Source organism: Pseudophryne corroboree, chromosome 6, assembly GCF_028390025.1.
Source record: "Pseudophryne corroboree isolate aPseCor3 chromosome 6, aPseCor3.hap2, whole genome shotgun sequence".
NCBI lineage: Eukaryota > Metazoa > Chordata > Amphibia > Anura > Myobatrachidae > Pseudophryne > Pseudophryne corroboree.
Genome location: NC_086449.1, coordinates 124,942,870 through 125,087,048, shown reverse-complemented (window position 1 = coordinate 125,087,048; position 144,179 = coordinate 124,942,870). Strand labels below are relative to the sequence as shown.

The window sequence follows — 144,179 nt, the reverse complement described above, 5'->3', positions numbered from 1 at the left end:
ACTTCCTAGTGAAATGGTCATGATGGGGTACAGTGGCACCAAGCAAGAGAGGGATGCTGGTACAAATGACCCAGGACCGGCCTGTTGGAGGGGCCTGGTGCGGGCTTGGATCCGCTACCCCCCCCCCCCCCCCAGTATTCCTGTGCTGTGGCCGGTGGTGATCTCTTTGGGAAGATGGTGCCGCACATAGAAAGCAAAGACTCTCTAGTGGCCGACGTCATCTTCCCAAATATCACTGGGGAAATGGCGCTGCCCGGGGAGGAGGGACCGCTTCCTGTTCAAGTACGGTAGGAAGTGGGTGCCCTCCCCCGTGCCCCCTCTATGTTAAAATTGTGCCTCCATGGGGCTGCAAATATAAATATTTTAATAGTAATGTGCATCATCATAACTCCTTTATATGTCAACCCTCCTCCCCACCCCCCAGCATGGCTCTCTACGCCTCTGATTGGTATGTAGAATATGATTCTCTGAGAATCGAGGCATCCTGGCCGGCCTCGCCCTCACACCACAGCAACGGAGGTGGGTGATACCAAAATACCAGATTCTCCACAATGACTGGGAGCCAGATGCTGCACTGCAACATTGCTCGGAATGTACTATGCATCCCATCTAGGATGCGATGCATACCGCCACTTATCGGGTACATACCGGTTTTAATAATTCTCCTGATAAGAGCTGTCCTTTGCGATAGAAGGACTTCTGGGTTTTGGACCTGGACATCCTCCTGTGCATGCGCATAGTAACATAGACAATCTCTTCTATTAATAAGCTAATATACAGTATATTCAGTCTCTGAATTGCTAAAGGGTCACTGTTCCTTCCAAATCACAGGATCCTCGCTATTCCCCAGAACACATTTTATCACTACCCCCACAAGGAATATCCACTTCAAAGGGTTCTCACACTGGTACTTTGATACATACACAATAGGAATGGATTCTAAAGGCCCATACACACTTGACAACGTTGCTCTAAGAGTTTCTGCTCCCGGGCAGGGCGGTCGGGGGCCGCCCTTATACACTGAGCAATATGACAGCTCATATTGCTCAGTGACGTCACGCAGCTGCTGGCCGTCCATGCAGCTCCTGGATGACAGTCCAGATCGAGCTTGCATGCACTGCCGACAGCGACGACCATTGCCGACCTGCGAGGCCGCGCATCGTTCATTGATGACAGTTGTAAATGCTGATTTACATACAGGACTAAAAGCAACACTCTAAAAAGATATTTCATACACTTTAAATGGAGCCACTGCGGCCGCTAAACTTAATCCTCAACCTACGTACTTATTACACCATTAGCGTACAGAGCCCCGTACCGTGTACGTACTTTGCGTATGAACGCCGCGCTGGCTGTACAAAGTACACTCAGTGCGTACACACCTAAAGATACACCGTGAACCCTTAACAGCTATACATGTGATAGTAATGCACTTATAACCTTAGCAGGGAAAGCAAAACGCAACACCAGTTTGTATTGAAAAATGCCGGGTTCCGACACCACAACATATTATTACTGAAAGGGGGTTACAATAACAAAGCAATACAATACAATAGAAAAATGGCTACAGTCAATGGTACATACGTGTTTGGTTTTCGCCGCACTTCCCAGTCTGGTCCTCAGTCATCTGGGTAGATGACCTTTTGAGTCTGTGTGACCAGGCCTGCAGCTGGCTCCTTTTATACAATCTTCCAAAACTTAACACAATGGATACTGTAATCTCTTTGTCCATTGGACACAGGGATGGTCATTTACAGTACAGGAGAGGTCATAGGTTGGTTTGAATAGGTGGGCGATGTCTGTTCCAGATGCACTTGTGGGTGGTCTCCTCTGGGTTCCCGCTGCATACCAAATGTACAGTAAATACAGTTTATATCTATATTCTGCTCCTGCACATAACTATTCGCAGGAACGTGCGATCTGCTGCAAACCAACACCGGAATATTACCCTTAAAATACCCTACAGCTGGATACCAAACACCACCTTATAACCTTGTTCTGTCCCCTCCTGTCCTGTAAAGGTGAATCCCTTTGTTCTGATACCATTTAAACTGTTGAAACTTGCTGGTGTGGTGCAGGGAGGCTATGTGTACATTGTGCACTATTTGGATTAAATATGTAATGTGTTTTCTCTAACGTCCTAAGTGGATGCTGGGGACTCCGTGTCACGATCCGGGTATCTGGACGCCATTTCTTACCCATCAGATGCCTCCTAAGGCTGGCTCAGCGCTCCAGGACCGGATCCCATCTGTTATCCTAATGTTCACATTCCTGCATCCTCTCCTGTCTCTCTGAGACGCTGTCACAGTAACGCCTTATTACATCTGGCATGGCGTCTCCCGCGGCCTCCGCCGCCGTTCCTGAGCTTCTGCATGCAGAGTGTCAGAGTGGCGATTACGTCAGCCGCGGCCTCCGCTGTGTCCGCGTGGTTGGATGTGCACTTGTCAGCCTGGCGTCTCCTGTCTCCAGTGGCCGGCGCCGCCATTACTGTTTTCATTACCACATGGATTACAAACCAAACTTCCCTCCAAGTGTCTGCATGGGCGCAGCCATCTTGGATTCTGTCAGCTGATCATTTCCTCCAATCTGTTGTCAGTATTGTTAATCTGCATAATTGCCTAGCCAATCCCTTCCTTGCTGCAGGTATAAATACACTGTGCCTGAGCAAGGAAGGCGTCAGTGCTTTGGTTGTCAAACCTAGTTCCTGTTTGTCTCTCTCCTGTGATTGTCTTCCAGGTTCCAGCTCCTGTCTCAAGACTTCCACCATAGAGACCCGCACCAGCATTCCACCTGCGGTGTAGCCTGACTCTCCAATCCATTGTGGATTCATCTGTTTCCAGCTACAACATTACCTGCTTCCAGCTCAGCTTCCAGCAGAGTACAGCTTCCCTTAAAGGGCCGGTGTCCTTTCTACACTTTACCACTCTCCACCGGTATTATTATTTCTCCGCTCTCAAGTTCTACATTTCAGTTCATATTTCATCGCTCCCAAGTTTATTTATTATTTAACTGGTTCCAGCCAGTATCCACTCCGTGCTAACAACAGTCTGGTTCCAGCCAGTATCCACAGCAGCTGTTTTACCTTCAGCAACCCAGCTTTTCCTGGAACACCAGCTGGCACAATCCTGGGTTATCTCCATTGCTACAGTCGGGCCTGGTAAGGACTTTCCATCTAGAAGATCATAAGAACTATCTCACACTACCAGTGCCCTGTGGCTCCTGCCATCCTGTAGTACCCAGGAACTGTATTTATTATTTGCTGACTTTTACGTTTTCTTTTACTGCTGCTGTGTTGCGGAGTTGTCATAATAAACATCATTGACTTTTATCCAAGTTGTCGTGGTCACGCCTTCGGGCAGTTATTATTCATGTTACTTACATGTCCAGGGGTCTGATACAACCTCCCAGGTTCCGGTACATCTCAGCCCCTACAACTGAGGCTGCCTCCCGTCAGCTCAGGCCCTCAGTTGTGACAGTAAGCACTGACCTAATGAATCCAGCCGGAGACCAGGATCAAGCGGCCAGGCCGATGCAAGAACTGGCAGCCCGACTAGAACATCAGGAGGCTGCACAGGGCCACATCATCCGCTGTCTCCAGGATCTCTCTACTCGGCTGGATGGGATTCAGACAACTCTCCGTGGATCAGGCGCATCTGGTGCGTCAACCACAGTGACTCCAGCTATAACCCCACCCACCTTACCCATTTCTGCTCCACGTCTTCATCTTCCAACGCCAGCAAAATTTGACGGATCTCCAAGATTCTGCAGGGGATTTCTCAACCAGTGTGAGATTCAGTTTGAGCTACAACCTGGCAATTTTCCCAGTGACCGTACAAAAATTGCCTACATCATCTCTCTTCTCAGTGGCTCCGCCCTTGACTGGGCATCACCGTTATGGGAGAGGTCCGACACCCTGCTATCTTCTTACACTGCATTCGTGTCAACATTCAGGCGCATCTTCGACGAGCCAGGCCGGGTAACCTCAGCTTCATCCGAGATTCTCCGTTTACGCCAGGGGTCACGTACTGTAGGACAATATCTGATACAGTTCCAGATCCTGGCATCCGAACTGGCATGGAACGACGAGGCCCTGTATGCTGCATTCTGGCATGGCTTATCTGAGCTTATTAAAGATGAGTTAGCTACCAGAGACTTACCTTCTAAGTTAGATGAGCTAATCTCACTCTGCACGAAAGTTGATTTACGTTTCAGAGAGAGAGCAACTGAGTGTGGAAGATCATCTGCTCCAAAATCTTCTGCTCCTCCTCCTCGTCAACTGTCACCATCTAAAGATGAGCCCATGCAAATTGGCCGTTCCCGTTTAACTCCTGCTGAGCGCCGAAGACGTCTCTCTGAGTCTCTTTGTCTTTACTGTGCAGCTCCGTCTCACACCATCAATGCCTGTCCCGAACGTCCGGGAAAACTCCAAACCCTAGCTCGCCCAGGAGAGGGCCGGCTAGGAGTAATGATCTCCTCTCCATCTCCTCATGATTGTAATCTCCCAGTCTCGCTTCAAGTTGCTCAACGTTATCGGAACGTCATTGCTCTCCTTGATTCCGGAGCAGCTGGGAACTTTATTACTGAAGCCTATGTTAAACGGTGGTCCCTACCCACCGAGAGACTTCCTTCCTCCTTTTCCTTAACTGCCGTGGATGGCAGTAAAATTTTTGATACTGTTATTGCTCTAAGGACTCTACCAGTTCGTCTGAGAGTGGGAGTTCTTCATTCCGAACTTATTTCACTTTTAGTGATTCCAAGAGCCACACATCCTGTGGTCCTGGGCCTTCCATGGCTCCGTCTTCACAATCCTACAATTGATTGGACGACTACGCAAATCCTGGCATGGGGTTCCTCCTGTGCAGAGACATGTTTGTTTAAAGTATTGCCTGTCTGTTCTTCCTCCCCCAGGTCGTCTGATGTTCCACCTCCTCCATATCAAGATTTCACGGATGTGTTCAGTAAAGCTTCTGCTGATATCCTTCCTCCTCATAGAGAATGGGACTGCCCGATTGATCTCGTTCCAGGGAAGGTTCCACCTCGAGGCCGAACTTATCCGTTGTCTCTGCCTGAGACGCATTCTATGGAGGAATACATTAAAGAGAACCTAGCAAAGGGGTTCATTCGACCTTCTTCTTCCCCAGCCGGCGCAGGCTTCTTTTTTGCAAAAAAGAAAGATGGTGGTCTGCGGCCGTGCATCGACTACAGAGGTTTGAACGACATTACCATCAAGAACCGTTATCCTTTACCCCTGATTACTGAGCTCTTTGACAGAGTTAGCGGAGCTACCATCTTTACAAAGCTGGACTTGCGAGGTGCATACAATCTCATCCGGATCCGTGAGGGTGACGAGTGGAAGACCGCCTTTAACACCCGTGACGGACATTATGAGTACCTCGTCATGCCCTTCGGATTGAGCAATGCTCCAGCTGTCTTCCAGCATTTTGTCAATGAGATTTTCAGAGACATTCTATACTGTCATGTCGTGGTCTATCTAGACGATATCCTCATTTTTGCCAACGATTTAGAGGAACATCGTTTTTGGGTTAAAGAGGTTCTGTCCCGTCTCCGTGTCAATCATCTCTATTGCAAATTAGAAAAATGCGTCTTTGAAGTCAAGTCCATTCCGTTTCTAGGGTACATTGTGTCCGGTTCCGGACTAGAGATGGATCCTGAGAAACTACAAGCAATTCAGAATTGGCCGGTACCCTTAACCCTCAAAGGGGTCCAGAGGTTCTTAGGGTTCGCCAATTATTACCGAAAGTTTATACGAGACTTTTCCACCATTGTGGCGCCTATTACTGCTTTCACCAAGAAGGGTGCTAACCCGTCCAAGTGGTCTGAAGAAGCCATGCAAGCTTTTCATCTTTTAAAACAGAGGTTCATCTCTGCGCCTGTCCTGAAACAGCCTGACATCGACTCTCCTTTCATCCTAGAGGTGGATGCCTCCTCCGTTGGAGTAGGAGCGGTGTTATCTCAGAGGGCTAAAGATGGCCATTTACATCCTTGCAGTTTCTTCTCCCGGAAGTTCTCCCCAGCTGAGCGCAACTATGCCATTGGCGACCAGGAGTTGCTAGCCATCAAGCTCGCTCTAGAAGAGTGGAGGTATCTGTTGGAGGGAGCTTCTCATTTAATCACCATACTTACAGACCACAAGAACCTTTTATACCTGAAGGGCGCACAATGTCTCAACCCTCGTCAGGCCAGATGGGCACTTTTCTTTTCCAGGTTCGACTTTAAACTCCAGTTCTGTCCGGGCTCTCAGAATCGCAAGGCCGATGCCCTTTCCCGCTCATGGGAGCAAGAAAATGAGTCAGAGTCTTCAGACAAGCATCCTATTATAAATCCGTTGGCATTCTCCACGGTAGGGATGGACTCTACGCCCCCATCAGGGAAAAGTTTTGTGAAGCCGATGCTAAGGAAGAAGCTCATGCATTGGGCCCATGCTTCCCGTTTTGCCGGACATACAGGTATCCAAAAAACCCTGGAGTTTATCTCTAGGTCCTATTGGTGGCCAACTCTGAAAAAGGACGTCTTGGAGTTTATTGCATCTTGCCCAAAGTGTGCCCAACATAAAGTATCCCGCCAGTCGCCTGCGGGGCAACTGGTTCCACTATCCGTTCCCCGTCGACCATGGACCCACTTGTCGATGGATTTCATTACAGACTTACCCATGTGCAACAAGTTCAATACCATCTGGGTGGTAGTTGACCGGTTCACCAAGATGGCACACTTCATTCCTCTCACCAGTCTTCCGTCAGCTTCCAAGTTGGCTCAAGTATTCATACAAGAGATCTTCCGACTCCACGGTCTTCCTGAAGAAATTATCTCAGATCGAGGAGTTCAATTCACAGCCAAATTCTGGCGAAGTTTATGTCAAGTCCTCCAAGTCAAGCTAAAGTTTTCCACGGCTTACCATCCTCAGACCAATGGTCAAACCGAGAGGGTGAATCAGGACTTGGAGGCCTTCCTCCGCATCTATGTGTCCTCCTCTCAAGATGACTGGGTTCAATTACTTCCCTGGGCCGAGTTCTGTCATAACAACCAGTATCATTCTTCATCTGCTTCAACACCATTCTTCACTAACTTTGGATTCCACCCTAAAGTCCCTGAGTTCCAACCGCTTCCAGCAACTTCTGTTCCCGCAGTGGATATCACCTTGCATAAGTTTGCCAATATCTGGAAGAGCGTACGATCAGCTCTGCTCAAGGCATCGTTCAGGTACAAGAAGTTTGCGGATAAGAAGCGTCGAGCAGTTCCTGCTCTCAAGGTGGGTGATCGGGTATGGTTATCCACGAAGAATTTGAGGTTAAGAGTTCCCAGTATGAAGTTTGCACCTCGCTATATCGGTCCTTTCAAGATTGAACAAGTCATCAATCCTGTTGCTTACAGACTCCAATTGCCTCCCTTCTTAAAAATACCCAGGACATTCCATGTTTCCCTGTTGAAACCGCTGATCTTGAATCGGTTTCATTCCTCACTTCCTCCAACTCCGAAAGTCCAAACTCAACGAGGCGTTGAGTATGAAGTGGCCAAGATCCTGGACTCACGTCACCGTTACGGTCAACTACAATATCTTATTGACTGGAAGGGTTATGGTCCTGAGGAACGTTCATGGACCAATGCTTCTGATGTCCATGCTCCTGCCTTGGTCCGGAGATTCCATTCCAAGTTTCCTCAAAAGCCAAAGAAGTGTCCTGGGGCCACTCCTAAAGGAGGGGGTGCTGTCACGATCCGGGTATCTGGACGCCATTTCTTACCCATCAGATGCCTCCTAAGGCTGGCTCAGCGCTCCAGGACCGGATCCCATCTGTTATCCTAATGTTCACATTCCTGCATCCTCTCCTGTCTCTCTGAGACGCTGTCACAGTAACGCCTTATTACATCTGGCATGGCGTCTCCCGCGGCCTCCGCCGCCGTTCCTGAGCTTCTGCATGCAGAGTGTCAGAGTGGCGATTACGTCAGCCGCGGCCTCCGCTGTGTCCGCGTGGTTGGATGTGCACTTGTCAGCCTGGCGTCTCCTGTCTCCAGTGGCCGGCGCCGCCATTACTGTTTTCATTACCACATGGATTACAAACCAAACTTCCCTCCAAGTGTCTGCATGGGCGCAGCCATCTTGGATTCTGTCAGCTGATCATTTCCTCCAATCTGTTGTCAGTATTGTTAATCTGCATAATTGCCTAGCCAATCCCTTCCTTGCTGCAGGTATAAATACACTGTGCCTGAGCAAGGAAGGCGTCAGTGCTTTGGTTGTCAAACCTAGTTCCTGTTTGTCTCTCTCCTGTGATTGTCTTCCAGGTTCCAGCTCCTGTCTCAAGACTTCCACCATAGAGACCCGCACCAGCATTCCACCTGCGGTGTAGCCTGACTCTCCAATCCATTGTGGATTCATCTGTTTCCAGCTACAACATTACCTGCTTCCAGCTCAGCTTCCAGCAGAGTACAGCTTCCCTTAAAGGGCCGGTGTCCTTTCTACACTTTACCACTCTCCACCGGTATTATTATTTCTCCGCTCTCAAGTTCTACATTTCAGTTCATATTTCATCGCTCCCAAGTTTATTTATTATTTAACTGGTTCCAGCCAGTATCCACTCCGTGCTAACAACAGTCTGGTTCCAGCCAGTATCCACAGCAGCTGTTTTACCTTCAGCAACCCAGCTTTTCCTGGAACACCAGCTGGCACAATCCTGGGTTATCTCCATTGCTACAGTCGGGCCTGGTAAGGACTTTCCATCTAGAAGATCATAAGAACTATCTCACACTACCAGTGCCCTGTGGCTCCTGCCATCCTGTAGTACCCAGGAACTGTATTTATTATTTGCTGACTTTTACGTTTTCTTTTACTGCTGCTGTGTTGCGGAGTTGTCATAATAAACATCATTGACTTTTATCCAAGTTGTCGTGGTCACGCCTTCGGGCAGTTATTATTCATGTTACTTACATGTCCAGGGGTCTGATACAACCTCCCAGGTTCCGGTACATCTCAGCCCCTACAACTGAGGCTGCCTCCCGTCAGCTCAGGCCCTCAGTTGTGACACTCCGTCAGGACCATGGGGAATAGCGGCTCCGCAGGAGACAGGGCACAAAAATAAAGCTTTAGGATTAGGTGGTGTGTACTGGCTCCTCCCCCTATGACCCTCCTCCAAGCCTCAGTTAGGTTTTTGTGCCCGTCCGAGCAGGGTGCAATCTAGGTGGCTCTCCTAAAGAGCTGCTTAGAAAAAGTTTTTTAGGTTTTTTATTTTCAGTGAGTCCTGCTGGCAACAGGCTCACTGCATCGAGGGACTTAGGGGAGAGAATTTCAACTCACCTGCGTGCAGGATGGATTGGATTCTTAGGCTACTGGACACCATTAGCTCCAGAGGGAGTCGGAACACAGGTCTCACCCTGGGGTTCGTCCCGGAGCCGCGCCGCCGACCCCCCTTACAGATGCTGAAGATTGAAGGTCCGGAAACAGGCGGCAGAAGGCTCTTCAGTCTTCATGAAGGTAGCGCACAGCACTGCAGCTGTGCGCCATTGTTGTCACACACTTCACACCAAGCGGTCACGGAGGGTGCAGGGTGCTGCTGGGGGCGCCCTGGGCAGCAATATTTTAATACCTTATGGCAAAAGAATACATCACATATAGCCATTGAGGCTATATGTATGTATTTAACCCATGCCAGTTATCTAAAACTACGGGAGGAAAGCCCGCCGAAATAGGGGGCGGGGCTTATTCTCCTCAGCACACAGCGCCATTTTCCTGCTCAGCTCCGCTGTGAGGAAGGCTCCCAGGACTCTCCCCTGCACTGCACTACATAAACAGGGTAAAACAGAGAGGGGGGGCATTTTTTGGCGATATATTGGATATATTTAAGCTGCTATAAGGAACAACACTTATATAAGGTTGTTCCCATATATATTATAGCGCTTGGGTGTGTGCTGGCAAACTCTCCCTCTGTCTCCCCAAAGGGCTAGTGGGGTCCTGTCTTCTATCAGAGCATTCCCTGTGTGTCTGCTGTGTGTCGGTACGTGTGTGTCGACATGTATGAGGACGATGTTGGTGTGGAGGCAGAGCAATTGCCGATAATGGTGATGTCACCCCCCAGGGAGTCGACACCGGAATGGATGGCTTTGTTTATGGAATTACGTGATAATGTCAGCACATTACAAAAATCAGTTGACGACATGAGACGGCCGGCAAACCAGTTAGTACCTGCCCAGGCGTCTCAGACACCGTCAGGGGCTGTAAAGCGCCCTTTACCTCAGTCGGTCGACACAGACCCAGACACAGACACTGAATCTAGTGTCGACGGTGATGAAACAAATGTATTTTCAAGTAGGGCCACACGTTATATGATCACGGCAATGAAGGAGGCTTTGCATATCTCTGATACTGCAAGTACCACAAAAAGGGGTATTATGTGGGGAGTGAAAAAACTACCTGTAGTTTTTCCTGAATCAGAGGAATTAAATGATGTATGTGATGAAGCGTGGGTTAACCCAGATAGAAAAATGCTAATTTCAAAAAAGTTATTAGCATTATACCCTTTCCCGCCAGAGGTTAGGGCGCGCTGGGAAACACCCCCTAGGGTGGATAAGGCGCTCACACGCTTATCAAAACAAGTGGCGTTACCGTCTCCTGATACGGCCGCCCTCAGGGATCCAGCGGATAGGAGACTGGAAACTACCCTAAAAAGTATATACACACATACTGGTGTTATACTGCGACCAGCCATCGCCTCAGCCTGGATGTGCAGTGCTGGGGTCGTCTGGTTGGATTCCCTGACTGAAAATATTGATACCCTGGATAGGGACAGTATTTTATTGACTATAGAGCAATAAAAGGATGCTTTCCTTTATATGCGAGATGCGCAGAGAGATATTTGCACTCTGGCATCGAGAGTAAATGCGATGTCCATATCTGCCAGAAGGAGTTTATGGACGCGACAGTGGTCAGGTGATGCGGATTCCAAACGACATATGGAAGTATTGCCGTATAAAGGGGAGGAATTATTTGGCGTCGGTCTATCGGATCTGGTGGCCACGGCAACTGCCGGAAAATCCACTTTTTTACCTCAGACCCCCTCCCAACAGAAAAAGACACCGTCTTTTCAGCCGCAGTCCTTTCGATCCTATAAGAACAAGCGGACAAAAGGACAGTCATATCTGCCTCGGGGCAGAGGAAGGGGTAAGAGAGGGCAGCAAGCAGCCCCTGCCCAGGAACAGAAGCCCTCCCAGGGTTCTGCAAAGCCCTCAGCATGACGCTGGGGCCTTACAAGCGGACTCAGGAGCGGTGGGGGGTCGACTCAAGAATTTCAGCGCACAGTGGGCTTGCTCACAGGTGGACCCCTGGATTCTGCAGGTAGTATCTCAGGGTTACAGGTTGGAATTCGAGAAGTCTCCCCCTCGCCGGTTCCTAAAGTCTGCTTTGCCAACGTCTCCCTCAGACAGGGCGACGGTATTGGAAGCCATTCACAAGCTGTTTTCTCAGCAGGTGATAGTCAAGGTACCCCTCCTACAACAGGGAAAGGGGTATTACTCCACGCTATTTGTGGTACCGAAGCCGGACGGCTCGGTAAGACCTATTCTAAATCTGAAATCTTTGAACCTGTACATACAAAAATTCAAGTTCAAGATGGAGTCACTCAGAGCAGTGATAGCGAATCTGGAAGAAGGGGACTTTATGGTGTCCCTGGACATAAAGGATGCTTACCTGCATGTCCCAATTTGCCCTTCACATCAAGGGTACCTCAGGTTCGTGGTGCAAAACTGTCATTATCAGTTTCAGACGCTGCCGTTTGGATTGTCCACGGCACCTCGGGTCTTTACCAAGGTAATGGCCGAAATGATGATTCTTCTGCGAAGAAGAGGCGTATTAATTATCCCTTACTTGGACGATCTCCTGATAAGGGCAAGGTCCAGAGAACAGCTGGAGGACGGAGTAGCACTAACCCAACTAGTGCTGCAACAACACGGGTGGATTCTGAATTTTCCAAAATCTCAGTTGACCCCGACGACACGTCTGCTGTTCCTGGGAATGATTCTGGACACGGTTCAGAAAAAGGTGTTTCTTCCGGAGGAGAAAGCCAGGGAGTTATCCGAACTTGTCAGGAACCTCCTAAAACCAGGGACAGTGTCTGTGCATCAATGCACAAGAGTCCTGGGAAAGATGGTTGCTTCTTACGAAGCGATTCCATTCGGCAGATTCCACGCACGAACTTTTCAGTGGGATCTGCTGGACAAATGGTCCGGATCGCATCTGCAGATGCATCAGCGGATAACCTTATCGCCACGGACAAGGGTGTCTCTTCTGTGGTGGTTGCAGAGTGCTCATCTGTTAGAGGGCCGCAGATTCGGCATACAGGACTGGGTCCTGGTGACCACGGATGCCAGTCTGAGAGGCTGGGGAGCGGTCACACAGGGAAGAAACTTCCAGGGAGTATGGTCAAGCCTGGAGATGTCTCTTCACATAAATATACTGGAGCTAAGAGCGATTTACAATGCTCTAAGTCTGGCAAAACCCCTGCTTCAGGGTCAGCCGGTGTTGATCCAGTCGGACAACATCACGGCAGTCGCCCACGTAAACAGACAGGGCGGCACAAGAAGCAGGACAGCAATGGCAGAAGCTGCAAGGATTCTTCGCTGGGCGGAAGATCATGTGATAGCACTGTCAGCAGTATTCATTCCGGGAGTGGACAACTGGGAAGCAGACTTCCTCAGCAGACACGATCTACACCCGGGAGAGTGGGGACTTCATCCAGAAGTCTTCCACATGATTGTGAACCGTTGGGAAAAACCAATGGTGGATATGATGGCGTCCCGCCTCAACAAAAAACTGGACAGGTATTGCGCCAGGTCAAGAGACCCTCAGGCAATAGCTGTGGACGCTCTGGTAACACCGTGGGTGTTCCAGTCAGTGTATGTGTTCCCTCCTCTGCCTCTCATACCAAAAGTACTGAGAATTATACGGCAAAAGGGAGTAAGAACGATACTAGTGGCTCCGGATTGGCCAAGAAGAACTTGGTACCCGGAACTTCAAGAGATGCTCACGGAGGATCCGTGGCCTCTACCTCTAAGACGGGACCTGCTTCAGCAGGGACCGTGTCTATTCCAAGACTTACCGCGGCTGCGTTTGACGGCATGGCGGTTGAACGCCGAATTCTAAGGGAAAAAGGCATTCCGGAAGAGGTCATTCCTACACTGGTAAAAGCCAGGAAGGAGGTGACTGCACAACATTATCACCGCATTTGGAGAAAATATGTTGCGTGGTGTGAGGCCAGGAAGGCCCCCACGGAGGAATTTCAACTGGGTCGATTCCTACATTTCCTGCAAACAGGATTGTCTATGGGCCTCAAATTGGGGTCCATTAAGGTTCAAATTTCGGCCCTGTCGATTTTCTTCCAGAAAGAATTGGCTTCAGTTCCTGAAGTCCAGACTTTTGTAAAAGGAGTACTACATATACAGCCCCCGGTTGTGCCCCCAGTGGCACCGTGGGATCTTAATGTAGTCTTGGATTTTCTCAAATCCCATTGGTTTGAGCCGCTCAAATCGGTGGAGTTGAAGTATCTTACATGGAAAGTAACCATGCTAATGGCCCTGGCTTCAGCCAGGAGAGTATCAGACTTGGCGGCTTTATCATATAAGAGCCCATATCTGATTTTCCATACGGACAGGGCAGAACTGCGGACGCGTCCTCATTTTCTGCCTAAGGTGGTGTCAGCGTTTCACCTGAACCAGCCTATTGTGGTGCCTGCGGCTACTAACGATTTGGAGGATTCCAAGTTGTTGGACGTGGTCCGGGCATTGAAAATATATATTTCAAGAACGGCGGGAGTCAGAAAGTCTGACTCACTGTTTATATTGTATGCACCCAACAAGATGGGTGCTCCTGCTTCTAAGCAGACGATTGCTCGTTGGATTTGTAGCACAATTCAACTTGCACATTCTGTGGCAGGCTTGCCACAACCTAAATCTGTCAAGGCCCATTCCACAAGGAAAGTGGGCTCATCCTGGGCGGCTGCCCGGGGGGTCTCGGCATTACAACTCTGCCGAGCTGCTACTTGGTCAGGGGCAAACACGTTTGCAAAATTCTACAAATTTGATACCCTGGCTGAGGAGGACCTGGAGTTCTCTCATTCGGTGCTGCAGAGTCATCCGCACTCTCCCGCCCGTTTGGGAGCTTTGGTATAATCCCCATGGTCCTGACGGAGTCCCCAGCATCCACTTAGGACGTTAGAGAAAATAAGAATTTACTTACCGATAATTCTATTTCTCGTAGTCCGTAGTGGATGCTGGGCGCCCATCCCAAGTGCGGATTGTCTGCAATACTTGTACATAGTTATTGTTACAAACAAATTCGGGTTGTTATTGTTGTGAGCCGTCTGTTCAGAGGCTCCTACGTTTGTCATACTGTTAACTGGGTTCAGATCACAAGTTGTACGGTGTGATTGGTGTGGCTGGTATGAGTCTTACCCGGGATTCAATATCCTTCCTTATTGTGTACGCTCGTCCGGGCACAGTATCCTAACTGAGGCTTGGAGGAGGGTCATAGGGGGAGGAGCCAGTACACACCACCTAATCCTAAAGCTTTATTTTTGTGCCCTGTCTCCTGCGGAGCCGCTATTCCCCATGGTCCTGACGGAGTCCCCAGCATCCACTACGGACTACGAGAAATAGAATTATCGGTAAGTAAATTCTTATTTTTGATGGCTTTTCCATGCGTTCACAAACTCTACCGTAAATACACATACCACGCACTAATGCACAGGACCGCGGGAGCGATTACACGCAAATTGCGAATATGCGCACACACGGCAGAACAAGTACACGCACGGAGGCCATCTGTGTGTAGTTTGTACGTGATGTGTGTACTGCAATATTTTTTTACTTTGACGCAGTTAGTAGCTGATTGGCTGGTACTTTATCTCCGTCCACTTTATCTCCATCCAATGCTTAGTAAATAGACCCCTTAGTCAATTATTCCATAACAAAGCAGGCTTGTAGAAAGGTGTAAAGGCCCATACACACTTGCCGATAAAATGAGCGACTCCGCTCAGGAAGGGGGAAAATGAGCGACTCCGCTCATTTTATCGGCAAGTGTGTATGGGCCTTTACACCTTTCTACAAGCCTGCTTTGTTATGGAATAATTGACTAAGGGGTCTATTTACTAAGCATTGGATGGAGATAAAGTGGACTTAGATAAAGTACCAGCCAATCAGCTCCTAACTGTCATTTTTCAAACGCAGCCTGAGACATTGCAGTTAGGAGCTGATTGGCTGGTATTTATCACTGTCCACTTCATCTCCATCCAAGGCTTAGTAAATAGACCCCTAAATCAGCAACAGAAAAGTTAGTTTATTTATTATAAAGTAAATGCCTTGGATAAAAGAAAGGCAATTGGATATAGCAATAACCAGGATAATTTAGACTATGTTCATGAACCCATTGTAATTTCTGGATCACACACAGAATTTGAAAAATGAAAAAGAAAAATAAACTGCTTTCCCATCAAATGCAATTTATAGCTATAGTACTCTGTCATTGTATATGTAAATGCATATGTACACCTCCAGCTTTATTCTCTCACTCTGCCCACCAGGTGCTGCAGTTCCTATTACACCCCCACAGGCCTCTATTATTTAATTCTGTGGGATTTTCTGCGTTTTGGACGCGTTTCTGTCCTTAGTACATCTTGCCCATTATCTTGCAGGGCACATCTCCTGTCACTGAGGAGGAGCCAGCAGTGCATGCAGTGTCTCTGGGGGCAGCCCAGTATCTCCGGGACTGCTGGTCACGCCCCCCGGAGTGATATAAACAAGAAATTCTGTTAGGCCACACCTCTTTCTGTGTGGCCACTTCCCCTTTCGGGCACACGCAGGGGGTCTAATTGGCCTGCCAGGTGTATAAATACCTTCTTTTCATGATTTTCTTTATAAAACAGTTTTCTTCATGTCTTTGAATTTAGTTCTTTTTATTTTTATAATCTTCTGAATAAACAATTGTAAGACTACAAATAGAATATGTGATTTCCTACAACAAGAAGAACACAAATTGCTCCTGTGGGGTTTCCCTCATGTGTCTGCATGGAAATATAGGTGTTTGCTCGCCTGCCATCTATAAATTTTCCCACCAGACCCAGAGTTCCTGAACCTATTTTTCCAGAAAAATAGTACTGCATAAAGTTATTAGTCCGGGAAATGGTAGACCACAGGAAAAAAGAAAGCAAGGGCCCTCATTCCGAGTTGTTCGCTCGCAAGTGAATTTTAGCAGATTTGCTGATGCTAAGCCGCCGCCTACTGGGAGTGAATCTTAGCATCTTAAAATTGCGAACGATGTATTCGCAATATTGCGATTACACACCTCGTAGCAGTTTCTGAGTAGCTCCAGACTTACTCGGCATCTGCGATCAGTTCAGTGCTTGTCGTTCCTGGTTTGACGTCACAAACACTCCCAGCGTTCGCCCAGACACTCCCCCGTTTCTCCAGCCACTCCTGCATTTTTTCCGGAAACGGTAGCGTTTTTTCCCACACGCCCATAAAACGGCCTGTTTCCACCCAGTAACACCCATTTCCTGTCAATCACATTACGATCGCCAGACCGATGAAAAAGCCGTGAGTAAAATTCCTAACTGCATAGCAAATTTACTTGGCGCAGTCGCAGTGCGGACATTGCGCATGCGCATTAAGCGGAAAATCGCTGCGATGCGAAGATTTTTACCGAGCGAACAACTCGGAATGAGGGCCAATGTTCCCATTTATTTCTTTATTTTCGTCTACATGTGGTAGCGCAAGTCAGGATTTCAGTTCCAGTATGGATGCGAAACGGGATAGGTCACCTCACACATGTGGAGATAGACAACTTATCAATTTAAACAATAGACCCCAAGATGTACGTCCCTCTATTAGTATTATGTGTTAAACTGGGCATTCACTATACAATTACCTGTCAGATAATTCTGTGGTTGGAATTAAAACCTGGTAATGGATTAGAGCAACTGACAATCGGCCATTTGCTACCAAATACTGGAAATTGGACAAAACAAATTGATTAAATCATGGACAAGTTTTGGCCATTTTCCAGTGTTTGGGAGCAAATGGTCGATTGTCCGTTGCTCTCATCCATTACCAGGTTTTCAATCCAACCACAGATTATCTGCCAGATAATTGTATAGTGTATGCCCAGCTTTAGACTTCTCCCACAGAACGCTTTACATCACCCACACTGTCCCAGGATGATTCCCAGTCTCTGTGCTCCCTGACAACACAGGGATACAGAGTTGTAAACAGGATCATAGACATAATTATGTGGGCCCCATAGCAATATTTTAAAAGGGGCCCCCACCCTGATACTTCTAGCCAGATACATCTCTCCACAGCAGTTGTTTTGTGACCCATTTTAGTGCCGTAGTTCACAATATGCTACATTATACTGCTGCCAGTACACATTATGTCACACAGTGCCCAAATTCACATTATGCCATACAGTGCTCCTAGAACATATTATGCCATACTGAAGGACCCTTAGCTCATATTATACCACACTAATGCTCCCAGTTCATATTATGCCAAATTGTACTGCCCCAGTTCATATTATGCCACACTCTAGTGCCCCCAAGTTCATATAATGCCACATTGTATTGCCCCAAATTCATATTATGACACATTGTAGTGCCCCCAGTTCATATTACGCCACACTCTAGTGCCCCCCAGTTCATATAATGCCACATTGTATTGCCCCAAGTTCATATTATGCCATATTGTATTGCCCCAGTTCATATTATGCCACACTCTAGTGCTCCCAGTTCATATAATGCCACATTGTATTGCCCCAAGTTCATATTATGACACATTGTAGTGCCCCCAGTTCATATAATGCCACATTGTATTGCCACAAGTTCATATTATGCCACATTGTAGTGTTCACTGTTCATATTATATAACATTGCAATGCCCAGTTCAGATTATGCCACATTATTATAGTGCCCCCTTACCATTATAATATCCACTGCACACACCACTCACTGAAAATGGGATGTCACCTTATTCAAGACAGGCAACGGTCCAGACTCAACTGCATAGCAGGAGCTCCAGAACACTAAAAAAAAAGTTTATTGTACTTCAAGTGCAACTAATTTATGATCGTACTCAATTGTAACTTATATGCGATTGTAAAACACTAAAGTTAGCATTTTGTCATTTTACATTTTTCTGAATAGAAATTCTTCATAAACCAATTGAGGGGGCTATTCAGAGTTGTTAGCAAACAAAAAAAGTTAGCAATTGGGCAAAACCATGTTGCACTGCGGGTGGGGCAGATGGAACATGTGCAGAGAGATTTAGATTTGGGTGGGGTGTGTTCAAACTGAAATCTAAATTGCAGTGTCAAAATAAAGCAGCCAGTATTTACCCTGCACAGAAACAAACAAACCCAAATCTAAATCTCTCTGCACATGTTACATCTGGGTGGTCTTCAGGTTGCCGACTGTCGGGATCCCGGCGCACAGTATACCAGCGCCGGAATCCCGACAGCCGGCATACCGACAAGATTTTCTCCCTCGTGGGGGTCCACGACCCCCCTGGAGGGAGAATAAATAGTGTGGCGCGCGTAGCGCACCACCGTGCTTGCAGCGCAGCGAGCCCGCAAGGGGCTCATTTGTGCTTGCTGCGCTATCAGTATGCCGGCGGTCGGGCACCCGGCGCCGGTATGCTGGTCGTCGGGAGCCCGGCCGCCGGCATACCATACTACACCCGTTACATCTGCCCCACCCGCAGTACAACATGGTTTTGCCCAATTGTTTACTTTTTTGGTTTGCCAACAACTCTGAGTAACCCTATTGAGTCTTTAGCTGGAAAGCAATTGTGACAGTTCACTGTGCTGGACCACATTCCTGACCTACTTGTTGAAATGAAGAACCTGAAGCTAGAGAAGCTAGAGAATGGACCTCAGCAATACAGTAAAGTGTTTAGACAACCCACCACATCTGTTCACCTCATAGTGGGGTTTTACACACTGGTCACATCTGCACCCCATTCAAGCGCCAGTCACTGCCCCCTAGTCGCAGGTCGGGGCATACACATGAAAATAGACACATATTGCGATAATTCACACATGTGCATTAAAAAAATGTGTATTCACGTCTCACTCTGAATAAGACCCATTGTGTGTAACCATAAAACATCACAATAAAATAACCAATAGAGCTGCCTGTTTTATATCTTCCTCTATAGCATCATGTACATTTGGTTAGCTATAGTTATGTTTTGCGTAGACTAAGACAGTGTATACATCTTCTTTATGCACTTTCTATGAACTGCTCGCTCTCCTGGCTCCCTCTGGAGCTGCCGTGGATGCTCGTAGTGTAAAGTTGACTTGGCTCACACCTAAACAATCTGTAACTGTTCATTACTTGTCTCTTTCTGTAATTATTGTCAAGGGCTCAGTTAGCTACCACTGAGAGCAGTAACTGACTGTATCATTGAAAATTAATTGAATAATGCAGCATTCTAAATGAAACATCTGCCTAGAAACACATTGAAGAATATATTATCTGTGTAGACCATCTTCTGGCATCCCTCCCAGATGCAAGTGGTCCAGGTCCAGGAGATATCCCAGAGTGCAGACTGCCGGGGGGTGGACGAATCTTGGCTCATTCCCAAGGGTCCAGAAATAGACAACAGAGATAAGTAGCTCTGGCTCCAAGTATCTGAGCCACTGCCAGGACATCACCCAGCGAAAACACATGGCCTACATTGAGACAGTCAGCCCTTCTTCAATCTGCCTCTTCTGCTGTATGATATAGAATACTGTGAGCTGTGCACATAGATGTATGTGCTGTTCTATCTGCGTTCCTTACACAGTTTCTCCAATGATATTTTTTCGCTGTTTCTCATATTTCCTCTCATTATTACTCCGATCTTTTCCTTATCTTGCTCCGCTGCTGGGATGCACAATAACACAATATTTACAATTATAGTTCTAGGTTAAAGCAACTTAACACATGAATCTTTCACGGTGAGGGCAAGATTCTGAGTCAGACACAAAGTGGCTGAGATTGCATGACGTGAGATTCCTGAGTGCTAATGTGGCTGCAAGTGGGAAGCCGCTCTGCCTACGTTTTTCAGTCCACAGTTATCAATTGGTATCACCACTTGCAGAAATGTCAGCGCCGTTCGTACCAGCATGGAGCAACAATTGAATTGCTCTGTCGGGTGCCATCTACTGGCTGACGGCATGAATAACAATTCAATCCCCCCCCCCCTCCCACTGAGTTCATGAAAAGAGATGTGTCCAAGTTGGATTCAGCCCCTGTACGTGCAACACTCTTCTTCAGATTACACCCCAGCCTACCTCCATAACCCAGCAGATGCCACCAGAAGTGAGAAAGGTAGCTGGAGTGAGAGAAGATTCTGGTTACTGTGTGTGTGTAGAGGTGGAATACAATGTGGGGAACTTGGGTTTGCAAAAAGTCACTGTGCATGTTGGGATTGGAGACAGAAAGATTACAATGGGAAATCTTGTTATAATGGGCAACTGTACTGCATGATCTTAATCATTCAGATTTTCTTCTGAAGAATTTTCTGTTGATTCAAGTAAGCGCAAGGTCCCATTGTATTAAGCATTGTTTATTAGTCCTGCCTATTGTCCATAGTTAATTGAAGATACAGTACATTGTCCTTACATCTGTATGTTAAGATCTCTGTGAGAGCTCCCATACTAGGAAGAGTGGCCAACACGTACTGTAGTATAACAATGCAGTGGGCACTTTATCAGGTAACGTAACAACCAGCTGCTCCGCATTTCCCTTAGATGCTGGCCCCCAGCGCTGCAGCATGTCCCATAGGTAAATTATAAATGAGCCGGCGGAGGATTGTTATCCTAAGTGGCTGATTCCATCTGATCCCAGAGGTGCTGATTTCATGCTGCAGCATGGAATTTTATCATGCTGAAAAGACCATAGACAGATGGTACTAGGCACACGTCTGCCACACTCCTGATCACCAGTGATATTCACATGGCTTGAGGTGTTGAGTGTTTGTATAGTTGTCAAGTTGTGATACATAAGTGACATTGCCATGCAGGTCCTGCCCATACTGCGTTATAAAGTGTGCACACATACTACTGTAGAAGCACTGACAGCAAGCGACCTGCTTTATACAGCACTGTATGACCATGTGATACTGGCTGTGATGGAACATTCAGTCGCATGGGAATTGGAGACACCAAATAAACTGACAACTCTTAAAAATATTTTTTACTGACTGTTAAACATAAAATGCAAAAGGCCCCAATTTTTCCCCAGGACACATTATATACGTAATTCTAAAAAGTAAAACAAAAAGCATAAGACTCTGAACAGCAGTGATGAATATAACAGTGATGAATATAACAGTTGCAGACCACAACCCATTAGTGTGGTAAGAGCTGTACGTAAGCAGAAGCGACAGAGAGATAATCTTTTACTGATCTATATTTCTCTCAGTGTTATGTGTTACTCATACTTGCCGACTTTTTGGCTGCTCTCTCCGGGAGAGAGCAGCAGGTCGGCTCAGCAGGGGGGCGGGCTGCGACGTGCCGTGCAGTGGGGGGCGAGCCAGAGGCAGAACGGGGGCATGGCGGAGCCAAAACGGAAGCGTGGCTGCGGGATCGAGTCAGGTAAGCCACGCCCCCCGCTGTGTAATGCCGCTATTACCGGCATTATACAGCAGGGGACGCGGCTATCATGACGCGATTTAACAAGAATCGCGTCATCGCCTGCCTGGACCGCCCACTTTACACGCTAAGTAGGAAACCGGGCAGGGGGGGCCCCCTGAAATCGGGACACTTGCCTGCTCTTCCGAGGGGCCAGGAGGGTCACCCGATTTTCGGGAGTCTCCCGGCCATTCCGGGAGAGTAGGCAAGTATGGTGTTACTATGCCTTGGAGATAGACAAAGTTATGGAGTGATAAAGTACCAGCCAACCAGCTCCTACAGTAACTGCCATGTTACAAGCTGTGTTTGAAAAATACAAGGAGCTGATTGGTTGGTAATTTATCTCTCTCAAATTTAGCATTATCCAAGGCATAGTACATATCCCCAAAAGTGCTCTATCAGTACACGTAATATAGACAGTTGCAGATGTGTCCATTCTTAATGTTGCTTCAGTCATGCCACATAGCCCCTTTCTGCGCAACAGTTCTTCGCTCAAAATGTGTTCATCTTCTTTGCATAATTAAAGCACATGGAAATGTGATACCTTGTAACCGCGGCTCTAGGACCCTGCGGACAACGTGCTGTGCAAAAAACAAAAGAGGCAGGAGAATCCAGCTGCATCCTTTGGTTGCAAGTCCCTCCTAGCAGATCCGCAGGCTTTGCAGTGTGTTGGGGGTGGAGCTACAGAGAGCCCAAGCCAAGGGTCTATTAATGAAGCAGTGAAAAGTGTGCAGAAGTGAGCTAGTGGAGAAGTTGCTCATGGCAACCAATCAGCATTGAAGTAACATTTATAATTTGCATACTATACAATTGTACGGAGCAGCTGATTGGTTGCCATGGGCAACTTCTCCACATGCTCACTTATCCACTCTTTTCACTGCTTCATGAATAGACTCCCCAAGAAAGGGCTGGAGAGGCAGGCACGCTGCTGCTGAGAGGCCATGTGTAGTGGGTCAGGTGCTGCTCTGAGGGAGAGACCGGGCAACCCTTGAGGGCAGGGAAGCTGCTGGTGCAGGGAGAGCATCCCATCGCCGCTGCAGAGAACTGAAGAGTGCACTACAGAGAGCTGTGAGTATGCAGAGATAGAGATGCGAAGGAGAGACTGCAGAAAGGCAGGTGCTGACAGCAAGAGCTGGCACCCGAGGAGCGGAGTCATACTTAATGGCAGAGTAATGTTGAACAGGTCTGTGTATCTAACCCTTGTGTGTATCCAGCCTATACTGCCACTTTACACCAGGATACAGCAAAGACACAGCTTAACCCCTTATTTAACACCACTGCACCATCTGTATCCAAATGCCTGTGTAATATAGTGCAGAGGCACTTATCCAGCCCTCAGGGAATGCAGCTAAATTGTCCCCAGAGATCACTGTGCTTTCATGTTGTAAAACAAGTACAGACCCTTACATTGCATCAAAGTGTATTAAAAGTGCACCATAGGCTGTTGCAGGCTGGATGCATAGGTGTGCGCAGGGGGGGTGCCTGGTGCGCACAGGCACCCCCTAATGTCCGGCACCCCCCTCACACACGCCTGTAGCTGAGTCATTGCCGAGCTTGCAGTTCTATTCCTGACTCTGTACACCCGCACTCTACGCCCACCAACATAGACCGCCCACCAGCCAGCACAGACCGTCTGCTCTCTACGGCCATCCGCCAGCTCGCTACGCCCGCCCACCCCCGCTCTCTATGCCTGCCAACCCCTGCTCTCTGCACCCGCGCCCACCCTCCATCCACCGCTTCCCTCTCTACACCTGCCCGCTACACCCGGTCAGCAGGCTTGGCGATAGGGGAAGAGACACGCCACTGCAGGGGCAGCAAAGGGTGCATTTGTCAGCTGCACCCGCTACTGGAACCCACATGTGAACAGGACTGCAGGGAAGGAGGGGGTGAAGGAGAGAGAAAGGACGTCAGTAGTTGTCTATGCATGGAGTGGCAGGCGGCGAGGAGCGCTCAGCTGCGAGTGCACCCACAACAAGTAATGTATAATGTATATTATATAATGTGCTTTGAGGGGCACTATGTGTCACATAATGTGTGTGTGGGGGCACTGTGTGGCAAATGTGTTTAGGGGGCACTGTATTATATAATGTGTTTGGGGGGTACTATGGGGTCTATTCAGGCCGGGGCGCAGCCGCACATTCACACGTGGGGTAATGTGAAATTTGCCTCATACTGTGTGGCATAATGTCAATTTTATCTCATACTGCATAATGTCAATTTTTGCTCATACCATGTGGCGTAATGTAAATTTTATCTCATACTGCGTAATGTAAATTTTGGCTCATACTGTGTGGCGTAATGTGAATTTCATATCATACTGTGTGGCATAATGTGAATTTCGGCTCATACTGTGTGGCATAATGTGAATTTCAGCTCATACTCTGGCGTAATGTGAATTTTGGCTCATACTGTGTGGCATAATGTATATTTCGTCTTATTCTGTGTGGCTTAACGTGAATTTTGGCTAATACCGTGTGGCGTAATGTGAATTTCGGCTAATACCGCGTGGCATAATGTGAATTTCGTCTCAACCGTGTGGCGTAATGTGAATTTTGCACCAAGGCCCACCACACTCTAGTTCCACCACTAGGTCAGAGATAGGTTGGGGAAGTGTAAGTAGTGATAGGATGCAGCGGCAGCTAGGACTCAGGGTTATGCCGTAGCGGAAAGTCAGTACTGGCTACTGGTCGCACCATTATGTTTCATTTTATTTCTCTGGGGTGTATTATTTCTACTTGTATTATTAGGAACTAGGGATAAATTAGACTACACCATGTGATTTTAATGATAGAATGTAAAATAGTGGTTGACAACTTGACATGTCCCTGGGCGGTGCTAGACACGCCCAAAAGGCGGTGCGAGACACGCCCAAATGGAGGTGCTAGACACGCCCCTCCAGCAGTGCACCCCCTAACAAAATTAGCTGCGCACGCCTATGGCTGGATGTGTGAACAAATGGACAGTATAGTTGTACATTATTTTTCAAAAGGCTGTATTAAGATTTGTGTCAGCAGCACTGACACACTAGAGAGTTGCACTATCCCTGAAACGGTATTCCAGTTTATTACTATACCACAGTTATGGGACTGCCCATTTCATCTACATATAGAGACACTCAGTCCATACTGAGCCACTTTCATTCTCAATTACCACCTGTCCCGTATTTTATGTGCACCGACACAAGAGTTGGCCATTGAAGATTCACAGATTAACCCATTCATTGCCAGGACTCATTGTACCAGGATAGATATCCGTATGGAACTTACTGCACTCCTAAAGCTATTGAGTCATTTGTTTGCCTTAAATTATCTCATTTATAGTGAATGTAATTTAGACTGTTTTATGATCGTACTTGAACTGCTGCATTAATAGGTCTTTTATGTGGTTACACATATTCTCGTGTTCTTTATATTACAGCCATAGTGTGTTTAGCTGTAGGGCCTTTCAGTCATATTACAATTATTAGACGTGAAGAGTGTCAAAATGATTTACTACATAGCATACAGTATCAAGAGGCAGATGCATTAACCTGGAGAAGGCATAAGGAAGTGATAAACCAGTGATATGTGCATGGTAATAAACGGACCAGCCAATCAGCTCCAATATGTAAATTAACAGTTAGGAGCTGATTGGCTGGTGCATTTATCACCTTGCACATATCACTGGTTTATCACTTCCTTATGCCTTCTCCAGGTTAATACATCTGCCCCCAAGATTGTTAATTCCACTATTGAAACTGCACAGTTTCATTAAAGGTCCAGTAGTGTTGCCCATAGCAACAGCCAAGATTCAGAGTATTATAATAATTATTAGCCACACTGGTTTGCGCCTTTCAAAAATGACTTTGTATTGCACCTGTTATTGACCCCTGTACTTTTAATCAGTTGGCAGTGACAGAGTGTTGCAGATTACTATACTTCCTGGTGTCCACCTTGTATTGGGAATTTTGGGGTTCTCTGTTTCCCTGCTGTGCCAGGAAGAACACAAAGAAGAAGCTTCTGAGACCAGGTATGATCCCCACTACACACAACAGAAGGAACAAAACTACATTGCTAGCAGACACGGATCAATTTGGTGTATGACATGGATTTACACATTGGGGAGGTTTGCAGGGGAAATAAGAGTTTACTATTCTATAAACACTGTCATGAATGTAGAAGATGCAGTGCACTATCCTCATTCATTCCTAAATAAGTCAGGATTACCTGCACATCTTATAACCTTGAAAGCTGCTGTGCCAATAATACTGATGAGAAGCTTGAGGGCCTAATTTAGCATGGCACACTGTTGCGGCAGCGTTCGCGTGCTGATGCCCTGTAAAGTGTGCGCATGCGCAAAAACCACACTGCGCATGCGTACACTGCGAGATGAAATGCCATCTCACATCTGTGTACACCTCTGCCTGACTGACAGGCAGAGGCGTTCGCGGGGAGAGAGGGTGGTGTCAGGGCTGCGTTTAAGGGGCATCATGGCAGCATGGGGGGGGGGGGTGGGGGGGGCGGTCCGGACCATTTGCAGGGCGGGCCGTGGTGGCTGTGTGACGTCCCACGCAGCTGCTGGGACCTAAAATATGGCGTGCAGCCGCCTACCTTCGCAGCTACGATGCATAGACAGAGGGCTACCCTAAACATGTGCAAGCATCGCCGCCGTGTGATGCTTTCGAATTGGAACGGGAGGGGGCCCGGATCCGGTATGCAGGACGGACTTGCCCTGTGCTGGGCGTCTTAAAGTAGGGGTGGACGTGATAACTGTATGCTTTTTGCATGGTCAGCTTTATGTAGCCTCTTCTCAAGTCATGTGATATTCATTCTGTGACCAACAGTGGAGCTGTACATGGATCTCTTTTATTTTTTTACGCCCACAAAAGTGCGACTGCTTGGTTGTTCTGCTTATGACTAGTAGAAGCAAGATAACATTTAATGTTGAATTAAAATAGCTTTGAAATAGATGACTCAAGAAGCACAGCACACTAATTCTGGATTCAGTGATTGTTTTCTCATGTCAAGCATATAATCAGGGTTCCTCCGCACACTGCGAAGCTCGGTACTCGTGCTTTTATCCATCAAGAGATCTATGTGTCTGTGCATTAACTCAAATCCCCTCCCCACCTCGCTCCCTCCCCGCCTTCCCTTGGCAACATCTAACCACTTTTCTAGACCAGTAATAAAATGAATGAGACATTTGGGGTCAATACATTTTAATTCGTTAAATGAAGAAAAATGCAGAATTGCAGACGGAGTATAAAGATATTTATATACAGGGAACGAGAGCTGCAGAGCTTCCCGCTGCTAACTCATCTCCTGTCAGGTTCCCGATAGATGCTGTTTGCACGGTTATTTTGCAGGTAACTCTTATATTTCATTCATTTTTCTATTTGTGGGTGTTTATTCTTGGTCAGCTCATGTCAACATGTTTGCAACATTTTTCAACAGACAGAAAATCGTCTCAGTAACTTTCATTACATCACAACGGAACTCTGCAGAGCATCTTTCCTGAAGTCTCTCCCGCTGTATTCCTGCAGATCATCTCGCTGTTTTCTGTAGATTATGGCTCTCTCACTCACATAACATTTCTTTCAGTCTCACTCCTATTCTTATTAATCCTATTTATACATATATTTACCTCACAGACTTGTGTTCTACCTACCACTGTCATATATTTATCTAGAAGCAGTTGTAATGCTGCAGATGTCGGCAGGTGACTGTACAAAGTATGTTATTAGTCCTGCGCACCTCATCTCTTTCTGTTTGTCGCAAGATCACTGGCTCACACCCCATTGTGAAGGGTTCTCTTGGGTTATATACAAGTTTTAAGTTCATTCATCATCAGGGAAGGCAGAATTTTCCCGTCTTCCCCGTCTGTCAGGCCACTGTCAATAAAGGACAGTGAAAAACAGGACGATGATGGTGTACAAACCACTGGCTTGGTGTCGAGTTATCCCGGAGTGGTCCTTATATATCGCTAAGTCTGGTATATGGTCTGCATTGAGCTGTGCCTGTGGAGAGAAGAAAGGGATGGTGTAAATACAGAATGCAGGGCAGAGTGACAGGCCCATAAGAGGGGCAGTGATGGTTTATGTCAAAGTCAAAAATATTACATAAAGAGAACATACAAACTACACACATTTAAGTCGCTATACTTGCAAATACGCGAAGCGAGCACAGCAAAATATGGTAACACACGCATTTACACGGACATGCCACAGAGATGGATTCGACACTTATTTCATGCAGTACATAATTATAATAATATCAAGCGCCAGACATCATGATGATTTAAAATTACCTAATGAATTAATGTCATGAATGTGTATTATTTGAACGGAACCAGATACACCTGTCATGTTTACTATTAAAACAAGCAGATTGGTGTGTAGATTAATTTGATACTTGTTATTAAGTTGTAGGACATTGCAGCGGATAATTATGATTGAATGTATAAAAGCTAAAATCACTTTGTTAGAACAATGAATTATACAGTGGACAGGGAACTCAGGCCAGCCCTTTGGCAGTCTTCGAGGCTGAACCTGATCAGCATATAAATAGAGAATAGTGACTCAATCATGAATGAGAGAGAGACCCCTCCCCCAGAAACAAGTTAACACATTTTGCTGGTCACACAGGGAGGTAGTTCCTGTTTTTTGGTCTCAGAGTTAGTTGCTTTTTGGTCTCAGAGGAAGATGGAGTCCCAGCATTACTTTACAGAGAGAGAGAGAGTGATATGGAAAGACGAATCTATATAACTTAAGGATAATGGTATTGTATGGCTGGCATGTAACTGTATGTAACTTTATGTATTAACTGCTTACTGTATGAGTTGTAACTATAGGTATACTGTACTTTGTAATATATATTGAATCCATATCCTTTTAATAACAAATATATACATCAATGAGCTTTGGAACTCAGATAATGTGTGGGTGTATTGTTTTCTCTTATGGGAAGCAGTGTTTTGCGATGTACAGCGCACTTTTATCGTATATGGTAATAAGATGCGACTTGGCGTCAGCAATATATATCAGAGCGGGCATTTTAAATATTTGTGAGAAATCAATTTGGCATTCTTATTTATTAGGAGGAATGTCAGCAAAGATTAATAAACTTTAGTACATACTGCAGGCTATATGATATAAGAACTTATCATGATTAGTAGACCTCCTGGTACAGACAGACGCAAGACTTGTAAGTGTAAAGACAAGCTCACCGCCATCACGAAGCATTTTGCAAACTGTGGTTCACAAGAACAAGCTATTGTCTGATGAACAAGTATCATCGATTACTCTATGAATCATCCAGCACAGAGTATTCAGTTATTGAATAGGGCCCACAGTAGGTAAATATCAAATGTACAATACACACTAAGGATTTAGTACTCCGAACAATAACACAGAGAACAGAACACACAGGACAGAGGATGAGGGTATAGAATGGAGAATACAGGTCACAGAACACATAGGACACAGGGTGAGGGTATAGAATGGAGAATACAGGTCACAGAACACATAGGACACAGGATGAGGGTATAGAATGAAGAACACAGCACAGAACACATACTGTATTATTTCTTTAATTGACAGAAATGCTCAAAACATGACCTGTTGGGGAAACTTAAGGAATGAGGTTGAGAAGCACTGATCCACACAATGCAGTAGTTACAATAATTGTCTCTAAAAGTTGGACACAGTTGACCTCATTTATGATGCTAGCGTTGATTTAGTGTATCTGGATGGTCAGGTGGGCGAACTTCAAGGTGCATGCCTATTATTTTGGGAGATGTCTCCACATATAAAATCATCTTTATTGAATGGGCGGGAATAATCGGCATAGGTGCACTTTGCAGGAGTGTAAATGTAAAGTTACAGTCATGCATCTTACCAAATTAGTACCTGTCCCATGGATGTAGCTATAGTGGGTGCTGTTACTATGAGGCCCAGAGGCTGAAGAGACCTGCACCCCCTGCTCCAAGATCATATAGTTATCTACCAAGTTTATGGAATTGACCGCTAAGCAATTGGGTTTAGCTTGTTGCCCAGCCTGAAAAAGGCGGACTAGTCGGCACTCATAGGTGGGGGTCACTGTCTCTCTCTTTCAGTAAAGCTCCACACTGATATGAACCGTCTCTAAGCTCCTGTTTCACCCTTACAATCAGAGCCGGCCATAGGCATAGGGAAACTAGGCAATTGCCTAGGGCATTTGATATGCTTAGGGGCATCAGCAGCTTCTGCTGATTAAAATGATATGCGGCATGCCTATATTCTGTGTGTAGCATTTTATATGCAGATACAGCCACAGTCTCACACAGTATATAGGCATGCTGCATATCATTTTAATCAGCAGAAGCTGCTTGTGCATCCTAGCCATATAGCAAAGCAAATAAGATGCATTTTTATTAATAAAAGGTGCCTGACGTTAGCATTGAGGCAAGATTTATGAGGACACATCTGTATCCAAGCAGAGGCAGAGGTCACAGTGTTAGTGGCAGTGTGAGTGCTGTGTGCATGTGAGTGGGTTGGTTGTGCAGTAGTGTTCGGAATATGTGTAAGGAGCATTATGTGTGTCATGTAAAAATGCATTAATAATGTGCAACATATGTGTAAGGGGCACTATGTGTGTCATTATGTGTATCAGGCCATTAATAATGTGTGGCATATGTGTAACAGGGTACTATTGTATGTGTGTCATTATGTGTATAGGGGCACTAATAATGGGCAGCAAATGTGTAGGGGTCACTATGTGTGTCATTATGTGTATAAGGGCATTAATAATGTGCGGCATGTGTGTAAGGGACATTATGTGTAAAAGGGCATTAATAAAGGTTGTCATAATGTGTAAGGCGCATTATGTTTATAAGGACATTAATGATGTGTCTCATACTGTGTGGGGTATTCAATTATCCGCAAATTCGCGGCAATTTTTCGCTCAAAATTTTTTCGCGGCAATCGGGCGAAAATTGCCGCGAAAACGCTCCGTTTTTCGACCTATTCTATTCCAAACGGGTTTCACGTGAAAATTCTTGCAGTGAAAAGTGCAGGTGAAAATGGGGAAATCAGCCTGTACCCCAAAAAATGCTAAACTAACATAGGAAAACATAAGAGAAGTGTGTTAGAGATCACATTAGAGAGTTTTTGGGGACTTAAATTGTGTGAAATGGCTGTTATATGCATTTTTTTTTAAAATGCAAAAAAATTATAGAAAGCAAGTTTTTTTTAGTAAAATAAATGCTCTCATTAAATTTGGGGTACATGAAAATGGGTATAAGTATATATTTGGGTCATTTTAGGGTACTTTAAAAAGAAGTGGAAACAGACCGATTACTCCCATCTGCAAGCCTAAAAAACACCTGTCCCACTCATAAAGCACCCCAATATACCTGTCCCATACCTTGAACCCCAATTTCCATCACTTTGTACTTTTTCACCCCAAAAATGACATGTCATTATTGACCAATTAAAAATAATTAAAAACCTCAATGTGCCTAATTAGTCATTAAGGGGGGTGTCCCAGGAGTTCTGTACCATATCCAAACATTTTTACCTTAAATTAGTGACTTTTCCCAACTTTTCACCTGCTTCAGAGTAGGTGAAGTGAATTAGTGAAAAAATTATCACCGATAAATTTTCCAGGAAAATTGAATAGGCTGTAATTGCGTTTCACGGGAAAAGTCATTTTTTTCGCGCGAAAACCGGACTTTTCACGCGAAAAGTCCGTTATCACTGCTAATTGAATATACCCCTGTATGTGTAAGGGGCATTACTGTGTGGAATTATGTGTATAAATGCATTACTAATATGTGGCATTATGTGTATAAGGTGCTTTACTATGTGGCGTTGCATATAGAAAGGGCACTACTGTGTCGTCTAATGTGAATACAGAGCAATAGGGTGTGGTGTAATGTGAATAAGGAGCAATTCAGTGTGATGTAATGTGAATAAGGAGCTCTACTGTGAGGAGTAATGTTTATAAGGTACAGTGATACTACTGTGGGATGTAATGTGAATTATGGACACTATTGCATGATCAAATGTGAATAAAGTTGCAGTACTGTGTGGCATAATTTGAATTGGGGTTACTATTGTGTGGCCATGCCCCTTGCCAGCAAAAACACACCCCTTTTTGGGTTGTGTGCCAAATGTGCGAATTGTTCCTATTTAAAATATAGGGGGTACAAACACCAAAATGAGGACTGTTATGGGTGAGGGGTGATGGTGCTGGGAAAGAGGTGCAAGGTCAGAGGCGGAATCCGCGGTGGTGCTAGGGGGCACCAGCCAAAATCTTGCCTAGGGCATCATATTGGTTAGGGCCGGCTCTGCTTACAATCACAGCTGTGCTTATCAGTGAGCCTGGCACTAGTGGATAATAATAATTATAATAATAATAATAATAATAATAATAATGTTCTTTATATAGCACTGTACTCTTAGTAGGACTCAAAGTGCTTTACATATGCTTTTACAGCACAAAATACAACACAAGCTTAACAGTGGATATTAGCATTATGTTTGAGTAAATAGGTATGACTTGAGTCTATATGTGAAGGATTCTAGAGTGGAGGCTTCTGGAGCTGTGCTGGGAAGAGAGTTCCATAGAGTTGGAGCGACAAAGCTGAAAGCTCAACCACCAGATGAATTCTGGGAGATTCTAGGTATTGCTAATAGTCCTTCATCAACAGATCACACTAATCGAGTGGGACAGTAAGGAATCAGAAGCTGCTTCAAGTACCTTGGGCCCTGGTCATGTAGGGCTTTGAAAGTGAGTAAGCCAATCTTGAAATGAAACACCATCTTACAGGCAACCACTGGAGGGAGTAGAGAATGGGTGTTATGTGGCTGGAACAGGGTTGGTTGGTTGGTTGGTTGGTTAAGAGTCTGGCAGCTGCATTTTGTACCAGGCTGTAAGCAGTGCAATTCTTTTGCTGGGAGACCAACGTAGGGGGCATTGCAGTAGTTTAATTGAGATGACACAAATGCATGTGTGACTTTTGGCAGATCTTCAGAGGGAATTAAGTGCTTGATTCTGGCTATGTTACTCAGATGAAAGAATGAGGATTTGATAATTTTAGAGTTCAGAACCTCCAAGCGTAAGTCCTGTTGGTTTGTTGGTTGGCTATTCTGCAGTCTTGTACTGTGAATTATCATAAGAACTTTTGTTTTATCAGGGTTCAGTTACAGCCAAATGGCACTCATGCACTCCAGGAGCTCAGCTAGACAGCTATTAAGGGTTGGCATTGGGCTTTCAGTACTCGGAGCAAAGGACAGGTACAGTTGTGCACCATCTGCATAGCAGTGGTAGACCAGGACATGACGTCTGATTATTTCACCTAGTGGTAGCATGTATACTGCAAAATGCATGGGAGATAGTATCGAACCATGTGGGACACCACATGGCAGTGGCACTTGTGATGAATATTTTCCAGAAGAAACTCTCTGCCGGTGAGTAATATTTGACCCAGCTAAGGACTGTGCCATCCAGTCCACAGAAATTCTTCAGGAGCTCAATTAGAATCCCATGGTCCACAGTGTCAAATGCTGCAGAGAGATCCAGAAGGATTAAGATTGAACAGTCACCAGGGCTGTTTCGGTGCTATGCCTTCTCCTGAATCCTAACTGGAGTGGATCATAAATATCATGGGTTGTCTGGCGGGTTTCCAGTTGATTTACCACCATTTTCTCAATAACCTTTACTAAAAAAAGGAAGGTTTGATAATGGTCTGTAGTAGGTCATGCAGTCGAGGTCTAAATTATTGTAGGTTTTTTAAGAAGTGGTCTGACAATTGCTTCCTTTAGCGGTTCCGGAAAAATGCCTGTCTGTAAAGAGCATTGAACTATTTTTGCAAATACAGGTCCCAAATACTGTATGTCCATATACTCTATTAGGAGCTTGGTTGAGGCAGGGTCCAGATCACAGGCTGTGGGACGCAACATTCGGGTAATTTCAGCCATGTCTTTTACATCCATTTGGTCATGTTGTTCCATGAAGACAGGTGGCTTACATTGGAAAGCTTGGTAGATTGGTATTCCTTTCACAGCACTGTTGGTTTCCAGCCTAGATGGCGTATACTTTATCTGCACAAAAGTTTTTAAACACATTGCATATGGCCTGGGAGAGGGCTTTGCCAGGCTGCAGGCATGCTGGCTTATAAAGCATCACCATTGTATGGAAAAGCTGAGCCGGCCTATTGTTTGCTGCCATGATCTCATTTCAAAGGAACTCTTTTTTCTTGTGGGTGATTGTTGATTGATATTTTCCAATAACTTTGGTTAGTTTTAACTTATCCTCTACCAAGTTCATCTTCCTCCATCATCTTTCAAGTCTATGACCCCTTTTCTTGCGTTCACTAACACTGTTATCAAACCAAGGGGCTTGACAGTGTGGTTTGCGACGTTGTATATGCACAGGGGCAATAATATCCATTGCAGCTTTCACATCCCTGTTATAGTAATGGATTAGGGAACAAGGATCTTCACAGGCCCCCATTACCGCAGTGGGGTCCAGGTTTGCTGCAGTGCCTGGGGAGTCATATTCCTCCTTGGAGGATGAGGATACCTGGTCAATTCCATGGGCAAAGTTCTATTTTTGCGAATTGAGTGGTGGTCTGAACATGTGACTGGGTTTATTTATAGGTCAGAGACATCTAATCCAATCTGAAAGACAAGATTACTTTTATGTGTAGCAGAGGAAATTACTTGTGTGAGTCCAAAAGCATTCATTGTGCACAGAAGGTCTTGGCCAAGGCGTGAGAGCTCATAATCATGTATCATCATACAACCCATTAAGAACCTAGCAATCTGGTGGACCATTATGCAATAGATAGCATCTATCCTTGAGTATCTATGCCTATTTCCCTATAGATTGTAAGCTTGCGAGCAGGGCCTTCCTACCTCTGTCTGTATGTTTTTACCCAGTTTTGTTCTATTACTGTTGTTCTAATTGTAAAGCGCAACGGAATATGCTGCGCTACATAAGAAACTGTTAATAAATAAATAAATAATAATCGACCCATGCATTGAAATACCCAAGGAACAGCCAGAACTAGTCCAGCAACAATACCTGGAAATTCTTGCAGAACTATCTATTCATCTCCAGGAGTGCGGTAAATGAGAAGTACGCTGTAACTTAATCCTGTCCAATTCCAGGCAGTGATGCACTCAAATGAGAAAGTAATTTCCATTGGGTGGAACTCAAGTTTAAGTGATTTTTTTTTAAAGCTGATGGCCACTCCACCTCCCCCGAGGTCCAATCTTGGGTTGTGAATGAATAATTTGTTGGAACTGCAGCTTCCAATATAGGTGCTGCATTTTTGTCTAGCCAAGTGTCTGTACTACAGGCAAGCTCTGAAGATTCAAGAAGGTCAGCAAATGTAACAGTCTTGTTTCTTATAGATCTGGCATTACAAAGGATGGACCTGATTGGGCATAACAGAGGCCCTGTTGTTGTTGTTTTTTTCTATGTTGAGTGTGTTGTCTCCGTGGATGTCAGTCCCAGAGCGAGAATTTACCGATCTGTTCTTCCAATGCCAAGGAACTTAAGAATGGAAGCCTGTGGTCGATTAATAGGGTATTAGTCTTCTCCTTGATTACAGCCTTTGTGAAGTGAGCTGAAAGGTGCCGATTGAACTCCAAGATTAGGACTAACCAAAAAAGGAACAGTGTGCTGGTAGGAGCTGGTTTGTCCCCACTATCTCCTCCCATATTTGAACTCACTGTAAAGAGCAAACTTCTCATCCCTGAAGGACCTGTAAACATGGGTCTTCCATGATTCAAAACGTACCAATAGGAATGGAGGAATTGAAGATTCGCCATTGGCAAATAAGGTATATAAGGGCAGATGTACTAAGCTTCGGAGAGTGAGAAAGTGTAGAGAAATAAAGTACCAGCTAATCAGCTCCTAATTGTCATGTTACAGACTGTTTGAAAAATGACAGTTATGAGCTGATTTGTTGGCCCATTGGGGCTAATTCAGACCTGTTTGCTCACTAGGGTTTTTTTGCAGTCCTGCGTTCGCATAGTCGCCGCCCATAGGGGAGTGTATTTTCGCTTTGCAAGTGTGCGATTGCATGTGTAGCAGAGCTGTACAAACAGATTTTGTGCAGTCTCTGAGTAGCCCAGGACTTACTCAGCCGCTGCGAACACTTCAGCCTGTCCGGGACCAGAATTGACGTCAGGAACCCTCCCTGAAAACGTTTGGTCATGTCTGCGTTTTTCTAAACACTTTCAGAAAACGGTCAGTTGACACCCACAAACGCCCTTTTCCTGTTAATCTCCTTGCGAACGCCCGTGCGAACGGATCCTTCGCACAAACCAATCGCTGAGCGGCGATCCGCTTTGTACCCATGCGACGCGCCTGCGCATTGCGGTGCATATGCATGCGCAGTTTTGACCTGATCACCCGCTGTAGGAAAACGCAGCCTAGCGATCAGGTCTGAATTAGGCCCATTATCTTTCACTATCCTCTTTTTATCTGATATCTATGTAGGATAAGGCTACCTATTGTGGTGACATCCCATTTTCAGTAAGGGGTGTATGTAGTAAATGTTAAAATGTACTGTAGGAACTGTAATGTGGTAAAATCTGAACTGGGGCACTGCAGTGTGGCATAATATGATCTGGGGCACTGTAATTTGGAATAATATGAACTGGAGGCACTGTAATGAGACAAAATATGAACTGGAGGCCACTGTGATGTGGCACAATATGAACTGGAGGCACTATTGTGTCATAATATGAGCCTGGGACACTGTAATGAGGCATAATATGATCTAGGTGCACTGCAATGTTGCACACTATGAAATAGAAGCACTACAGTGTTGCATAATATGGGCACTGTAATGTGTCATAATAAGAACTAGGGGCACTGTGTAATGTTGCACAATATGAACTGAATCCTTACAGTGTGACATAAGGAAAGATTTATCAAAGCTTGGAGAGAGATAAAGTACTGTACCAACCAATCAGCTCTTGTAAGTTTTCAAACACAGCTCTGCAAAATGATAGTTAAAAATCGATTGTTTAGTACTTTATCTCTCATCACTTTATCTGGCTACAAGCTTTGATAAATCTCCCCCTTAATATGAATTAGGGGCACTGCAATGTGGCATAATATGAACTTGTGGAACTACGGTGTGCCATAATACAGTATGTACTGAGGACACTGTGTGGCATATTGTGAACTGAGGGCACTACAGTATATTGCATAATGTGTCTGTAGTACTAGTGGCACATTCATATCCGGTCTTTAGGTCGACATGCATTAGGTCAACTTCTAAAAAATTTCCTGCTGCGATCAACTTGGAATTACCCCCATGGTTTTGCCCAACAGCTAACAAAATTCCTGCTGCGATCAACTTGGAATTACCCCCATTGACCACAGCGAGGCAGATACAGTACCAATAGTAGGGTCCGTCAATGGTCCTTATTGTCCAAATAAAATTTTGTGAATATACTGTCATTTGTATTACACCTCTGTGCAGCTATGATCTCCCGCCACCCAATAGCTGTAGTTGTTATATAGTACCTCAGAAACACAGATCCTAAACTGCGCAGAGCTGCTATTCTTCATGTCCTGCAAACAGAAACAGTACACATTAATTAGTGTTTTATCCAGAGAGGACAAATAACCCAACTCATTTCACATCTCAAAATCATTAGCATACCTCCCAACTTTTCTTTCTTGCAAGGAGGGACACACGCGCTCTTGGGAAATGGGTGTGGCCTAAGAAAGGGCGTGGCTTCGCGGAGGACCCGCGATCACGAGCCACGCCCCCGTTTTCGTCACTGAGGGGGCATGCCCAGCGCTCTGTGAGCCGCTGGCATGCCCCCTCTCCTCCTGTCTCCAGTGAATAGACGCTGTGCGCATGCTAAGCAGGGCAGTGAGTGCAGGAGACTCCCAACTCCCCCCCCCCACCCACCCACCGCGGGATAGTGCGGTCCGCGGGTAGGACAGCGGGACAGTCCCCCAAAAACGGGACTGTCCTGCGAAAATCGGGACATTGGGAGGTATGCATTGGCACAAACATGACCTAACAACTGCAAGATGCATGAACTAACATATGTTCCAGAATAGACACATAACATGTGTGAGCCAGGTAAATGTAAGTGGGTCTTACCTGGATCAGGTCACATATGGCTGGGTTGGTCTCATACAGGGTGTTGCTGTCACTCTGGTTGTCTGGAAGAAGGTGCCTCCTCTCAGATCGTGGAGTTGCAGTCGTGTGAGGAGGTCTGGGGACACTCTGCTTGTGAACCACATCTGTACCATTGCCGAAGGCATGAATAGCATTTTCTACAGGGTTAAGGAGAGTAGTATCAGCAGCTGTTCTTATACATGTGACTGAGGAGACTGGATCTAAACTCTGTGTTGTTAGGGCCTGTGCACTCTGACATTCTGTCATGAACCTGCATTGTCTTATTCCCTCCATACGGTGACCAAACCTGACTTTGGGGGTCATTCTGACCTGATCGCTCGCTGCAGTTCTTCACAGTGCAGCGATCAGGTCAGAACTGCGCATGATTGACAGGCAGAGGCGGTCGCTGGGCGGGAGGAGGCCTCATGGCGGCATTTGGCTGCCATTTTGTGGGCGTGGTCCGGCCAACGCAGGTGTGGCCAGACCGTGCGGAGGGGGGGGGGCGGGCCGCAGCGGCCTTGTGACGTCACACGCAGCCGCTGCGTGCTGGGCAGCGATGAATAGCTCCCAGCCAGCACACAAAAGCTGCGCTGGCCGGGAGCTACTCCTGAAGTACTAAAGCATCGCCACTGTGCGATGCTTTTGTACTTCAGCGACGGGGCAGGGACTGACATGCGGGGCGGGCTAGCCCTGTGCTGAGCGTCCCCTCGCATGTCTGTGTTCCTGATCGTAGCTGTACTAAATTTAGCACAGCTACGATCAAGTCGGAATGACCCCCCTTGTGCTGTAATTCATGCTATGATAAATTAATCAACAGTATTTCAAAGGGCTAGATGCATCATCGCTTGGAGAGTAATAATATGGAGAGTGATAAATGACCAGCCAACCAGCTCCTAACTGTCATTTTTCAAACAGGGCCTGTGACATGGCAGTTAGGAGCTGATTGGCTGGTACTTTTTCTCTCTCCATTTTATCACTCTCCGAGCTATGATGCATCTAGCGCACTGTCTATTCTATCTTTACCGTTTGAAAAGCATGTGTAAATGGATGCATTGCACGCTACTATATACCATCAGGCAGAGAATCTTTCTCTATCTTGGCCCTTAAGTCTGGGCACAGTACGTCAGTACCTGAGCTGGATGTGTGCACAGACGCCAATGGTCAGTTTTTGCATAGAGCGCATGTGCAGATGTGAAAAGGTGCATACACACAGTGAGATATTGGCTATCTTCAATTTTGGCTATGCGATATGGACTATGCGATATTGGCTATGTGCGATTTTGACTAAGGGGTCTATTTACTAAGCCCTGGATTGAGATAAAGCAAACGGAGATAAAGTACCAGCCAATCAGCTCCTAACTGTCATTTTTCAAACCCAGCTTGTGACATGGCAGTTAGACACTGATTGGGTGGTACTTTACTGTATCTCCGTCCACTTTATCTCCATCCAAAGCTAAGTAAATAGACCCCTAAGTGCCAATTTTGACTATACTTTAGTACTAGATAGTCAAAACTGACTTGCCTGCACAGTCTATCTAGCCTTGCGATACCGACCCCGCGGGACTGCGCATCGGGATAGCAAGTTGGCTAACACCTTGCGATTTACATTAACTTTCCTTGCGATTTTGACTATATAGTCAAAATAGCAAGGTAATATCGCACTGTCGGGGTTATTCAGAGTTGATCGTAGATGTGCCAAATTTAGCACATCTACGATCATTTACTCTGATATGCGGGGGACGCCCAGCACAGGGCTAGTCCACCCCGCATGTTAGGCCCTACACCCACCCCTTCCACCCCACACAGGTACAAAAGCATTGCACAGCAGCGATGCATTTGTACCTGGCAATTAGCTCCCTTCCTGCGCATTCCGGGTTACAGCTGCTGTGTGGGACGTCAGGCATCCACTGCGGCCCACCCAACAGTCCATCATACGGAGTATCTATAGCTGCCATTCAGGAATGCCCAATACATGCCAGAGCCAGTGCGGCTCAATATGTGCAGCGCCTCTGTATGAAGACGCTGCGTGACGCAGGCACCGTGCAAGGAGTTTGCGATTTAGTCATTTTCCATGAACATTGCCATTGTGTGCGACTCAGCTCCATGTGGCACGTATAGTACATCACTATCCAGGAATTCTAGTACTGAGGCACAGGGCCTAATACAGAGGTGGACACAGTGCTGATGTGGGACACAAGTGGACAATGTTTTAAGCATGCGCATATCTCACAACTGTCCCGATTTCGGCAGGACAGTCCCATTTTTCGGTCATTATTCTGCCGTCCCTCCCACGATGCGCGCAGATGTCCCTTTTCATAGGCACATAAAGTTGGGGAGAATGCATGCATCATGATTTTACGCCCGGGAGATGCAGAATGGCTTCGGGCGCAGAGTGGCAATGTTGGCGGGCATTCCTGGTAGGTAACAGAAGGATGGCTAGCCGCCCCCTGATCTTATATATCTCCTGCCCTAAGCATGCTCTGTACGCAGACACATTTTCTGTGTTGATTTATTTCCCTGTACCGTTGCCTTAAGTTTTATCAGACAACATCCATCTCCTTCCTTTCATTCCCATCTCCTGCACTCACGTAGGCAGCGGTTCTGGCTGAACCCTTTCAGGTATAGTTCACACTGAGATTCCTGGTCACCACTCCCGTTACAAGTGCACCAAGGTCCTATGGACAGTGAATGGGGTTCTGAGTCCAGGAAGTTCAGAGCCACGTCGTACCCTGTGGAAAGGAGAAGACTGTAGGTCATGGAATAAGGAAATAATAATATCTACTATACTATTAGAGCAACAGAGAGAAATAATGACTTACCAATCAGCCCTGCATATGCCCCCAGGCATGCCACATAGTTATCCCTCACACAGCCGCTGGCAGACTGACCGGAGCTCTGACAGTTGGTCGTAAAATCTGCTAACCTAGACCTAAAAACAGATAACAGATGAGTGCAGCACAGAACAGATAACAGATGAGTGCAGTACAGACCAGATAACAGATGAGTGCAGCACAGAGGAGATAACAGATGAGTGCAGCACAGAACAGATAACAGATGGGTGCAGCACAGTACAGATAACAGATGAGTGCAGCACAGAACAGATAACGGATGAGCGCAGCACAGAACAGATAACAGATGAGCGCAGCACAGAACAGATAACAGATGAGCGCAGCACAGAACAGATAACAGATGAGTGCAGCACAGAACAGATAACAGATGAGCGCAGCACAGACCAGATAACAGATGAGTGCAGCACAGACCAGATAACAGATGAGCGCAACACAGAACAGATAACAGATGAGTACAGAACAGATAACAGATGAGTGCAGCACAGAACAGATAACAGATGAGCGCAACACAGGAGAGATAACAGATGAGTGCAGCACAGAACAGATAATAGATGAGTGCAGCACAGGAGAGATAACAGATGAGTGCAGCACAGGAGAGATAACAGATGAGTGCAGCACAGGTGAGATAACAGATGAGCGGAGCACAGGTGAGATAACAGATGAGTGCAGCACAGAAGAGATCACAGATTCACAGATGAGTGCAGCACAGAAGAGATAACATATGAGTGCAGCACAGAAGAGATAGCAGATGAGCGCAGCACAGAAGAGATAACAGATGAGCGCAGCACAGAACAGATAACAGATGAGTGCTGTACAAGAGAGATAACAGATGAGCGCAGCACAGGAGAGATAACAGACGAGTGCAGCACAGACCAGATAACAGATGAGCGCAGTACAGAACAGATAACAGATGAGCGCAACACAGAACAGATAACAGATGAGTGCAGCACAGAAGAGATAACAGATGAGTGCAGCACAGAACAGATAACAGATGAGTGCAGCACAGAAGAGATAACAGATGAGCGCAGCACAGAAGAGATAACAGATGAGTGCTGTACAAGAGAGATAACAGATGAGCGCAGCACAGGAGAGATAACAGATGAGTGCAGCACAGAACAGATAACAGATGAGTGCAGCACAGACCAGATAACAGATGAGTGCAGTACAGAACAGATAACAGATGAGCGCAACACAGAACAGATAACAGATGAGTGCAGCACAGAACAGATAACAGATGAGTGCAGCACAGAAGAGATAACAGATGAGTGCAGCACAGAAGAGATAACAGATGAGTGCAGCACAGAACAGAAAACAGATGAGTGCAGCACAGAAGAGATAACAGATGAATGCAGCACAGAACAGATAACAGATGAGTGCAGCACAGAAGAGATAACAGATGAGTGCAGCACAGAACAGATAACAGATGAGTGCAGTACAGAACTGTACTTTCTCTTACGTCCTAGAGGATGCTGGGGTCCATATTAGTACTATGGGGGTATAGACGGGTCCACCAGGAGCCATTGGCACTTTAAGAGTTTGAGAGTGTGGGCTGGCTCCTCCCTCTATGCCCCTCCTACCTGACTCAGTTTAGAAAATGTGCCCGGAGGAGCCGGTCACAGCTAGCAGAGCTCTCCAGAGTTTCCTTAGTAAAGTTTAGTTTTAGAGTTTATTATTTTACAGGGAGGCTGCAGGCAACAGCCTCCCTGCAGCGAGGGACTGAGGGGGGGAGCAGTGTCCGCCCTGCGGGGTCTGAGCCACTGTCTCCGCTGACTGGACACTGAGCTCCAGAGGGGATAGATTGTTCCCTGCCGCAGGGGATCGCTCACCCCAGCAGCATGCCGCCACCCCCTTACAGAGCTGAAGATTGTGGCAAGTGAGTCACCGACCCCCCTAACAAACGGGGGGGCGGTGAGAAGATGGCGGCATCAGGGTAGGAGCGCAGTATTAACTGCGCTCCAGAGGCTCAGCGGTACATAGTGCGGCGCTGTGAGGGGCGCCCTGAGCCAGCGCCTACACCCTACACTGGTCACACAGCCTGTCGGGGTCCCCGGATCTTGGCCAGCATCAATCCTCAGGCCAGTATAATCCTGTGAAGAGCGGGAAGACAGCGCCATTTTGGGGGCGGAGCTTCTCCTCAGAGCGGACCCGGCAGCGTTCAGCACCATTTTCCTGCCTGCACAGCGCTGTCAGTGAAGAGCAAGTTCCTCCACAGCAAATCCAGCTATCTATCACGGTACCAGGGGGTTGAAGAAGGGGGGGGGCTGCAAAACGACTTTGTAACCTATTAAGGTGCACAGTCAGCGCTGATAAGGGTCTCCCTTTATAATAAAAGCGCTGTGTGTGGGTTGGCTCCAATCTCTGTGTCTCTCTTGCCATTCTTGGGGGTGAAACTCTGTCTGCCCTCCCCTGTGTGTGTGTGTGGAGTGTCTGTGGTCTCCATTAAGCAATGTCCAGGTACTCTGTGTCATATACTGCAGAGGATATGTCCTCTCAGGATGATCCCAATCTGCAACTCAGGCTTTACAGAACTCTATGGCAGTATGGCCCAGTTCTGGTACTTCAGGGCTCCCCGCTGTATATTCCCATAAACGTGCTCTTGCCCAGATCATGCAGGATGATACCGATACCGACTCTGATACTACAGACGGTGATGGGGATGTGTTGCGGGGGGCTGCATCACTTGCAAAAGGGGGTGCAGTTGATGATAGAGGCTATTAGGGATGTGTTGAATATTGATGATACAACACCCGAACAGGTTGAAGAGGCTTACTTCACTGAAAATAAAAAAGCCTTGCTAACCTTTCCTGTGTCAAAGGAATTAAAGTAGAGGATAGGAAAAAATGGGAAAACCCGCCTATTGTTGACGCGTCAGTATCCAGACTCTCAAAAAAGGTGGCTTTACCTGTTCCAGGATCTACCGCCTTGAAAGAGCCAGCTGATCGTAAAATTGATGATAATACGCTCAAATCCATGTACACAGCTTCTGGGGCAATACTAAGTCCCACTATTGCCAGTGCTTGGATTGCCAAAGCTATAGTAAAGTGGTCAGGCACGTTACTCGAGGATGTGGATACTATGGAAAAATGTGATGTTGAATTGTTGTTACGTAACATTCACGATTCGGCAGGATTTATGGTAGAATCCATGAAGGACCTGGGTTCCATGGCTGCGGGGATTTCCTCCATGTCAGTATCAGCTCGTCGAGGGCTATGGTTGCGCCAGTGGACTGACGACGCGGAATCCAGGAGAAGTGTGGAGACCCTACCCTACACAGGTCAGGCTCTCTTTGGGGAAGTGTTAGATGCGTGGATCTCCACGGCTACGGCTAGTAAGTCACCCTTCCGTCCCTCAGCTACACCTGCTCCGAAGAAACCCTTTTCTTCAGTTACATCACAGTCCTTTCAGTCTAACAAGCCCAGAAAGGCAAAAGCCGTCCAACACCTTCTTTCGGGGAGGTCGGCCCAAGTTCAAGAAACCTGCGGCTGCAGGTTCCCAGGAACAGAAACCTGCTTCAGGTACACCAAAGTCCACCGCATGACGGTGGACTGCACGCCCCGGAGTTGGGGCCGGTGGGAGCGAGACTCAGACATTTCAGTCATGTCTGGGTGTCCTCCGGCCAGGACCCCTTGGTGCAAGATATTGTGTCCCAGGGGTACAGGCTGGAATTTCAAAATCTCCCTCCTCACCGATTTTTCAGATCAGGCTTGCCAGCTCTGCTGGCAGACAGGACTGTCCTGCAAGAAGCAGTCCAGAAGTTGGTGGAGGGACAGGTCATTGTGCCAGTACCTCCTCATATGCAGAACAAAGGTTACTATTCGAACCTTTTAGTGGTACCGAAACCAGATGGTTCGGTCAGGCCCAGTCTGAACTTAAAATTACTAAAGCCCTTTCTGAGGGAGATCAAGTTCAAAGTGGAGTCCCTAAGGGCAGTGATATCAGGTCTGGAGGCGGGGGAATTCCTAGTATCCCTGGATATCAAGGATGCGTACCTCCACATTACGATTTGGCTGTCGCATCAAGCTTATCTGTGATTTGCACTGTTGGACTGTCACTTTCAGGTACAGGCCCTCCCATTCGGTCTCTCCACAGCACCGAGGGTGTTCACCAAGGTGATGGCGGAAATGATGATTCTCCTCCTCAGACAGTGGGTGAACATAATTCCGTATCTGGACGATCTGCTGATAAAAGCATCATCCAAGGAGAAGCTGTTACGGTCCATAGCACTCACGACTCAGCTTCTCAGAAAACATGGTTGGATCCTGAATATCCCAAAATCACATTTGGAACCAACCAGGAGGTTGTCCTTTCTGGGAGTGATCTTCGACACGGAAGTGCAAAGGGTGTTTCTTCCAGAGCAAAAAGCGTTGGTGATACAATCAATGGTCTGGGATGTCCTGAAGCCAGCCCGGGTGTCGGTTCATCAGTGCATTCGCCTTCTGGGGAAGATGGTGGCCTCTTACGAGGCTCTGCAGTATGGGAGGTTTCACATTTGGTCCTTCCAACTGGATCTCTTAGACAAGTGGTCGGGATCCCATCTAGACATGCACCAGAGAATTCGTCTGTCGCCAAAAGCCAGGATTTCACTCCTCTGGTGGCTGCAATTATCTCACCTTCTGGAGGGCCGCAGGTTCGGGATTGAAGACTGGATCCTTCTAACCACGGATGCAAGTCTCTGGGGCTGGGGCACAGTCACTCAAGGGGAAACCTTCCAAGGAAGGTGGTCAAGTCTGGAAGCCGGCCTGCTGATAAACATTCTATAACTAAGAGCTGTCTACAACTGTCTTTTGCAAGCAGCCCATCTTCCTAGAAATCGGGCCATTCAGGTGTAGTCGGACAATGTGACTACAGTGGCTTACATAAACCGACAGGGCAGAACAAAGAGCAGAGCTGCGATGGCAGAGGTAACAAGAGTCATCCTCTGGGCAGAAAATTACGCGTTGGCGCTGCCAGCAATCTTCATTCTGGGAGTAGACAACTGGGAAGCGGACTTCCTCAGCAGACACGATCTCATCCAGGAGAGTGGGGTCTCCATCCGGAGGTGTTCAAGGAAGTAACAGATCTTTGGGGCATACCCCGGATTGACATGATGGCCTCTCATCTCAACAAGAAGCTTCGGCGGTATTGTTCCAGGTCGAGGGACCCGCAAGCAGTGGCGGTGGACGCCCTGGTGACTCCGTGGGTGTTCCAGACGGTGTATGTGTTTCATCCACTTCCACTCATCCCAAGAGTTCTAAATCTCATAAGGAGAACAAAAGTTCAAGCGATCCTCATTGCTCCAGACTGGCCAAGAAGGGCTTGGTACGCGGATCTTCTGGATCTACTGCAAGAAGAGCCAAGGCCTCTTCCTCTTTGGGAGGATCTGCTGCAGCAGTGGCCGTTCGCCTATCAAGACTTACCGCGGCTACGTTTGATGGCATGGAAGTTGAACGCTTGATACTAGCTCGGAAGGGCATTCCGAACAAGGTTATTCCTACCCTGATACAGGGTAGGAAAGGAGTAACGTCTAGACATTACCATCGAATTTGGAAAAAATATGTATCTTGGTGTGAGTCCAAGTAATTTCCTGCAGTGGAGTTTCAACTGGGACGGTTTCTCCTCTTCTTACAAGCTGGTGTGGATATAGGCCTCAAGTTGGGATCTGTGAAGGTCCAGATTTCGGCCCTATCCGTTTTCTTCAAAAAACAATTGGCTGCCCTCCCTGAGGTTCAGACTTTTTTGAAGTGAGTTCTGCACATCCAACCTCCCTTTGTACCGGGTACGGCGCCTTGGGACCCTAACGTGGTGTTGCAGTTCCTCCAATCAGATTGGTTCGAGCCTCTACAGGAGGTTGAAGTCAAATTTCTTACGTGGAAAGCTGTCACTTTGTTGGTTTTAGCTTCTGCAAGACGTGTGTCGGAGTTGGGGGCTTTATCGTGTAAAAGCCCATACTTGATCATCCACGAAGATAGAGCTGAACCCGGACATGTCAGCAATTTCTTCCAAAGGTTGTGTCGGCATTTCATATCAACCAACCTATTGTGACTCCTCAATTTCATCAAAGTCCTTGGATGTTGTAAGGGCTCTGAAAATTTATGTGAAGAGGACTGCTCGTCACAGGAAATCGGACTCTCTGTTTGTCCTGTATGATCCCAAGAAATTTGGGTGTCCTGCTTCTAAGCAGACGATCTCTCGCTGGATCAGGGTCACTATCCAGCATGCGTATTCTACGGCAGGCTTGCCATGTCCTATGTCTGTCAAGGCCCACTCTACACGTAAGGTGGGGTCTTCCTGGGTGGCTGCCCGGGGTGTCTCGGCGTTGCAACTTTGCCGAGCTGCAACTTGGTCTGGGTCGAACACGTTTGCAAAGTTCTACAAGTTCGATACTTTGGCCTCTGATGATCTGAAGTTCAGTCAATCAGTTCTGCAGGAGCCTCCGCGCTCTCCCTCCCGTTCTGGGAGCTTTGGTACATCCCCATGGTACTAATATGGACCCCAGCATCCTCTAGGACGTAAGAGAAAATAGGATTTTGGTTACCTACCGGTAAATCCTTTTCTCGTAGTCCATAGAGGATGCTGGGCGCCTGCCTAGCGCTTCATTTTCCTGCAATTGTTATCTGGTTCAGTACAACTTTGTTTTAGTTAAGTACTGCATCGTTTAATTGGTAAGTAATGTTCTCAGCGGTTGCTGAGAGTTTCAAGCTAAGTTAGCTTAATGTGCCTTGTATGTGTGAGTTGGTATCAATCTCGCCACTATCTGTGTTAAATCCTTCTCTTGAAGATGTCCGTCTCATCGGGCACAGTTTCTAGACTGATTCTGGTAGGAGGGGCATAGAGGAAGGAGCCAGCCCACACTCTCAAACTCTTAAAGTGCCAATGTCTCCTGGTGGACCCGTCTATACCCCCATGGTACTAATATGGACCCCAGTATCCTCTACGGACTACGAGAAAAGGATTTACTGATAGGTAACCAAAATTCTATTTTTTCAAACACAGCCTGTAACATGGCAGTTAGGTGCTGATTGGCTGGTACTTTATCTCCGTCCACTTTATCTCTCTCCAAGGCTTAGTACACAGTGTGTAATATGGTATGCCGGCGGCCGGGCTCCCGGCGGACAGCATACTGGCGCCGGAATCACAACCGCTGGCATACCGACAGCTGGGCGATCGCAAATGAGCCCCTTGCGGGCTTGCTGTGCTCGCCGCACTACGCGCTCCACGCTATCTTTTCTCCCTCCAGGGGGGTCATAGAAAATCTCTCCCAATTGCTTTTTAAAGTAAAACAAGGGATGTTTGTATTTAATTTCAGTTGTATTTGAAAGTTGTATTTGTATCGTTTTTTATCATTTTTAATTATGCAGAAAAAATAAATACATTTGTATTTAAATGCATTTTATATTGCAAATACAACTTAAGAAGTAATGAATTACTGTCAAACGCTCTCATTACATTATATTATTGACAAACAGAGTAAGGGGACTTTACAATTTGCCACTAACACTGTCACATCTATATGCTACCTCTGCACTAATTATCAATCATCAATGCACCTGGGAACTCAGGGACCCACCGCCACCAGAGCCGCCATCAATATGACACGGTGGTACTGGCACTGATGACCCTAGCTGCTAGCTGCTGCTGATTCGTAGTGATGCAGTCTGTCACCAGCAGGGATTGACTGGGGAAGGAAACAGCCCTGGCATGTGCGTGCATGCCAGGGGCGCGTGCGCCGTGAACGGGGGCGCACGGGCACTAAAGACTCCCCCCTGACTCACGGCACGCCCCATTTCCATGGAGATGGGGGGAACGAGCAACACGCACACGGGGGCGTGCCACGAGTCAGGGGGGGGGCGTGGACTCGCAGCGCGCCTTCATTTCTATGGAGACGGAGGGGAGGTGGAGGAGCGGCCAGACCACAGAGCTGGAGGCTGCGCGCGGCCTTCCCAGGTCTCTGTGGGACCGGACCGGCCCACCAGCCAATTGGCCCTTCTGGCATTTGCCACTAGTGCCAGATGGACAGTCCGGCCCTGGTCTCCAGGATCATCTGTCATGAGCCCCAGGCCACCTTCTTTCAGCATAACCCACCACCACCACCACCATTGTGTGCTGTAGTTCTCTCTTCGTTCCTGGCCCACCCACTCCTCAACCTCTTCTATCCCCTCGCCTTCTACCCTTTTCTCATGTTATTTGAGAGAGGTGCAGAGGTAAATATATATTATAGTCTGATTTCTCCAAAGTAGATGTGTGTGGGGTGTGGGAGAAGACTACTGGATTTGTGGGAAGACAGAGGGAGACACCATGGAATAAGTCAAAGAGGAACTATGAAAAGTATAAGATGAAAGGTTTGGGGTAGATGCCTGGGGACGAAGCATATGCAACTGGGCCCACCACTCTCTAGTTCTGCTATAATGGGGCATAAGCATACACACGTTACCCCTGCTGTATGCCTTGCTACAAATGCTACCGTTTGTGTGCTGGAAACCTCTAAGAGAACAGAAATATCATTGTAATTGATGTATATGTGGCCCATGTGATCTCTCAGTTAATAAAACAAGAGTTACCTGCAGTATAAAGGTTAATTCTTTTATTTCACCTAGTGCGGACAGAGGCCTGTGTTTGTAGATACTGCAATTGCTATTACATGTTTAGTGTATGTACAGGGTGCAATGTTACCTGCACACATGGTCCTGCCTACAGGTGGCCCACAACTCCAGGCAGTTAGGAGCTTCGGGGCGACTGAAGGAGCAGCTGGGCACCGTAGTTTGCCGCCGGCGTTCAGCACATGGCTTGTCCGCGCAGGGGCAAAAGAGGAGCGGGTAGGTTAGAGTTGAAGGAATGCGCTCCATGAAGTTGCGGAGGCTCTTGTGGCACTTGCGACGGGCACATTGCTCAGCTGCTGATGGGTTGCAGACTGAGATGAAAGAGGAGCGTAATCTCTTGCATGTGTCATTCACATTGCAGAACTTGGCGGCGTTCAGGCAGGCATTCTGCTTATAGGTGGCTGCTTCTGTACCTGTGAGATAGAATATCGGGGGAAATTACCTACAGAAAACGTACACATTCACTTACAGTACAAGACAAAGACAATGGGGCCATAATTCATTAACCCATAAATCACTAAAGGGAAAATACTTGATTTTTCTATAAACATCTGGATATCGGGTGGTCTTCTGTATGCCGAAAGTCGGGATACCGGCGCACAATATACCGGCACCGGAATCCCGACACCCGGCATACCGACATATACTCTCCCTCGTGGGGGTCCACGACCCCCCTGGAGGGAGAATAAAATAATGTGGCGCGCGTAGCGCGCCACCGTGCCCGCAGCGTGGTGAGCGCAGCGAGCCCGCAGCGTGGTGAGCGCAGCGAGCCCGTAAGGGGCTCATTTGCGCTCGCAACACTGTCGGTATGCCGGCGGTCGGGCTCCCGGCGCCGGTATGCTGGTCGCCGGGAGCCCGGCCGCCGGCATACCGTACTACACCCCTGGATATCATAGGGGATATTCAGTCATTTTTCACAGAGGGTGTATGGAAGGTGAGAGAGGGGTCTACAGTGCAGGGCGAGTGGCATCTCATTGGACAGATCCAAGGGCCTAATTCAGACCTGATTGCTTCTGTGCGAAATCACACAGCGGCCAATTATCGAATGACTGCGCATGCATATGCTCTGCAGTGCGCACGTGCGAGCCCAAGTAGCGACAGAATGCTGCGAAAACTTCAATCTCTAGGTGTACGCAAGGTGACTGACAGGAAACAGACGTTTGTGGGTGGTAACTAGCCGTTCCCAAGCGTTTTCTGGGAGGGTGTGTGATGTCAGCTCCGGCCCCGATCAGCCTGTGTGTATCGCACCGTAGGAGTAGTCCTGGGCTGCGCACAGACTGGAAAAATCATTAGATGGTAAGTGAGTTGCAAACGGATTTGTAGCTGTCCGCTGTCTGGCAAAGGTTACGCATGTATTCGCACACTTGCGCGGGGCGGGTTTTACGCTCTATAGGCCGCGGCTATCTGATCGCAGACCTCTGCAAATTTGCAGAGGAGAGATCAGGTCTGAATTAGGCCCCAAGTTAGGTACCATGTACACTGCACGTCTCTATTCCCCAAACCTTTCAATGCTACTCACAGTCATCAGTCATCTTAGAATAATGCTGCATTCACCCATGATGAGGGGACTGTGGGCTCCCAGAGTAAAGTCACCACCCCACGTTGGCTAGGTGGGGAGGGGGCTCTAGGTGCCAGGTGAATTTTCCTGGGGGAGAGCGCTACTTTGTTTGCACAGAGTTATATAGATTCCTGCACCATTTATATGGTAATATGACCCAGAATTCTTTCATACTGCAAAGCCTGAGTGCCATACAGTGTTCTTTTTCTATAATAGCCGTGCTGTGGAGACCTAGTTTGAGACGGATAAAATAGGATTTTTTTTTTAGCATTAACCATTTATGATGGTCTACTTATTTTAGTCCTTTGTGTTTGTTTGCCTTTTATTTTTCCTCTGTGCCTCCAGTGCATTGTTTGTGTGAATGGTGTAAATGTGTGTCATTTTGTCCCTTTCACTTGTTTACTATTGTATTTGTACATTTCTACATAAATATGACCTACAGCCCCATGTGACTGCCTGCTTTGTGCGAGGCTGCTTATTGTCACTCACCGGAGTTTATTGACGCCACGCGGAAGATGTCAGATAAACGGGAGGTCACTGGTTCGTATGGGGAAGACTCATAAAATTCATCCCCTGGGAAGACAAAAATTCAAATAGTCTTTTGCATCACTCGTAAAATGTTCATAGACTGCAACCGTTTCCTTACTGGGATGTGCTGTACAGTATGTGACGCCTTCTGCTCACCATACAGCTTCCCTTATGGTACATTCACATCTGATTGTAGATGTGCTAAATTTAGTTTCTCTGACGTGGGGGGCACGCCCAGCACAGGGCTAGTCCGCCCCGAATGTCAGGCCCTGCCGCAACCCCCCTCCCCCCTTCCCCCACACATGGGTGCGACAGCATCGCACGGCGGCGATGCTTTTGCACCCACCGAGTAGCTCCCTGTCTGCACAGCCTAGCTGTGCTGGCAGGCGGCTATCTGCCGCGTCCAGGGTCGCAGCAGCTGCGTGTGATGTCACGCAGCTGCCGCGGCCTGCCCCAGCAATGGTCCGGACATGCCTGCGTTGTCCGGACCGCGCCCCACCAACGACGTTAGAACACCATTGGCACGCCCCCTCCTGCCCTGCGACCGCCTCTGCCTGTCAATCAGGCAGAGGCGATCGCAGCCCTGAGATGCTTTTGCATCTAACTGGGCTTCATGGAGTGCGTGAGCGCACTCCCCAAAGGACTTCAGACTACTGCCGCAATCCAGTCTGAATGACCCCGTGTATTCTAACGTGCAAATCATCCTTTACCTGTAGAACACGTTAGACTCCCACATAGGACTGAATAAGTAGACCGGCCGCCATCATCTGCCATCGGGGTTACTAATTTATCGTTGTACGTAATTACACTTATGTATTATAAAGAATCTAATTCAGTCAGCATTTTAATTGGATTTAATTAGCTACAGAGCACGTGCAATGAGATTTGAACAATGGGGGTAATTCCAAATTGATCGCAGCAGGAATTTAGTTAGCAATTGGGCAAAACCATGTGCACTGCAGGGGAGGCAGATTTAACATGTGCAGAGAGAGAGAGATTTGGGTGGGGTGTGTTCAATCTGCAATCTAATTTGCAGTGTAAAAATAACGCAGCCAGTATTTACCCTGCACAGAAATAAAATAACCCACCTAAATCTAACTCTTTCTGCACATGTTATATCTGCCACACCTGCAGTGCACATGGGGGGGTAATTCTTTTTGATAGCAATTGGACAAAACCATGTGCACTGCAGGGGAGGCAGATATAACATGTGCAGAGAGAGTTAGATTTGGGTGGGTTATTTTATTTCTGTGCAGGGTAAATACTGGTTGCTTTATTTTTACACTGCAAATTAGATTGCAGATTGAACACACCCCACCCAAATCTATCTCTCTCTGCACATGTCATATCTGCCCCTCCTGCAGTGCACATGGTTTTGCCCAATTGCTATCAAAAATCCTGCTGCGATCAACTTGGAATTACCCCCATGGTTTTGCCCAACTGCTAAAAAAATTTCCTGCTGCGATCAACTTGGAATTACCCCCATGGTTTTGCCCAACTGCTAACAAATTTGCTGCTGCGATCAACGTTGAATTAGGCCCTTTGTTCGTTACCCAACTGACCACTCCCTGTGCCTTTTTCCGTACTATGGCCGTCATCAGATATGAGGGAAGGGTCAGATCAAGTGTTTTGGTTAGTTTCTTAGAGAAATAGTGTCTCTTTGGACAGTAAGAGCATTGGCTTGTAGACCTGGTCATTGGGTTTGCCTATTGGTGGCAACTAGCTAATGACTCCACTGAAAGCTAAAACAAGTTCTGCCATAACATTGAGCTGTACTGAATTACATTTCCCATCATCCTCTGTAACGTGGCCTTGATGAAGATGAGGCTCCAGGTTTGTCAACAGCACATTAAGAATTAGTATTGCAAAAGAGGCTTCTGATTGATTAGTGTTAAGAGTGGTGATGGTCAAACTTGGTCGTCATGACCCCAAAAATGTTTCCAGGTCACCTCTAAATCTTTATAATGTGATAGATGGTCGTTAACCTGTGCACCTGCTAGGAGGTTATGAAAATGTGAACTGTTAGGGGTCCTGAGGACTGAGGTTGAGAAACACTGGTCTAGAGTAATGTCAATGCGTACTCACCATCTGTCAGGCCGGCGTGCATTCCCCAGTAGACCTGTAGGCACAGTAGCTCCTTCTTCATTCCTCTCCGACAGCGACACATGTAGAGGGGGCTCTCCTGGAGCACCTCCAGGGCAGTCTTGCACTCCGAACTGGACAGCAGAACATCGCGATCTCTCCCAGCTAGACATTGTCGGAGGGTACGGTATCTTGAGCTGCAGGACTGGTCAGCAATGCACTGCTCATTAGCTTGGATACAGTCTGTGTGTTGTGGCCAGGAGGCAGATGGAGACTCAGAGAGGCTGAGGCTGGTCTGAGCTGCACAGGAGATAGATTGGAGAGCATGTTGCATTATACATTGAGGGGGAGATTTGTTACATGTTCTAAAATGAAAAGTGGTGGCATTGGTGCCTCTAGCAACCAATGCGATTCCAGTTATCATTTCTATGTTGCATCACAGAAAATGATAGAGTCTGATTGGTTAATATGGGCTACAGCACCACTTTTCATTTTAAATGGGTAAATTACTGCAACAGTGTCAAGGGGAACAGGTACTATCTCTTGGGGAAGATGGCAATTTGCAGCAGCTAAGAGATAACGCACGTCACTTGTTTTGGTGCAACTGGCCTCAGCCAGTTTTATTGTGCAGAAAAATAGAAAAGAAATAGCAAAATAAATACCTTGCTGTCCGGTGTTAACTAAACACAGAATAATTTCTATAGTAACTCACAGGAAAACAACACCAGAAGTTTTTATCAGGCACAGCTCACAGGATTTCAATAGCAGGTATCTCACAGAGGGCGGGATGTACTAAAGGGAAAATGCGATAAAACCGTTTTATCGCATTTTCATATGTACTAACCCCCGTCCGCCGCATTTTCGCCCCTGAGAGTATCGCCATCTTTGGATGGCGATACCCTATAGAAGCCTATGGGCTTCTTATCGCCAGCCGCCACAACCCGCCGACCCCCCGCCACTGACACCGACCCCCTCCCCCCGACATACCTTCTTCAAGGAAGCCCTCCTCCCCCTAGCAACCCAGCCAGAGGTCCTTCCAGCTGCAGGGAGGAGGAGGAGGCGCCCGGGACAGCCAGCTGCCTGCTCCCTGGCAGGCGAGCAGGTGGAGACCCCAGGGAAGTGACGGAGACCCCCACACATCACCTCACAGGTATCGCGGGGGCCTCCCTCACCGCATGTTACTATTGTACTATATGTACTACTATGTTAGTAGTACATATGCGATCAACATCGCTGCGATAGGCGGCGATGTATGTTAATACATACCAACCAGAGACTCCATAGTCTCTCCTTTTCCCCTAGCAGTGTGGGAGAGTAACGATCAGGCTGACAGCCTTTCTTTAACACACTCATACAGCTAACAGCCCTAATTAGCCTTTTGTGAGTCTAATAGCCCAGAGGTTCCCAAACACGGTCCTCAAGGCACCCCAACGGTCCAGGTTTTAAATGTATCCATGCTTGGCCACAGGTGACTTAATTAGCACCTAAGTCAATTTGATTTAACCATCTGTGTTGAGCCATGGATATACCTAAATCCTGGACCATTAGGGTGCCTTGAGGACCGCGTTTGGGAACCTCTGTAATAGCCCAAAGACCGGGACTGGGCCTAAATGGATCTTCTCTTCTTCCATCCAACCCCAGGAACCCTTTCCGGATTTTAGTCACAGCCAAAAGCTCTCAGCAGAGCCAAAACAATATTCATGGGGTTTTAAAACACATAGGTAAGAAACAGGGGACAAATATACCCGCCTTCCCACTATTCCAGTGATCCTGTCACAATCACATTGAAAATTACACCCAGGGGAAATACGGCATGTCCTTGTTCATCACAGTTTCCATATTCAGATCATTTAAACCAGACGTATCACCATATCTTCAAAGTGGATCTATACACAGACATGCATTCACAATCACATAAACAAGATATTACTATTTACATAACGTCATGTACAGGATTCTGCACATTGGATGAGTTAGATGGAATATCCATGTAGAAAGCATGACCATCACTGTACGGCTGCCTCTGGCCTACGAGACAAGTTACTACCAAGCACACACACAACTCCCTATGTGCAGCAGACTGTCACCCAGATACCGGGTAACAGTTCTGTTCTCTTACCTTGCCAGCCAACTGGTTTGCCCAGAGGCTGCATTTTGTGTCAGCTTCATATCGTTAGCATTATTGTAATTACTTAGGCAAATACAGTAGTTGTTTACAAGCACAAACAGGCTTTACTAAACACACTCACTGACGAGGGGCAGATGTACTGAGCTGTGGAGAGAGAAACTGTGGAGAGAGATAAACTACTAACCAACTGTCAAAGTCAGAAAAATATCTCTATGCACACTACCATATTTGCACCTCACACAGGTCCGTGTTGCGCATGCGTACGCTCTCCCGTACGTGCGCATACTCACAGTCGCGGGCACCCGCAGGCGCATGGTATGCGTATTTACGGTAGAGTTTATGCGATCGTAGCGTGCGACTCAATCATTACATATTTTCACTAATAATGTATTTTGTAGATCATGGTCCCTTTGATAGATTCTGAAAGTTTGGTTAATATAGAATGTTTATGAACAGAGGAATCCCTCTTTGTTTGATACGAAGGGTCAGACAGGAGTAATACAGTGGTGTTTAGTATCCATCGGAAGAATATTTAATTAGAAATATTCCGGTGTTGGTTTGAAGCAGATCAATCGCTCGTGCGAATAGTTATGGACATAAGAAGTTTATGAACATTTACTTTATTTGCACTTTATTACCCATGCGGCGGGAAACCCAGTTTCCCTCCCACCTGAGCAGTTGGAAATAGTCACAGCCCACCTGTATGAATCAACCTATGACCTTTTGTTATAATGCGAAGCCGAATTCCTATGTCCAATGAACAATGAGATTGTAGGGACCATTGAATTGTATTGTGTGTGGGGCATAAATAGGCAGGCCGACCGTATCCAGTTCACTCTCTTCAACGGTTCTCATTGCTGATAATCGGGAGCTGGATATCGAGGCGCATGCGATCGTTTCCCTTTGTGCGTAAGTTTTCTCCGTAATCATATTGTCTTACTGTGAGCCATCTCTCTCTCTCTCTCTCTATCTCTCTCGTATTTTCCTTGAATTATATTGTATTGTATTTCCTGTGTAGTTTATCTGGTTAGTTGGTTTATGTTATATTGTAGTGTATCATTTGTACTGTGATTCCTTTTGCAAGTATAATAGTTATAATACATATAATAGGTTTCGGACCCTAAGCCCAGGTATCTGTGTATTCTTTATAGTGTTAAGTATTCTCTGAGCGTCGGTGACGCTCAAGCAGCTTTGTAGTTAATCAGGTTACACCAGGTTGCACTTACACTCTGTCTCTACACTAAGGTATACTGTGTATCTCACTGTTAAAGGTATAGATATAAAGGTTTAACGTTGTGAGCGTCTGCATCGCTGGTGATCTCCTCGTGGTCCCGAGCGTCCGCTACGCTATAGCGAATCATTACGTTAGTCGGCAGCCAATAGCGTGCCTGCCTGTGATCACTGGGCCGTAAGCGAACGTGACGCTTGAGCGTCTCGACTACGGCTGAGCGATCACTACGCAACTTGCGTACCCTTACGGTACTTCTTACGTAGATAGCGTACAGTGTTCTTAGACCTCTTAAAGTGATTTATATACGATAAATATTCAGCTTTATCAATTGGCGGCTCGCCCGTCCTTCACATATCTGCACTAGGTAGATCAGCAGACATTATCCCTCAGCAAAGGGCGGGAGGTTGTATCCCTCGTAGTGCTGACAGGATAAGCGTCTGCTTCGCTTAAGTAAAGAGTGCTGAAGGAATCCGGGAACCGGAGGTAAGAACAAAATGCTAGTGTCTTTTAAAACTGTTTATTTTTCTGTCTTGCGTACACACGCACGCACACATATATATATATATATCTGCATTTCTTTTTCTTTTTTCATTTTCGTATATCACTCTCCTGTCTGCCAGTTTTATAGTTGATAGAAGTGCTAAAAGAGATTTGCCGTTATTTCATAGTTTAAGAGTAAAGATAATATAGTTAAAAGATAGACAAACACACAGTTTTGCCTGGGAGATAAGGCGAAGTCAGTGTGTTGTGTGGTAGATGATCAAGGATCATCTACATTGATAAAAGTATAAATTTGTGTTACGGTGGATCTTTGCTTTGCGTATACGTGTCTCTAACAAAGACTTGCGTACGCAATCCAAAGGCCGACGCACGCAGCGTACGTTACGCAACGGAGCGTCCGGTTACGCCCACGTAGCTCAAGTCACGATAAGTTGATTTTTAACGCAAAGCGATAAATAACGCGAGGCGAGAAATAACGCAAGTCTATTTTTGGGTGTCCGAAATTTTAATTAACAGATCCTGCTCCTAATTGGTAACACACCTGATCTGAAGAAAAATTTCTGCATAGAAATAGAAACAAAAGTGTACATGTGATGAGTGAGTGTTTTTACAATTTTTAAAGGTTGACACACAAGAAAAGTCGAGTACTCGTGAGGTACATGCGTGTAAGTGACGTGCACGGTGGCTAGGGAGGCATCTCTGGTTAAATATACAATTTTGAGCATTAGAGTATAGCAGACCAGGAGGTCATACTGTAACAAGACCAGGAGGTCATACTGTAACAAGACCAGGAGGTCATACTGTAACAAGACCAGGAGGTCATAACAGACCAGGAGGTCCAGGTACAGCCGACAAGGAAGTCCGCTATACAGTTCACAGGCACAACACCGAAAAGGGTTGGTGCAACACCCATATAGGCCATATAAGCTCTGGCTGAAGGAATTCGCAGTCGTAAGTTTCGATTCCATTGGTCTTTCCGTACATAAGCTTAGTTGTTTGTGTACTGAACGACTGGACCGCACGTAAGTGTGTGCAGTAGTTAGTAATCTGACCTAATACCATTAGAGTAAAGGGGTCACAAACGCTATCTGTACACTCTAACGTGATTTGTGTAATTTTTTTTTTTTAAGGGAAGTTCGCTGCTCACTCAGGAACTATCCAGCAACCAATAGTTACTGGAAAGAGTAAGTGTTCTTCGGATAACCCTCGCAGGTTCCAGTAAATAGAGGTTCAGGTCGCAGGGGCCCTAGGTCGAGTACGCCAGCACCATATCGGTGTGATCAGGTAGTATTGGTCGGCGTGGGCGAGTGAGTGGGGTACTCGGTAAACCGCCACCGTCAGCCTATTGTTGGCATTTGGTTTTTCGTAAGGGTTGGCTAAATAAAGCAACACTTTCGAACTATGGGGGCCACTTGTTCAGGTAGGGGGCGATCAACCTCGGTTCGGGTTGATTCAGTGGTCCGACCAATTGGGTCGGCCAGGTATATAATGTGTGAGAAATATGGAAGTCACACAGAAACTTTATGTGATGAATGGGAGAGAATGACTGTACATGACTGGGAAAAATTCCCAAGAGTAGGGAGCTTCAGCTCAGAAGTGTTACAAAATTTAAGGAGGAGGATATGTCTCATAAAATCAACAAAGAGACGAATCCAGCATTATGATTATTTACAGTTGTGGCAACAGGAAGGTGAGATACAGAGAGGTTTGGCTCAGGCGGCGGGATCTGGCTCTAACAGAAAACTGATTGCCACGGCCCCGCCGCCACCATACATATCAGGAGAGAAGTTGATTGCGGAGAAAGACGCACTAAGGTGTAACACAAAATCACTTAGTAACTGTGTAAATGTTAATGATAATGTTAACCCATTAACCCATGCAAGTATTAACCCGTGCAAGTTGTACCCTGTTTTGAACTTTCCTCAGGAGTGTGATCAAGAGGACGAATCGGCAACGATTTCAGCGCTCTCTCTAGCAGCCACCATAGCAGAGACCAAAGTAGGCAGAGCTCCACCCACGAGATTAGTAAAGGCCCCTAGCGGAGGGATAGGTGAGGTCGTATCAACTGGTAAGTACGGCACCATGCATTATGCTGAGACTATTTCACCACAGCCTGTAGAATCTACACAGAATGAGGTTGTTAGAATTACACCTGTTAGAGTAATAGCAGTGCCAAATGGGAAAACAGACGCATCAGGAACCACTCCCATTAGGAACATTGCCATGTACACTCCATTTTCCCGAATGGAATTAAGGACCATAGTGTCTGAATTTCCTGACCCTAGAAAAGACTTAGTTGCCAGTCAAAAATACATCAGAGACTTAGGTAACACTGCAGAGCCCAACAATAAAGACTGGCAGATATTGCTGAGAGCATGTTTACCCTCAAATGTCGACGCAACTCAATTTTTAGCTGATTGCGGACTAGATCATGATGTACCTCTTACAGATGTGTACAACCAAGATAATGTGAAAAGAATAAACTTGCAGCTAAAAGAGTATTTCCCAGCAGTAGCTAAATGGAATAAGATATTCTCCATTAAACAGAAGGAGTCAGAGACAGCTGCAGAGTATTTTCACAGAGCATTATTAGAAATGGCAAAATACACAGGCATAGAGGACATTAAAACAGACACAAACCATCGGGAAGTAGCAGTATCGGTACTGATGGATGGTTTAAAAGAGTCATTGAAGACTAGGGTACAGACCACGCAACCATGTTGGCGAGGTCTGTCTGTGGCTACTTTGAGAGAGGCTGCTATTGATCACGATAGAAACATCACCAGACACAGGGAACAACAAGGTGATAAATTAATGTCAGTAAGTATACAGGCCCTGACCACAAGGCAGCCTTTGTTTGTATCACCAAATCCTGTGGGTAAGTCAAGTATGGTTACTTGTTATTCTTGTCACAAACAGGGACACATGGCACGAGATTGTAGAGTAAAGAATCCACGAAACTCATACCAAACCCCTAGACAACGACACGACACACGACATTGGGAGCAAGGTCCGCAGAAACGGAGTTATGAGCCACATACAGGGGAAACAAAAAGATATCCCCCAAACAGAGACTGGCATGCCTCTGGTAGTTCCCAACTATCTCCCTCACAAGTAGTTGCTGCCAGCGGGATTCAGGGAGGTCACCATACCCAATAGGGGTGTGGCCATACCTGTAATCTGCAGCCAGTAAAATTAATTGCCAACATTGGAAGTGAACCCGAGATCGCAATTAATGTAGCTGGTAAAACTTTAAACTTTCTTGTAGACACAGGGGCGGCCAAGTCAGTGATAAATTCGACAGTGGGCATGAGAACCACTGGTAGGACAATTCCAGCCATGGGAGTAACAGGAGTAGTCCAGCACTACCCTGTTAGCAAACCAGCCGAGATTACAATAGGGCCTTTGCATACCAAGCATTCCTTTTTGCTGGCTGCATCGGCACCAACTAATCTCCTGGGAAGAGACTTACTGTGTAAAATGGGGTGCGTCATTTATTGTACTCCTGAAGGTGTATTCTTGGACATACCTGAGAAACACGCTCAGGAAGTGCGAGACATGTTAAACTCCCCATCAAAATTAATGTCACATACCATTATGACAAATAGGAATCCATCCCAAATAGAAGAGATGACATCTCAGATACCAGAGTCACTTTGGACAAAAGACGGACAAGACACTGGATTAATGGCAAACGTAGCTCCAGTAGTTGTACAAGTAAAAGATGGTAGGATAGCTCCAAAAATCCCACAGTACCCTCTGAAGCCAGAGGTGGAGTTAGGAGTTTACCCAGTAATAGAGCGCTTGCTACAACAGGGCATTCTGGTAAGAACGTCCAGCACTGCCAATAGTCCCATCTTCCCTGTTAAAAAGAGTGGGGGGAGGGGTTACAGACTAGTGCAGGATCTAAGGGGGATTAACAAAATAGTTGAGAGTCAGTTCCCCGTAGTGCCAAATCCAGCTGTCATCCTAATGCAAATCCCTCCCACTGCCAAATTTTTCACTGTTATTGACCTCTGCTCCGCTTTCTTTTCGGTACCTCTGCACCCTGACAGCCAATATTTGTTTGCATTCACATACAGAGGAGTCCAATACACGTGGACTCGATTACCCCAAGGTTTCATAGATAGTCCAAGTATATTTTCTCAGGCTTTGCATGATTGTTTACAGTCTTTCCAACCAGACAGTGGATCAGTATTGATACAGTATGTGGACGATTTATTACTGTGTTCAGATTCACTGGAAGCATCTCTGAAGGATACGAAACAGCTCCTGTTTCATCTTTCAGACACCGGACACAAGGTGTCCAAAGACAAGTTACAATTATGCCAAACTAAGGTAAAATATTTGGGACACTGTCTAACACAAGGACTGAGACACCTGACCGCTGATAGAATCCAAGCAATTAGAGACATGACTCTGCCACAAACCCAGCAACAGATCAGAACGTTTTTAGGAATGTGTGGGTATTGCCGTAATTGGATCCCAGGGTTTTCCATTTTGGCGTTACCTTTGCAGGAAATGGTCTCCTCAAACAAACCTGATAGGATTTCGCATACAGACGAGTCCGAAACAGCATTTGAGAGACTCAAACAGTGCCTAACGCAGGCACCAGCACTCGGTATGCCAGACTATGGGAAACCCTTTGAACTATACGGAACAGAAAGTGCTGGTTGCGCGGCAGGTGTACTAACCCAAAAACACGGTGATGCCAGCAGGCCAGTTGCATACTACAGCGCTCAGCTAGACACGGTAGCGCGATCCCTCCCCACATGCTTGCGAAGCGTTGCTGCAATAGCATTGCTAGTGACAAAAAGCGAAGATGTCGTGCTAGGCCACAACCTCACAATCCATACGCCACATGCAGTATCAGCCTTATTGAATTCTGCCCAAACCAGACACGTCTCATCAGCGAGGTTTACAAGATGGGAATTGGCACTAATGGCCCCCGTAAACATCACCATAAGGAGATGCAGTGCATTAAATCCTGCAACGTATCTCCCAGGTGTGCCTGGTCAGGCACAAAGGGTGGAAGGTGAGAGTGATGGGGAAGGAGGATTTAACACAAAGGAAGATACACATGATTGTATGGAATATTTGACCCAAAATTTTACCGCAAGGCCTGACATCAGTGACAACCCACTGGAAGATGCAGAACTCACGTTCTACACGGACGGTAGTTGCCATAGACAGTCAGACTCAGGAGACTTGTGTACTGGATACGCAGTCGTAGATGACCAAGACACCATAGAAGCGGAACCGCTAGGCCCACCTCACTCAGCCCAGGTTGCTGAACTGGTCGCCCTAACCAGAGCATGTGAATTGGCTAAGGGTAAGTCAGCCAATATCTACACCGATTCTAGATACGCATTCGGAGTAGTCCATGATTTCGGAGCCCTATGGCGCCTCAGAAATTTCATGACGGCAGCTGGTACACCGGTAGCGCATGCAGCTCACATAAAAAGGCTTCTAACAGTGATACAAGAACCCGACAGAGTGGCTGTTATCAAATGTAAAGCACACACATATAGCCAAGACCCGGTATCACTTGGTAACAGCCGAGCAGACGAAGCTGCTAAGTTAGCAGCTGCTACCCCCATACAGACAAACACCACACAATTGATGGTATTTAATACCATTAACACACAGAAGTTGTGTGAAATGCAAAATTTGTGTTCCACACAGGAAAAGGCAGTCTGGAAGGCAAAGGGATGTGGCCAGGAGTCCTCAGGACTCTGGACGGATGGACATGGTAAACCAGTGGCCCCCAGAGCATATCTTCCATGTCTGGCTGAAGCAGCTCACGGGCTGACTCATCTAGGCAAGGAAGGGATGTGCAAATTGGTAAGAGCCTATTGGTGCGCCCCAGGATTCTCCTCTCATGCGAGTAAAAGAGCAATGTCATGCCTTACCTGTTTGAGAAAGAATATTGGAAAGGCAATACCTACAGAACCATCCCATATCCCTCCTGCCGGCGGCCCTTTCCAGGTAATACAAATTGACTTTATACAATTACCCCCTTGTCGGAATTTGAAATATGTACTTGTTTGTATAGATGTTTTCTCAAATTGGGTCGAAGCATTTCCTGCGGCTACAAATACCGCTATGTTTACTGCTAAGAAAATTGTGCAGGAATTTGTATGTAGATATGGTATCCCTAGAATAATCGAAAGTGATAGGGGTACCCATTTTACAGGTGATGTCTTTCAAGGAATGTGTAAGTTGATGGGAATTGATAGCAAGCTGCACACTCCGTACCGTCCACAGGCGAGTGCGAAGGTCGAAAGAGTGAACAGCACTATTAAAAATAAATTGAGTAAAGTGATGGCAGAGACAGGATTGACATGGCCAGAAGCTTTACCCATTGTATTGTACAGTATCAGAACCACTCCCAGGTCCCCTCTTAATCTGTCCCCTTTTGAAATCTTGTTTGGTCGACAACCGCATGTCATGATTAACCCTCAGGATGATTTGAAATGTAACAATGAAGTAACTGTAAAGTACTTGATTAACATGAGTAAACAGTTAAGGAATCAAAATGATAATCTGAAGTTGGTGATTCCTGATTTACCTGATAGTAATTGTCATGACATTGAACCTGGGGATTATGTAATGATACGGAATTTTCTACGCTCAGGTTGCCTTGTTGACAGATGGGAAGGACCATACCAGGTCTTATTGACTAGCACTACAGCATTGAAGGTTGCTGAGAGAGAGACTTGGGTCCATTCATCCCACTGCAAGAAGGTTGCTGATCCAGAGAAGTCCCGTGATAAGGAACAGACGGTAGAGGTTGTATCACTGGAGTGTCTGTTCCAGGAGGACTGAGGCGGCACCTGAGCCTTGAAGACCGAGAGCTGTTGTCGACTCCCCACTCCCTTTTATTGTTTTCCTCCACTTCCCATCCCCTCTCCCGCAAATTTCTTTTTCCTCCTTCTCATTCTTCTCCGTTTCCTTCTATAAGATGGACTTGCCCCAAGAGACTGTGATCCGGATTTTCCTGTTGACCATGATGTTGACCAGAGCAGTCTGTTCCGGCGAGAGTACCATGGAGGTCGATAGAGGTTCTGGAATGGGTTCTGATGATAAAGATGGAGGCGTAGTTTTCCAAGATCAACCTAACCAACAAGCAAAGGCGAGTATCAGAAAACGATCCGATAGCATTGACCATAGAAGAAATTGTGACGGATTGTTAGCTGAGGAAAACTGTATCTGTAGGCTCTGTAACAATGTCATCGAAGATGGGTGCATTAAGAAATGCCAATCCAGTTTTAATATCCATATGGACCGGCATCCATTGAGTGACTATCACTCCTTAGTGGGTAATGTGTTAAACAAAACAGATTGTTGGGTATGCTCTCAAGTACCTCAAGGTCATAGCAAATCAGGGCTAGTGCCATTTCCTTTAACGATAGGGGAGGTACTTGAGTTAAATGGTGGGAGACCGGTGGACAGGAGGTTTAATATCTCCAGCCCTCCTAGTTTGAAGCTCCACCAATACCATGTGGATAGGTCCCTATTATGTTTCAACATCTCCAACCCCAGAAAGCCGGGAAATTGGGAAGTGTCATGGAGTAACCACACCATGACCTTTTCGCATAGAGCAGATAGAATGCCTACAGATACAGAGCTTGTACGCCACATAGCCAGTAGAGGAAAATCTTTCCGGTATAGGTACACCTTAGGAAATAGGATTACGAGAGTTGGAGAAGTATCACCAGGATACTGTGCACATATCGTACAACCTGATACGTGTATTAAGCAGATGGAAGAATTAGGGTTAGGAGATTTCACCTGGAAGGTGTGTAATATGGTTATGTCCTTCTCCGTCCCATATGTTCTCCCCGATGATGCATATTTCATATGCGGGAGAAAGGCGTACAAGTGGCTTGCCCCAAACTCTGAAGGATTGTGTTATATTGGAAAAGTATTGCCTGAAGTGATGACTGTAACACATGATAAAATGAAAGACATACATCGTGGTGCCCAAGCTCCTTATACTCACACCCACTACGAGCACGTTGTTAAAAGGCACCTGATAGAGAAGACAGAGCATCCGGCCTCTGATCTGATAAGTGAATCCACCGGGATTCAATTCTTAATCGCGTTAGATTTCACCCGCACCGCTAGAGGAGTGCTAAATTATAAATACATATCAGCGCTCGCAAATTTGTTAGATAATATCACTGAAATGTATGATGACACGTTTAGATATACTGGAAGGGAACTTCAAGCTTATAAAACAGAACTGGTGCAGCATAGAATGGTTCTTAATTACCTCACAGCAGTGACAGGCGGATATTGTGTTACATTGGCAACACAGTACGGCGTGAAGTGTTGCACGTATATCACGAATAGCACCGAGGATCCGGTCGAGGTCATAGACCAAAAGATGGACGATATTCTCCAATTGAAGTGGGAATTTCGCCGAAAACACAATCTCACTCTTGCTGCTGTAGGTAATGAGCTGACTGGTTGGGTGTCATGGTTGAACCCGCGAAATTGGTTCTCCGGTTTGGGAGACTGGGCTCAAGGAGTCATAATGGATGTTGGGAAGTTTCTCCTATGTATCTTAGGTGTTATCATAACGATCGGTTTGATATTTAGATGCGGTCAGGCTTTAATGAGGTGCAATCGTCGTACTAAGGTAATGAGTTTGAGGAGTGAGGAAACTGTAATTAACCTGGATTTTATTTATGACCCAATGATAGAAACAATGATGTGATGAAAATGCGATTTCTACGGTCCGTTTCTTTCACCTGTTTTTCTGGTTTTTCTCCAAGATAAAAAGACCCACTTGGACGAGGAAGTTGACGAGACGCTATACAGACAACGGATAGACCAAAGAAGAAGTTTTGACCACTTGAGATATGGACATTTGATGAACTTTGCCATGGATCCCCAGTTTCCCTAGAATTCTTAAACTTACGCTAGCCCAACATTTTTTGTAAATCTAATGGCATTGACAAAGCTTTTTGCTCACACCTAATGGGCAACACAGCGCAAAGAAGACGACTTTCAACTGATACCGAACAAAACTTCAACCGACAGATGTACATTAACCTGACATAGAATACCACCGCATTTACCGTAATTATGTCTTTTCTTCATTTCTACAACCCTCAGGTAATGACACACATAGTATAGGGAATACAGGCACAGATATCAGCAATCACATATTCCCCCATTCATGTATCATCAACTAAAATGTGCTCCCCATTTTGTTCAAAATCCGAAAAGAGCTCGGTAAAGTTTGACAGCCCATCCACAGACCCGTACCACGGGATAAGAAGGAATTCAAATGTATACTTCGCAATACCTCGAAGCTTGATTTACAACACGTACGGCACGATGATACATGACCCCCCAAACATGGACTCATACACACATGCTTCTGCTATCTCACTAGGTCATACCCTCTTCCCACCTACTCCTCTCTCCTCCCTTACCCAACCATGGAAATGAATTAACCCCTGACATATATTTTTCTCCTTTTGAAATGTTTTAGAAGGTGGCAGTTATTATTGACTGCCAAAGGGTGGACTGTCAAAGTCAGAAAAATATCTCTATGCACACTACCATATTTGCACCTCACACAGGTCCGTGTTGCGCATGCGTACGCTCTCCCGTACGTGCGCATACTCACAGTCGCGGGCACCCGCAGGCGCATGGTATGCGTATTTACGGTAGAGTTTATGCGATCGTAGCGTGCGACTCAATCATTACATATTTTCACTAATAATGTATTTTGTAGATCATGGTCCCTTTGATAGATTCTGAAAGTTTGGTTAATATAGAATGTTTATGAACAGAGGAATCCCTCTTTGTTTGATACGAAGGGTCAGACAGGAGTAATACAGTGGTGTTTAGTATCCATCGGAAGAATATTTAATTAGAAATATTCCGGTGTTGGTTTGAAGCAGATCAATCGCTCGTGCGAATAGTTATGGACATAAGAAGTTTATGAACATTTACTTTATTTGCACTTTATTACCCATGCGGCGGGAAACCCAGTTTCCCTCCCACCTGAGCAGTTGGAAATAGTCACAGCCCACCTGTATGAATCAACCTATGACCTTTTGTTATAATGCGAAGCCGAATTCCTATGTCCAATGAACAATGAGATTGTAGGGACCATTGAATTGTATTGTGTGTGGGGCATAAATAGGCAGGCCGACCGTATCCAGTTCACTCTCTTCAACGGTTCTCATTGCTGATAATCGGGAGCTGGATATCGAGGCGCATGCGATCGTTTCCCTTTGTGCGTAAGTTTTCTCCGTAATCATATTGTCTTACTGTGAGCCATCTCTCTCTCTCTCTCTCTATCTCTCTCGTATTTTCCTTGAATTATATTGTATTGTATTTCCTGTGTAGTTTATCTGGTTAGTTGGTTTATGTTATATTGTAGTGTATCATTTGTACTGTGATTCCTTTTGCAAGTATAATAGTTATAATACATATAATAGGTTTCGGACCCTAAGCCCAGGTATCTGTGTATTCTTTATAGTGTTAAGTATTCTCTGAGCGTCGGTGACGCTCAAGCAGCTTTGTAGTTAATCAGGTTACACCAGGTTGCACTTACACTCTGTCTCTACACTAAGGTATACTGTGTATCTCACTGTTAAAGGTATAGATATAAAGGTTTAACGTTGTGAGCGTCTGCATCGCTGGTGATCTCCTCGTGGTCCCGAGCGTCCGCTACGCTATAGCGAATCATTACGTTAGTCGGCAGCCAATAGCGTGCCTGCCTGTGATCACTGGGCCGTAAGCGAACGTGACGCTTGAGCGTCTCGACTACGGCTGAGCGATCACTACGCAACTTGCGTACCCTTACGGTACTTCTTACGTAGATAGCGTACAGTGTTCTTAGACCTCTTAAAGTGATTTATATACGATAAATATTCAGCTTTATCACAACCAACCAACTCCTGTCATTTTTCAAACACAGCCTGTAATATGGCAGTTAGGAGCTGATAGGCTGGTACTTTATTTCTCTATACTTTATCACTCTCCTAGGCTTAGTACATCTCCCCCACAGAAATCACAGCTCTTCTATAAAACCACACACAGACCTGCTAAACAGCCCTACCCTAGAGAACTACAGTCACTGTAACTTCCCGGAATGATGATCGAGCCACACGTCCTGGTCATCTACCAGTGTGTTAGGGACCAAATGCAAAGTCTTCCTGCTGTTGACCTGTTCACAAAGTGAAAAAGCCAGTGACAGCTTAATGTCTAGTGATCCAGGGTGTTATACATGACCAATCCAACAGGAGCTGCAACCCCTAACCAATACTGTTCTGAGATGAAGACTTCTGTTGGAATGGTGATATCTTCTTTTATTGGTCTTCTTCCCACCGTTGAGATGTACAGTAGCAGTGAGTCAGGGGTATAGATAGTGACCCCTTATCAGATTGGTAGTAGGGGTAATCACCTGGCCTCCACCTATGGCTCATCCATCAGCAGGCAACCTGCAGTGCGTGACTCCAGGCTGTCTAGCTGGATATGCAGTCAGATTGTCAGCATTCCAGGGCCGTCTTTTTGTATGGGCTCCATGAGCACTTGCCCAATGGCCCCATGAGTATAAGGGCTCTAAGCTGATAGCTGAGGGTCCCCTTTTTTCAGGGGTACCAGATTTTGGAAAATGGAGCGTGTTAATTGTTCTTCCCAGCCAAATATCTCAGGTTCTGTCGGACTTAGAGTTTTGCTGATGGTATATTCCAAAAGCTGTGACTCTCCCCTTTTAGTGGACACTGGCAGCTTGTCTCTACTATGCTCAAAACCAGATATATCAGCCTTCAAGCAGCTGGTCCCTGCTCCGGCTACACAAACCTGGTATACAGTTTTAGATTTTCATTGGGGATTGCTATGGTTAATGAACTCTGATCCCCAAGTCCCCAGTACCTCCTGAGAGGTGGGACTCTTTAGTTGTTTATCCCATGGATAGCTAAGAAATCTGTCTCCAGGAACTGGAGATTTCTGCAGTCATGCAATCTTCCCTCCCAACGGGAAATGCTGAATATTAAGTCCACTCCACTATCCACCCCTCCCCTGTGTATTAAACACCCCCTACGACCCTCGAAGTCATGTACCGGGCCCCTTCATTCAGCCCAATGCCCCCTTCTACAGTTTAGTGTTCTCCCTCCTGCCAAATCTCCCACCATCTGTGCAGTAAAGGTCCAGGTCCTACATACTGAGCAAGAGATAGAACACCCCCTACCACCCGCGGAACATCTAAGCTGCCGCTGATAGCACCCCCCCACCCTTACTGCTGGAGGATAGGTAGGGGCCCCAGTGCATTGCTTTGCCCAGGGGCCTACACTGCTGTCAAGACGGCCCTGCAGCATTCACTATGTCTGCATTCATAGTGTTGAATGTTATGTTGGCAACATGGTTAAAATGTTGACATATGACATATTGAGATGGGGAAAATGTCAACAACAGCATTAGGAATAGGGTAAGCATTAGGGTTACTATTAGGGTTAAGGTTGCTGTTACTGTTAGAGTTAGGCTTTAGCTATTAAACTGCTTGTAAACATTGTCATCATTTCATCAGTGTCGACATTAATGAATGTTGAAATGGTGAATGTCGACAAAATATACTGAACCCGTCTAGCTGGTCTTGGTGCAGCAGAAGCACCCCCCTTGGTCATACTATGAAGTACAGGCACTTTAGTCTCTGATTACCCCAAACCATGTACCCTGAACTGTAACTCATAGCGGGCTTGGGTAAGTCCTGCCAGATCTTTTGTCTGCTGCTCAGGAGATGCTGCTCGATGGGATGTCCGGACATTATCCATCCGTTCTGAAATATGTCTGGGGAATCCAGTGGCAACTAAAGAACCTACTGCACTTGACAGCATTTGAGAAATGTGTAACTAAAACATTTAAACAACATTAACGAGCCTATTCTATTAGCTGCGCTAATTGTTGCACCGGACCGATTCAGTTATCATGGATTACCCTGTGCATGAATCCCGATGGTGGACTGAACCTCTCAGCTTCATGAGCCGCAAGGAAAAGTCAGAGAGAAAACAGCAAAATGGTTGGTTTACGCGTTGGGAAAACCCACTGGCTCCACAGTTTACACTGAATTAGTGGGTAAAAGGATGTTTACTGTAAATAAATAGCCTTTCCCTGCACCACAGGGATTTTAGCCGGCAGTTAGCCAAATATGCCCATAAACATTCTATAGGTACATAGGGTTAGGCCGGGCCGGCTACAGATTAGAAAGATGTGTACCTGGCCGATATGCTGACCAATATATCGTACACGCGGTACACACTAGAACAGTGTAACAACCACTGTTCCACTGTTCTGTCCTTCTCTACTTTGCTTGGGTCGTATGCAATATCTTCCAATTGGCCCTGCAGCACGGCCGACCAGAAGATATGGCATGCGGCCCGTGGGAACAGGCAATCGGGCAAGCACACTGCCTGATATGCATTATATATCATTCCGATTCATCCGGAAACAACATATCATGACAATATCGGCCAGGTGTGTACCCTCCCTTAGTTGTACTAAGCCTTGGAGAGAGATAAAGTGCAGAGGGACATTGGGGTCTATTCATAAAGAAAACAAAAAAATGAATTGTTACTTATCACTGTGATGCGATGTATAGCTGTTATCAGTAGCAATTCACATATACTCACCCTTCCGGCGATGCTCTGCGGTATCTGGGACTTCAGCAATGCTGTCTTCTCCAGCAGTGCTCCTCTGCGATGTCCAGGGGATCCCTCTGCACATGAGCCGCCTGTTGACCTCCCGCCATGACGCAGTGGATGCTGGGAGGTGGTGGGGGGGGGGGGGCATTGCCGGGTGCACCACATTTTAGGTTACACCATCCTGAGGACCTGGACTCCGTGGAGAAGCAGCAAGCATACATTAGTACTGACAAGAGGGATACTAAGTGGGCTTAACTGGTGGAGAATGTGGTCCTATCACAAGTTACAATCTCTTGACTGCGGCTGTGATTGGTATTATAGACACTTGGTTTTCGGCCACACTGTAAATGCAGTGGAGGTATAGCTGAAATTCCCTTGCTCTGACCAGGACGGTGAGCCCCATGAACGGACAACTTTTAATACTTTAGACCACAGGTTCTCAAACTCGGTCCTCAGGACCCCACACTGTTCATGTTTTGCAGGAAACCTGTAGATTTTTAAAATGTGACAGTTGGTGATACACAGTGCACCTGCTGGGTGACATGGAAAACATGAGATGTGTGGGGTCCTGAGGACCGAGTTTGAGAACCACTGCTTTAGACAACAGAGGGAGAGAAAAAAAGACTCTTTTGTGGGCGCACTCTTATAGTAAATTAACGTATGAGAAAATCAGAAAATTCTTCTAAAAATTAACTTTTATTAATATAATAACAGTAAAATGTTCAGTGGTCAAAGAGCATCATAGTAATAATCAAGCTAGAAAGCAGTAATTTAGCTGATATTAAATAGTATAGTGCAGTACTACAATATAATCAATAATAATTAAGTGCTGAAACTCGCATGATACGTATCGGCTGCCGGTGTCCAAAGTCTTGAAGAGTGTATTAGCCCACCCAATAAACGTATCAGATAAGGCATATAGACGTATAGATGCACTAGCTTAGTACTAGTGTGATTAGGGTGCCTGGTGGTGTAATATACCCGGCTGTCATAAGGGAGGAAAAAATGTATGAAATGAGATGGCAGAGTGATTCTGCTGTCAGTGTTAGACTCTGAGCGTGATAGGTCAATCTCTTCTCTACTAAACTGAGTATTCCTCAAGGGTCGCCCACTTGAGTACTGGCCCAGCCCTACACTGATTAGCTTCCAAGATCGGACGGTTTTGGGCGTTACCAGTGTGGTATGATAGTAGAGACAGTAATGAATGAGGGTCCAATGCTTCTGGAATCACTGATGAGAGTTCACGAACTACATAGTATCAAAGAATGTCAGAGGTAAGATGGATCTGCTGCCAGTGTTAGACAGGGACGGACCCTGAATCAGTGGTGAGAGTCCATGAAAAAATAGAAAAGAATGAGACAAGCGAAAGCAGGATGAGACTCCTAGGTGCTTAGTAGATGAGAATTCCTCGAATCCGATAGCCGGATAAAACTATTATCTGATATAGTCTGGGGCAGTTCGTTCTGAGGCTAGATATAAAGTTCAGCAAGTATTGAACAATGATCTATGCCATAAATTAACAAAATAATAATTTTTGCTAGTATAACACTGGAATAAAGTCTGCTAGAAGCCTGTGGTATTGTGTGCTAGAAGGTTGCAACAATAATGGTACTTGTGTAGCATAAGCTGCTAATATTTAAACATTGTAACAGGTACAGAGATTGTCACTCGAAAACTAGTATAAGAAAAGTATAAATGAATCAATAAATGAATATCTGAATGAGTGAAATATAATCAAAATTGATTGAGCAGATGATTGCACACAAAGAACATATTTCCTTATTAATTCAGTTGTAATTAACACACAAAACACGTATTGTTAATAAGCAAACAATGAATACATGGGCATGTGTGGAAGAATAGAAGTTATTGCAGAGAAGCTGACAAAACAGCTGCACAGGTACTGATAATATATAGGAAAAATTCTATTGTAGTAAACTGAATAGATCGGCAATATGGAAAAAAGATAATAATGAGACACTGATATTACCCGTGGTAAGGTGTAGGACAGTTCTGATTCCAGAAATGACAAGTCCGTGAGCGTGGATGCGATGGAATTGCCTCAAAGCACTGAGACACTGTCTGTGCGGGGAAGTGCGTGGCTGCCCAGCAGAGTTCACAAATCGGTGGACTTGATGCGGGCGTCTGGAATCGGTGTTGTGCAGTCCGTGACCCTGGACGGGTATAGGAGTCCCGTAATTGAAGCCAGTCAAAGGAGAGATGTAAGCAGGGCTGGAGAGGCGGCAGGCAGCAATGGATGTGGGACACCGGGAACGGAGACGCTGGGCTATGTATCGGGCAGCGAAGGATGTATGACACCGAGGACGGGGATGCTTCCGGCAGCTGAAAAGGGGAGTTGGACTATATATATATATATATATATATATATATGGAAACAAAAATCCGGCACTCTAAGGACAGTGTAACCTCCTAGAAACTTGCTGGTGTGCCATCCAAGAGAAGATTTCCCATAGATATTGAAAAACACAGGCGGCACTCCCAGGCTTGTAAAAGTGAAAAAACTTTATAACCATTATTTACTTTATTATTTATTGTTATAAAGTTTTTTCACTTTTACAAGCCTGGGAGTGCCGCCTGTGTTTTTCAATATATATATATATATATATATATATATATATATATACACACACACGGCTCAAAAAAATAAAGGGAACATTAAAATAACACATCCTAGATCTGAATGAATGAAATATTCTTATTAAATACTTTGTTCTTTACATAGTTGAATGTGCTGACAACAAAATCACACAAAAATGATCAATGGGAATCAAATTTATTAACCCATGGAGGTCTGGATTTGGAGTCACACTCAAAATTAAAGTGGAAAAACACACTACAGGCTGATCCAACTTTGATGTAATGTCCTTAAAACAAGTCAAAATGAGGCTCAGTAGTGTGTGTGGCCTCCACGTGCCTGCATGACCTCCCTACAATGCCTGGGCATGCTCCTGATGAGGTGGCGGATGGTCTCCTGAGGGATCTCCTCCCAGACCTGGACTAAAGCATCCGCCAACTCCTGGACAGTCTGTGGTGCAACGTGGCGTTGGTGGATGGAGCGAGACATGATGTCCCAGATGTGCTCAATTGGATTCAGGTCTGGGGAACGGACGGGCCAGTCCATAGCATCAATGCCTTCGTCTTGCAGGAACTGCTGACACACTCCAGCCACATGAGGTCTAGCATTGTCTTGCATTAGGAGGAACCCAGGGCCAACCGCACCAGCATATAGTCTCACAAGGGGTCTGAGGATCTCATCTCGGTACCTAATGGCAGTCAAGCTACCTCTGGTGAGCACATGGAGGTTTGTGCGGCCCCCAAAAGAAGTGCCACCCCACACCATTACTGACCCACTGCCAAACCGGTCATGCTGGAGGATGTTGCAGGCAGAACGTTCTCCTTGGCGTCTCCAGACTCTGTCATGTCTGTCACATGTGCTCAGTGAGAACCTGCTTTCATTTGTGAAGAGCACAGGACACCAGTGGCGAATTTGCCAATCTTGTTGTTCTCTGGCAAATGCCAAATGTCCTGCACGGTGTTGGGCTGTAAGGACGTCGGGCCCTCATACCACCCTCATGGAGTCTGTTTCTGATCGTTTGAGTAGACACATGCACATTTGTGGCTTGCTGGAGGTCATTTTGCAGGGCTCTGGCAGTGCGCCTCCTGTTCCTCCTTGCACAAAGGCAGAAGTAGCGGTCCTGCTGCTGGGTTGTTGCCCTCCTACGGCCTCCTCCACGTCTCCTGATGTACTGGCCTGTCTCCTTGTAGCGCCTCCATGCTCTGGACACTACGCTCACAGACACAGCAAACCTTCTTGCCACAGCTCGCATTGATGTGCCATCCTGGATGAGCTGCATTACCTGAGCCACTTGTGTGGGTTGTAGACTCCGTCTCATGCTACCACTAGAGTGAAAGCACCGCCAGCTTTCAAAAGTGACCAAAACATCAGCCAGAAAGCATAGGAGCTGAGAAGTGGTCTGTGGTCACCACCTGCAGAACAACTCCTTTATTGGGGGTGTCTTGCTAATTGCCTATAATTCCCACCTGTTGTCTATTCCATTTGCACAACAGCATGTGAAATTGATTGTCAATCAGTGTTGCTTCCTAAGTGGACAGTTTGATTTCACAGAAGTGTGATTGACTTGGAGTTACATTGTGTTGTTTAAGTGTTCCCTTTATTTTTTTGAGCAGTGTATATATATATATATATATATATATATATATATATATAAAAAAAGGGGGGGGATAAGACCTTATCGCGCTATATAATATGGAGAGCTGCACCTTAGGGAAAAATACCCCCTGTTAGATGGGATATGGTATTAGAAGAAATAAAGAAAAGATTTCCCCAGGGAGCTTGTTGTCCTTTGATATGTACAAGTTTACTAATACAATCTTAAAATTGAAGTTTTATTGTTATTTAAAACATACAAATAGTAAAAACTGTTTGACAATTTGCCCAGATTGACAATAAGATATATTTGTACAAACACTGGTTGTATTGATATTATTCCATTCCAATCAAAAGACAGTAGATGTTCTTTCCTGAAGCAATGACAGAGACCCTGTCCTAACCCAACGCATTTCGTCCTACGGACTTCATCAGGGGTATAATATGGTCAAAGGATCAAAGTTTGGACAAACATCTTTCGTGTCTTCAAAGGCAATATAATAGTTTTTTTAAAAATTATAATAATAAAATATAAATACATTCCAGTGAAAGGCAGCGTTGGAAATACCCCATGTAGAAATCCTGCATCTGCCATTGCTCGTATGTCACATTACTCCTCAGCTATCTCCTACTTCTCATATACTTCGACCCCCAATATCTGTCATCCTTCTTTTCTATGGGGGAACCTCCAGATAATTCTGTAACTGTTTTCTCGCATTCTCTTCCCTGAATTTTCATAGAAACCTTGTCTTCAATGCACAATTTTGCATTTCTGTGTGTGATATATATATATATATATATATATACACACACATCTGTCGGAATCCTGGCAGCAAGTCCCCTTGCGAGCTTACTGCGCTCACCACCAGTGGCGTAACTAGAAATTTTTCTCCCCCAAGCCAAAAAATTCTCTGGCTCCCCCCCCCCTTCCCCCCATAATTGGCGTGTGCGTCAAAAAAGGGGCATGGCTTTGTTGAAATGGGCGCGGCTTTGCATAAAGGTGTGTGGCATTGCAGGAAAAGACTACCTTATACCGCAGTTTTGCAACCTGCACGCCACACACTGCAGTGACCCTGAGACATTATACCATATACCACAATGCCCGTGATATAGTATACCACACACCGTAATGCCTATGACACATACCGCAATGCCCGTTATACCCTATGCCACACACCGCAATGTCCGTTATACATTATGCCACACTGCAATGCCCCTGAGACATTATACCACATACCACAATGCCCTGTGATATAGTATGCCACACACCGTAATGCCTGTGACACATTATGACACACACCGCAATGTCCCTGATACATTATGTCACACACCGCAATGCCCATTACACATTAAGTCCTACAGTAAGGCTTCTAATTACTTTTAAATTACCTGCTCGTTGCCAGGGGTTTCATGCTCTTGGTTCCATGCACGGTGCCAGGGGTTTTCATGCTCAGGGTGTCATGCTCGTTGCCAGGGGTTTCATGCACTGGGTGTCATGCTCGTTGCCAGGGGTTTCATGCTCTTGGTTCCATGCACGGTGCCAGGGGCTTCATGCACTGGGTGTCATGCTCATTGCTAGGGGGTAATGCTTGTTGCTAGGGCTGTGCTCCCAGTGCCACATATGCCCCCAGTGCCAGATATTCCCCCACAGTGCCAGGTACACACATGCCCCCAATGCAACTATGCCCCCCCCCCAAGTGCCAGGTACACATATACCCCCCAGTGCCACATATGCCCCCCCAAGTGCCAAATATGCTCCCCCAGTGCCAGTTACAACTCACCCCTGCTGTTTTGTGAAGGAGGGACACGGAGGGCACAGCGCGCGCCTCTCCTGTGTCCCTCCTGCGTCTCCGGCGTGTCTGTTAAATGAAGTGCCGGTTCATGAGCCAATCAGAGCTCACGAATGGGCACTTCATTTAATAGAACCGCCGGAGACGCAGGAGGGACACAGGAGAGGCGCGCGCTGTGCCCTCCGTGTCCCTCCTTCACAGCAGCAGCTAGGAACAAGGAAACCTTCCAGTCACTAACCCTGTGCTCCCCATCACATAGCACTGAATGCACTTCACGTCCCCCGCCGCTGTGACTTATTCCATATTCAGTGTGTATTTATAATATCATCTCTACAGTATTCCTAACTTATTATTACTGTCTCTTCCTATATCCCAGTCCCGGACTCTCCTCCTCGTTCCCCCGCTTCTCTCCCTCACCTCGGACAGCTTTCCCATCCCCTCTCCCCACGTGCCTGTGGCTTCCCCTCCCCTTCACCTCTCCCCCTCTAGAAGTGGCTTTTGCTATTCTGTCACTGATGGGACAAAATTCAATTTGGTAACATTGCTAAGCCAGCATTAGAGAAACTGCTTCCTCAGATGCCCAGGGAAGAGTTGTGCAGCATCAGATATTAGGAGGGGGGTGAGCACTAGCATATGAGCTGGGAATGTAGCAGAAGCTGATGGGAGGACAGTTCTCAGGGTTGGACAATGTCAGAGCAACCAGGCTGACAGGTAAAGGAGCGCTTGTCAGACAGAAGCCAACTTCAGTCAATGAAAAGTGTAGGGCTGCTGAGTTTTATAGCAGAAGGAATAAGTACCGGCATCTGCAAGCGTAGATTATAATTGGAGCTGGCCTCCTTAGTGTATATCATATTTCCAGTTCTCATATTCACGTGGGACAGTTAATGAGATGATAGCCCAAACATCATTTGGGTGGGTGATGCTCTGCAGATGGCCGGCAATCAATGGGTTAACCTCTGCCCCATTTCCACGGTCAGCATTCCATTAGTGTCCAGATGCCTCAGTGTTTCTCTCTCTGGCATACACTGTATACAGCATCCCCTTCCTCTCATCTGTGCAGAACATCGCTACTCCCTGCAGAGAGGGGATCCTCTAAATAATGTTATGCAGAGCATGGCCCCCAGTTCTCAGCTTTGGCTTGTAATGAAGTCCTGTGGGGCTCGGAGCTGTGATAGAGAGAATGGGGGCAGTGTGTGGACAGATGTGGAACAATCTGCAAGACTGGATGGGGATGGGAGGACTGAGAGACATCAGAGGTGACTTTCACTATTCCTGGGATGGATGGATAGATGGATGGATGGATGGATGGATGGATAACTTCTACGCTACATGTAGGAGACAGCTCAGGTCTCAGGATGTGCTGAAAACGCCTCTGCAATGCAAAGGGAGTAAAGGGCCGTCCCGATTTGGGAAGAGATGTGTGCTTAGCGAACCGCTCAGCACACATCTCTCCCCCCGCTCAGCACAGCGCGACGTTTGCTGAGCGTGCGCTGTGGGGGACGGGGCGGCCGCTCATTTCACCCAGCGGGTGAAATGAGCGACCTGCTAGATTGAGCCTGCATGCAGGCCAATCTAGCACCAGCGATAGCAATGTGTGGGGCTGGGCATCTCTATCGCTGTGGAGGTACACATGGACAGATCATGCTTAAAATATAAGTCTAGTCAGATTGCTTAGATTATCGCTCTGTGAATACCCCCCTTAAGGAACATTATTATTTAAAGTATAGATGCTCCTTTTCTGTGCACACACTCACATACAGCACATGGAAGAAATTCTTTGAACTTGTACATTGCCTCAAACTGGAAAGAAATGTTCCTGTATTATTGCTGCTGTTCAGTTTATAAACCTAGCGGCTGAGGATTGCCCTGTGTGTGCATCAAATATAAACAACTATAACATTCATACCAGAAATAAAGACACGGAGGCATGTATTTGGCAGAAAAATTGTCAGCTATTTATTTATATTAACTACTAAGTTTTAAGTCTGAATAGTAAATTAAATCAAAGATACAGTATGGTGGCACCGAAAGAACGGCGATAAACAACCCTAATCCACAGTACAAATCCCACTCTATAACAACTGAAGCAAACCATCTAAAACACAAAAAACGTGTATCCACTCAACCTTCTTCTTAACTACCCACCCATACGGATGATGAGGCTGACCCCCATAAAGGTGGTCCAGCAGATGTACCCAAGAAACCAACCACCAATTGACCTCCAACCAACTTCCTAATCAAAAACAAGTAACATGCCGTTCTTTCCCGCCAAAAGCGAGGTTCTGCTTAAAGGAACCACGCACCGCCATCATACCCCTAAAACAGAGTACTAACAACCGAAAATAGATGCTCAATAAAAAGAGACAAACCTTCTCTAGCCAAATGAACACCATCAGCCCTAAATAAATAAAAATATTGAAATTTAATTTGAGCATGTCTGACCACCGCACCACCCCTGACTAACACGAATTTAGCCACGGACGAAATTACTTTCTTCTGCGCCACATCAATTGCCTTACAATCAACCACTCCTCACCAACATAACAGGGGCACAATAAAAGACCAAACTATTTTGTAAGAAGGCCAAGCCTGCATAATCTCTGCTATATCATTCTCTGTGGCAAATCGCAAATCCAAAGCTGGCCTTTTCCCCAAATCGCTAGATGGATAACCAGAATCCTAGGCAAACCAAAAAGACTCACTTGCTCCAAAAGTCTGGCTTTCAAATCCTTCCACAACATGCCCCTCACTCCTATCCATCTCTCATCCGCTGACCTTGGAAAACATGGAGCCCCCTCCGAGGCCATTATCTTAGCCGCCCAAAAATTATAGGAGTGTCCAATAACCCAAATTTCCAATAAACCTATAATAAAGGGGGAAGCAAAAAAGAGAGTGGTTAAAATTTCCAATAATAAAAAGCAAAAGATCTCCAAGAGAACTGAGTAACCAAAACATGATTGAGGATCTGCCAAAAGGAAAACATTTTTGAAGGAGCGGAAATTTCCAGCCAAACGAGCTTCATGCCAATCGAAGCAACATAAAGACACAGGCCCAAAGAAATATAATAATAAATTGAGAAAAAAGGAAAGGAGGGGGGGGGGGGGGGGGGGGAGCGGAATCTGGAACACACAGGTGAACTCGGCTGGAGGTGAAACTGAAAAACCTGCTGAGGGAATTTTAATTGTGAACCAATTAGCCGAATTAATATGAATAAACTGAATTCAGTCCGTCAGACCAGGTAAAAAAAGTGTGAAAGCAGTGGCGAGTAGGTAATCCCTGAGTAGGAAGACAGGGGAGACAAAACAAGATGATACAATAACAAAACACTGAATATGAACTACAATAGTAAAAACATCACTACAAGTCTACTCAACTTTCGACCGAGTATAACGCTTGTAGCTAGCCGATTTTCAACGGCCCAAAGGCTTAATTTCGGCAACAGAAAACCCTGCCGACGCTGCAGATGGCGGCCCCGATTCTAAATGAATACGTGCCAAAATCATGTGAGGACAGGCCCACGCTGGACAGGCAGCGTCGCATCATCCAACTAAATTGGTATCTTGTCAGCGGCAAACAATCGTAATGCAAAAGCCAAGAACCCTCCAGTGAGGGCCTCACCTCCACATAACAATTGGCCAATGCCACCGGACAAAAACTCCCTGTTTCTGTCAATCACCTTGCGATCGGCTGTGTGAATGGATTCTTCGTTAAACCCATCGCCCAGCACCGATCCTCTTTGTACCTGTACGACGCGCCTGCGCATTGCGGTGGATACGCATGCACAGTTTTGTCGAGATTTAACCTGATCGCAGCGCTGCAAAAAGTTGCTAGCGAGCGATCAACTCGGAATGACCCCCTTTACCTCATTGCTATCTGGCTAGAACAATATGCAATCTGTGGAACTGTTTCATGCACAGAATGCCAATTCTCCAGCCTCGTTTCATTATTATGGTTGTTCCTAATTGTAAAGCAATGCAGAGTAAGCTGGTGCTATGTAAATAATGAAGAGTAATACATTTTACAGTACAACAAGAAAACCCTTTGCCATCATGATGCTCATCAGTAAAGTTCACGCTGAAAAAAATTGCAGTCTAATACCCCTTTTCCACTGCCTAAAAAACCCTGGTAACTGCTGTGTCTACCGGGATACGGCTCAGTGGAAACAGCTCCAAGGAAAAAATCCCAGATCCATTGACCCAGGATTTCTTCCCAGGTATCGAGCAATGTTTTTAGCGGTAACGCTGCAGTGGAAACAGCTCTTACCCGGGTTTTTGGACTCAGGTAATTGCAAAAGCCGCTGACTGGTCCTTCCAGGGAGTTGGCTGCTGATGAAATCACCCAGGGTACAGAGGAGATGCGTCCACACTGGGAGAGGCTGTTGAGTGAGGGCCTGGAAGAAGAGCTGGGCGCACACAGGCCTGGAGTACTTTGAGGGTAAAAAATCTCGGGAAAGACCCGGGATTTCGGTTGAAAAGGGGTATTATATGTTGGGCTGTACAGTAGGCCACATCAATGGAGTGACATGCTGGGTGTGGGATGTGCGGCCCACACCCGGGTGTCACCATTGGAAGGGGTAAAACCAAAGTACTGGCTCTTCTGCAGTGACAGGAGCAGAGTGCTGAAGTGTGATATTTACCTGCAGCACTTGGCTCCTGTCACACATGAAGAGCTGGCACTGCATTTAGCCCAGTCTCCGAGGGCAGCCAGCATCTCCGGGGATGTTGGATACTCCCCCAGAGTAAAGAAATGGAGACCCCCTGCAAGGCCACGCCCCCTTTTGTTAGGTCATACCCCTTATCGGGCGGCCTAACAAAAGGGGGGAGCAGTGCAGCATGGATGGAGCAGTGCAGAGTGGGCACCGGGTGTCACCACACCTGGTGATGCCTCTGGGCCCCAAAGTCCAGATGTTACAGTGTCGGTGCCTGTGTATCATCTACAGAGCCATATAATTACCAGTAGTCCAAATGTACATTTGATACCCAGCCTATATGTTAATATACTGTATTTATTTAATAATACACTTTATACATATAACTAATAGTTAATAATGACAAAGCAGTACTAGAGATGTGCACCGGAAATTTTTCGGGTTTTGTGTTTTGGTTTTGGATTCGGTTCCGCGGCCGTGTTTTGGATTCGGACGCATTTTGATAAAACCTCCCTGAAATTTTTTTGTCGGATTCGGGTGTGTTTGGGATTTGGGTGTTTTTTTTTTTCAAAAAACCCTCAAAAACAGCTTAAATCATAGAATTTGGGGGTAATTTTGATCCCATAGTATTATTAACCACAATAACCATAATTTCCACTCATTTCCAGTCTATTCTGAACACCTCACACCTCATAATATTATTTTTAGTCCTAAAATTTGCACCGAGGTCGCTGGATGACTAAGCTAAGCGACCCAAGTGGCTGGCACAAACACCTGGCCCATCTAGGAGTGGCACTGCAGTGTCAGACAGGATGGCACTTAAAAAAAATAGTCCCCCAAACAGCACATGATGCAAAGAAAAAAAGAGGTGCACCAAGGTCGCTGGATGGCTAAGCTAAGCGACCCAAGTGGCCGGCACAAACACCTGGCCCATCTGGGAGTGGCACTGCAGTGTCAGACAGGATGGCACTTAAAAAAATAGTCCCCAAACAGCACATGATGCAAAGAAAAAAAGAGGTGCACCAAGATCGCTGGATGGCTAAACTAAGCGACTCAAGTGGCTGGCACAAACACCTGGCCTATCTAGGAGTGGCACTGCAGTGTCAGACAGGATGGCACTTAAAATAATTGGCCTCAAACAGCACATGATGCAAAGAAAAGAGAAAAAGAGGTGCAATGTGGTCGCTGGATGGCTAAGCTAAGCGACACAAACACCTCAATATCACAGGAATTATTCGTTCTAATCAATGGTATTATTGGTCCAAATCACTGGAAGAAAATGACAAAATCACAGGAATTATTCGTTCTAATCAATGGTATTATTGGTCCAAATCACTGGAAGAAAATGACAAAATCACAGGAATTATTCATTCTAATCAATGGTATTATTGGTCCAAATCACTGGAAGAAAATGACAAAATCAATGGAATTATTCGTAAACATTTGTAGAAAGTCGCTGCTTTCTGATTACAGAAATGCTCAGATATTCCTGCAAATCCACAATCCCTTCCCAGAGGAAAAATAAATTTGTTCTTTTTCCCTTACAAAGGAACAAACCAATTTCCAAGAAGACTGACGGTTTTGGGATTATAGAGACATAATGTTTTTGAATATAAATCCTAAAGCAGGTGGTGTATTAGAGCAAAAGAATGCAAGAGACCAGCTATGCAGTTTCTGAAATATTATGACAAAATGTTACTGTATTTCATAAGCACTCATTCCTAACTCTGCTAAGTACTGTTTGGTATACTGTATCTGGCTTCCATGAGGTAGTTGTCCATTATTTCAGCTTCCATTGACCTTTTTGAAAGCGGTAGAAGTTATCGATTGTTTTTTTTTTTCCCCTTTTTTAATTTTCTCCTGCATAGCCCAGTAAAATGTTGCAATGTTAAGTATTGACTTGTGCCTTCTGGTGGTCCACTTCTTCACCAAACCCAGCCAAATCTCATCCTAACCCTCTGTTCCACGTTCTCTATGTACCCCATCTGTGTCACCCATGTCTGTCTACCCCTCCCCTTTAGATTGTAAGCTCTCACGAGCAGGGCCCTGTTCCCTCATGTGCTTATCCTTTGTCTTACTTTAATAATCTTCAACTGTACCACATCCAGCAGTCTTCTGCCACCTGATACTTATTCCAGTGTCATCTGCTGATGTAACTATGTTTATTTACCCTGTACTTGTCCTATACTGTCATCAACTGTAAGTTGCTGTTTTCCTGTTTGATTATTTATGTACTCTGTAATTGGGCGCTGCGGAACCCTTGTGGCGCCATATAAATAAAGGATAATAATAATAATAATAATAATAATATAGGGTGTATAATCCCCAGGTGTATCTCACCCATCGCTCAGTATAGATTACAGGATGTATAAAATCACCAGGTGTATAACACGTCGCACAGTACAGTATACATACTGGTCACAATAATGCAGCACAGAGATAGTATACTTGACACAGAGCTGCAAGAAACACAGCAATGGCCTACTGTGCTGTACTATATATGTATACTGTTGGTCACCAAAATGCTGTACTGTCCTACTATATACTGCTCACAATAATGCAGCACAGAGATAGTATACTTGACACAGAGTTGCAAGATACACAGCAATGGCCTACTGTACTGTACTATATATGTATACTGCTGGTCACCAAAATGCTGCACTGTCCTACTATATACTGCTCACAATAATGCAGCACAGAGATAGTATACTTGACACAGAGCTGCAAGATACACAGCAATGGCCTACTGTACTGTACTACTATAATACTGGTGGTCCCCAGTCCCCACAATGCAGCACACTGAGCACAGATATTTGCAGCACACTGAGCACAGATATTTGCAGCACACTGAGCACAGATATGGAGCGTTTTCAGGCAGAGAACGTACATATTTTCAGCACACTGAGCACAGATGTTTGCAGCACACTGAGCACAGATATTTGTAGCATACTGAGCACAGATTACGGAGCTTTTCATGGAGAGAACGCAGCCACGTCCTCTCCGTTCAATCTCCAATGCACAAGTGAAAAATGGCGGCGACGCGCGGCTCTTTATATAGAATACGAATCTCGCGAGAATCCGACAGCGGGATGATGACGTTCGTCTGCGTTCGGGTTAACCGAGCAAGGCGGGAAGATCCGAGGCTGCCTCGGAACCATGTAAAATAGGTGAAGTTCGGGGGGGGTTCGGATATTGACGAACCGAACCCGCTCATCTCTACAAAGCACCAATATAACAACAGACTCTTTATAATACCACTGGGCTGTGTATCTGAAAACTGCGGTGCCATGGGCTTGCTGCCTGTCGTCACTCATGGAGTTGTGGAAAGACCACACAGACATGGGCCCAGGGCATACAGATGTGTCCTCATACACCTAGCTTCAATGTGTCATGCGACACGAGACTGCTGGCGTGAGTGAGTCAGACCGAGTGATGTAGCGTAGCATCTTATTTGCACCACAGATGCAGCGAAACACCACTGGGGTCGATTCAGACCTGATCGCTTCTGTGCATTTTCGCACAGCAGGCGACCAGGTCTGAACTGCGCATGTGTATGCACCGCAATGCGCAGGTGCGATGGTCCGCAGTGCCGGGCAGTGACGGGATGGTGCGAAAAAAGCGATCGCACCGGCGATCGCAAGAAGATTGACAGGAAGAGGGCGTTTGTGGGTGGCAACTGACCGTTTCTAGGGAGTGTCTGGAAAAATGCAGGAGTGGCCAGGCATTCTGTGGGAGGATTCGTGACATCAGCTCCGGCCCCGATCATCGCAGCGGCTGAGTAAGTCCTGGGCTGTGCAGAGACTGCACAAACTACTGTTTGAGCAGCTCTCCTGCGCATGCGATTGCACACCTGCACAGCGATTTCCCCCTCCCCCTGTAGGCGGTGACCACCTGATCGCAAGAATGCAAAAAACACCCTAGCGATCAGGTCTGAATTACCCCCCACTGTTCCAGAGAAGCCGGGCTGCAACTTTAAGCGTACAGGATTTAGGGGTCTATGGGGTCTATTCACAAAGCAGTTAATAGAGTGGAGAAGTGATATAATTTTCTAGAATGCACTTTAGAAATGTTACCTCAACACTGATTGGTTGACATGGGCAACTTCTACACACTTTTCACTGCTTCATGAATAGACCCCATAGTACTAAGCCATGGAGAGAGATAAAATGGAGAGAGATAAACTACCAGACAATCAACTCCTAACTAGCATATTACAGGCTGACAAATGGCAGTTAGGAGCTTGGGCGAATCTACTATGAAACTAATGAGGCTTAAGCTTCAGGGCCACTAATCCCGGATGAGCCCATTTTCACATCACCAATAACCCTAACAGCTCGTCACCAATAACACCATGACAACCAGGCTTTCAGTACAACATAGCTGCTATTACAGCTTGGATGTGCGTCACTTAGTACTGCAGGAGCTGCTGGGAGTTGTAGTCCAGCTCTGTGATTTGTAAATAGCGTGAAACGTGTATCCGTTTTAAACTACACTTCCCGTCAGCCTGCAGAACTTCTCTTTGTGACATTCCCAGGAATGGCGGAGCCTAATGCTGGCCATACATTAGTACAACTCGCATTAGATGCGAATCGTACTAATGATCCCCCCTGCCAGCCACCGGGCATGCAATAGATTTTACGGTGCTTTTGCACCGTACAATCTATCGCACCTCCACAATTACCGGGGGCCAGGATCGGCTGATCATATGTGCAGCACATATGATCAGCTGGCAGGGTCGAATGATAGGTCGATATGGCCAGCATAAGAGTCTGTTCAGCATAATAGTTCCTGTCCTAGGAAGGAGGCTGGGAGCAATGAAAGGTGAGAATGAGCCCGGGACTATAAGATAATTTTTCTAATAATAACACGTATTGTGATTCTGTAAGTCATACCCCTGTGCATTCACATAATCAGTGTGACTCTGCAGTGTTATTTGTTAACAAAGTTAAAAACAAATCTTTTTTTGTAAATATTGTGTGTGTGCTGTATCCCACTTCGTTCCTGTTTGTTGATATGGAGGACAATTAATTGAGAGAAGAGCAGGAACCACATACTAGTGCTGCAGCTGCTGCCACCATTAATGATGATACGAGACCATCAACGTCATCGACTAAGATTTTAGCTGTTTATATGATTCTTTTGAAAAAAAAATACAGATCCAAAACCAAAACACGCAAGAATTGATAGTCTGCCCGTGAAGTTGCTGCCTCAAGGTGACATATACACTTACAATCACCTCAACAAAGAATAATTTAGGTATAACATAAAATACCAGAAAGTGCACAATACATAACTTTATTTCTCTGAATAAATGTGATGAGAGGAAATGTCTGGTGTTTCCAAGGTGTTATGTGCCATGCTGAAACTGGAGCACAGTTGAGCCAAGGGCCAAGAGTACAGCACACTTGACCTAGAAAACATCATTGATGGCAAATAGGAACATTTCTCTAACAATAGTTAAGCAAGAATAAAAAAAAAATGTTCCGTATGGCTGTCTGGCTGTGTGGAGTAAGATTTGTGCATGTAATATAAGCTGGTCATAGGGCATAAGGAAACCAATGTCCCAAAGGCATCTGTGTTCACATGAGCTGCAACTGAGGGACATCTTATGTAAGTCACAGCTGATGAACTTTCATGGTTTAAAACCTTCCCGTAGAAATCAGTGCAATTCAATGGAGGACAAGATAAATTGGCACAGATTGGTGCAGGTAAATAAATGTCAGGAAATCAATAAATATTCTTGAAACAAATGCACAGCTAATGCTTACTTACTTACATTCTTTGTCTCCTCTCCGGAAGAAGCCCGGAGAGGAGAAGCTGCCGGACACTTCGGGGGCAGGGGTGAAGTTGTGTGTCATTAAGTCCTGTCACCTCCATGACAAAGTGCTGAGATTCGCAGGTCCGCAGGGAGAAGGCAGGCTAAAATGACACGAATTGTGTCATTGAGTCCCGCCCCTTCGCGATCCTGTCCGCTTCACTACAATCCTTCCTCACTAGGAAGCGGTCAGGATGCAGGAAACCCGCCAACTCTTCTAGGGGTGCGGCGTACTACCTGAAAAATCGTGAGTCTCCCGCAACCTCAGGCTTGATAGGCAAGTATGAGTTGATGTCCCTTCAATGGACTTTGGGCCTGATTCAGAGATGTACAGTAAGCTAATGCCTCAGCACCTGTGAATTTGTACTCAGAGGCAATGTGACAAAGTGCCAATGTTACAAACGCTGGGATATGAATTGAGACACCCACTGGCAGCGCCTCTGAACTGCTGCCTAAGTGCCAGATGCAATCAGCGGACGCACATCGGTCAAACATTGATCATCTGAGTAATACAATGGTTGCACAGAATGGCCACAAGCAGTAGAAGGCCGGAGCCATCGTAGCTACATATGGGATAGCTCTTGCAAGCTGTGGCATGCCTCTAAAATGTACGGGACGCGCCTGAGTTTGAGCTGGATCAAAGAAAGAAGAAAATACCACAACAAATCAAGAACAAATAATTATATTTACTAAAACAGTGCACAAATGCTTGGAGTGTATTTTATTTAGTAAAAGCTTATTTTAAAAAATTGTCTCAACAGCTGAGACTGTGATGAGAGGATATCGCACATTCCTGTATCCTGCGGCAGAGAAAAGGGAATTTACAGGGGAGGTTGGGGGCATTTTAACACCCCCCCCCCTCACATTTCTAAAACTTTAAATGTGTGGAGGTACAGCATGGACACTGGCCTTAGCCTTGTCCAATATACTGGGATTACTAGGGTGGTAAAGCTGCCACGTTTGGGGTCCCAACCTTCTTTATCATGAGCCTCCACCTTAGCAAAAACACCTATATAATTAATTGCATGTGTAAATTAAATGTGCAATGAATCTTAAGCAACCTCTTGCCACACGTATGCTGGTGAGAACATTCACGGATGTTGGGATACAAAATGTGCTGAAACCACATAATAATATAGATCAGGATATATATGTATATATCTATATGTATAAAAAAAAGTGTTTAATAAAACTATTTCTTGCAGCAGATAGCCAGATAGTGTAGGTAGGAGGGTGCCCGTGTGCCATGTTATATATATATATATATATATATTAAAAATTTTACTTCATGTAGCACTATTCTGAGGTGCCGTTATTTTTTTACCTTTAGAATAGCATAAAACATTACAGTGCTGCAATGCTGTGGGAGCTGGGTTTTAACGGAGAGGATAATTGCGCTATCTTCTCCGTTACATCTTTGCAGAATTGTGTAAATACTTCATGCGGAAACACTGTTTTCCGCAATATATAAGGAGAAATATTAATACTGAATAGAGCCCAAAGAGTGAGAGAATAACCGCAGCAGATGTTTGGACTTGGGTCATGTCGTATATCCTGAGTGGGGGACGACATGATCTATTATTCCCTATATACTGTACACAGTGGGTGATTTCAAATCTTAGAAGGGTTTTACAGTGTCCAGAACAATATAGGAACCACGGGCAGCTTATCAACTAAGTAGCATTTATATCAGAGGGGTATCCCAGTTTCTGCTTTCTATACCTTAAATGCAGCAGCAGTAATGTGCTGGAGCAGTGCGGAGTGTGATCATCACTCCAGGGAACAGCTTTCTAGGAGAAAGCATTAACAGTAGCCCTATACTGTACATGTTACATACGCAGTATGGGGGATTACATTGCAGACCTCCAGAAGACTATGCTCATATTTACAGACGTCCAGACACACCCAGTGCATGATGAATGTCTCTATTGTTGCACCCATAGTATACACGTATTATGCAGAGACAGCCTGTTACCTGTATTAATGTTTAGAGGCATACTGTAGACAGGACCACCGTAGTGATGTGCGGCGAGGTAAATGGCTGAGGAGGAACTGGCTAGTATCAGAGCCAGAGTTACACACACATATATGAACCCAAGGGTGTATGCGGGCATTATACACAGGTGCAGCAGTATATACTGCTGGGAATTTGCTGAGTTTTGATCAGAGATGTGTGTAAAAGGCAGGCAGGGGAGGCAACGCCTCACCAGTCATAGACAAGTATACTCCAGAGTTTTGACTAAAAAAATGATTAGAATAATACAAAGATGATATGTATAATATATTCATTGTATTTTTCATTTCATTTTTATAGTCAAAACTCTGGAGTATACTGGAGTATGACAGAAGAGGCGCTGCCTCACCTGACCGCACATCGCTGGGCTATCGAGAGCCGAACAGGGCCCTTGTACTAGAGGGTGTGGCCAAATCAGGGAGGCGTTTCTATGTTCCATAGAAAAATACTATATGTGGCCCTGCAGTAGGGAACATTTGTCCCCCTCAGCAGCTGACCCAATGCCCTTCAACAAGCCTCGGCCTGGGAAATCAGTACCTGTTCCCCTCCCCTCTAGGCACCCTTGACTATAAAGCATATTGTGATACAGAGACATAAGCTAGGTACACAGTGTCCAATAATCAGACTGACTCCCAGCTGCTGGGTTTGATTAAGAGGTGTCGGAATGAAGGGGGGGAGGGGGGGGGGGGGCAGCTCGCCCCCCCTACCCAAACATGAGAGGCAAAGGCTGATTTACAGGAGGAGCGATGTGTGGTCAGTTGAAAGACCGCACATCACAACCTACGTGCAGTGCAGGGTCCCCCACTCCTGAATCCCAGCAGACCAATACCGCATTCACATCGCAAATGCCGGATCCTACCCGGTAAGACAAACGTGTACTTACCGGGTGGGATCCGGCATTTGCGCTCCTCTGCTGGCTTTCCGACCCGGCAATATACTGGGTCGGTTGCCATAGCAGCGGAGGGAGCAGCAGCAGCAGGGGCGGGGGTGGAGGCGGCGCCGGGAGATGAGCTCATCTCCTGCGCCGCCTCTGCCTATGCTGTGAATAGGAGCCGTGTCGCATCAGAACGGCTCCCATTCACACTGCGCCTGACCCGGTAATCAACCCGGTAAGAACCCTTCTTTTTTACCGGGTTGAATTACCGGGTCAGGCGACCCGCTAATTCACAATTGGACCTTTCACATCGCACACGGACCCGTTTCAACACGGCAATATGCCGTGTCGGTACCGGGTTTTCAGTGCGATGTGAAAGGGGTATAAGAGCAGTGCCGCAATTCCCGGCTATTTAGGGGGCGTGGCCTAATGCCGAGGAGTGCCCGCCTCTATAAGAGACCTGTGTGGTTGTGCTGTGTAATCTGGTAGTGTCTCTGTCTCTCCCAATCGCTCCACTCCCTTTCTCTCTTCCTGTCCCACTCTCTCTCTCCCTAAAGCTCTCTCTCTTCTTGCTCTTCTCTCTCCCTGACACTCTTTATCTCTCCCTGACACTGTCTCTCTCTCTCTCTCTCTCTCCCTCACACATGTCTCTTTCTCTACTTCTTTCTATCCTTGACACTCTCCCTCTCTCTATCCCGACCGTGGTGCCGCCTCCATTTCATCCCCGTAGTTCCGCCTCCTCCTCCTGGTGGCTCCACGACAAACTCAGGCTCTAACTTGCCCCCCCCCCCCAACCTATAAATGTTCTGACGCACCTGGTCTGATTATTAGGCCAGATTACAGATAGAAACAGTGCATAACAGTCCCCTTTTATAAAATGCTCACCATTGCCGCCCCGCCCCCAAACAGCCGCAGCATTCAATCGTGCTGAAGTGTAGGGGCACTGTGACCGTTGATGCATCCACTGATCACGGACCATAGGGTTTGCGCACGTCTCTAATGAGGAACATTGCACAGTATGGGGTCTATTTACTAAGCCTTGGATGGAGATAAAGTCGCTGGAGATAAAGTACCAGCCAATCGGCTCCTAACTGTCATTTTTCAAACAAAGCCTGTGACATGGCAGTTTGGAGCTGATTGGCTGGTACTTTATCTCCAGCGACTTTATCTCCATCCAAGGCTTAGTAAATTGACCCCTTAGTACCTAGCACTCAGGGACAATTATCACTTTGATCTGATTTGGACATTTGTCAGTAACAGGCATAGATTTATCAAGCCTTGGAGAGTAATAAATAGCACAGTGATAAAGTTCCAACCAATCAGCTCTTAAATGTCATTTTTCAAACACAGCCTGTAACATGGCGGTTGGGAGCTGATTGGTTGGTACTTTGTCACTATGCAATTTATCACTCTCCAAGGCTTGATAAATCTGGGCCACAATGAGCTGATATGGCTCCACACATGCAGCATGGTCTGTCTGACAATGTATTTAAAAACAGCACCTTAGCAATCTATAGGGCCATTTACCGCTCAGATAGGAATGATAACTGAAGAGTGTGTACACTGGAAGTCTGATGTTCTTTGGATCATTTCGTCATAATTGTGGATCATTTCTGTCATCTGTCAGGTGTACACCAGGCTCTTAGCTATACATGTGTCATGCTGTACAGACATAGGGGGTCATTCCGACCTCACTGCAAATTGTCGCAGCACAGCGATCGGGTCGGAACTGCACCAGCACCGTTGAGGCGTGGCCGGACCGTTGAGGGGGGCGGGCCGCGGTGGCTGCGTGACGTCTCACCAGCCAGCGGCAGCGACAATTAACTCCCGGCCAGCCGCAGGAGCTGCGCTGGCCGGGAGTTACTCCTCAAATACAAAGGCATCGCCGTTGTGCGATGCTTTTGTATTTGTGTGGGGGAAGGGGGGGGGCGCGGAATGACATGCGGGGAGGACTAGCCCTGTGCTGGGCGTCCCCCCCCCCATGTCAGGGAAGATGATCGTAGCTTTGCTAAGTTTAGCACAGCTACGATCAACTCAGAATGACCACCATAGAACTAGTCTATATAGATACGCAGATTGCTCTCCATTAGAAACACATTGCAGTTTCTCCTCCTGATTGTTGTGTCCCCATACATTGGAGAACAGGTGGCGTGAGTGGGGAGAAACTGAGACACAGGGTCGCACCATTTAGCCTACCCTGCCTCTTACTGATAATGTGTTTTCTCATCACGTCTTTTTATATAACATGTACTTACAGATTTCATGTGACACGGAACAAAACATTGTACTGCATTGTGCATGCAGTGCACAACTATTCTGTCCTAAATCCTTCCACCCATTCACTCTGAATGTGGAGATTTTATGTGCAACCTATGCATCGCTCTGTTTCTCTCACTATCTCTCTCTCTATGTCTCTCTCTCACTCTCCCTCTCGTTATCTCACGTTCACAAGATATTAAATAAGTAATAATGGAAAAATGGATATTTGGGCACATGAGAGAGAGAGAGAGAGAGAGAGAGAGATTTATACATACTTGGATATATAGGCATGAGAAAGAAAGAAAGAAAGAAAGAAAGAAAGAAAGAAAGAAAGAAAGAAAGAAAGAAAGAAAGAAAGAAAGAAAGAAAGAAAGAAAAAGAAAGAAAGATGATAGATAGATAGATAGATAGATAGATAGATAGATAGATAGATAGATAGATAGATAGATTTATACATAGTTGGATAGATACTGTAGGCATGAGATAGATAGATAGATAGATAGATAGATAGATAGATAGATAGATAGATAGATAGATAGATAGATAGATAGATAGATAGATTGATAGATTGATACATTGGTGTATAGATAGGCATGAGATAGACAGATAGATAGATAGATAGATAGATAGATAGATATAGCATGAGATGACCCTAAATCCAATATCTGAAACATTCCAAAATCCCAAAAATTTGGAGCACTACTGAGAAAGTGACACTTTTGCTTCCTGATGGCTTAGTATACACAAACTTTGTTTTATGCACAACATTATTACAAATATTGTACAAAATGACCTTCAGACTCTATGTATAACAGTATAAGGTGTATATGAAACATAAATGCATTCAGTGTTGAGACTTGGGTCTCGTCCCCAAGATATCTCATTACAGTATACATATATTCCAAAATACTACATCCAAATCGAAAATACTTCTTGTCCCAAGCATTTCGGATATAAGAGACTCAACCTATATACATAAAAATTCTCCAAGGGTCTCTTCAAATGAATATTTCTTGAATAACTGCAGGCATAGATTTCAAGGGACACTGACACACGCATATCAGTGTATACAGTACTAAACTATTCTACCCTAAAGCCTTACATCTATTTACTTTCAATGTATATAACTACTGTCACCTTATCTGTTAAGATTTAATGTCAAGTCTATGCAATTTTGCTCTCTCTCCCTGTCTGTCTCTCTCTCTCTCTCTCTCTCTCTCTCTCTCTCTCATGCTCGCTCTCTCTCTCTTTCGTTCACAAGATATTAATGGAAAAACAGATATTTAGAAACACACAAGATGAATAGATAGACAGACAGGCAGGCAGGCAGGCAGACAGACAGACAGACAGACACAGACAGACAGACAGACAGACACAGACAGACAGACACAGACAGACAGACAGACAGACAGACAGACAGACAGACAGACAGACAGATAGATAGATAGATAGATAGATAGATAGATAGATAGATAGATAGATAGATAGATACAGTGCAGGAGGTCCCTAGGCAGTCAAAACCTTAGGGCCCCCTTCGCAAATTATCTCCTAATACATTTTTACTTTTACCAACCAACAGTCTATAATGTGGAAACTAATGTGAATCTGACGTCTATGGTTTATGTACTTAGTTGTTAATGGGGGGTGCAGTACGTTATGCCGGCGCTTGGGATTTCGGCGCTCAGCATACCGGCGCCGGGAACCCGACCGCCGGCATGCAGGCAGCGAGGTGAGCGCAAAAGAGCCTCTTGCTGGCTCACTGCACTCACCACGCTGCGGTCACGGTGGCGTGCTACGCGCGCCACGCTACTTATTCTCCCTCCAGGGGTGTCGTGGACACCCCAAGAGAGAGGTTAGTTGTCGGTATGCCGGCTGTCGGGATTCTGGCGCTGGTATGCTGAGCGCCGGGATCCTGACAGCCGGCATATCAAATGCCTCCCGTTAATGGGTACTTTACATTAATACAGTATTTTCTCCATAGAGTCTTTAATGTAAAGTTTATGTTTCTTTGAGTTGATTCAGTTTTTCTATCTTTTGGAAGCAATTTAAGAAAGCCTGATTGTAATTTTATTTCAAGATCAAATCAATATTATTTTGATCCGTTGTTGAGGGACCCCTAAAAGGTGCAGGGCCCATAGGCTGGTGCCTGCTCTGCCTATTTGGTAATAAGGCCAGGAGATAGATAGATAGATAGATAGATAGATAGATAGATAGATAGATAGATAGATAGATAGATAGATAGATAGATACAGGGGCGGATCCAGAAAAAAATTACAGGGGGGGCACCATAAGGGACGTGGCTTCGTTGGAATGGGCGTGGCTTCGTTGGAATGGGCGTGGTATTGCAGGAAAAGACTACCTTATACCCCAGTTTTGCAACCTGCACGCCCAGACGTTGGCCACCACAGAAAAGAAAAATAATCCTGATTCATGCCCCTTACATTATTTGTCATTTTTCCTCCTTATAGTAATGCCCAGTATACATTATTCCACATACTGCAATGGCCCTTAGACATTATTCCACACACAATAATGCACATGACACAATATGCACACACTGTAATGCCCCAGACACATTATGCCACACACCGTAATGCCTGTGACACATTATGACAGGAATCGCAATGCCCGTTATACATTATGCTACACACTGCACTGCCCCTGATACATTATAGCACATACAATGTCTGGGACACATTATGCCACACACTGCAATGACCTTGAGACATTATACCACAATGCCCGTGATATAGTATACCATACACCGTAATGCCTGTGACACATACCGCAATGCCCGTTATACCCTATGCCACACACCGCAATGCCCGTTATATATTATGCCACACTGTAATAACCCTGAGACATTATACCACATACCACAATGCCCGTGATATAGTATACCACACACCGTAATGCCTGACACATTATGGCACACACCGCAATGTCCGTGATACATTATGCCACACACTGCAATGACCCTGAGACATTATACCACATATCACAATGCCAGCGATAGAGTATACCATACACCGTAATGCCTGCGACACATTATGACACACACCGCAATGTCCGTGATACATTATGCCACACACCGTAATGCCCATTACACATTAAGTCCTACAGTAAGGCTTCTAATTACTTTTCAAATACCTGCTCGTTGTCAGGGGTTTCATGCACTGGGTGTCATGCTCGTTGCCAGGGGTTTCATGCTCTTGGTTCCATGCACGGTGCCAGGGGTTTTCATGCTCAGGGTGTCATGCTCGTTGCCAGGGGTTTCATGCACTGGGTGTCATGCTTGTTGCCAGGGGTTTCATGCACTGGGTGTCATGCTCGTTGCCAGGGGTTTCATGCACTGGGTGTCATGCTCGTTGCTAGGAGGTAGTCCTTGTTGCTAGGGCTGTGCTCCCAGTGCCACATATGTCCCCAGTGCCAGATATTCCCCCACGGTGCCAGGTACTCACATGCCCCCAGTGCCAAATATAGCCCCCCCCATGTGCCAGGTACACATATACCCCCAGTGCCAGATATTCCCCGACAGTGCCACATATGCCCCCAGAGCTATATATGCCCCCATTGCCACATATGCCCCAGTGCCAGATATTCCCCCCCCCAGTGCCACATATGCCCCCAGTGCCAGACAATGCCCCAGTGCCAGATATCCCTTCCCTGCCAGTTATTCCCCCCAGTGCCAGATATCCCCCCCCCAGTGCCACATATGCCCCCAGTGCCAGATATCCCCCCCCCCCAGTGCCAGATATGCCCCCAGTGCCAGATATTCCCCCCAGTGCCATATATGTCCCCAGTGCCAGATATTCGCCCCCCCCCCCTCCCTGCAAATATGCCCCCAGTGCCAGATATTCCCCCCCAGTGCGTCCCCCGTCCCCCCCCCTTCCTCCGCCGCCGCCGCCGCTGCTCCCCCCGCTCCCCTGCTGTTAGGAGGGACACGGAGGGCACAGTGCACGCCTCCCTGTGTCCCTCCTGGGTCTCCGGCGGCCGCGGGTCACTGTAATAAAGGAAGTGCTCACGAACGGCACTTCCTTTATGAGACCAGCGGCCGCCGGAGACACAGGAGAGACACAGGAGAGGCGCGCACTGTGCCCTCCGTGTCCATCCTAACAGCAGGGGACGAAACGAGACCGCAGACTGACATGCGGACACTCGTCCGCATGTCAGTCTGCACTAAAAATGACAGGGGGGGCACGTGCCTTGGTGCCCCCCCCCTAAATCCGCCACTGGATAGATAGATAGATAGATAGATAGATAGATAGATAGATAGATAGATAGATAGATAGATAGATAGATAGAATTATAATAGCCCAGTATTCATATAATCGTGCATTATATTATTGAAGTTTATTAATATACATAAAAAGTCTCCAATGTTCACTTCAAATGACTCCAGTATTTCTTGAATAACTGCATGCACTAGATAAGTCAGGAATGAATGTAAGACTGAGGAATAAGCAGGGGTCTGGTTTGCCTGAAGCCTCGTTCATGGTGTACCTGCAGTAGAGTTTGTCTATAATAAACTCTAATCATGTGTAAAGTGACATTCTCCAAGCACACCCCGATAATATCAGATCCCCCACATGTCCTAGGCTCCTAGCACTGTTCAGGCTTCTCTTTATAATGACATACAGACTTTATACAGACCTTTAACTCTACACAGCACCACACATACACATACTGTAGATCTGTGTATTATACTGTATATACTGTAAAATAGTTTGTAGTAGAAAGATAAACACATACCTTACATGCCTACTATAGCATAGAACTATTTATGGGTATAATAGATGAGCACATTTCATAAACAGTTCTTGGGTTCACTTTTAGAAGCCTGACATTCTATGCACCCGTGTGCAAGTTACTGTACATTACATAGGTCTGTTGGAAGAAGCAGTCACTACAATTACTGTACATACAGATACACATACACTAACACAGACTTTCATAATTACATAAACAAATGATTGTAGCACAAAAATAACATACATATTTCAGAGGCAAATATATATACAGGTTGAGTCTCCCTTATCCAAAATGCTTGGGACCAGAGGTATTTTGGATATGGGATTTTTCCGTATTTTGGAATAATTGCATACCATAATGAGATATCATGGTGATGGGACCTAAATCTAAGCACAGAAAGCATTAATGTTACATATACACCTTATACACACAGCCTGATGGTCATTTTAGAGAATATTTTTTATAACTTTGTGCATTAAACAAAGTGTGTGTACATTCACACAATTCATTTATGTTTCATATACAACTTATACACACAGCCTGCAGGTCATTTAATACAATATTTTTAATAACTTTGTGTATTAAACAAAGTTTGTGTACATTGAGCCATCAAAAAACAAAGGTTTCACTTTCTCACTCTCACTCAAAAAAGTCCGTATTTCGGAATATTCCGTATTTCGGAATATTTGGATATGGGATACTCAACCTGTATATACACATATATACATACACACTGCCACAGGCACTATTGCTCTGTGTACACTTATACAGACACCATAGTCCATGTTACACTGTACTGATATATTTATATAATTATAGCTATTCCTCTCTCTCTCTCTCTCTCTCTCTCTCTCTCTCTCTCTCTCTCTCTCTCTCTCAAGTTCTATGCAGCTCATATAGCTAATGTAATGTGAAATATTTATGTAGGTAAATGCTATGTATAACTCCTGTTCTAGAGTCAGGTCACTGTTTCTTTGCTCCTCAGTAAATTGCATTAATGTGATGTCCAGTGCTGTATATAATGACTCACCTAAGAAGAGTAGACTGTAGGGAAAGTGTATGGTCAGCATCTTCATGTTTCCCATATACTGGATCCTATCCACAGGAACCCTAATCTCCCAGTCCTAATTTTCTCCAGATCCCACTTTAGTTATCCCTCAGTGTGCTGGGTCTTCTGTCAAACATCCTTCACAGGGCAAAACAGCTGATTGCAGGAAATGAGAGAGAGTGAGAGAGAGACAAAGAGAGAGAGAGAGAGAGAGAGAGATGCTGAGCGTGGGGAATTGGTTCCTGAAGGAAGACGGAGAGGACTAAAGGAAGAGTTTGTGGATGTACTGTATAATGGGGATGAAGTCCAAGAGGTGCTTATCAGAGGAGTGTGAAAGAAGGGAGAGGAGGGGAAATAGATGTGAGAGGGAGTCACAAGAGAGAAGATGTTATAAAGGGGGGAAAAGTAGCTGTGATGCAGGAAAAGGAAAAGTGCTGAAGAGCAGATGTTATAAGGAGGGGTCGCAGAGGTGTAGTGACGAAAAGAAGATACGATGGAGAACAACTGACAATAACCCAGAGAGAGGAGAGGTGCAGAGGTTGCAGTGATGCTGGAAGTGGGAGGTATTGAAGAGAAGAGGTTGTAGGGGGAAGATAAGTAACAGTGATACAGGAGGTGAGAGGTACTGAAGGGAAGAGGCTATATGGGGAGATAAGTTACACTGATGCAGGAGGTGGGAGGTACTGAAGGGAAGAGGTTATAGGGGGAAGATAAGTTACAGTGATGCAGGAGGTAGGAGGTACAGCAGGGAACAAGTTATAGGGGAAGGAAGATAATTCACAGTTCTGCAGGGAAAGGGAGGTACAGAAGAGAAAAGGTTATACAGGGGAAGATAAGTTACAGTTATTCAGAGGTACTGAAGCGAAGATGTTGTAGGGGGAAGATAAGTTACACTGATGCAGGAGGTGGGAGCGGAGGTACTGAAGGGAAGAGGCTATAGGGAGAGATAAGTTACAGTGATGCACGGAGAGGGTGGAACTAAAGGGAAGAGGTTATAGGAGGAGATAAGATACACTGATGCAGGAGGTACTGAAGGGAAGAGGTTATATAGGGGAAAGATAAGTTACAGTGATGCAGGGAGAGGGAGGTACTGAAGGGAACAGGTTGTAGGGGGTAGATAACTACACTGATGCAGGAGGTGGGAGATACTGAAAGGAAGAGGCTATAGGGGAAAGATAAGTTACAGTGATGCAGGGAGAGGGAGGTACTGAAGGGAACAGGTTGTAGGGGGTAGATAACTAAAGGCCCGTACACACTGGCCGATATGTCGGCCGTACTCTTGAACGGCCGATATAACGCGGGACCATTGGCCAGTGTGTACGGCCGATACGTCTGTGAACTCCGTCGTTCACAGACGTATCACAGCCGAAGGCCAATATATCTAACAAAATATTGGCGCGTCGCTGTGTGTGTACGGCGGTCGTCCGACCGCCCGTACACATACTGCGGCGGCCGGCGGTGATTGACAGCTGAACCGGGCGGTTCATGACGTCAGTCCCCGCCCAGTTCATGACGTCAGTCCCTGACGGATCGGGCAGTGTGTATGCTCAACACACTGCCCGATCCGTCCATAGATATATCTGCAGATCAGTTGATCTGCAGATATATCTTTCCAGTGTGTACCCACCTTTACACTGATGCAGGATGTGGGAGATACTGAAGGGAAGCGGCTATAGGGGGAGATAAGTTACAGTGATGTAAGAAGTGGGAGGTACTGAAGGAAAGAGGTTATAGGCAGGGGGAGATACGTTACAGTAATGTAGGGTTGGGAGGTACTGAAGGGAAGCGGCTATGGATGAGGTATAGAAGTTCAACTGGAATTAGATAGACGGTCATTAGATATATCACACTGATGCAGGAGGTGGGAGGTACTGAAGGGAAGAGGTTATAGTTGGAGATAAGTTACAGTGATGCAGGTGGTGGGAGGTACTGAAGGGAAGAGGTTATATGGGGAGATAAGTTACAGTGATGCAGGAGGTGGGAGGTACTGAAGGGATGAGGTTATAGGGGGAGATAAGTTACAGTGATGCAGGAGGTGGGAGGTACTGAAGGGAAGAGATTGTAGGGGGAGATAAGTTACAGTTATGCAAGGGGTGGGAGGTACTGAAGGGAAGGGGTTATAGGGGGAGATAAGTTACAGTGATGCAGGAGGTTGGAGGTACTGAAGGGAAGAGGTTATAGTTGGAGATAAGTTACAGTGATGCAGGAGGTGGGAGTTACTGAAGGGAGGAGGTTATGGGGGAGATAAGTTACATTGATGCAGGAGGTGGGAGGTACTGAAGGGAAGAGGTTATAGGGGGAGATAAGTTACAGTGATGCAGGAGGTGGGAGTTACTGAAGGGAGGAGGTTATGGGGGAGATAAGTTACATTGATGCAGGAGGTGGGAGGTACTGAAGGGAAGAGGTTATAGGGGGAGATAAGTTACAGTGATGCAGGAGGTGGGAGGTACTGAAGGGAAGAGGTTATAGTTGGAGATAAGTTACAGTGATGCAGGAGGTGGGAGGTACTGAAGGGAAGAGGTTATCATCCAGTGATACAGGTAGAGGAAGGTTTGGAAGAGAAGAAATTTTAAGGATGGAGATATCTGACAGTGATGTAGGGAGGGGAAGGTACAGAAGACCATGGGTTATAAGGGGGCTATAAATTACAGTAATGCAGGGAGAAGTAGGTACTGAAAAGAAGATACTATGTGGCATATTTATTATACTATCCGTTCTACCCCTAAATAGTAAAGATGCAAACACACTGTGCAATATTTTAGTCAATAGCGCTCATTTTCCCCCTTCTGAGTGATATTGACTAAAATATTGCACCGTCTGTATGCTGCAAATGATGGCCGATGCGTGTTCCCAGAGGTCGTTAATAACCCCCTCTGTCGGCCATACATGGAGGTCGGTTTTGGCTATGTTGGCCAAAACTACATGTACGGGCCGGCCGCGGCGTGATGTCACTGAGCGATATCGTTTGCTGTATCGCTCAGTGTGTACGCACAATGTCGGGCGGCCCGGTCGGGAAGGGAACACACTGTGTGATATCGCCCACGGGGCATATCGCACAGTGTGTACCAACCTTAAGAATCCTTATCACCACATATTGTAACAATAAGTATTCTTTTTCCAAGCAGCAGCACAAATCACCAGGAGAATGGTGTGGCGGCATCTTCCCAGAGACTTGCACATGCACAGTAGAGAAGTCACTGGAACATGGAATGGACGCCATTTTCCCAAAGACCTGCACATGTGCAGTATACTCTGCCATAGTCTACTACATCACATAGAGGAGGTGGTTTACACAGAGTCTGCACACTGGCCCCCTCCTTGCTTAAACCGCCCCACTTGGTGCGTCTTTAGATGCTACCATCAGTACCACCATTGAATCTTGCACCAGCTCTATGGCAGGTGAAGATAATCTGAGGATGGCCTCTATAGTAAAGTATTGAGCGCCTGAGTGCGCCTGCAACACTCCCATGATCCTCCCGTAAGACAGACAATCTCTGTGCATCTGTTTAGCCACTTCCCAGTCACCGCTCGAGAACACCAGACAATTTTTCCAAGACTTCTCTAATGACACACATCTCTATCGCAACCGCACCTTTGTGCGTACACACTGTTAACGCATGCGTCATAGGAATACACTCTGTGAAACCCATGTGTCATAGAAGTTTACTCTGTGTACTGGGGTTGGGTATGCATAACCGGCGGTCAGCATACCGTTACCGAATCCAGGCAGTGGAATGCCGGGGGGGGGGGGGGGGGGGGGCGCGAGCGCAGCAAGGTTCTGTTCCCACTCTGTGTAACGCATGCACCATAGGAGTACACTCTGTGTAACGCATGCACCATAGGAGTACACTCTGTGTAACACATGCACCATAGGAGTACACTCTGTGTAACACATGCACCATAGGAGTACACTCTGTGTAACACATGCACCATAGGAGTACACTCTGTGTAACACATGCACCATAGGAGTACACTCTGTGTAACACATGCTCATAGGAGTACACTCTGTGTAACGCATGCACCATAGGAGTACACTCTGTGTAACGCATGCACCATAGGAGTACACTCTGTGTAACACATGCACCATAGGAGTACACTCTGTGTAACGCTTGCGTCATAGGAGGACACTTTGTGTAACGCTTGCGTCATAGGAGGACACTCTGTGTAACGCTTGCGTCATAGGAGGACACTCTGTGTAACACATGCTCATAGGAGTACACTCTGTGTAACACATGCACCATAGGAGTACACTCTGTGTAACACATGCACCATAGGAGTACACTCTGGCCCTCATTCCGAGTTGTTCGCTCGGAGTTTTTCATCGCATCGCAGTGAGAATTCTCTTAGTGCGCATGCGCAATGTTCGCACTGCGACTGCGCCAAGTAACTTTACTATGAAGAAAGTAAGTTTACTCACGGCATTTTCATCGCTCCGACGTTCGCATTGTGATTGACAGGAAATGGGTGTTACTGGGCGGATGCACGGCGTTTTAGGGGCGTGTGGCTGGAAACGCTACCGTTTCCGGAAAAAACGCAGGAGTGGCCGGAGAAACGGTGGGAGTGCCTGGCCGAACGCTGGGTGTGTTTATGACGTCAGCCAGGAACGAAAAGCACTGAACTGATCGCACAGGCAGAGTAAGTCTGAAGCTACTCAGAAACTGCTAACTCGTTTGTAATCGCAATATTGCGCGTACGTCGGTCGCAATTTTAAGAAGCTAAGATTCACTCCCAGTAGGCGGCGGCTTAGCGTGTGTAACTCTGCTACATTCGCCTTGCGAGCGAACAACTCGGAATGAGGGCCTCTGTGTAACACATGCACCATAGGAGTACACTCTGTGTGACACATGCACCATAGGAGTACACTCTGTGTAACACATGCACCATAGGAGTACACTCTGTGTAACACATGCTCATAGGAGTACACTCTGTGTAACACATGCACCATAGGAGTACACTCTGTGTTACGCATGCACCATAGGAGTACACTCTGTGTAACGCATGCACCATAGGAGTACACTCTGTATAACACATGCACCATAGGAGTACACTCTGTGTAACACATGCACCATAGGAGTACACTCTGTGTAACGCTTGCGTCATAGGAGTACACTTTGTGTAACACATGCGTCATAGGAGGACACTCTGTGTAACGCTTGCGTCATAGGAGGACACTCTGTGTAACACATGTGTCATAGGAGTACACTCTGTGTAACACATGCTCATAGGAGTACACTCTGTGTAACACATGCACCATAGGAGTACACTCTGTGTAACGCTTGCGTCATAGGAGTACACTTTGTGTAACATATGCGTCATAGGAGTACACTCTGTGTAACGCTTGCGTCATAGGAGGACACTCTGTGTAACGCTTGCGTCATAGGAGGACACTCTGTGTAACACATGCGTCATAGGAGTACACTCTGTGTAACGCTTGCGTCATAGGAGTACACTTTGTGTAACACATGCGTCATAGGAGTACACTCTGTGTAACACATGCACCATAGGAGTACACTCTGTGTAACGCTTGCGTCATAGGAGGACACTTTGTGTAACACATGCGTCATAGGAGTACACTCTGTGTAACGCTTGCGTCATAGGAGGACACTCTGTGTAACACATGCGTCATAGGAGTACACTCTGTGTAACGCTTGCGTCATAGGAGGACACTCTGTGTAACGCGTATCATACTGCAGGAGCACACTCTTTGTAAGGCATGCGTTATAGGAGTATTCTCTGTGTAAAGTGTGTGTCATAGAAGTACACTCTGTGTAGCGTGTGGGTCATAGGAGTACACTCTTTGTAATGCATGCATCATAGTGTAACATAGTGTAACGCTTGCGTCATAGGAGTGCACTCTGTGTAATGCATGCATCATAGGAGTACACTCTTTGTAATACATGTATCATAGTGTAACATAGTGTATCGCTTGCATCATAGGAGTACACTCTGTGTAATGCCTGCATCATAGGAGTACACTCTGTGTAATGCTTGTGTCACAGGAGTACACTTTTTGTAATGCATGCATCATAGGAGTACACTCTGTGTAATGCCTGCATCATAGGAGTACACTTTTTGTAATGCATACGTCATAGGAGTACACTCTGGGGGTAATTCCAAGTTGATCGCAGCAGGATTTTTTTTAGCAATTGGGTAAAACCATGTGCACTGCAGGGGAAGCAGATATAATATGTGCAGAAAGAGTTAGATTTGGGTGGGCTATTTTGTTTCTGTGCAGGGTAAATACTGGCTGCTTTATTTTTACACTGCAATTTAGATTGCAGATTGAACACACCACACCCAAATCTAACTCTCTCTGTACATGTTATATCTGCCTCCCCTGCAGTGCACATGGTTTTGCCCAACTGCTAAAAAATTCCTGCTGAGATCAACTTGGAATTACCCCCTCTGTGTAATGCGTGTGTCATAGGAGTACACTCTGTGTAATGCATGTGTCATAGGAGTACACTCTGTGTAATGCGTGTGTCATAGGAGTACACTGTATAATGCGTGTGTCATAGGAGTACACTCTGTTTAAAGTGTGTGTCATAGGAGTACATTCTGTGTAACGCATGCGTCATAGTAGTATACTCTGGGGGTCATTCTGACCAGATCGCGTGCTGTGATCCGGTCACATGTGCGCATGCGCCGGTGCCACAGTGCGCTGGCGCATGGCTGACAACCGAAGGCTGTCATTGCCTAGCGATCGCCTCTGCCTGATTGACAGGCAGAGGCGGTCGCTGGGAGGGAGGGGGCGGCACGGCAGCATTTGGCCGCCGTGGGCGTGGTCAGACCATGCGGGTGGCGAGCCGCAGCGGCTGCATGACGTCACACGCAGCCGCTGCGAGCCAGGCAGCGACGAGTAGCTGCCGGCTAGCACGCAAAAGCTGCGCTGGCCGGGTGCTACTCCTGAAGTGCAAAAGCATTGCCACTGTGCGATGCTTTTGTACTTCAGCGATGGGGCAGGGACTGACATGCGGGGCGGGCTAGCAGGGACGTGCAGTCAGGGGAGACAGTGCCTCCCCTGTCATTAATGACATATTCTGTGTCATGAGTGTCTCCTTTATATTAAACTAATCATTATTCCTGTTTAAATGTGTTTGGAAGGCACCGATTGTGGTGCCTCCCGGTGTGAATGGGAAAGGTATGGGAGCGGGGGGCGGGCGCAGGCGGGTCCTAGCAACGGCCATTAAAAGCCCATTGGAAATGCATGGGAAAGCGGCACCATTAGAGGTGCCGCTTTCATACAGGGACGTGCTTTCAACCCATGAAAGCACACCCCTGTCAGTGAGGCCACAGTGATTGGCCAGCGGATCCGTCACTGGATCCGCTGCCATCATTGTATGGGCGTGCGGAGGTGCGGGCGTCAGTGGCGGCAGAGGTGCGGGCGACGGGAGACGGCGGAGATGCGAGCGGCATTGGTGGCGAGAGTATTAGCGGCAGGAAGGGATCCGAGATCCCTGCCTGCCATTCTGCAGAGTTTGGCAGCGGAGCGGTACCAATTTAAAAAATGGCGCCTCAGCGTCATTTTTGAAATTCAAGATGGCCACCGCGAGCCAATCGTGGTTTGCTGCGTCATTGCCCCGCCCCCTCCGGCCGACTTATATAAGTCAGCGCGAGGCAGCGGCGTCAGTTCGACGGCGGAGGAGGAGCAGAGAAGAGCTCCTGAAGAAAGAAGACGCCGGAAGTCCTGAATGGGCGGCTATGCAAAAGAGCTTAACAGCCGCCGCCCACCAGGTGAAGACGCTGAAGCCCTGTGAAGGCGGCCATGCAAAAGAGCTTTAAGGCCGTCGCCCCAGGTGAAGACTCTGACTAATAAACTTTCTTTTAAAGATGGTGTGGTTTTTTGTTTTAATATTTTCTTTACAGGTGCCAGCGGGCCCTTTATGTCTGGGCATGCTGGCACTTGTGGTTCTCCAAGTGCCAGCATGCTGGGGCAGGCTTGCTGGGACCTTTAGGCCACCTGTAAAGAACAATATTAACAATGAACCCCGCACCCACCACCACCAGGGTGCTATCAGCCCAGTGCTGGTTATTGTTCGGGAGGGGGACTACACTCCCCCCCCCCCCCCCCCCCCCCACTCCATGGGGTGGAGAATGGTTAGCTGCGTGTGTCATAGAAGTACACTCTGTGTAACGCGTGTGTCATAGGAGTACACTCTGTGCAACGCGTGTCATGGGACTACACCCTGTGCAACACGTGTCATAGTACACCCTGTGTAAGATGTGTGTCATAGGAGTACACTGTGTAACACATGCATCATAGGAATACACTCTATCATGTGTGTCATAGAAGTACACTCTGTGCAATGCTTGTGTCATAGGAGTACACTCGGGGCCTAATTATGATCTGATCGCTGGGCTGTGATTTTTGCTGTCCTGCGATCATATAGTCGCCGCCAGTAGCGGATCTTGCCACGGGCAAGCAGGACTTTTGCCTGGGGCGCCGCCTTCCGGAGGGCGCCGCACCATGGCAAGATCCGCTGTTGCTGTGCCCCCTGCTGCCCGCTCTGTCCCGCTGCCGCTGCCCCCCGCTGTGAAGGGAACTAAACGAGTAGCGTCTAGTTTCCCTTCGTGGAGAGGACCTTTGCTGTGCGGTGCGCGATGACGTCATCACGCACCGCACATCATTTCAGCGGCGCTACTACTGTACAGGGGGCGTAGCTGACCACGCCCCCTGTATGAAGCCACGCCCCTATTGCCCGCCCGGGGCGCTGAAAGCCCTTGAACCGGCCCTCATCGCCGCCTACAGGGGGAGTGTATTTTGGCTGTGCAAGTGTGCGACTGCATGTGTAGCAGAGCTGCACAAACTGATTTTGTGCAGTCTCTAGCAGCCCAGGACTTACTCTTCCAGTGCGATTGAATCCTGTTGATCGGGGCCGGAGCTGACATCAGACACCCTCCCTCAAAACACTTGAGCCCGCCTGCGTTTTTCCGGACACTCCCTGAAAATGGTCAGTTGCCACCCACAAACGGCCTCTTCCTGTCAATCTCCTGGCGAACGCCCATGCGAATGAATCATTCGCACCATCCCGTCGCTGACCAACGATGCCTTTTGTAGCCGTGCGACGCACCTGCGCATTGCGGTGCATACGGATCTGATCACCCGCTATGCGAAAATGCACAGCAGCGATCAGATCTGAATTAGGCCCTCTGTGTAACACATGCATCAGAGGAGTTTTTAGGGTTTTTCATGTAAGCACAGCAGCAAAAAAAATGATCATCTGCTAGTACATTGTTATTGTGTGTAGGCGCATTGTTACATAGTTGATTGTTTGATGATAGATTAGATAGATAGCAGGGCCGTAACTAGGTGTGTGCGGAAGGGGCGCTGCTGGATAGGGGGCGCTGTTGGTGGCACTTGTCAATTATCTGTTTTAATTACTTTCACTTGCAGCTTCCCCTCTTTTTGAAGCATCTCCTGACCTCCTCTGTCTCCTACCGTGACCCCTTCTGTCACTAATACCTATACAGCATTCATGAACTCAACTTGAAATTTCTTTATAATTCAGTCACACTGTCCTTTATTATATTTCAAGATGCTGACATACCCGGGATTCTAACCCATTGCCTGTGGCATTGCAGCCAGACATTCTATTCATTGAGCTACCTGCCCTTGCATAGAAAGATAGATAATTCTAAACTAGAGAATTCTATTTGAAGATTACCTTGTACGTTTAGATCAGCATTGTGGCTGAGCAGATCTATGTAGTGTGTGGCTGCAAGAGATTGGATGTGTGGCTGCACACTACATAGATCTACTCAATTGCAATGCTGATTTTTTTACAACGTACCACTAGCTTCATATAGTTCTCATAGTTTTTATGCAGGATCAAATAGCTCAATGATTAGAATTCAACAGGTTATAGGTTTGAATCCTGGCTATGGCAATATATTGAAACGTATTATTTAAGGGTATTGTAAATGAATAACAATGAGCTCCCAAGTTAAGTGCATGAATGTGGTGTAAAGAGGATTTCTGTATATATAAAATGTGGGAAGGGGCATTATAGCATGGGCTGTCTCTGGGATCGATCTTGTCATGCCCCTTCCCCACAAGGCATTCGCTTTATGTCGCTATTGGAAAAATGTGTGTGGGGGGGGGGGGCAAAAGTCTAGTTACAGAACAGACATACAGATAGATAGATAGATAGATAGATAGATAGATAGATAGATAGATAGATAGATAGACAGACAGTACCCATCTGATACGTACATGTAAGTGTATAGCCAGCTGTTGGGACATACTTAGACTGTGGGCCTGATTTGTGCCTAGAAGAATATTTAATGCCGGAAGGGAACTTGTGTCCAAGTTAACAGGGACGGACGCCTTTCTGGGACAAGTGACACAAAAGGCTCATTCACATCCCTTAGTGAATCACAGCGTGTTTCATGGTACTTTGTGGTCTGACTGATCCACATCTTCCTGTGTGATGGAAGGAGGAGGAGGAATAATCTGGCAGAAACACAGGTTCTTCTGTCTGAGTCAGACCTTTGTCACTTCTTTGTCTCTGATTCTGACCTTTCATCACCCTACTAGTGTCTGTCAGTGACCTATGGTCAACAACTCATCCAAAGCAAAGCTTGATGTGTAATATGTTAGTTCACTATATCAGATTGTGTCAGATTGTGATAGTGACAGTGACACGTTTCCGCTGTTTCTCTACTGTGACCTAAAATATGTCAAAATGTGACCAAACATATGGAGCTTGTGGCAGACAACATGGGGCCTGATTTAGATTTGTATGGAAAAGCCTGTGCGGTTGCGAATTTTCAGACTACACATTTGCCCAGAAAAGAATATAGATGCCCACCGGAGCCATCACAAAGTCTTCAGCAACTGCGTACACGTATGCAGCATCGATGCAATAATGAGCGACACTGACGCCACGATTCTCTGTGTACAGGATAGCAGCTGAAGGCAGATACATGACTCAGAGATGGCCGTGACACACCTGCGCAGTCTACTGATAATCACTCAGTCGCACCAACATCGGCATTGCGTATAAACATGAATTAGGCCCTTGGTCATCTGATGACATAGTAGAATGAATTAATCTGATCCCTCAGAATGCTACTGTATATACAATTGAATAAACAATGATATTAGTTGAAAGCATTAAGTACAATTCAGGCCTGTGAAACGTTGGCTGATAGAGGAGATGGGTGAAGTCTGCAAGTTGAGTAGAAATTTGGGTGACCTCATTTTCTGTTCTAAGCAGTCACATTAATTTGGACAGATATTGATTGTTCATAACCATCAATTACATTGGGGGCAACAGAGGGGAAGTGGCACTCCCAGCCCCCCGGAAAGATGGGCAAGACTCCTGCTTTCCCACCAGCCCTCTGCACCCTCCTCCTCGGCCGCCCACAGCAAAGCACAAGTGGGCAGTCCGAGGAGGACCTGATTACATGATTCGCGCTGAATTGCATCATTGTAGCTCCGCCCCAAGCCGCCCGATGGTGAGAGATCTGATGCTGCGTCCTAGGATGTAGGTCAGATCATTACTGTAGCAGGAGGCGCAAGATCTGCGTCCATCTCTTCGCATGCTGGGGGCCACCCAGCACAAGCCCAGGCCACCCAGTATGTGTGTGGTGCCGCCTCGTGAAGGTTGACCTCTGCCATCCCTCTTCGCAACCCATACCTCCTTCCCATAAGAATGAGTGGGGGTCTAGGAACCAACACCATCTGAAAATGTCATACTGTAGGTTCCTGCAGTGACAAGACTTTGCTGAATATGGGGTGGCCACAATGGGCCCCTAATAATGAATGGGTCTGTCATATAAAACATGCAGAAACTTGTGTTTCCAACGGCGGTATGTAATGAAGTCCGAGTTCAGTAGCTGTCCAGAATGCCGGCCGAACGCAGACTTTTTTTGGAAGGGGCAATCATTTATAAGGCTAAACCACGCCTTGAAAATTATTGCCCCTTTACAAAAATGTCCGAATTTGGCCAGCATCCCACCCGGCCTATGTGTGCAACTGGTCCATAGGTGATGATGAATAGGCCCATAAGTGAGCTCCATAATTAACCATTATTTTAAAAAATTTCACTCCTGGGGTCATTTATTAAGAGCTAAATAAATGACGAGCAGCACAAAGTCTCCTTTGAAGAAGTTCCAAGACTGAATTTGTGCTTATGCAAATTAAGGTGTTCCTTTAAGTACTGTATGGAGTAGACACCTCATTTTAGGTAAAGAGTAGGTTTAATTTAGAGGAGTTGGGGGGAAAGTGCTTCCTAATTCCTGTTCCTTTCTTTGCAATGCCATATGTAATAGCCAACAATTTGCTGGTCCTGATGCAATTGTGACAATGTAACCACTAGATTTAACGTGGCAATTATTTTTAAGGCAAAAAAGGTGCTATCTTTACCAAAAACGAATCCCCGCTTTAAATCTAGCTGCTTTATTACCAGCATTGCATCGGCAACAGCAAATTGGAGAATATTACATTTCAGCACCAGTCTTCTCTCATTCTCATAAATACATAACGGAGACTAAACCAAGAAGTAATTTTGGAGTAAATGTAATATTTAATGTTAAGTTTGGTTCTATAGTGGTGCACTGGTGGTGGAGGTTGGACTTTGATACTAAGATTACACTCTCCACTTCCACTCTTTGCGGAAGTGTCTCCAGAGTATGGAGAGGAGGTACCTTGGTGGACCATCTATACTTCGTGCTAAGTGGTACACATCCAGTGTGCTTCATCAATGAGGGCAACTGTGTCCTTTGAGTCTTACATTGGACTCTGCTTTGATTGCTTTCTAGTCCTCATATCGTGTGACCTGACTCTAAGGTCTTCTCTGTGATCTGAACCTGACATCCGAGTTATGATCTTATCCTGATGTTCTAACTGGATTCTGACTGTTCTTTCTTGATATTCATCTGACCATGATATATGCAGTGCGTTATTGTCTGTTCGCAATGTCCTGGCTCTGATTTGACCCTTTTGTTGTGGCATCAATTTCATCCTCATGCCCTTATTCTCATTTAGTTCTTGGGCTCATGCTGTCATCTGGCGGTGATGTCATGGGTGATATCTAGCTCCTGACATGTTGTCATCTGGTAGTGATGTTATCATGAATGATCTCTAGCTCTGGAGCTAATGATATAATGACATACCCACATCCTTGCTATGATCTGGAATTGTCTTCTTATGTCTGTCCCTGGTGAAACAACTGTGGCTTGGCAATGTTTTTATTTGAAAAAAACTTGCAGCGAATTTTACATAAACATAAATAAAAAATATATATATATATTTACATTCCATTTTCATAAACAGACCAATTAATCACATACATATTAGAAATTAAATGATTACATTCTTTACAGAGTTTAAATCACTGTAATAAATACAACTTTAAAAAAAATAATTAACATAAACTTTAAATTTCCTAGTCTTAGTCCATATTCTCCTTGCCTTGTACTCCCTGTGAGGATCTCGGGTTCATAATATGTGCAATATTCCCGCCTATCGCTCCTCTGCACCTTGAGAAAGGCAGAGTTCACAGCTCTGCACGGGCCCCGGGGTCGCTATGGGTTCTGGGATCACAGCAGTAAGCACGCAATAGCAAGGTACCAGAGCACCTTTATTTTATACACACTAAACATACAATATAAAAACTGTTACCGTAACCGTACATATAGTACATGACAGGTTCAGCATTTAATATGTTAATATCCACAATAGTAGGGGATACACAACTCCTTTGAGCATGCAGGCAGTGGGCCGTAGAGGGTAAAACTCAGTTATATCCTGCATCTTGGACTTACATACTGAATGCAGGAACAGGCTGGCAAGAAGTACACCCGGGCATGGCGTCGAGTTCTGACACTCCCTCCCATCACTGTCTCTTCTTTTTTAACCCAAATCAACGTATTCATACCCACAATCACTCACTCATTCCCCCTCCACCACCATGCTTACCCTCATTCATTCCCATTCTCTCACTCTCATCCTCATACACCCTACTTCTATACCAGGACAAAAACTAAAAAAAATCAATAATGAAAAATGTCTAGAGGATACTTTTAACCCATAGGACATATGCAAAGCCATTTTCCAAAATCTTTTAAAAAACAAAATGGAATCTTCAGAGAAAAAAGTATAAAGACAGCTAGCCTTTTAGTTTTAATGCTTGGAGAGGAGGAAATCTCTTGCCGCCTACTAAGGAGGCTTCAGCTGGCGTCACAACAGGAACCAGTTGACTGCATCTAACCTCCCCCTCTCCAATTTCATCATTCATTTCACCTCATGCAGAATTAAGCCCACCACCTCTCTGCAGGGAAGGACCTTACCTCTCAGGGAAACCTGGCACCGTGCATTCTATACATGATACCTAACCGCTTAGCTAACTAATAAAATTGTGCTTAACTCAAAATCCCCATATCGTTTGAATGCCCTGTAAACCCACTCTGGGTAACTCAGCCCTGAAAGACAAGGGATTACCAAGGCACTTGTCACTGTTTTGTAAACATCTATATTAAAGGGACACCGCAGAAAGAAGTGGTCCATGGTCTCCTCCTCACATAGACATTCCTCCCATGGACAATCACAGTCATCGGGACTTCTAAACGTCAGGTTCCCTCTGTGCACAAGTGTGAGCTTCTGAATGCTTCTGTGCGTGTGCACAATTAAACTATCAAAGGTTATACCATCAAATGGCTGTGATGCGATAGCCATCGCATAACTAGATGGATTTGATGTCGGAAGCCCGGCAACCATTAGATGGCTGAAGACAACCTCATAATGCCAGCCAGGCACCTTAGGTATACCTAGTTGGTGTAAAAATCACCAAGGCAAGTCAATACACTTTTATTGTAATGATTAAAAACACAGTTAAAGAGTATAGTATTTTCAGAACAAGTACCAACTGGTGCATTGTGCTGTATCTGACATATAAACCCCTATATCAAAGAAGCTGTATTCCCTTTTCCCAGAGCAATGATCAACCTGTGTCTCTCCACCACTCCTGGGGGTCAATTTACTAAGATGGGAGTTCTATTTAAGATGGGATGTTGCCCATAGCAACCAATCAGATTCTATTTCTCATTTATCTAGCACCTTCTAGAAGATAATACATGGACTCTGATTGGTTGCTATGGGCAACATCCCATCTTAAATAGAACTCCCATCTTAGTAAATTTACCCCCTGCAGTCCAAGCTGGTTTCCCAAAGGTGCAAGGTGACTTTTTCTTGCTTTGTTCACAATTCCGAAATAGCCACTCCCCACACACCATCCCTGAAACCTGCTTGATCTGAGCATAACTGACCTTACAGGTAGGTGAAGTGAATCCCGTGTCATGTAATGTGGTGCATTGTGTCCAGGTTTAATGAAGATAAAAAAAAAAAAGACCTATATTTCAGGATGTATCCAGTCAATAAAAATGATAAGAATACATCTAGGAGAAAGGGCTGTGAAAATATAACTACCCTAAAAAAATTTGGTTTTGTGGCTCAGTTTAATCCATATTAGGGGTAAATTGATAAAAGTCAATGGATAAATTGAGCCATCTGGGGGCAAATTGACCAACTGACATTTTAAAGTTTAAACATGAGCAGAATGAAATAAAATATTTATCCCCATGCCTTTTCCTTTTCCAAATAATCGCATTTATTTTCTTAAAGGTAACTTTAAACAATATAAAACCAACCAAATAAAGTTTATATTCCGACAATGAAACAATTTTCATACATCATCTGTTCAGCATTTCAACAACTATTCAACGTTCCACCCATGAGCAAATCACTTTGGGGGAGATTTATCAAAACTTGGAAAGAGATAAAGTGGAGAGAGATAAAGTACTAGCCAATCAGCTATTGTAGTTTTCCAGGCTGTGTATGGAAAATGACAGGAGCTCATTGGTTTGTACTTTTGTCTCTCTGCAAACACTGAAATATCTCTCCCTTTCTGAGAAAATGGTACATAACTTTCCTTAAATGCAAAACAAGGTTCTCTGGGTCTGTGCTCCCCCGAATTCTTCTGAGAAATCCTGCACTCACTTTGTTGACCTCAACTCAAACTGACCCAACTTTCCCCACAGCCACCATGTTTGAAAAAATTGCCTACTGTAGCTTAGTAATTCAGGCTAATCTTTAGCTAAATGACCCACATGGATTTATATATTGGCAGATCACCAACATGTACATACTGTACCTCCCAACATGACCCTCTCCAGGAGGGACACAGTGCTCTGCTTCTGGACTTTTCTCTTAATTTATGTTTGCCAGCACCGGTTTTGAACAGGTTAATGGATAAGAAAGGGGTTTCAGCACAGGTGATGGCAAGCATTGGGGCAGACATTTTGTGACTTTGCTCACAATATACTTTCACTTCATATCCTTGAGTGACGACAATTCTTTCTGCCTATGTATACACCAGTGGCGTAACTACTGCCCCCGCAGCCCTCGCGGTGGCTTGGGGGCGAGGGGCTGCGGGGGCGCCGCCACTGATTTAGAGCAGATTGACATGAGGACGAGCGTCCGCATGTCAATCTGCTGTCTTCTCTCCCTCCCTGCTGTAAGGAGGGACACGGAGGGCACAGAGCGCCGCGCGCGCCTCTCCAGTGTCCATCCTGCGTCTCCGTCCGTCTGGTCTAATAAAGGAAGTGCCGTTCGCGAGCTCTGATTGGCTCACGAACCGGCTCTTCCTTTATTAGACCAGAGAGACGGAGATGCAGGAGGGACATGACAGAGGCGCGCGCTGTGCCCTCCTTGTCCCTCCTTCACAGCAGCGGGGGGGGACACTGAGGGGGCATATATGGCACTGAGGGGGCATGTATGGCACAGGGGGCACTGAGGGGGCATGTATGGCACAGGGGGCACTGAGGGGGCATGTATGGCACGGGGCACTGAGGGGGCATATATGGCACTGAGGGGGCATGTATGGCACAGGGGGCACTGAGGGGGCATATATGGCACTGGGGGGGCACTGAGGGGGTATATATGGCACTGGGGGGGAAGTGTGGGGGCATATATGGCACTGAGGGGGCATATATGGCACTGGGGAGGTACTGAGGGGGATATATGGCACTGCATGTGTACCTGGCACATGGGGGGGGGCTATATTTGGCACTGGGGGCACGTGAGCACCTGGCACTGTGGGGGAATATCTGGCACTGGGGGCATATGTGGCACTGGGGGGGGGGCTATATTTGGCACTGGGGGCATGTGAGTACCTGGCACTGTGGGGGAATATGTGGCACTGGGGACATATGTGGCACTGGGAGCACAGCCCTAGCAACAAGCACTACCCCCTAGCAACGAGCATGACACCCAGTGCATGAAACCCCTGGCAACGAGCATGACACCCAGTGCATGAAACACCTGGCAACGAGCATGACACCCTGAGCATGAAAACCCCTGGCACCGTGCATGGAACCAAGAGCATGAAACCCCTGGCAATGAGCAGGTAATTTAAAAGTAATTAGAAGCCTTACTGTAGGACTTAATGTGTAATGGGCATTACGGTGTGTGGCATAATGTATCACGGACATTGCGGTGTGTGTCGTAATGTGTCACAGGCATTACGGTGTGTGGCATACTATATCACGTGCATTGTGGTATGTGGTATAATGTCTCAGGGGCATTGCAGTGTGGCATAATGTATAACGGGCATTGCGGTATGTGTCACAGGTATTATGGCGTATGGTATACTATATCACGGGCATTGTGATATGTGGTATAATGTCTCAGGGTCATTGCAGTGTGTGGCATAATGTATCACGGACATTGCGGTATGTGTCATAATGTGTCAGGCATTACTGTGTGTTGTATACTATATCACGCTTATCCATATGTACTGTATTGTGCCCCAGTGCCTGTGTTTTCCTATTATGCTGTTTACGAGTGCAAGCCACCCATCGTGCTGTAAGATCTGTACTGTCTTTAATCCCGCAGAAAAAACCCCATGGGTTACTTACTGTACCTAAAAGAAGTTTGCTTGTTTTCCCTCGTATTTGGCATTGTTCCTCTTACAGGCGGCAGCAGCATTACAGCGACACTGCGGGTGCAGATATGTAGTCAGGTGCTGCTGGAGCTATCCGGGATCCAGGGGCCTGGTGGAGGTGCATCAGACACCCCTAGGGAACCATAGTTACATCCACCTCCTATGTCCCTTCACATGACTTGATGTTACACGTGTCAGCATGGAGGAAGCGCTGAGACACTATGGGGGGTATCCTATTAGCCGCGATAACCCGTTTTCACACGAAAAACTGGACTTTTACTGCGAATCGCGGAAAAAAACCTATCCTAGCAGAGAAAACTTTTCCCACAATAATTGATAGCAAATTTCACTTCACCTACTCTGAGCAGGTAAAAACTTAGGGAAAATCCCTATTTCTCTAACGTCCTAGTGGATGCTGGGGACTCCGAAAGGACCATGGGGAATAGCGGCTCCGCAGGAGACTGGGCACAAAAGTAAAAGCTTTAGGACTACCTGGTGTGCACTGGCTCCTCCCCCTATGACCCTCCTCCAAGCCTCAGTTGGATTTTTGTGCCCGAACGAGAAGGGTGCATACTAAGGGGCTCTCCTGAGCTGCTTAGAGTAAAAGTTTAAAGTAGGTTTTTTATTTTCAGTGAGACCTGCTGGCAACAGGCTCACTGCACCGTGGGACTAAGGGGAGAAGAAGCGAACTCACCTGCGTGCAGAGTGGATTGGGCTTCTTAGGCTACTGGACATTAGCTCCAGAGGGACGATCACAGGCCCAGCCATGGATGGGTCCCAGAGCCGCGCCGCCGGCCCCCTTACAGAGCCAGAAGACTGAAGAGGTCCGGAAAATCGGCGGCAGAAGACGTCCTGTCTTCAATAAGGTAGCGCACAGCACCGCAGCTGTGCGCCATTGCTCTCAGCACACTTCACACTCCGGTCACTGAGGGTGCAGGGCGCTGGGGGGGGGCGCCCTGAGACGCAATAAAAACACCTTTTTTGGCACCCTTTAACCCCTGCCAATTTTTCCATAAAAAAGCGGGAGAAAGGCCGCCGAGAAGGGGGCGGAGCCTGTCTCCTCAGCACACTGGCGCCATTTTTTCCTCACAGCTCCGTTGGAGGAAGGCTCCCTGACTCTCCCCTGCAGTCCTGAACTACAGAAACAGGGTAAAACAAGAGAGGGGGGGCACTAATTTGGCAGATAAATATATACAGCAGCTATATCAGGGAAAAACACTTATATAAGGTTATCCCTATATATATATATATAGCGCTCTGGTGTGTGCTGGCAAACTCTCCCTCTGTCTCCCCAAAGGGCTAGTGGGGTCCTGTCCTCTGTCAGAGCATTCCCTGTGTGTGTGCTGTGTGTCGGTACGTTGTGTCGACATGTATGAGGAGGAAAATGGTGTGGAGGCGGAGCAATTGCCTGTGTTAGTGATGTCACCCCCTAGGGAGTCGACACCTGACTGGATGGTCTTATGGAAAGAATTACGTGATAGTGTCAGCACTTTACAAAAGACTGTTGACGACATGAGACAGCCGGCAAATCAGTTAATACCTGTACAGGCGTCTCAAACACCGTCAGGGGCTCTAAAGCGCCCGTTACCTCAGGTCGATACAGACACTGACACGGACACTGACTCCAGTGTCGACGGTGAGGAAACAAACGTATTTTCCAGTAGGGCCACACGTTACATGATCACGGCAATGAAGGAGGTTTTGAACATTTCTGATACTACAAGTACCACAAAAAAGGGTATTATGTGGGGTGTGAAAAAACTACCCGTAGTTTTTCCTGAATCAGATGAATTAAATGAGGTGTGTGATGGAGCGTGGGTTTCCCCCGATAAAAAACTGCTAATTTCTAAAAAATTATTGGCATTATACCCTTTCCCGCCAGAGGTTAGGGCACGTTGGGAAACACCCCCTAGGGTAGATAAGGCCCTTACACGCTTATCAAAACAAGTGGCGTTACCGTCTCCTGATACGGCCGCCCTCAAGGAACCAGCTGATAGGAAGCTGGAAAATATCCTAAAAAGTATATACACACATACTGGTATTATACTGCGACCAGCAATCGCCTCAGCCTGGATGTGCAGTGCTGGGGTGGCTTGGTCGGATTCCCTGACTGAAAATATTGATACCCTGGACAGGGACAATATATTATTGACTGTAGAGCATTTAAAGGATGCATTTCTATATATGCGAGATGCACAGAGGGATATTTGCACTCTGGCATCAAGAGTAAGTGCGATGTCCATTTCTGCCAGAAGAGGGTTATGGACGCGACAGTGGTCAGGTGATGCGGATTCCAAACGGCATATGGAAGTATTGCCGTATAAAGGGGAGGAGTTATTTGGGGTCGGTCTATCGGACCTGGTGGCCACGGCAACGGCTGGGAAATCCACCTTTTTACCCCAGGTCACCTCTCAGCAGAAAAAGATACCGTCTTTTCAGGCTCAGTCCTTTCGTCCCCATAAGGGCAAGCGGGCAAAAGGCCACTCATATCTGCCCCGGGGCAGAGGAAGGGGAAAAAGACTGCAGCAGACAGCCTCTTCCCACGAACAGAAGCCCTCCCCCGCTTCTGCCAAGTCCTCAGCATGACGCTGGGGCCTTACAAGCGGACTCAGGCACGGTGGGGGCCCGTCTCAAGAATTTCAGCGCGCAGTGGGCTCACTCGCAAGTGGACCCCTGGATCCTGCAGGTAGTATCTCAGGGGTACAAATTGGAATTCGAGACGTCTCCCCCTCGCCAGTTCCTGAAGTCTGCTTTACCAACGTCTCCCCCCGACAGGGAGGCGGTATTGGAAGCCATTCACAAGCTGTATTCCCAGCAGGTGATAATCAAGGTACCCCTCCTACAACAGGGAAAGGGGTATTATTCCACGCTGTTTGTAGTACCGAAGCCGGACGGCTCGGTGAGACCCATTTTAAATCTGAAATCCTTGAACACTTACATAAAAAGGTTCAAGTTCAAGATGGAGTCACTCAGAGCAGTGATAGCGAACCTGGAAGAAGGGGACTATATGGTGTCTCTGGACATCAAGGATGCTTACCTCCATGTCCCAATTTGCCCTTCTCACCAAGGGTACCTCAGGTTTGTGGTACAGAACTGTCACTATCAGTTTCAGACGCTGCCGTTTGGATTGTCCACGGCACCCCGGGTCTTTACCAAGGTAATGGCCGAAATGATGATTCTTCTTCGAAGAAAAGTCGTCTTAATTATCCCTTACTTGGACGATCTCCTGATAAGGGCAAGGTCCAGAGAACAGTTAGAGGTCGGAGTAGCACTATCTCAAGTAGTACTACGACAGCACGGATGGATTCTAAATATTCCAAAATCGCAGCTGATTCCGACGACACGTCTGCTGTTCCTAGGGATGATTCTGGACACAGTACAGAAAAAGGTGTTTCTCCCGGAGGAGAAAGCCAGGGAGTTATCCGACCTAGTCAGGAACCTCCTAAGACCAGGCCAAGTGTCAGTGCATCAATGCACAAGGGTCCTGGGAAAGATGGTGGCTTCTTACGAAGCGATTCCATTCGGCAGATTCCACGCAAGAACTTTTCAGTGGGATCTGCTGGACAAATGGTCCGGATCGCATCTTCAAATGCATCAGCGGATAACCCTGTCTCCAAGGACAAGGGTGTCTCTCCTGTGGTGGTTACAGAGTGCTCATCTCCTAGAGGGCCGCAGATTCGGCATTCAGGATTGGGTCCTGGTGACCACGGATGCCAGCCTGAGAGGCTGGGGAGCAGTCACACAGGGAAGAAATTTCCAGGGCTTGTGGTCAAGCATGGAAACGTCACTTCACATAAATATCCTGGAACTAAGGGCCATTTACAATGCCCTAAGTCAGGCAAGGCCTCTGCTTCAGGGTCAGCCGGTGTTGATCCAGTCGGACAACATCACGGCAGTCGCCCACGTAAACAGACAGGGCGGCACAAGAAGCAGGAGGGCAATGACGGAAGTTGCAAGGATTCTTCGCTGGGCGGAAAATCATGTGATAGCACTGTCAGCAGTGTTCATTCCGGGAGTGGACAACTGGGAAGCAGACTTCCTCAGCAGACACGATCTTCACCCGGGGGAGTGGGGACTTCACCCAGAAGTCTTCCACATGATTGTGAACCGTTGGGAAAAACCAAAGGTGGACATGATGGCGTCCCGCCTCAACAAAAAACTGGACAGATATTGCGCCAGGTCAAGGGACCCTCAGGCAATAGCTGTGGACGCTCTGGTAACACCGTGGGTGTACCAGTCAGTATATGTGTTCCCTCCTCTGCCTCTCATACCCAAGGTACTGAGAATCATAAGAAGAAGAGGTGTAAAGACTAATACTCGTGGATCCGGATTGGCCAAGAAGGACTTGGTACCCGGAAATTCAAGAGATGCTCACGGAAGACCCGTGGCCTCTACCTCTAAGAAAGGACCTGCTCCAGCAGGGACCATGTCTGTTCCAAGACTTACCGCGGCTGCGTTTGACAGCATGGCGGTTGAACGCCGGATCCTGAAGGAAAAAGGCATTCCGGATGAAGTTATCCCTACCCTGATCAAAGCCAGGAAGGATGTAACTGTGCAACATTATCACCGTATTTGGCGTAAATATGTTGCGTGGTGTGAGGCCAGGAAGGCCCCTACAGAGGAATTTCAACTGGGTCGATTCCTGCATTTCCTGCAAACAGGACTGTCTATGGGCCTCAAATTAGGGTCCATTAAGGTTCAAATTTCGGCCCTGTCAATATTCTTCCAAAAAAGAACTAGCTTCAGTTCCTGAAGTTCAGACGTTTGTCAAGGGGGTACTGCATATACAGCCTCCTTTTGTGCCTCCAGTGGCACCTTGGGATCTCAATGTAATTTTGGGATTCCTAAAATCACATTGGTTTGAACTACTCACCACTGTGGACTTAAAATATCTCACATGGAAAGTGGTAATGCTGTTAGCCCTGGCTTCAGCCAGGCGTGTATCAGAATTGGCGGCTTTATCCTATAAAAGCCCTTACCTAATTTTTCATACGGACAGGGCAGAATTGAGGACTCGTCCTCAATTTCTCCCTAAGGTGGTTTCAGCATTTCACTTAAACCAGCCTATTGTGGTGCCTGCGGCTACTAGGGACTTGGAGGATTCCAAGTTGCTGGACGTAGTCAGGGCCCTGAAAATATATGTTTCCAGGACGGCTGGAGTCAGAAAATCTGACTCGCTGTTTATCCTGTATGCACCCAACAAGCTGGGTGCCCCTGCTTCTAAGCAGACGATTGCTCGTTGGATTTGTAGTACAATTCAGCTTGCACATTCTGTGGCAGGCCTGCCACAGCCAAAATCTGTAAAAGCCCATTCCACACGGAAAGTGGGCTCATCTTGGGCGGCTACCCGAGGGGTCTCGGCTTTACAACTTTGCCGAGCAGCTACTTGGTCAGGGGCAAATACGTTTGCAAAATTCTACAAATTTGATACCCTGGCTGAGGAGGACCTGGAGTTCTCTCATTCGGTGCTGCAGAGTCATCCGCACTCTCCCGCCCGTTTGGGAGCTTTGGTATAATCCCCATGGTCCTTTCGGAGTCCCCAGCATCCACTAGGACGTTAGAGAAAATAAGAATTTACTTACCGATAATTCTATTTCTCATAGTCCGCAGTGGATGCTGGGCGCCCATCCCAAGTGCGGATTGTCTGCAATACTTGTACATAGTTATTGTTACAAAAATCGGGTTATTATTGTTGTGAGCCATCTTTTCAGAGGCTCCTCTGTTATCATGCTGTTAACTGGGTTCAAATCACAAGTTGTACGGTGTGATTGGTGTGGCTGGTATGAGTCTTACCCGGGATTAAAAATCCTTCCTTATTGTGTACGCTCGTCCGGGCACAGTATCCTAACTGAGGCTTGGAGGAGGGTCATAGGGGGAGGAGCCAGTGCACACCAGGTAGTCCTAAAGCTTTTACTTTTGTGCCCAGTCTCCTGCGGAGCCGCTATTCCCCATGGTCCTTTCGGAGTCCCCAGCATCCACTACGGACTATGAGAAATAGAATTATCGGTAAGTAAATTCTTATTTTTAAGGTAAAAATGCCAGAATTTGGTTCAACCCCCTCTCCACCCCACCCCCCGGGACACCTCTCCTAATGTGTGATTAGGCACTTAGGAGTTTGTAATTATTTTTCATTGGCCCATAAGGAGTGGACATGTCGGTTCTGGGGTGAAAAAGTGCAAAGTGATTGAATTTGGGGTTCAAGGTATAGGATAGGTATATTGGGGTGCTTTATGAGTGGGACAATTGTTTTTAGGCTTACAGGTGGGAGTAGTCAGCCTGTTTACACTTTAAAAAAAAAAGTCCCATAAAATGACCCAAATATATACTTATACCCATTTTTATGTACCCCGAATTCAATGTGACCACTTATTTTGCTGAAAAAAACTTGCTTTTATAACATTTTTCCATTTAAAAAACAAATGAATTTAACAGCCATTTGACCCTATTTAAGTACCCCAAATATATTTACTATGACCTATAATACACTTTTATACTGTTGTCCTATGTTAGTTTAGCATTTTTTGAGGTACAGCCTGATTTCCCCATTTTCACCCTAATTTTTCACTTCCGGCCTATGGCCCCCATTCCGAGTTGTTCGCTCGTTGCCGAGTTTCGCTATATTGCGATTAGTTGCTTACTGCGCATGCGCAAGGTTCGCAGAGCGCATGCGCTTAGTTATTTTACTCAAAAGTTAGGTATTTTACTCACGGCATAACGAGGATTTTTCATCGTTCTAGTGATCGGAGTGTGATTGACAGGAAGTGGGTGTTTCTGGGCGGAAACTGGACGTTTTATAGGAGTGTGCGAAAAAACGCGGGAGTGTCTGAAGAAACGGGGGAGTGTCTGGGCGAACGCTGGGTGTGTTTGTGACGTCAAACCAGGAACGAAACTGACTGAACTGATCGCAATGGCTGAGTAAGTCTGGAGCTACTCAGAAACTGCTAAGAATTTTCTATTCGCAATTCTGCTAATCTTTCGTTCGCAATTCTGCTATGCTAAAATACACTCCCAGAGGGCGGCGGCTTAGCGTGTGCAATGCTGCTAAAAGCAGCTAGCGAGCGAACAACTCGGAATGAGGGCCTATGTGCTACAGCTTGATAGCAGTGACTGCACATGATTAGTCCCGCAGCAGCAACCAGCGCAGTGTACAAGGAGGAGGCCGCAGCATACAGAGACATCCTTCAAAGCTGCCTAATGAGGAAGAGACGAGGAGCAGTTCAAAACTTGTAAAGAGAGTCAGCGCGTGGACTACGACTTTGCATCCTAGACTACAGGCTCCGGCATATACAGTATACTGTACCAGGGGCCTAATTCAGACCTGATTGCTAGGGTGTGTTTTTTGCATCCCTGTGATTAGGTAGTCGCCACCTACAGGGGGAGGGGGAATTCGCTGTGCAGGGGTGCGATCACATGTGCAGAGAGCTGCACAAATGCACAGCCCAGGACTTATTCAGCCGCTGCGATGATCGGGGCCGGAGCTGACGTCAGAAGCCCTCCTTCCAAATGCCTGGATTCTCCTGCGTTTTTCCATACACTCCTCTAAAATGGTCAGTTGCCACCCACAAACGGCCTCTTCCTGTCAGTCACCTTGCGATCGCCAGAGCGATCGCTTTGTTCGCACTATCCCGTCAGTGCCCGACGCTCCCCGGTGCTGCGGACCGACACACCTGCGGATAGCGGTGCATACGCATGTGCAGTTCAGACCCGATCGCTCGCTGTGCGAAAACGCACAGCGGCGACCGGGTCTGAATTAGGCCCCAGTTCTTTCCTTCCATCACCATGCTCCCACTGGCTCCCTCCACGCCCGCACCTGGCACCCAGAGGCGAACGCTTGCATGCACCACTGAGTACATGTCATAACACTCTATAGCAGGCTTTTTCAACCAGTGTGCCGTGGCCAGTTGCAAGGTGTGCCACGGAGCCAGAGCAGCTTCCTGCACCTTCAGAGTGAACTGTTGGCCCGGGCTCTTCTTAGAGGATCAATCGTGCTCCGGCCATGACCTATGCCTTGAAAACTATGTGATATTATAGGTCACAGCCGCCGCGTCTCACCCCCCCCCCCCCCCCCCGCCTGCATACACATCTTCCAGTTCCCTCCTGCATACACAGCTCTCCTTGCCCACCCACATCCACACCTGCCCGACCGCCCCCTGCTCCGTATTCGCAGATGAACAACCCCCGACACTGAGAGACAGGGAGGAGGACAGCTGATAATAATATTTGTTACTTTATTTATTTCTCCTGTAGGGAACAATAGGATTTCAATAGGATTTATGTGGGGAGAATAAGAATTTATGGATTTATGGGGGGAACAATGTGAATAATTCATGTGGGGAGCAATAGGATTTATGTGGGGAGAAATGTGATTGATTTATGTGTGGAGCAATAGGATTTATGTAGGGAGCAATGTGATTGTTTTTTTCTGTGTAGGCCAATGTATGTGTGGATTTTTTTTTTTATTTTTTTTTTTACTGTGAGGGCCAATGTGTGTGTATTGCTTTTTTCTGTGGGAAACTGATGGTGTGCCTTGGCATTTTTAAAATTTGTTCGGTGTGCCGCGAGTAAAAAAGGTTGAAAATCACTGCTCTATAGCTATTTTCTACATATAGTGTATTTACATTGTTGTGAACTTGCCTGCAATTCTCATAAAAGCTAAAGTGAAAATGATTGCATATATAAATTGGTTTATCTATAATCAGCACAACATCACACACACAATTATTTATTGGCTTTTTACCCAGTACCCCTATGGCTGCCATTCTTTTGTTGACTTAACATTATTTCAATTACCTCTAGCTATGTGACGTTGATTACTGTCTATGTGTGTGTGTCTGATTGATGTGTTATAATCTTGGTAAATAACAGTCATTTTGTTATTTCATCCAGTTCTCAAGGTCGCATCCTTGTGCCTTAATCGAAAAATGTAACTGCCTGCAAAAATGACATGGGATACATAGGATACAGTCTAATGACATGGTATGTAGAGGATCTGTGAGGAATGGTAAGGATGTCCGTGCACTTTATCTTCCTTGCACACTCATTATCCAGCACTGAGTCCTTTCATTTTACTGACATGTGCCTAGACGGTCATCCGTGCCAACATCAAGGTGCAATCCCACACTCTGCAGACTCTCGTGCCCGGGTGTGCAGAGAGGCAGGGGAATCCAAAACCTCCAACCTCTTACCAGTAGCTTCCCTTTCATTAAATAAAACTTTGGGAGGGGATTTTCTGCTAACATATTCCTGACTGTACACTCATTTATGGTTCTTAATGAATCATTACAGGTGATACTTTAACGGTTCTTCTGGCACAAAGCAGCTTTGGTTTATATTGTGAAAGGATTGCCTAGAAATCCAAACTCCATGTAGGCCCGAATAAAAGACTATGGGCAATATTCAATTAGTGTTGGACCCTCTCCGACAGTGAGGATCCGACACTACAGTATTCAATGCGGGATGTTTCCGCCCGTTTCCCCCTCTGATTCCAACCATTCATTTCCGCCCTCTCTTATGGGCGAAAATGAATGGTCGAAAACAGACCCATTTTCGACCGTGGTGGGTAGAAAACACATGGATGAGCAGAGATTCCACTCATCCATGTGTTTTTCGACTTTTGGGAATTTTCGACAGGATGCAAAAAAAGGCACTTCAATTGAATATCGAAGTGTCGAAACATGCCGATTATCGCCGGAAAGTGCCGTCTTTCCGACACTAATTGAATATACCGCTATAACAGTTAAAGTTTAAAGAGCTTGCAGATAATCAGACAACTAGAATGTCCTCTGACGTAAAGCAACCTATAGCCAGTCACAGCTTGAGAACAATCATAGCTAGGACAACCTATAGCCAATCACAGCTTGAGAACAATAACATGGCTGTGACAACCTACATTATAGCCAATCACAGCAAGAGAACAATAACATGGCTAGACCAACCTATAGCCAATCACAGCATGATAACAATTACATAGCTAGGACAACCTATAGCCAATCACAGCATGAGAACAATCACAAGGCTAGGACAACCTGTAGCCAAACACAGCATGATAACAATCAAATAGCTAGGACAATTTACAGTAAAGCCAATCACAGCATGAGAACAATCACATGGCTAGGACGACCTATAGCCAATCACAGCATGAGAACAAACGCATGGCTAGGACAACCTATAGCCAATCACAGCATGATAACACTCACATGGCTAGGACACCCTATAGCCAATCACAGCATGAGAACAATAACATGGACAGGACAACCTGTGAAATTCCCACAATTCTTCCACCTGGAATAATTTGTTACACACTCATTACACACTGGTGTCTCTTCAATTACATTGTCACAGCTTAAAATGTTTGTCTGTGATAAAAATGTATATAGTTAATTTAGCAGGTTAATCTGTTATTGGCTTACCTCCTGTTACAAATTATATAGAGGTTGCATAGTAACAAAAATAACACCTACATACTAAATGGGGTAATATTAGGGGATTCTGTACTGGAAAAGGACTTAGGTGTTCACATAGATAGCAAACTAAGCAGCAGTACCCAAAGTAGGATTGCAGCAAAGAAGGCTAATAAGATATTAGCATGCATAAAATGGGGAATTGATGCAAGGGATGAGAGTGTTATACTCCTATTATATAAATCACTAGTGAGGCCACATCTTCAATACTGTGTACAACTACAAATTTGGGCACCATACTACAAAAAGGATATCCTGGGGCTAGAAAAGGTTCAGATGCGGGCGACCAAACTAATTAAGGGCATGGAGACGCTCAGGGGCGGATTGGGAACTAAAAGTGACCCTGGAAAAAATTCTAGAAGTGGCCTCCCATGGGCGGCACCAAATGAACTAGAGGCGGGACAAACACGAATGTAGGCGAGATAAGTACAACACTACTCTGTGGAAGTTGTTGGTCTCAATGTTATTGGTAGTCATGGCCCCAACTCTCACAGACCTTTAACCTACAGTGACAAACCCCAAACCTCCATATTCCAAATAACACCCAGCCACCGCCACTGAACACAGACAACAAAACCTCCAGCAAATAGACACACTATCATTAAAACAAAAAGACCAAACTCATTGCCCAAAAATCACAAATATCCCCACCCGTGGAGCCAGGAATCACCCCAGAAACTGGTTCATACCCGGTTAATAATAGTAGCTCCTGACACTTTAGTGGGGGCTGGCACACACACACACACACACACACAGGGCTGGGTACAAGAGCAGGGGCTGGCACACACACAAGGCTGGGTGCAGGTGCTGACACACAGGGCTGGGTAGAGAAGCAGGGTCTGGCACACACACAGGGCTGGGAAGAGGAGCAGGGGCTGGCACACATACAGGGCTGGGTAGAGAAGTGGGGACTGGCACACATACAGGGCTGGGTAGAGAAGTGGGGACTGGCACACATACAGAGCTGGGTAAGGGGCTGACTCAGGGCTGGGTACAGGAAAGGGGACTGGCAAACATACAGGGCTGGGTACAGGGGAAGGGGCTGAATACAGGAGAGGGGGCTGGCACACATACAGGGCTGGGTACGGGAGCAGGGCTAAGTACAGGGGCAGAGGCTGGCATACACACAGGGCAGGGTGCAGGGGCTGACACACAGGGCTCAGTACAGGAGAGGGGGCTGGCACACATATAGGTTTGGGCAGTGGCGGAACTGGTGGTGGGCCCAGGTGCAACAAAATGCTGTACCCCCCTTCCACCACCCAGATAGATATATATATATATATATATATATACATACATACATACATACATACATACATACATAAAGGCAGCACTAGCAATTTGAAATTACCTCTGATCCCAGTGCCCTCCTTGGTATCCCTGGCGGGGAGTCCAATACAAACAGCACCTCAGCGGCACTCAAATAAAGAAAAAAAACTAGAACACAGCTAATATCATTAACGTCTCTAAGCCATAATGATTCAGCATTAGGATATAAAAATTGAAAACAAACACTGACCTTATACTGACCAACATCACCACGTGTCCCACCACCGGCACCCGAGCCAGCTGCGATGACGCCCACTAATGCCGTCACCATCACCAGCCAGTAGCCGTGACTACAATACAACAAATAATAGATATATAAAACATACAATAATCCAGCAAAATAAACAAAAATACAATATTGCAAAATTATACATAATAACACCCAAAGAATCCATAATAAGAATACATAGTAACATCTATAATAATCTCCTATATAATAGCCCTATTCTGTGATCTTGTGATTCATTTGCTAACGCTGGGCGGAGTCACAACAGTGGGCGGAGTTAGTCAAATGAGTCACAGATCTGGCCAAATCTATAGGAAACTAGGAGCAGCTGCTGAAGCAGATAGTATGGACATGGCACAGGCAGGGTGCATACCTCCCAGCTTTCACACACACACACACACACACACACACACACACACACACACACACACACACTGCGAAAAGGGGGCGTGGCTTCGCGGGAGGGCCCCCGTTTTCGTCAGTGAGGGGGCATGCCCAGCGCTCTGTGAGCTGCTGGCATGCCCCCAGGGGCTGATTATGAGTCCGGGGGGCACAGGGTACTTGAGACAGGGGAGCCCTATCTCATTGCTGTGCCTGCTGTGGGTTGGGGGCGTGGCCTAATCGCGGGACGCGAGGCCACGCCCCATTATGCAAATTCCGGGATTTTTTTTTTTTTTTTTTTTTTTTTTATGGTATTTTGGCCCCTCAGCTAGAGGTAAATCCAGAGGAGGTGGTCGCTCCCCCCTACACACCCGCACAGGCAGAAGAAAGCAGGGAGACTGCTGCCTCCCTGCAACACCACAGACCTGCCAATACGCAGCAGCGTGTGCTGACTGTAGCACAATGCTGCCGCTGTTGCTGGCAGGACGGGGGAGCTTCTGAGCTGGGACAGAGCTACTCCAGCCAGGGGGCCCCCCAAAACTGTGGGGCCAACGGTACGTACCGCCTGCCCCCCCCCCTTAATCCGGCTCTGCTGCTGGAACCCCCCCTTAATCCGTACCCCCTGATGCCCCCTCTCCCTCTGTCTCCACTATTCACCGCTGATCTGCTAAGCAGAACAGCGAGTACAGGAGCTTTCCAACTGCTCCCCCCCCCCACCGCAGGACACTGCGACCCGCGGGTGGGACAGCGGGACAGACCCCAAAAAATGGGACTGTCCCGCGAAAATTGGGACATTTGGGAGGTATGGGGGTGTGTGAGGGGGTATGCCATACTTGACCCCCACATCAGCATACTCAGCAGGGTCTCTCTGGCAGGGAGGAGCGTCACATTCTGGCACACTCCACGCTTCTTAGCTGTAGTTTTGTGGGTCACCAGCCGCTGTGCACTTTCCGTACTGCCTCTGTTATCTCCAGCCCCTGCGACCCCACCGCTAGCTGCAGCGCTGCCACCCGCAGTGAGTTGCGCCCAGCTCCTTCACACACTTTAGCCGGCGGGTAGCGCTGCAGAAGTCCGCGCTGCTTGCAGGCTCTGACCCCCTCTTCCCTCCAGCATCAGCGTCTCCTGGGAGCTAACCAGTCACTCCCAGTCTCCCCTTACCATAGTGCCCAGCAGCCGTGAGGTCCGCGCCACGTGCATGCTATGACCCCCTCCTCCCTCCAGCCGCAGCATCTCCTGGGGGCTAACCAGTCACTCCCAGTCTCACCTTACCACAGTGCCCGGCAGCTGCGCGAGGTCTGCGGTGTGTGACTGAGGAGGGGGGGAGTGATGCGGACGGGCAGAGGAAGCAGGAATACAGCCTAAGAGAGTCAGCCATGCCAAGTCTCCACCAGCAGCAGATGCCAACAGGTTGGAGTGGAACAGCAGCAGCCAGCAGCAGTGACTCCGGTAAGACACATCTGTCTGTCACCACTGTTCTGTCCCTAATACCAATCTCTCCGGTGCCCTGTGTTCTGTCATGTCCCTGTAACCCCTGGCCTTGACCTGCCACCCTTATCCTGGCCCTTTCACCCTTATCCTGGCCCTTTCACCCTTATCCTGGCCCTGTCACCCTTATGCTGGCCCTGCTACCCCTATCCTGGCCCTGTCACCCCTGTGCTTGCCCTGTCAACCCTATACTGGCCCTGACACCCCTGTCCTGGTCCTGCCGCCCCTACACTGACCCTGTCACCCCTATCCTGTCCCTGTCATTTCTGTCCTGGCCCCGTCGCCCATGTCCTGGCCCCGTCACCCCTGTCCTGGCCCCGTCACCCCTGTTCTGACCCTGTCACCCCTGTTCTGACCCTGTCACCCCTGTCCTGGCCCAGTTAACCCTGTTCTGACCCTGTCACCCCTGTCCTGGCCCTGTTACTGCATACCCTCCAACTACCTTTTTGGCAGGTACAGTACCCGCAGCACCTCCAGACCTCTCCCCAATGCACCACACCTCCGCACCTTCCCCTCCACCACATGCGGCACTCCACCCCTCCCCCACATGCTGTGCCTCCAGACCCCCTACACCACCCGCGGCTCCCACTCCTCCGCCCCTTCACCACCCCCAGCAATCTCCAGGCCCCCTCCACCATTCACCCCCCTTATATGTCTCCCCCACACCTGCCCCCCTCCACCTGCAGCATCTGCAGACACCCTCCTCCATCCGCGGTCCCCCCCTCACCCACCCCTCCCCCACCAATGGCACCCCCGCACCTGCCCCACCACCACCTGCAGCACCTCCGGACCTCCTTCCCCATCTGCCGCAACACCCGTACCTGCCCCTCCCCTACCCATGGCGCCTACGGACCCCTACCCCACCAGTGGCACTCCCGCCCCTTCCCATCCCACAGCACCTCCGGAACCCTTCACCCATCTGCAACATCCCCACACCTGCCCCTCCCCCACCCATGGCACCCCTGCCCCTCCCCCACCTGCAGTGCCTCCGGACCCCTCCCCCATCTGCATCCCCCACTCCTCTGCCCCTCCCCCACCCGCAGCACCTCCCAACCCTTCCCCATCCGGGCCCCACCCCCACTTCCGCCCCCCCTCCATCCGCAGCATCTACAGACACCATCCGCAGTACCCCCCGCACCCGCTACATTCTGTACATTGTGGTCTGCAGGTGCTGTTCACGCCGTCGCAAGGGGCTGCGCCTCCTTCACCATCGCACACCCTTTCATTGTGCAATATTTAACCACTAACAAAGGAATGCAGGTGATACTCCATATAACACAAATATTGAACCCCAGAAAGGCATGCAAGGGTTAAGGGGGCGTAGCCCCTTGCGACGGTGTGAAGAGCGCCCGTAGGGCGCGATGAAGCACCTAGTAGTAATAATATGTAATGATGATATTATAGATGTTTCTATCTTAAAGCTGAATGTTTTTAATGTATTATCGATATACTGTAGCTATTACTATGTATTCTTATTATGGATTCTTTGGATGTCATTATATATCATCTTGCAAGGTAAGTGTTTGTATGCAATTTTTATATCCTGACGATGAGACATTAAAGCATCGAAATGTTGATGACACTAGCTGTGTTGGGTTGGGTAGAATATCCCGGCACACAGAATGCCAGCACTCAGAATACCGACGCCGGCATCCCGATGATGATCCCGACAGGGGTAGGTTGTGTAGCCTAACCCACCCCTCCACCACCCATGTGGAGACTAACCCTAACCTCCCTGCAGCCTAAACCAAACCCCGATATGGCTGGTAAAGGTTCCCCCTCCCCCCATATATTCCCCCCCCCCCCCATATACAGTATGTGTAGTAGACCACTTGTGATGGCCTATAATGTTTAATAATAACAAATATATATTATATCATAATATATATATATCTATATATACACATCAGACAGACAGGTAGACAGGTAGGTAGATAGTCAGACAGAGATAGATATACAGTAGGTAGGTAGATAGAAAGATACTCTTGCCACACATGCCAGGGGCTGACAACACTACAACCTAGGTATGCCCAGCAATGTTGCCTATCAAGCCAGAGAGCAAGCCTTATCCTGGGGATGCCCCTGACCCTGCCATATCAGGGGGCACAGGTGGCCAGATATGCCAATAACACACATAGGGAGCATGCCATTAGGGTACCCGCACAATAACCTTACTGCGGGTGAGGAGAACACGGCGGGACCGGCAGCGGGGGCTCACCTTTCTGCACGGAGAACGCCGTGACAGGGAGAGGAAGATGCATAGGCAGAAGGTGAGCAGCGTCAGGAAAGTGCCATTGCGGAGCCTCATCTCCTCCTCCTTCTGCTTCTCAGTCTGGGCGTGTCCAGGGGTCAGAAGGTATCCGGTGTACCCGACTCCCTGTGGTGGGTGGCGCATAGCTCACGGGAGTGGGAACTAGTGGTGACATCGCCGGTTGTGGCCTCGGGAACCCAGCACCAGGCATGCAGAGAAGCTGGGCAGCGCACGAGGGAGGGGGAATCACGCGCCTGTGAGGAGGGGCTGTCAGTGAGCACAGCGGAGCCACTTCCAATTACAATGAGCAGCTGCGGTTCCTGAGTCCCCTTCCCTCCTCCTCCCCTGCTTCCGTAGCTGCGTCTGTGCTCCTCCGAGTCCTCGCTCCAGTGGCAGCACACAGCAGCAGGTGGCTTGTAATGAGTCAGTCTGACTCATTACAATGCCACAGACTTTGGGCCCCTTGATAGCGCCGGGCCCTGGTGCAATGCACCGGCTGCACTGACACAAGTTCCGACACTGGGGCTGGGTACAGAAGAGGGTGCGAGTACAGGAGCAGGGGCTGGGTACAGCAGCAGGGGCTGGCATACAAACAGGGCTGGGTACAGCAGCAGGGGCTGGGTACAGGGGCTGACACACAGGGCTAGGTACAAGAGAGGGGGCTGGGTACAGGAGAGGGGCTGGGTACAGTAGCAGAGGCTGGGTACAGGAGAGGGGCTGGGTACAGGGGCTGACACACAGGGCTGGGTACAAGAAAGGGGGCTGGGTACAGGAGAGGGGCTGGGTACAGTAGCAGAGGCTGGGTACAGGAGAGGGGCTGGGTACAGGGGCTGACACACAGGGCTGAGTACAGGATAGGGGGCTGGCACACATACAGGGCTGGGTGCAGGGGCTGACACACAGGGCTGAGTTCAGGAGAAAGGGCTGGCACACAAACAGTGCTGGGTACAGGAGAGGGTCTGAGTACAGTAGCAGGGGCTTAAACCCATGGCTGGGTACAGGAGAGGGACTGGGTATAGGGGCTGACACAGAGAGCTGAGTACAAGAGAGGGGGGTGGGTACAGGAGAGGGGCTTGGTACAGCAGAAGGGGTGGGTACAGAAGAAGGGTACAGGAGAGGGACTGGGTACAGGAGAAGGGGCAGGGTGCAACACACACACAAACGGCTTGGTAGGGGAGAACTGTTTGTTACACTGGGCTGTGTTACCTTAATCCAGCTTCTGTTGTACCTCTTTGGTGTAGCCCACATTCAGTTCTTTGACAGCTCCGCGCCTGTCTGTGTCCAGCAGCAATCACTCAGCCTCAGGCAGGAAGTTAAATCACACATGACGCTTCCTGTGTAGCCAGAGGCTAAGCAGAGGTTATGCTGTCAGTGCTGCAGATGGCCGCTCTGCCGGTTATCGGCAGCAAAAAAAGATTTTTAAAAAATCACACACAAAAAAAAAAGACACTCAGCAGGAGGCCGGCTCCGCGGAAGTGTCGGCCTCCCGGGGATCTCCCCGGTGATTCTTATGGCCAGTCCGGCCCTGGAGACGCTGGAATACGAGGAAAGGTTTGCACGGCTAGGCATGTTTACACTGGAAAAGAGGAGACTAAGAGGGGACATGATCAATGTCTACAAATATATAAGGGGAAAATACACAGAGCTTACGTTGGACCTGTTTTTGGTAAGATCAGCACAGAGGACACAGGGACACTCGCTTAGGTTAGAGGAGAGGAGATTCCGCACAATGCGGCGTAAAGCTTTTTTCACAGTAAGGACAATACGTGTCTGGAATTCCCTGCCTGAGGGAGTTGTAATGGTGGACTCAGTCAACACCTTTAAGAATGGGTTAGATAAATTCCTAATGGATAAGGATATCCAGGGTTATGGTGCATAGTCACGCACTATAGTTACTATAAAAAGAGGAATAAAACACAACGGCTGACATCAGCATCACTCAAAATTTAAACCAAAATAATCCTGCATAGGAGACAACAAATAGGTTGAACTCGATGGACAATTGTCTTTTTTAAACCTTAGATACTATGTATGTTACACGTGGAGATTTCATATGATATGTAAGATGCACATGGAAAGGTCTGATAACATGTAATTTGGGAAGGTTTCATGACATGTAAAGTGCATGTGGAGGATGTTTCTAATGGCATGTAAGGGGTTTAAGCCAGAAAGCAGAGACACTGTGGACCCTTTGCGCATACCTCCCAACTTTCTTTTATTGTGGAGCGGGACACTCGCGCGCCGAAGCCGCGCGCGTTCCCTAAAAGGGGCGCGGCCTGTTAAAAGGGGGCGTGGCTTCACGGGAGGACCCGCGATCGCGAGCCACGCCTCCGTTTTCGTCCCTGAGGGGGCATGCCCAGCGCTCTGTGAGCCGCTGGCATGCTCCCTCTCCCTCTGACTCCACTGAATAGACGCTGTGCGCATGCGCACAGCGTCTATTCATCGCTGCTCTGCTAAGCAGAGCAGCGATTGACAGAGCCTCCCAACTGCCCCCCCCACCGCGGGACACTGTGGCCCACGGGTGGGACAGCGGGACAGTCCCCAAAAAACGGGACTGTCCCGCGAAAATCGGGACAGTTGGGAGGTATGCCTTTGCGTACCCTGATCCTAACACACTTCTGTGACTGCTGGTCAGATCTATTTCACTGTGGTACTATTGTCCAACCTCAGGCTTTTCCTGTTGCCAATAGCATTTACCAACTGTGTTACCTTGGGGGTAATTCCAAGTTGATCGCAGCAGGAATTTTGTTAGCAGTTGGGCAATACCATGTGTACTGCAGGGGAGGCAGATTTAACATGTGCAGAGAGAGTTAGATTTGGGTGTGGTGTGTTCAATCTGCAATCTAATTTGCAGTGTAAAAATAAAGCAGCCATTATATTTACCCTGCACAGAAACAAAATAACCCACCCAAATCTAACTCTTTCTGCACATGTTATATCTGCCTCCCCTGCAGTGCACATGGTTTTGCCCAACTGGTAAAAAAATTCCTGCTGCGATCAACTTGGAATTACCCCCCTTAACTGCAGTTCTTTATCTTGTCATGTAGATTTCTGCCTACTTTTTCAATTAACCTCTGTCCAGCCTGATCCAGACTCCTTCTTCACTCTCTGGCAACCCCAAAGGAAGGTGAAACAGACTGGATTTGCATGGCTTGCATGCTGCACTACAGCTGCATTTCTGTACTATGGGGGTCATTCCGAGTTGTTCGCTTGCTGATATTTTTAACAGAATTGCTAATATGCTAAAATCCGGCAGTTCTGCGCATGCGTATGCACCGCAGGGCGCACGCGCTAAGCAATTTTACACAAAACTATGCTATTTTACTCACGGGCGAACAGAGCTTTTCAATCGCTCTGCTGATCGTAGTGTGATTGACAGGAAGCGGGTGTTTCTGGGCGGAAACTGGCCGTTTTCAGGGAGTGTGCTAAAAAACGCAGGCGTGCCAGGTAAAAACGCAGGAGTGGCTGGAGAAACGGAGGAGTGGCTGGCCGGATGCTGGGCGTGTTTGTAAAGTCAAACCAGGAACTAAATGGACTGAGGTGATCGCAATCTAGGAGTAGGTCTGGAGCTACTCAGAAACTGCAAGGAAATACTTAATAGCAGAATTGCTAATCTTTCGTTAGCAATTCTGCTATGCTAAGATACACTCCCAGAGGGCGGCGGCTTTGCGCTTGCATTTCTGCTAAAAGTAGCTAGCGAGCGAACAACTCGGAATGAGGGCCCATATACTGTATATGTACATTTTACAGGTCACTTTTACTGCATAGTCCTACTGAGAAACTAAGGTTTAACTTTAAACAATGTCACCCAGTTCTGAAGGCAGACGGAGCGTCTCATGCAGAAAACATCATAGCTGCGGAAATGCCACAGAGTACACTCTTCTCAAACGCACAAATGGAATGTTGTTTTTCAGGAGGAGTTATTCTAATTTATATCTTGGAAGGAGATAATTTATAGGCAAGTCCACTTAAGCAGGAATACACAGAGGCTTACTGTAGTCCTGCAAGATGTACAGCTGTTTAAACCATCTTAATGGCTGCAGAATGTTATTGTCAGCATTGTAAAAGTTGTTTAAAAGGGAGAAACACTGGTCATTTCTCTGTCACCAGGGTAGTCCGTAATACTAAGGGGACTTTTTGCAGAGATAAAAAGAAAAATCTCTCGTGGCCACAATTTATCTTATATATACAGTACAGTTACTGTATGTATTCAATTTACTGCTTAGCCGGCCAGTCTTTGCCTATGCATACAGTAAATGAGCCAGACGGTATATGGCCTTTAAATTCTACTTGCTAAAAATAAAGAAAAAAAGTAAAAAAATATATATATATTGAAACAATATTTTTAAAATAAATATATTTAAAAATTTGTTCACATTGGAAAAAGTGAATAAACAGAAGTTGTAGAGGGAAGCGATACAGATGTGTCCTCATATACCAGTGCTGTAGTCAAACCAAACAGCCCTCCTCAGCGCTCCAGGTCCCACGCAACTGAGCTTTTTTTTACACCAACTATTGTGGTGCTCCATCAGTGACTTTGTATGTTTGTAAATCTAATTTCTGTGCAGTTAAACTCAGCCCAGCGTCTCTTGTACACTGTGAGCAGTGTTTTGCGTGTTTACGATGTGACTAAGAGGCGTCTCTATGGGGATGTGGGGTGTTTGGGCCGCTACCGGGAGTCACCCTTCCAGGGGGTAACCCCAAAATGCCTGCTCCTCCGCAGTGATAGTTGCCGGGTGTTGCAGTGTGACATTATCCTTCAGCATTAGGCTCCTGATACTAGTCTCAGACTGAAGTCCGGGGATGCAGGGCATGCCGTCAGAGCGATGTACTGGGGGAGGGGGGGGGCATTTCCTTAGGCCATGCCCTCATAGTGATGTTACTGGGGGCTCACGCAAGGCTTGCGGGGACTCTTGCAAGCATCTTCGGAGATGCTGGGCATTTCCACAGAGTGATGTATCAGGGGGGACTTCCAGCAAGGCCATGCCCCCACAGTGATGTGAGTAACATCTCCCGCGAGACCATGACTATAGCCACACCCCTTTTTAGGTGCACACGCCTCCAGCGCGTGCAGAGGTGCTCTTGGCCGCAACCGACTGTCACAACCCCGTTGCCGCCACTGGACTAAGATGCACAATTTACAGAAAAAGTCGCTACACTACACCAATCAGCATGGATGTCACGCTGGGAGCCTTGTTGCTTGAAGAGAGCGCTGTGCAGAATTCTTTGCGTCGGGTAGACCCGGGCAAATCGGCGGGACTGGATGGCATTTAAAGGAGGGTTCTTTGTGCGGGCCAACTTAGCTGGATACTAACAGTTATATTTAACTTGTCAGTCTTGCACTGTGTAGTAACAACGCATTTTAAATTGGCAAGTATTGCGCCAAGCCCCAACAAAGGGTAAGCAAAATGTCTTAATGACTATCGGCCCATAGAATCACTTGTGATGAAATGTTTTGAAAGGCTTGTACTGAGTTATATTAAATCAATTTGCCTATAGACAAAATCAATGTACTGATGATGCGATACTCGCGATGTTGCATTCTACCTCATCCCATTTGGAAACAAGGAATTCATACATTGGAGTACAGAAAATCATATACTTTTAAATAATGGGAAGACTAAAGAATTAATTGTAGATTTTAGAAGAGGTGTGCCACAGAAATGACCAATGTCTATTGGTGATCAAGCTGATGAATCGGCTGAATCTTTCAGTCTTTTTGAGGTATTCAAGTTTCATCCTGTGTAACATGGTCTGCACATTTGGAACTGATAATTAAAAAAGCACAGCAACGCTTTTTCTTCTAACGACGTTTAAAAGCTGCAGGCGTTGGTCTGCAGACTATGGGCAATACGCAATACAACCACAAAATCTGCTAAGAGGATGCGGGCGCATGCGCAGGGCCTGTTCTGCGCATGTGCCCGCATTTTCTGCGGTGACCCACAGAAAATGCGATCGCCTCTGCCTGTCAATTAGGCCACCCTCCGATTCCAAAGCGGAGATGAAGCATTGCAGGGGCGGCGACAGAGAAATGGGGGCATGGTGGTGCAAACGGGGGGTGTGGTTGGGGTGTGATCAAAGTGGCTGACATCACACACAGCCGCTGCGATCACTAAAATGGTGGTGGGCCTCCTGCGCCGACAGGTGGCTACCTCATTTTAGCGATCAAACTGAAACTTGCGGTTGCACCGCAATTTCAGTTTGATCATTGGGGGAGGGGGGGGGGGGGGCTGTTAGCATGCTGGGTCCGATGTTAAACTTCTATAGGTGCTCGATTGAGAGTATTTTAACTTATGGAATAATTGTATGGTACGCCAACTGCACTGCCAATGAAAGGAGTGCCTTAGAGCGTATTAGAAGGGCTGCTAGTATAATCATTGGCATGCCGCTGCCCACTTTCCAAGAACTTTATACTCTTAGAGCTTCAAAGAAAGCTAGGAGAATTATATCAGAACGGGGTCACCCATTTAACTAGTTTTTTGTTAAACTTCCATCCCAAAAGAGGTTTCGATCTTTGTTAGCACGCACAAGTCGTCTTAGGAACAGCTTCTTTCCGTCTGCAGTGCGTATGTGTAATATGTGAGGGTATTATTTTATATGAGTTACTGTATGACTTGTTTGTCTAAATTGTGGCTGTCGTAACACTGCTACTGGGGGCTCATGTACATATGTCATTTCATTTTTCAACATGTTTGGCTGATGACAATAGAAGAAACTTTGTGCCATATGGCGTATTGAGGCTTGTTGTAAGAGCATACATCTACCCCAGTAGAGTGATTATCAGCAGATTGCGACTGCACTGGTGTAAAACTTTACAGATGCTCTAATGTAGTGGGTCACGGAGCCCCATCTAGGAGATAAACTGCTTCACTTCCTTCCTCCCACAGCCCGACTTCTCCTGCCTCCTACACCTAGCTCCGACCCCTACAGTACAGTATATGGCTAGTTCTCTGGGCTGGGCTTCCCTGACCACCCTCGGCTCCCCTTTCATCATTTCTTTCTCTTCATTTTGGACACAACCCTCCCCCCCCCCCTCTTCACAGCACCCCTAGACTCCCCCCATGTGGCACCAACCAAACCCCCTCCACTTCCCACTGGGTTCAGCTGAAAATGTACCCGGTAAAAGGAAGGAGCCAAGTCTCATTACCCTCCATGCAAATTCTCAAACAGGGTGGGAGCTATGAGTGCATCCCTTCCCGATAACAGCCACTCTTGCACGTGCTGTTTAATGACTGCTGACGAGATCACTTTACTTTTTACATTGCAAGGGTGGGCTCTTATCAGAGCACCTGTCTCTGGAGGTGATTTTTAATATGTCTTGGTGGAAATTAATATATATATGTTATACAATGAGGCGTGAGCATCTGCCACAAGACCACAGGTTTAAACAAGAGATAAGCTAAGGATTTTAAATTGCTTAATTCAAGCTGGACATTGGCAATACAAAAATATTGTTTATTTAATTGCACACAACTTTGATACAGCAAAATTGCACAAAGTAAGTGGCTAATCTAATGCAGAATAGTATATTGATATCATGGCTGATTCTAAGCCGCATGCAGGGTGGCTGTAGTTGTCAACAGCTGCAGAATCCTGACTTACCACCTTATGCTGACGTGAGATCTGTACAGCTAATGCAGGGGTTTGTGTGTCTGCAAGTGAGAAGCCGTGCGCCAGTGACCTATCTAGGGGCCTAATTCAGAGTTGATCGCAGCAGCACGTTTGTTAGCTAATGGCCAAAACCATGTGCACTGCAGGGGGGGCAGATATAACATGTGCAGAGAGAGTTAGATTTGGGTGGGTTATTTTGTTTCTGTGCAGGGTAAATACTGGCTGCTTTATTTTTACACTGCAATTTCGATTTCAGTGTGATAACACCCCACCCAAATCTAACTCTCTCTGCACATGTTATATCTGCCCCCCTACAGTGCACATGGTTTTGCCCATTAGCTAACAAATGTGCTGCTGCGATCAGGTCTGAATTAGGCCCTATAATCGGTGCAATATGTGTGCTACAGACAGGCCCCTGGTTCCAGGGGGGCCACAATGTACACCCGCCACCCATTTTCTTGAATACTTACCCCTCCGGAGTCCCGCTGCAATTGGTCCGTGCGATTACTTTGCCATCACTTCATTTCCAAAACGCATGCCGGCGTGGTGCCAGCATCGGCAAGTGCACACATACTTGCCAATGCCAGCAGGGAAGGGAACAACGTTAATGAGGACCTCACTCATCTGTACATGTTCAGAAGAGGGAGGGGGTAGTTAACGATGAGTGGGAGCGTGTATCGTTAACAACATTGAGTGTACACACTAGATGAGATTGTAGAAGATCTCGCTGAGATTTTTACTTTCTTGTCTAGTGTATATGGGCCTTAAGAGTACAAAACAATAAAACGTACATATACAAAACATATAGGTATTAAATGGCATCTTCAGTAAACTATTTTGTTAAAAATACTTTATTTCAAAGAATAAAACATTGAAACATTTTCCTTTGTTGCCAGCAGTGCCGTAACTAGACATTTTAGCGCTGTGTGCAAGAGACGGCATCGGCGCCCCCCCCCCCTTAAAGTAAACCGGCGGCAGTTTATAGGGGCGTGGCTTAATGGGAAAGGGGTGTGGTCACAAAATAATACCAATTCATAATGGTGTACAGTAGTCTCCATTATTCAAATTACGCCGCACAGTAGCGCCACTACACCAGGTAGAGCCCCTTTTTACACATTACGGAAGACAGCGCCTCCTTTTTATACATTACGGCAGACAGCGCCTCCTTTTTACACATTACGGCAGACAGCATCCCCTTTTTACATATTACGCCAGACAGCGCGTCCTTTTTACACGTTATGGCAGACAGCGTCCCCCTTTTTACACATTACGGCAGACAGCATCCCCCTTTTTACACGTTACGACAGACGGCGTCCTCTTTACACGTTACGGCAGACAGCATCCCTTTTACACGTTACGGTAGACAGCGTCCCCTTCTTTACACATTACGGCAGACACCGCCCCCCTTTTTACACGTTACAGCAGACAGCGTCCCCTTTTATACACATTACGGCAGACAGCGTTCCCTTTTTACACATTACGGCAGACAGCGTCCACCTTTTACACGTTACGGCAGACAGCGTCCCCTTTTACATATTACAGCAGACAGAATCCACCTTTTACACGTTACGGCAGGATAGGTCCCCCTTTTACACATTATGGCAGGCAGATTCCCCCTTACACCCCCCCTCCCCCACCCTTAGAGTGTAGTGTATTGTGGTTAAGTGTACTGTGGTGTAGTGTAGTGTACTGTAGTGAAGTGTAGTGTAATATAGTGTAGTGTAGTGTCGGGTGTGGTATGGAAGGTCGACAGTAACTAGGTCGACAATGTCTAGGTCGACCACTATTGTTCGACAGTAACTAGGTCGACAGGGTGTCTAGGTCGACAGGGTCTTTAGGTCGACATGTTCTAGGTTGACAGGTCAAAAGGTCGACATGAGGTTTTAATGTTATTTTGGTGTCATTTTCTTCGTAGAGTGACCGGGAACCCCAATTAGTGCACCGCGTCCCTTCGCATGGCTCGCTTCGCTCGCCATGCTTCGGGCAAGGTGCCTTCGCTCCGCTACCGCTTCGCTCGGCACAGATTACCGTTCCAATCGTAGTCCACGTGGTTCGTAAAGTATGAAAAGGTTCAAAATAAGAAAAAAATTGTGAAAAACTCATGTCGACCTTTTGACCTGTCGACCTAGAACATGTTTGACCTAAAGACCCTGTCGACCTAGACACCCTGTCGACCTAGTTACTGTCGACCAATAGTGGTCGACCTAGACATTGTCGACCTAGCTACTGTCGACTTAGAGACCGGATCCCGTAGTGTCTGTGTAGGCCAGGGGTGGCCAACAAGTCAGAAACAAAGAGCCCCCAAAATTTGTTAGGTACGTCAACGAGCCGACATTGAGCCAAAGGCGAGCATGAAAAAATGGGGTGTGGCCTTGTGCCTGCTAGGCCACGCCCCTGGTATAAAATACACTGAAAAAGCCAGATCCAACACAAAATACATTGAAAAAGCCACTTCCACATAAAATAATTGCAAAAGCCAGATCCACGTAAAATATACGGAAAAAGCCGGATTCACATAATACACTTCAGCTCCCACATGTGTCACTTCAGCCAGCACCCTCTTGTCACTCCAACCAGCACCCTCCTGTCACTTCAGCCAGCACCCTGCTGTGTCACTTCAGTCACCACCCTCCTGTCACTTCAAACAGCACCGTGCTGTGTCACTCCAGCCACCACCCTCCTGTCACTTCAGCCAGCACCGTGCTGTGTCACTCTAGCCAGATCCCCCATGTGTCACTTCAGCTTCCCCTAACTTGCTGGTGGGTGTCTCATCTCTAGTATCTGGCTCCCTTCTAAGTCCCGGTAGTGCTGCCGCGTGTCTTTCTGGAGAGCAGTGGTTACCAAATCTGTTGGGGTCATGTGACTTTGTGTTTTAGGAGCCACATTTGAAGAAAGAAAGAGCCGCATGTGGCTCAAGAGCCACTGGTTGGCCACCGCTGGTGTAGGCACTTACGTGCTGTTGTCGGCTCCTGACTCCTGTCCACTTCACAGGCAGCAGAGAACTAAGCCGCTGCACTGCCAGGACCTCAGCAGCAGCGGCGGCTTAAGCTGGACACAGGCGGGCGGGCGGTGGCTTCACCGGGACACAGGCGGGCGGGAGGCGGCTTTAGCATCAGGACACAGTCGCGGCAGCGGCTTCAGTGGGACGCAGGCGGCGCTTCCGTCAGCGGGACGCAGGCAGCACCGCCTAAAACAGTGAATCTGCAGCCGTGCAGGTGTGATGCTCGATGGTGCGCCCTCAGTGCATTTGCGCTGTGGGCAAGCAGAGCCGGCCCTAACCAATATGATGCCCTAGGCAAGATTTTGGCTGGTGCCCCCTAGCACCATCGCTGGTTCCGCCTCTGACCTTGCACTTCTTTCCCAGCACCATCACCCCTTACCCATAGCAGTCCTTATTTTAGTGTTTGTACCCCCTATATTTTAAATAGGAACAGTTCACACATTTGGCGCACAGCCCAAAAAGGGGTGTTTTTTTGCTGGCAAGGGGCATGGCCACAATTCCAATTATGCCACACAGTACTGCAACTTTATTCACATTTGATCATGCGATAGTGTCCATAATTCATATTACATCCCACAGTAGTATCACTTTACCTTATAAACGTTACTCCTCACAGTAGAGCCCCTTATTCACATTACACCACACTTAATTGCTCCTTATTCACATTACACCACACCCTATTGCTCTTTATTCACTTTAGACGACACAGTAGTGCCCTTTCTATATGCAACGCCACATAGTAGAGCACCTTATACACATGATGCCACACATTAGTAATGCATTTATACACATAATCCCACACAGTAATGCCCCTTACAGATATGAGACACATTAATGTCCTTATAAACATAATGCACCTTACACATTATGACAACCTTTATTAATACCCTTTTACACATAATGTCCCTTACACATATGCCGCACATTATTAATGCCCTTATACACATAATGACACACATAGTGCCCCCTACACATTTGCTGCACATTATTAGTGCCCCTATACACATAATGACACACATACAGTGTTACCCTGTTACACATATGCCGCACATTGTTAATGCCCTTATGCACATAATGACACACATAGTGGCCCCTTTACACATATGTTGCACATTATTAATGCATTTTTACATGACACACATAATGCTCCTTACACATATTCAGAACACTACTGCACAACTAACCCACTCACATGCAC

General features: G+C 46.7%; 1 protein-coding gene and 1 pseudogene across 1 annotated transcript; both read right to left on the bottom strand.

The window, feature by feature from the left end:
* Positions 1-26,844: 26,844 nt before the first annotated feature.
* GFRA2 (GDNF family receptor alpha 2) lies at positions 26,845-99,188 on the bottom strand. The gene is made up of 9 exons (XM_063931827.1): positions 98,275-99,188; positions 53,380-53,676; positions 51,256-51,339; positions 49,282-49,621; positions 40,603-40,712; positions 40,372-40,512; positions 37,766-37,941; positions 37,174-37,221; positions 26,845-27,659 (listed from the first exon to the last, which is right to left on the bottom strand). Exons 1-9 carry the CDS (start codon positions 98,327-98,329, stop codon positions 27,537-27,539), a joined length of 1,374 nt encoding a protein of 457 aa, XP_063787897.1. The 5' UTR covers positions 98,330-99,188; the 3' UTR covers positions 26,845-27,536.
* On the bottom strand, positions 71,979-72,097 carry LOC134937528 (5S ribosomal RNA; annotated as a pseudogene).
* Positions 99,189-144,179: the final 44,991 nt, after the last annotated feature.

Excerpts from the sequence above, each read along its gene's own strand:
- GFRA2 (XM_063931827.1), bottom strand. The coding sequence starts at position 98,329 with ATGGGAAACATGAAGATGCTGACCATACACTTTCCCTACAGTCTACTC. Across the intron at positions 40,713-49,281 it reads AGGCAGGACCATGTGTGCAG|GTCTAGGTTAGCAGATTTTA; the intron begins GTAACATTGCAC and ends ATCTGTTTTTAG. Across the intron at positions 37,222-37,765 it reads CCATATGTGACCTGATCCAG|GACATGAAGAATAGCAGCTC; the intron begins GTAAGACCCACT and ends TTCTGTTTGCAG.